Source organism: Carassius auratus, chromosome 30 (genome assembly GCF_003368295.1).
Source record: "Carassius auratus strain Wakin chromosome 30, ASM336829v1, whole genome shotgun sequence".
Taxonomy (NCBI): domain Eukaryota; kingdom Metazoa; phylum Chordata; class Actinopteri; order Cypriniformes; family Cyprinidae; genus Carassius; species Carassius auratus.
This window is the reverse complement of record NC_039272.1, coordinates 5,649,521-5,788,613: the sequence shown is the minus strand read 5'-3', so window position 1 is coordinate 5,788,613 and position 139,093 is coordinate 5,649,521. Positions and strand designations below refer to the sequence as shown.

The window sequence follows — 139,093 nt, the reverse complement described above, 5'->3', positions numbered from 1 at the left end:
CGTGTGACGGAAACGTTACGCCCTTGTCATACTGTGATTCATGTCCCGGTCAGAAAACCCAGCATGAAAAACAAAACAATAAATCCATTACAAATGAGCCATTTGTTACATCCAGTGGGGACATAATTACGGATTGTAATGACTGATTCTGAGTTTTACGCATTGCATCATGCTGCATAAACATAAACCTGTCTGTAATTTGTGATGGGAGACACGATAAACAACAAGTGCTACTCTACACTGCTCAGAACTGGTGTGTTGAATCATCAGTGGCAAATCCTTTACGTATGAAAACGTACTTACAGACTGTGAGTCAGAAAAAGCGGCATTATAATCTTCTTTCCAATGTTTCAGGAAACAGTCCTCCATAAAATGTGTTGCACACATCTAACATTTTGGTTGTTTAACTGTTCGAACAGTGTTGTAAATACAACTTACCACTGATTTGTAGTTGTGTCCTCTTTGGAAGCCATACAAAGTATTTCTGCTTTCACAACGAAACAGCGTGACATGGCGCCAGCAGCAAAATAAGTTTTTTGAATAAAAATAACATATTTTTTCTTGCGTGAACATTTGGCTGTGTTATACAAATCTTCCCACATCGTGACGTAGACGTGGGGGCATTTTAAATGAGCCGTTTTAGGGGAGCATGGACAAGTCTTAACTTTATAAAGAATATCTCGTTGGGTTTGAGACTTTAGTCTTTGCAACTTTAGGGATCTTAACTATTCACGAACAGCTTGTATCACTCCAAAGAGACAGGAAAACTTGAAAATCACATCATATGACCCCTTTAACCACAGACGACAGATGTAATGTATCATTTTTTAGTTTTTATTTTTCTCCACAATGCTCTGTACTGCCTGATCGATGCTCCATCAACCGAAAGCACAAGCATACCATTCTCCGTTTCACATCCGCACTCCCTCTTGGCATTTTCTCTTTGATCTTCTGATTAGGGAGACAACACTGGAGAAGTATAGACTGTCACTGTGTTATCACAGTTTCTGTGGATGCCTGTTGGGAAATCAGCAGGAAAAGGAAGCTGAGGTGCGATTGGAGGGGGTGAATTTCTTTGGTGACTTTCAGCCAATGTCATCCTACATGCCTTTGATTCCTTCCAGTTAGTATTCTGTGCATACTCACTACTCCGAGTCAGAAACTCTTCCTTATCCAATTCATTCGCTATTTCTCTATCACTTTGATTTTCTTTGACACATCTTCTCACTTCCGTCTCTCTAGGGTTTTCCAGCTCTGAGGGATGACTATTGTAATGGGCATAGTGATTTGAAGTCTGAAGGATATTAATGTCTGTCTGATCTGGAACATAAATAAATATATTCTGTCCTTAGTTTTCACAAAGAAAAAAAACAAAGAAGCATATATTGATGTGGCTTTTTGTGTGCCTTATGTTTGGTATATAGGAAAAAGTTTAAAAGAATTTCAATGCAGTGCATCAATCAGGTCATTCTTCTGATAAACTTAAAATGATGCTTAGCAAAATGTCATCAGAGGGACAGATGATGCACAATTTTCCTTCCTTCATGAACAATGCATTAGAACTAAATTTATAGGCACAAAAAGTATTTAACAAAAACGAAAAAACTGGAATAAAAACAAAGCACAGCAATGTCCAAATAATCATTATTGTGGTTATTGAATAAGCCACTAAACAAAGTAATTTATCATGTAAGAAAAAACCCCACAGCTTCAGCTCCAAAAGTGACTGCATGTACTGTATGTGCGCTGTTACTATGCCTCACCATTTCTGAAGTGTGTTAGGAAGAAATGTGAAATTTACACTATAAGAGCTAACAAACGGACAGAAGCATTGTGCAAACAAGCCTTTATCATTCCACTGTTCAAATTCAGTTTTAATCCTGTAGGACAAATCTGATCCCATCATCTTTCAGCTCTCGTCATCTTTCCCATCTCTTGTCCTCTTATATTGTCATGAACATAAAAAAAGAACACTCATTTTAAATGTGTTCAAGTGTTCAAAAATGTTACTGTACTTCTCACAGAACGTCATACTCAGAGTGTGATGTGGAAAAACAGCACAATAAGAGATGAATTAGCTTTTCTTTTTTTCAACTTGTGTGAATATGTCAGTGCGTATATTGTACATCTATGAGTTAGATTAGTTTAAACTGTCTTAGATTTATCCATAAAGTCTTATTCAAATTGAAAAGAGACGTATATTGTGTTTTGTGCTTACAAGTTAATGTCTTAAACTACCGATAATGTTACTGGGCTAATTAATAGTGTTTTCACTATATTTTATTTTGAATATATCCATTGCAGAATTGATATTTTATGGCTCGTTCAATGAATTGCTGGCCGATACCACATCTTTACAGCCATAAAACAGTGATCCCTTACATAGGATCACATGTTAAATTTCTTCCTTAAAATGAACATATGTACACTATGCTAACAGCCTCGTATCATTTCGTTTCCATAGTTCAAGTGAGCAACAATGTCATTTTTTAGAATTAGCCAATCAAGATTCACTACAGTTGTATTTTTCCTTGCACAAGTTCCTTAACCTGGGGTTACAATGGCAAGACTGTCCCTGCAATTAGTTAATGTCAGTTTACTTCGGAACCAACTGTTAAATGGAAGCTAACAAATATATGAACATAGGTTTTTTTCAAATTAAAGTAGCATTAGGGACAACATTCATGATTTACAGCTGTTCAATTTTAAGTGCACTAATTCATTAATTATTCGACATGCTCTTAACTCTTCCACAAAACCTTGATCACTGCAAGCAGTGTGAATTTAAGTCATCGCTTTGAAGCTTTGCATTAAAACTAAAAAGCTAGATACTAATGGTTACCACAACAACAGTGATAATACACAGTTTTAATTAGCATAAAAGCTTACGTTCTGCTAATTTTATTGCCAGGCTTCTTTGTTCCACAAGGTCACCTCAAAGAAAATAAACAAGCTCCTACTTTCCATAATAAATTCAGTATGAACATTTAGGGAAATGTGTTGACAGCATAATGAATCCATCAAATTATCTAAAAATCAACATTTAAATTCACTTCCCTAATCCTGGATGAAATTACCATGAATAAAACACAGACGCTGAGCTTTGTTAATAATGGTTCAACTCATTCTCAAGACATCTGACAGCAATTTGAACCAGCACTTAATATCATTAAAGAGAGGATCGAGTCAAACTACAAGAAATATGCAAGGGAGGCTCCGCATGCAACAATCAAGGTTGTGTTTCCATAGTAATGTCACTTTGTTGCCATGGCACATTATTTCTCCAAAGAAATATTCAGCACTTTGAATTATGTATAGATATTTATAATCATATTCTGCCTTCCTTGTCCCTTTTGACACTTGTCTCTAGTACTTAAAACAAACAGAATGCAAACATACAGTACACATAACATGCTAAAGGAACACCCTCTGCACTTCAGATCCATTAATAAAGAAATTGAAAAATACTCCAAACATTAAGAGCTGAAGGTACCGTTTAAGCTGTCAGCAGAAAATAGTGATCATATGGAGATGACATTTCTGCCCAACACTTTCCCTGTCACTGCGTTTGTCTCCATAGAGCAATCAGCCTTTACCACGGTCCCTCCCACTAGCAGCTGCATGCTGAGGAAGACACAGCTGCTGAGGCAGATTGCAAATATCAACGAACGTCCGCAAAAAATATCCTTCTTTGGTTTTACCATCATTTTGATTGGTGGATCATCTAAGCATTGCCATACAAAGTTTTGCAGCATCTGAGGAATCCAAGGAACAAGACTGACAATTACCAGTTTAGTATTCAAAATTACGCTTTCACTTAGTTTGTGTTAGATCAAGTGAAAAACAAAACAAACAAACAAAAAAAAAACAATCAAAAATCCATGAAAGCACCCTGATTTGTTTATATTTTTTAAGATTTATTTTTGGCATTTCTAATGATAGGACAGATCAGAGCTGACAGGAGACGAAAACTACCCACTTTTTGGTGTCTTCGCACCGCCGGAAATGGGTGCGATTTTATTACCGGACTGCCTTTTTCAAAAACCAAATTAGCTCCTATTCCGGAGCAGAGTCTAACCAGCACAACTAATAATACCTGTGATGTAAGTAGACATTGATTGGCCAAACACGTATTAAAAAAATGCCTTCACCCACCATGATTTAAAACACAGACTTTAAACATTGTGTAAACTTATTTTGCAAGTATGGAGAACAGCGATAGATGGACGGACGCTGAAGTGCAGGCACTTGTAGCAAATGTGACCTGCCAGTTGTAGTTGGAGATTCTTAATCTTCCTTTCAATCGCTTTATGTATACGTCGACATTCCATGTCCATTATTTTGAAACCCGTGAGACACAACAAAAACACAGCTCCGATCACAGCATCCTCCAATCTCCTGTCGGCAACGTCGTTCTTCTTTGTTTCCATTGTTGAACACCACGTACAAATGATGCCGCTGTCTCTACACAGTGCCTGTGTGAATGCAACCTTTTAAATGGTACTGATTTCTCTAGTAACACTGCTATTGTTAATAAAAAATAATAATACAGTAGTGGGCTACAGCTGCTAACATGTTTTGATGTACCAAGAGTCATCTCGGTCACTGTCGTTTCTCCTCTGTTCTTATACCTACTGTATCTGCCCTCTCCACCTTCGGTCTCTAAAGACCACTCAAGGACACAACACTGATTCTATATGAAAACCTCTGCACTGACAATGTTATGCTATAATGAAGAGAGAGAGAGAGAGAGAGAGAGAAAATTGAGACATTTCTCAGAAGGCCACACTGGTGGAACCTATTGGGGATTCTTTAAATGATCTTTTGAAGGTGTCTAAAATATATTATTTGGTACAATGGATTAGGGAACCACTGAGAGTCCTTACATTGCACCAAAAACCTCAAGTATTGTAGAATCATTTAATCTTCATTTTAATAAAGCCTTCCCTGCAGGAGTAACAATCATCTAGTACTGTGGGATGATTTAAGTCACAGCGACAAGCACCCTACAGTCTTTCCAGCAGCGCATGTCAAACAATATGAAAAAATTAAAACTCTCAAATAAAATTAGACTACAGATAAACAAAAACAGAGCATTTTTCAATTACCAAAGCAACCAGAGTATGACTCAGGGAAAAGCTTAAGAAAGTAACCATTCACTGACAGTGTCACATGCATTCAGTGGCTGTTCACAATCAATCTGAATCTTGCTTAGCACACACACATACATAAACACACAAGGAATCAAAAAACTAAAGAAAAACATGATAACTGAACAGCAAAGAGCTGTGAACAGTCCACTCAAATGGAATAACCATTAGAAATAAGTGAAATGTATTACTTTCATTCCCAGCAGCAGCCTGTGACTTTGAACTTGTCAAGTGAATCTCAATCAACCAAACAACAGAAGGGCAACGAACCAGGATTGTTAAATTTAGATAAATATCAATATAGCAAACAAATGAAAGGATGAGGAAGAAGATGACAAAGCAAGGATGATTTCTTTTTTAACTTTGAAAAGGTGAGAGAGGTTCTGTTCTCTCCCTCCTACCTCATGAAGCTTCACTCTGACTTTACTGATGGCCTTCAACCAGTGCAGACGGGAAGGAGAGAAAACAGGTGGTCCATCCTCATAGAAACTGAAAAAAAAAAACACAATTAAATGACATAAAACCATGTGGCTGAAATTACTCGCTGTAACTATGCTTCTGATTCATTTCCTGAAAGGGTATATTATACATTTGCATACAATTTGTCACATAAAAGCATATAGATGGTCTCAAAGCTAAGAGACAAGAAGTTAAGGGGCAACAAAACTCAAATTTAGATGCAGATCAGAAACAAATATTTAAAACATGATTCTGATATAATTAACAATGTTTAATTATTACAAAGTTGATTAAAAAATGTTTACAGTTACAATCAAGGTCAAACAATATACCGTTGCATTTACTTAGCTTAGCTTTTAGGTTTCATGTGATTGTATCATCTTTCCTTGTCTTTTATAGATAAATTCTCCCATCCTCTGTACATATATATATATATATATATATATATATATATATATATATATATATATATATATATATATATATATATATATATATATATATATATATATATATATATTCGATGCAGAAAACTTGCCTGTGCTGCCTCTTTGGCTTTCTTCCTTGATTAGCAACAGGCTTGGTGACACACTCTCCCTGTACTTCTTTCTCCACATTTGCTAATATTTCTTTTTCCCCTTTTTCTGTGTCATCTGAGGCTGGAAGAGGCTGAGCAACAACAGAAGGCCTGATCTGAGCATCTGAATAGCTTTGTTCTTCTGGCTCAGAGCTGAACTGGGAACTTGCTTGGCTAAGGTTACCTAAAGACCCAAATCGAGAACTGTCCACCGGGCTGGTGAAGGAACACAAAAAGATACAATTATCAAATGAATTCTAGAACAACTGCACAGGTTTAAGACTGACTGGCTCAATGTGGTATTTTTTAAAGAACTGAATAACCAAGTGGGAGTCACTTCCAAAACAGATTAAATTTAGTTTCAAACTAAAAATCTGTTTGGGTAATAAGTAGGGCCGGGACTCGATTAAAAAATTAATCTAATTAATTAGAAGCTTTGTAATTAATTAATGGAAATTAATCGCATTTTAATCGCATATAAATATTTGACCTGAGAACAGTGAGAAGTATTTTTTTCACATGGATTTATAGTATACATTGAATAATGACTGAATACATAAGCTTAAGCAACAAAATATTGTTTATTTTTGTTCAACCAAGTCTAGCAGACCAGTGCAATTTTTGCTATTAAGTGTAGCAATAGCATATTTAGAAACAATTTAGAAATAGTACATTTCATAAATTCAGGAAGCTTATAAGTGTTTTTTTTTTTTTTTTTTTTTTTTTTATAAAGTAAAACACAATACTGTCAAGTACATTCAGAACATTGGAACACTGACTATTAGAAAACATCTCTCTGTTGCTTCAGAGGCCATAACATACTAAGTCCAACTCTCAATAACCTTGGCCAAAACAATAAAGAGTTCAACATAAACTGTTGCACCAACAAAATAATACATAGTTCAACATAAAGTGTAAAGTCCACGCTAGCTGCTGTATGTTTTGCGTTGAGATGATACTTGAGGTTCGATGTGCTCATAGACAGTAAAAGAAAGGATGTGCTGCGGTGATATGCGAACGCTAGTTGGTGCTTCAGTATAATCGGTCCGCCGAAACTCATCCAGTGAGAAACGTTCCGCGGTGCAAAAATAAGTTATTAAAAAATGCAGGAATTTTTTTTTCTGTAATTAATTAATCTTAGTTAACGCGTTATTTTTTGTGTAATTAATTAATCTCAATTAACGCGTTAAAGTCCCGGCCCTAGTAATAAGTCAATTAGGTCATTACAGTAATGCAGTATGAAGAATCTTAGAGAAAATGTTTAATAAACGTACTGGGGAAAGTGCACATTTTAATTTAATAGAAGACTAGATAAGAAAGATAAATATAAAAAATATATAAAATGTAAGCACAGTTTAAAGGATAAAGTGGTTCTTTAAATTATTCTTAATTAAAGGAGCAAGAAATGCTCTTGCAATGTTATTTGGTTTATGTAATGTCTTGACAGACTGTAAGAAAACTAAAAAAATCAATAACAGGAATAAATAATAAAATAATAATAATAAAACAATTATATATCTTGGAAAGATGTAGGGTAATGTACACAACAAACCATAATAAATGGCCTTAGAAAAGCCATTTATTATGATTTTACTAGCCTTTTATCAAAGGTTTGTTGTTGAAGGCTCTCTGAAGGCTTTTCTGCACTGGAATCTGTATCAGGAGGGTCCTTGTTCTTGTCTATGCAATCTTGGGAAATTTGGGATTTGTCCACATGTTCTACTTCCAAACAGGAAGCCCCTTGTTTAAATGCTGTCAGACTCTCTGGACTTGTGTCAAAGCTTGGCTGCTTATGTGAAGAGCTGTCACTTTGTCCTTCTGTATCACTGGGATCTGCACTTCCTGTGACCTCTGATTCAAGTGACAATTTATCAGCCTCTGGTTCATCATTTTCTTCAGGATTCAAGTCTGGGTGTTTAGACTGGTTTGCAGGAGGGGTCTGAGGGGGTGAACTTTGCCATGGGAAGCCTATTTTCTTTCCAAACATTGAAGACATTGTCTCTTCCGTTGCAGAAGGTGACTTCTCTTCTTGAAAGAGACCCGCAGACAAACCTTTTAAACCGGAAAACATTCCTCTGCTCTCTGCTTGTGGCCGTGAAGGGTTGGTGCTGACTGAAGGGTCAGGAGTGGTAGAGCCAAAAAAAGAGCTGAAAGGTTTGGCTGTCTCTGCTGCACCAGACATCAAACCACCAAGAGAGGATGTTGATAAACCAGGTAAAGCAAAGATACCTTTTGAAGGTGGTGAGGTTGGTAGTTTATCTTCAACTACTGCTTTGGGTGTTGATGGTGGGGTTTCTTTGTCTACTGGTGGTGCCTTTGAGGGTAAACCCGATTCAGATATCTGTGCGTGAATAGTTTCAGATGTCTCTGTGATTTCCTTGCTTTCATATTTTGTTTCATCTGGAGATTTGACCTCTTGCTCCTCAACAAGCTTTAATGAATCTGAATCACCTTGCTTCAGTTGTTCTTCATTTACTAATTCAGTGCTTACCACAGTTGACTTAGGTTCAGAGACATCACTTGACTTACTAGCAGCGAGGCTGATTTGCTCTTTAGAGCCTTGTGTTCCATCATGACCTTTCTCTGGCAGCTTGGTTTCATCTGACTTTGCTGCTTCTGTACCTTTAAATAATCCGAACAGATCACCTGTGAGGGAGTCTGTTGGCAGACTGGTTGGAAGATTAAAAAATGAGCTCTTCTGCTGTTGTGGTTGTGCTGGAGCAGAAGGTAGTGATGACTTGAAGAAAGAGGTCTGTGGCACTGAGAAGAAACTAGAAGTCGCTGGCTTGCTAGGAGCACTTGGGCCAGAAAACATTGACATGAACCCAGAAAATGCAGCAGGCTCTGGGGGTCTTTGAGATCCAGGCATTCTTGGTCTTGGTTGATTAGAAATGGCAGGTCTAGGTCCTCTTGGTTCAGGCATTCCAGGTCTGGGCTGACAAAAAGGTCCTGCCATTCTCTGTCTTGGCTGAGCAGGAAAATCCACTTTTCCTGGCTGAGGTACAATAGTGTCTTGTTTGGGCTGTTGCTGCTGTTGAAAGGAAGAAATCAACTGTGGATCTAAAGATGGTTGTGTGGTTGCCACCAATAAAGTTGTATCACATTCTTGTGACTTTGTGATTTCATCTGGTTTTTCCTTAAGGTCTGCTTGCTGGTTGTCAGAAATTGTCAATACAATGCCTTTTTCAGATTCAGCTGAAATTCTGTCTGCTATTTGTACATCATCAACTTTCCCTGTTCCTTCAGTGAGAGCTTTCTCATTTTCCGAGGGTTTCTCAGAATCCAGAGATTTGTTAGTTTCCTGAGAGTTTTCCAGTTCCACACATTCCTCTGATTCCATGTTTTTCTGCACTGGGTCTTCTGATTTAGATGGTTTTTCAGGCTCTATAATTTTCTCAGATTCTAATGAAACCTCTGATGGTTTCTCAAGCTCTAAAGGCTCTAAAACTCTCTCTTGCTCTGATGATTTTTCAAGCACAAATTGGTTTAAATCTTTGTCAGAATCTGGACGAGTGGCTACAGTTTCTTTGTCATTTTCCACATCCAGTTCCTCATTTTTAAGTTGCTCATTATTGGTTTGTTCCTCATACATTTTGTCAACCACAGAAATGTCTTCATTTTTAGACTGTTCCTCAGTCAGAGGTATAATCTCTTCAGTCTCGTTTATTGGTGTCACATAATCAGTTTTCTCTGAACTAGTAGCTATAGTTTCTTTGTAATTTTTCATGTCCAGCTCCACATTAAGGTTCTCATTAATGGTTTGTTCCTCGTTTACTTTGTCAACCTTTGAATGTTCTTCCTTTTCAGCTTGTTTCTCTGTCAGAGGTGCAACCTCTTCAGACTCTTTTATTAGTGTCACCATTTCAGACTTTGTATGATCAAGGTGTATTTCATCAGTCCTCCCTGTATCATTCCCAAACTCTTCCTTCTTTTCATCACTCAGTTTCTCATCATTCTTGCCAGGAGGTTCAAAGGTTATCTCAGCATGAACCTCTTTTTTAGCCTCAACTGATGTATTTTCATATGTAATTGAATCAGTTAAAGGTGGGGGTATTATATGGTGAGAGTGAGAGAATGTGAGAGAATCCGTCCTTACAATGGATGAATCTACAGGTTTTGAATCAGATTTCTTATCATCCACAAAAGACATGAGGCTGAATCCAGTCGATTTTGTTTTATCTGATGAGAACACAGAAGGAACTTTAAAGACACTTTCTGGTTCAGAGTTTACCATTGGACTTGGCCCACCAAACATGGAAAACAATCCTTTTCCGGTTGATTCCTTATTGGTAGATTCGGCTGCAGCAGCATCAGTTGGTGTCTGGGATTGAGAACTACCTCCACCAAACATGGAAAATAAACCAGGGCCATTGTTTTCCTTGACCCCAGAACCAGGCAAAATACCTCCAAGTATTGAGGATCCAGATCCAGGTGTTTTTACAGCAGTTCCTAATTTTGGTGCTGTTGGCTGAGAAGACCCACCGAACACAGAAAATAGTCCTTTCCCCAATGGTTCTTTGGGAGTGGGCCCTCTTGGAGTTGGACCCCTTGTCGCAGGTCCCGATGTAGTTCTTGGAACATGTCCTGTTGGTCCTCTTGGTCCAGGTCCTGGAGCCATCCTTGGAGTAGACATGTGTGGTAGTCTTGGTCCTACAGGAAGATCCTTTGGGCCAGACATAGCTGAACCTTGCTGGACAGGTTGTGACTGAGCAACAGATCCACCAAATATAGAAAATAAGCCCTTTCCAGGTGGCTCTTTAGATCCAGATGGTGCTTGGGTTGCTTGAGGAGCAGAACTTCCAAACATTGAAAATAATCCTGTACCTGGCATTTCTTTAGAGGATGAGGACCCAGGGAGTATCCCTCCTAGTATGGACTGTCCACTCTGTGGCTGAGCTTGACCCGAAGATGAAGTGCCAAAAAGTGAAAATATGCCTTTGCCAGATTGCTCTTCAACAGCTGTGGAAGAAGAAACTGGTTCAGTGCTGGTGGGTGTTGCCTCTTCATGTGATTTTGCAGACCCTGAACTCTGCCCTACCACTTCCTTGGTACTTGGCTCGGATATGGAGGTTTTTAGTGTGTCTACTTTTTCTGCTCCTGATGACACTGGCCCAGAAGTTATACTCTGTTCATCAGACATTACCGTAAAGGTTTCTAGGGTGTCTTCTAATGGTATGTTTTCTGTTCCTGAAGACATTGGTCCTGAAGTGATACTCAGTTCGTCAGACATTGCTTTAGAGGTATTTATGGTGTCTTCTGATGGTGTGTTTTCTGTACTTGAGGACACTGATCCAGAAGTGATACTCAGTTCTTCAGACATTACCTCAGAGGTTTTTAGGGTGAATTCTGATGGTACATTTTCTGTTTCTGAAGACACTGGTCCAGAAATTATACTCAATTTGTCAGACATTACTTTAGAGGATGCCTCGTAATCTTTTGTTTTCTCTTTGCACATTGTTGATTCTGTGTTTGCACCATCTTCTAGATTAGACACATGTCCACCCTTCTTGTAATCTTCATCAGGACATGTTTTTTCAGAAGAGCTGCCCTTAGGGCATATACTCTCATTTTGTTCAACAGCGCTATTAATTATTGGTATTGGTATTATTGGTATTAATGGGGCTGAAAATACATCAGAATTGCTGAGTACATCAATAGAGTTATCATGTTTAATCTCTGAAACATCTGGTAGAGCCTCTGGGGATGCCACAATATTAGAGATAATATTTTTTATGCTCTGACTGTCAGTTTCTTGAGATTCCACAACCTTGATAGCTAAATTGTCTTGAGGACCATCTGTGCTTTCCATAGGAGTCTTGTCAATGATAAGATCATCTTTCTCTATTGCATCAGGTTCATTTGTAACGGTATCTTCCTCACTAGGACAGTCTTCAGGACTGCTAGCCTCTGAAATCATGATCTGAGGTATAAGCACCTTTCTTGGGCCCAAACCAGAAATGACTAATGATCGTCCCTCTAGCTCACTGGGTGAAACTTGAATGAAAGATGGTTTCTCTTCAATAGACATAATCTCAGACAAAACAAGCTGCTGGGGAGTAATATATAACTGACTAACATTGTCCACCACAGTATCTTGTGCTGAAACAGACTCAGACACTGCTGCTGTTTGAGGTACAGAGAACTGTGAAGTGGCTTGAACTGGCATATGCTGGGCATCACATCCAATGACTGTAGCAGGATGATGTTGAGTTGACATTTCATATGGTTGGCTTGCTTCAGTTTGGTTGCAAGACATAACCATAAATGGTATCTCTTTCAATTGTGTTTTAAGTGGTAAGGGAGTAGCTGTAGACCCACAGGAAGATGTAGCAGGACTTGGGGATTCATCACTTGTGACTGAAACTTCAGAAAAGGGAATGCTTTCAGAAATATTTTCTTGAGACTGTGTCTCTGCTGGAATAACACAATCATTCATTGGCTGAGAAATTGCGCCATTTAATGTTGGAACAAAGCTTTGAGAAGATGCTTTAGTCTGAGGAACAATTATTTTGTTATGTTGTATGAGTACACTTCTTGTTAAAGGCTGGTCTGTGGGAAAAACTTGAGCTGAAACTGGTGAAACTTCATTAAGTTCAACAGGTGGTCTTATTACAGAAGGTGGTGTAGCACTTGCTGGACTTGGCAGATGCACTGTAGGAGGATCAACTAAGGATGATGATGCATGTGCTTTAACAACAGATGTTATGGTTCCACTGATCACTGACATTTCTGCTGTTTCTGTCATTGTCTGGTTTGGAGATGTAGTCATTTCTTGGTTAAACTCAATGCAAACATTTTGTGACCTTTTGTCAATTGTCGGTATCATTTTATCACTTCTTTGTGAGATTGCTGTTGCTGGATGTGAGCTTGCTTCATCAAACAATGATATCAAACCTTTTACTGACCTCTTTGTGGCTGGGCTTGAATTTAAGACTTCACGACTATCCATAACACTTGTTGTGACAGCAGGACTTGTTGAAAGTAGACTTGAACATTCCATGGAGACTTGAGAGTTTGTTGTACTTGTGGGTACAACAACTACTGATTCTAGTAAAATGGCAGAAGTTGACACTGGCAGGTTTGCAGCAGTTGACACAATATCAGGTGACAAATCATGGTCAGGTATGGATACATCCTGAACTGATACAACTGGAACAACTGAGGTTTGAACAAGTGTATTGTCTAATGCTAAAGGCTTTCCGATGAAAGTAGCTGTCCCACTGTGAGAGGTGCAATCTTCTCCAAAGCTTTCCACTGTTGATTGTTTGATAATACCTTTGGGTCTTGAGACTGTAGTTGAAGCAGCAGCAGCTGAAGTAAAAAATGGTTCAGTCCCTTCATTCTTAGATGAGGCCAGGAGAATTGACTGGTGTGTTACCACCTGTCTACTGATGATAGACCTTTGAGCTACTTGCTGATAAGTTGTATGCGCTGAGCTACTTATTTGAGGTGTAGATTTTGGGGGCAGGTCACTGAAGGTAACCATTTTAGACGAATTACTGATTTGTGTGGAGAGATGAGTGCCATGTGGATCAACACTTGTGTTGCTTGAAAATGGAAGCTCCTTATTCAAAAGATGTGTGTTTATTGGTTCAGCAAGTTCACTTTGTTCTTTCTTTAGTTGTACAGAAGTTGTAGAAACATGCAAATCAGTTCTGTGCAAATGAATTTTCATCTGATCGGATACATCTGTCATTTGTGTAGGCACACTGGACTGAAAAGATTGGTATGATGCTTGAGGTTTAGCTACATTCTTTGATTGGGGGGCCAATATGTCCTCATTTCCTGACAGTTGATAAGAATTTTTCTTATTTGTTTCGGTAGAATACATAACTGCTGTACATTCTGAGGCGTTATGAGTGGATATGCTAGTAGTTCTTGGAGATGAAAGATCTTTGACATCATCACCACTTTTGTTTCTATTCACGTCAATCATTATGCCAGCACTCAGGTCAACAGCCCCAAAATAGGATTTCTTAAAAGTGCTACAACCATGTTTTGGATATCTGCTTCCAATCCATGATTTCTCTTCCTCACTTCTTGTAAAATCTACAGGATGTCCATTTTGCAGAACAGAGGTACAGTTGCGCTTTGTAGGTGAAACAATTACAGAGAAGTCTATTGGTTTGCTGGAGGGCTGAGATTCTACAGTTGAGATTGAGAGGATTCCATTTTTGTGATAGGTAGAGATCTGTTGGCGCAACAAAGGTTCTGTAGTATGATGTCCATTCAATAATTGCATTTGGTGTGGATCACCTTTTATATCATTACTAGAGGAAAAAGGTAATCCAGGACATGGAAAAGATTCAACTATTAATGACATTCCTACAGAGTTTTTTCTTGAATATTTGTTGATGGCTGCTTTATCTTTGACAAGAGGCATTACTCCACTTGGAAGCATTTCTCCTTTTGATCCCTCAGACATCATAGAAGTTGATCGGCGCACAGACATATCAATAGTGGATTTAATTGTGTTAGATGGTGCCGAAGGTCCTTTTGTTCCTTGGGCTTTAGTTGATTTCAAAGAGAAAGATGACATTTTATCAGGCAATTTGCTTTGCCTATGAACTAGTTTAGGAAGCAAAGGATGTTCGACCAGTAAAGGTACACCAGCTAGCCCTTTTGTTACTTCAGCATCAGTGGTTGGTCTTGTCTTTACAAGTGACAGCACACCAGCTTCAGTCAAAACTTCTCCACAAACCTCTGTTGGATCTGACAAGAGTTTTGGAGACATGTCAACTATGTCCTTGATTTTATTAGCTGGTGCTGAGGGTATTCGGTTGGGCTGTCCTAAAATAGAGGATTGCCGTGTTATTTGTAATGTAGGACCCTTGCTTTGAAAGCAACCCACTTTAGGAGAGATGCTTCTGACTTCAAGGGAATGCTGGCTTAAAGTACCATTATTTTTTTCTTTCAATGTTTGCTGCTTTTGTGATTGAGATGAGGACTCTGACATATGATTTACTTGGGAATAAGAGGGTGTTACAATTAAAGGCAAACCAGCAGATGTTCCTGTGGCAATCACAGTTGCAGATGTTTTTCTTTTCATCAATGGCATTGGAGATAGTTCTTGCTTTTCCTCTTTGATTTTTTCAATTGGCTTTGAAGACATATCCACAGTTGTTTTAACTGCGCTGGCTGGAGTAGAAGCTGCTTGCCAACTAGGTGTTTGTTGACTTAAGGCTGGATTTAACTGGGATATTTTCACATACACATGTTGTAAAGAATCACTTTTTCTAACATTCGATTGTGGTTCACAACTCATGAGAATATTTTTCCTCTGTTGTGTTGGAGGGTCCACAATCAAAGACATACCAAAAACCTCCTCATTGGCATCTGAGATTGATGTTGATCTTGTTCTTACAAGTGGCAATGCTTCCTTTTGAACCACCTCAGTTACCACACCTGAACTAGCTGTTGATTTTGCAGACATATCTAAAGTAGCTTTAATCGCATTTGCTGGAGCAGTTGCTATTTGATCACAATGAGTAAGTTCCACTGGCAAACTTGCAGTCCTGTTATAAGGACTGTTGTAAAGTCTTTTATATTCTTGGAAAAACTTGGAGTCATTAGAAGAGAGATGTGGTAATGATTGACACCTTTGTGGGATAAGACATTTCTCTTGCACTGATGGCTCAATAAGCAAAGGCAATCCTACAAGCTCTTCATTGCAATCTGAGATTGATGTTGATCTCGCGCTCACAAGTGGCAGTGCTTCCTTTTGAATTGCCTCAGTATCCACAGTTGAATGATTAGTTGATTTAGCAGTCATATCTAATGTAGCTTTTATTGCATTTGCTGGAGCAGTTGCTGTTTGATGATAATGAGAAGGATGCACTGGCAAACTTGCATTTCTGTTGCAAAATTGGTTTTGGCTGCGTAAAACAGAACCTTCCTGGAAAAACCTGGATTCACTACATAAGAGCTGGGGTAATGATTGATGCCTTTGTAGGATAAAATTCACCTCTGGTGCTGATGGCTCTACAAGCAAAGGCAAACCAACAGAATCAGTATTGATTTCTGTGACCGATGCCTGTCTGCTTTTTACCAGGGGTAGTGCTTCAGTTGCTGAAGTCTCAGTGATCACCGTCTCTATATGCTTATTGGCTGTCTTTAAAGTCATATCCAGTGTTGCTTTGACTGAATTAGCTGGAGCAGTGTTCTCATTATATGACTGTGAAGTCATGTGACTCATTCTCATGGATTCATTAACGAATGAAGTCTGCCTTGTGAGGCCAATTTGTTTATTTTGAGCAGATATGTGTAATGCTGGGCTTGTATTTATTTCAGGATATATCTGAGGTGATTGTGCCTTATGTATGGCAGTTGGTACTTGGCTTGGTTTGGAAATTTGCTTGATTGGGCCTCCCTCGAGGAGATCAAGTTTAACTGGTGTTGAGGCTGACTTTGACGCTACCTTTAAGGGTGAATCCACCAGGACTTTGTCAGAGCTTACTTGAATGCTGCTTGCCTGGGACACCTGATCTGAGGCTCGTCTTGCAAGCTGGGGGTTTTGTCTTGGTGATATTGGTGCTTTATTGCCACAGCTGTCTTTATTCATGGGAAATCCACTGTCTGGAGGAAAGTACTGTGGTCTTCTTCTCGGAGAGGCCGGAGCAGAAACAGTTCCAAGAGGCACATCAGACATTGTCATGGAAATATTTCTGACCTCCAGAGCTGGAAATGTGACATTGATTTCTTTTACTTCCTCATTTAACTCAACTGTAAGATCTACAGCAGCTTTCTCACCCAAGTGAATAATCTCTTCATTCTGCTTTTTAACTTTTAGTTTTGCGGTGGTAAAGTCAATGATATCCTTAATTGACCTTTCAGGATCAATATCTGTTGGAGTTTTATCATTATTACCTTTGTCTTTTTTGCTCAAGGTTCCAGAGAAATCCATAGGTTTAATACAAAGAAGAGTGTCTACTGGCATTTGTGGCTTGTGAAAAAGTAAATTCTGTGGTGGTGGTAATGATAGTTTTTGATTTGACATCACCGTGGAAGGTTTTGGCTTCAAGGGAACTTCTTCTGTCTTAGAGCTATCAAAATTTGATGCTTTCTCTGATGAAGGAGACTGTGTTGACTGCGATGGTTGTCTTGCCAGTTTGTGTTTCTGAGATGCTGCAGAAGGCTTAGAAGAAATACTTGTTGTGACTTGTTCTGAGGTTGGTGGAGTAGGTAATACTCGTGGTGCACTCTGCTGTGTAAACCTATCCTGTATTGTTGAATTTGCTGGTCTTACAGGAAGTTTCCTAGTTGATGTAGGTGGCATTCCATTGCAATTCAGTAGATCAGAAGGTTTTCTAGAAATAGCCTGAGGTTGTGGTGTAACTGTAGATCCTGCCAATGCATTGTTTTTAGCTGTTTGTGGTGCAGTAGTTGTCTTTTCAACAAAGTTTACATTTGGTGAAATAATTGGACTGAAAGTTTGACTACTTTGAGTTTTCTGGTCAACAAGCTTATCATCTACATATCCTATCCTGATTTCAGGAACTGAAGATTTTATAGTTGAGGGATTTTCTCTATAGCCCACTGATGAAGTAAAAGTAACTTGAGAACCGAATTGGTGCACAGATACTTCAGGAAAAATGTCTTTAAGACCCTGATTTATCCAGTATGGTCCTCCATGACAAAGGTTCTTTGCTTTCCTAGAGAGGTCAGCTGCTTGAGGTTGCTCCTCTGTAAAAATAATACTTGTCTCTTGTGAACCCATTTTTACTTTTTTGAGATTGTACATGCTGAAATCAACAGGTTGCGGAGTCTGCGCATTTATGGAATCCTGAAACATTTGTGAAAACTGCATAAGATTCATGTTCATAATCCTGTTTCCTTTCTGAAGAGCTGAAGACAAATCAACAGGATTATTTAGGAGCTGTGAGTCACAATGTTTTTTTCCTGGTATCCACAGAACTTCATCTTCATTGCACAGGGGTATTTTAAAACCACAGAGCGTCATCTTTGGTTTGTCTTTTTTATGCAGAATACTTGAAATATTTTCAGTGATTTGTTCTAAAACACGGCTCTCCTCTGGGGTTGCACATGCATAAAGGTGCTTCCCAGCCCTATCAGTCAAAAGAGTGTATATATGTTCTTCATCCATGTAAACATAATAGCCACAATCTCCTGCCTCAGCCGGCCACCAAATTCCCTGCTCCAACAAGGACAGCCACTGCTGGTACCACTCAGAATCTTCAAAAAACATGTCATCCTCTATATCTTCACTGGCAGTTACAGAGCTACTGAGGTCGACTGCACCTGGAGTCAAATCCAATGGCCCCTTTTTTTCAGTGAGTCGTCTGAAGAATCCTGAGTCAAATTTTAAATCTAAATTTGATTTTGGGGTTATTTTTGAAGCATTTTTGCTACTAAAGTCTGACATTGACTGACACGAATATTTTTTTGCTGTTAATTCTGTTGAGAGATTTATGGCAGTAGTTTTCTCCATCAAAGTCTTTTTGGTTCTTTTATCCCCTTCCCAGTCACAGCCTTCATAGGGTTTCTTGTTTGTGCCACTCATGTCAAACACAATAATATCCTCTCCGTTTGCTAGTGGAAGACTATTTTGAAATGGCAGGTTGACAACATTCTGCCAAGGATGGGAGGGTATATGGAATTGACTAGGATCAATGTTTTTTAAGTTCCACCATTCAGGTGTCTCTACAACAGGTTCGGAGGATAATGGCATTTCCATTTGATTGGCAGAATAACAGTCGGGAACTTGTGTTGCTAGTGTCTCCAAAAGAGCATAATCATTCAGTTGCTGCCAAAGAAGAGCTTCTATGAGACACTGATGTTCATACAGTTCTGGGGGAATCACACCATGCACAGCAAATGTATAAAGTAGATCTTGATAACCATAATTAATAGTCGTGCCATATAAGAGTCTATGGATCTCCTCCATGTACTGTTGGGTGGACTGCACTGCAGGATGCAGGTTAGCAGGTTGTTGAGAAGCTTCACTCACTAAATTGTTAGACTCTGAACCAGTGCTGCAGGTAACTGAAGTAGTGGACTCATCTTTACTCTGCTTAGACATTAGTCGATCAAGGAAGCCCTTCTCTGAGCCCTTACTTTGTGCTGAAGTGTCATTTTCATTACCTCCAGATTTAAAAATTCCAGAAAGCATACCTGCACCACTGTTAGAACTACTTTTTGGCGTTTCTTTGTTTAGAGAGGGAAGTTTAGATGAAGTGTCTTCATCTGAAGCATTGCTAAACAGCCCAGACAAAAACCCTTTTTGTGCTGAAACTTTTTGATCTTTTTCTGTACCTCCATCTTCAGAGGACATAAGTTCAACTGGTTTGGCTCTCTGAATCTGTGGACGTCCTTGACTAGGTTTAATTCCAGAACGATCTTGTTGCTGCTGTTTTGGTTTCTCATCAGGGGAAACTTCACTTTTTGCTATTGTTACTTCAGCTGATGTAGTAAGTTTGTTCAAAAATCCAGAGATAATGCCACTAGACTCATTTTGCTGATTGTTGGTACTTTGAACAGATGTATTTGCTTGCTGATTGCTTGACTGTGCATGTTGTTGCACAGACTCATCCAAGGGGGCCATTTTGAAGATGCTAGAAAACAGACCACTGGACTGACTTTGCTGTTGTGCTGCTCCTTGTGACACCTGACCTTGACGTTGTGGACCTTGCATATGGCTTCCAGAGGTAGGATGTGGCAGCTGTCCTACAGAAGGTGATTTTGGGGATGCAGTTTCTGAACTAATCTTCAAAAGACCAGAAAGAAGTCCACCTGACTGGTTTGAAGGGGGTGGCTTGTTTGTAGATGTTTGACTGTGTCCTGATGCATCTGGCCTACTTGTTTGTTGGTTGTGCTGAACTCCAGACGTTGATGTCTGAGCTGGAGTATCCGCTGATGCAAGTTTGTTGAAAAGGCCTGAAAGCAGACCCCCTTGTGATGGTTCAGGGGTTGATTGTGTATAAGATGGAATCGGATTCTGTCTTTGTAAAGGCTGTCTGTTTGCCTGCTGCTGTTGACTGGATCCAGGAGGTCCTTGCTGTGATTGTGCTGGTGTCTGGTTGGTTGAAAAAAGCCCAGAAAAGAACCCACCCTGTTGGGTAGAAGATTGCTGGGGGACACTTTCATTTGGAACATTTCTACTGGTATGCTGTGTGGTTTGTGCCTGGGGTGGTGCAGTGGCTGTGTCTGCAATCTTATTAAGCAACCCAGAGAACATTCCACTTGGTCCACTTTGAGGTACCGGCTGAGGTGGAACATGGTTTTGTCTTCGCAAGTTTTGTCTGTTACTTTGCTGTGCATTAGGTTGACCAGAACAAGGGGCCTCCTGCTGTGGAAGATTCTGGGGAGCTGGGTCTTTGGCATTATTACCATCTGATGCACTCATACCAAACAGGCCAGAAAGGAAGCCACCAGTCTGGGAAGGTAGTGGTTGTTCAGGGGGTTTAGGGTTCTGTTGTGATGTCAGGTTACTATTTCCTGGATGTGGCTGTTGAGGGACACTCTCTGGGGCTGTTAGCTTGTTCAAAAATCCAGAAAACATTCCACTTGCTGTAGAAGATGGTTGTTGTGACTGTGCATTTGGATTGCTGGTTTGCTGTTGATTAGGCTGACTGCCAGAACCACTTGGCTGTTGTGACCCTGCAAGAGCACTCTCTGTTAGTTTCAGGAGCCCCCCAAGAAGTCCTCCTGTCTGACTTGGAGGTGGTTCAATTGGTGGTGGCTGAGATGGCAGCGGTTGACTCTTTGTGTCTGGTTGTTGTTGACTTGGTTGTTGATTACTGTTCTGTTGTGATGCTTGTTGTTGCTGAGGCTGGGATACCTCTCCAGATGCTGGGACAGTCTCAGGGGCAGCCAGCTTCAAAAGTCCAGAAAAGAAGCCTCCCGACTGAGGCTGAGATGAAGCTCCTTGAGAAGGCTCATTGTGTGCATCCTCCAATGTTCCTTGCTTTGGGACATTTTTATTTTCAGAATTTGGTGCTGGCTGGGCAGGTGCTGTCTGGGGGCTTGAAACTGTATCACTGGCGAATTTCAATAACCCAGAGAAAATTCCAGTGCTCTGCTGTGGCTGGTTGTTGCTTTGAGAAGTTGCAGGAGATTCTTGAAAAGAGTTTCCTTCATTGGTGGGTTGTTGCTGTTGTTGGCCTGTTGATTGGTTTGTGGTTAAACCTTCAGTGGCAGCCATTTTCAATATTCCAGACAACAGCCCTCCTGACTGAGCAGATCCAGCCCCTGGTTGAACCTGGCTTGGGTTTTGGGAACCAGTAACAGTGGAAAGTAACCCTGACAGTAATCCACCCTGTGGAGGTGGACCAGAACTTGCGTGGGGCTTGTTGTTGCCAGATAAAAGACCAGATAGCAAGCCCTGAGACTGAGGTTGTGCCTGTGTATCTTTTTGTGTCTTTGGTTGAAACGGAGTCTTTAAATGGCACTGGTCATCTGACATGGCATTGGATCTATCTTGAAGTTTAGATGCATTTTCATTTCTGTCAACTTGGTCAGTATGACATTCTGTTGCAGCATCTTCTTCTGCAACTATATCTGCAGAAGCTTCTTCGACATTGGCTGTTTTTTCAGGATTCACAACAACAGTGGGAATTTTCTGTGTAGTTGCTGTTGGCTTTGATGAGGCTGGGGTTCCAGTCTGTGGCTTTGGTGGTTCAGTGGAGCTTGCTTTGAACAGATTGGAGAACCAGCCAGTATCTGCATTTCCTTTGGAAACACTTTCAAGCAACGCGGAACGACTAGACAGTGGTGATTTAGCACCAGCCTGGAATCCTCCAGATCTATAAGTATTGGGATCCTCACCTGTTGTCAGTTTTAGAAAACCAGACAGCATACCACCTTCTTGTTTAGGTGCCTGAGTATTGACAGGAGCATCTGAGGAAAAGAAAGGGAGCTTTAATTTACTGCCAAAAGTGGCAGACACATCTTCAGATTCTGGAGCCGCGGCTGGCTTAAAAATAGAAAACACTGAGGGGACCTCAGCTGGCTTATCGTCAGGAGCATTGTTTGATATGAGTGAGTTCAATGATTTCTTAAATGGGCTAAAGAATCCGGTGTCTTCTGCAGGTGTTTGACTGGCAGGCTTTGCCTCAGTTTTACTCTCTACTAACTTGGGTGTAGGCTCTCTGGGCATGGAATCAGGTAATTCACCAGATGATTCTGTTTCAGGCAAGAGCTCTACTGAGCCACTTCCTGATCCCCCACATGAGGACTGGTGCTCAGGTTGTGCGCCAGATCCCTCTAAAGACAAACTTTTGGATTTCTCCATTGATGTTTCTTTAGAATCTGTGTTTCCTGAGTTATATTTGGTTGTGAAACAGTATCAGCACTAGATTTGTCTCCAAAAAGCCTGAAAGGGCTCAATCTTCCTAGCACTGAATCAACCACTGTTTGTGTCTGACTTGGAGTTGAATCCTGAGTTTGAGAGCCACTTGAATCAGCAGTGTTTGTAGCTTCAGCCTCTGATGTGGCACTAGCTGGTCGACTGACCTCTGGGGACTGAAATGGCAACAGTGACTGCAAAGTGAACTTCTTGTCTGCATTAGTTTCCTGATTAGCAGGTGGTACAACAGCGACAGGAGTTGGACTACTAGTTGATTTAGGAATGAAAGAGAACAGTTTTGAAATACCAGACTCTGACTGGGGAGGAACTGGAGATGGATTTTTTGATGCAGTTTCTGTTGATTCTGTATTTTCAGCTGTTGGTTTAGTATTTGTGATTGAGTTAAACAAAGAGTTCATGGCATTTTTAACACCTGCAATACCTTGTCCCACAGCATTTTCCTCTTTCATCTCAGCTGGTTCACCCTCAGTTTTCTTTTCTTCGCTCTCGGTTTCTGTTTTAGTGACAGATTTTTGCATTGATTCATATTTACTCATTTCCTCCTCTCTTCCAGCCAGATATTCTGACACCGAGTCAACTAAATTCTGGAGTTCATCCATTGTATCATGATACTCCTTATCTGGCTTCTGCACAGGTGACAATATTTCATCTGGGTCCATTGTGTAATCATTCCTCATGTTACGCTGTTGTTCATAACAGCCTTCAGACCATTCATCATAAGAGGAAATATTTCTTGCATTACTGTAGTAGCTGTCATATTCATACTGTGCATCCTCTTCTACAAATGCCATATCATCTAGCTCCTCTTCAGACCCAAGAGAAAACTGCATTTCATCAGATCCTGCAGACCCATATTCACTTCTTGCTCTCATCCTGGCCTCCTCTTCCTCACAATAAATTGTGTAGTTCTCAAGGGTGTCTTCAAATGAGTTCTTGGCCCACATCCTGGTTTTGTATAAAAGCCCCTCTGTATACGATGCTTGGTTTGTCCTGCGAAGTTGCTTAATTGAAGGAATGATGGAAATCTCAGGAGGGGAAATTTCTTCCTCAAAGTTACTTGTTTCCTTACTGACTAAATGGACCTCACTGCTTCTTGTGACTGCTCTCCTAGTGGAATTTCCTAATGTTTCATTCTCCCCAGCCTCCTCTGTGGACATTGCATCACACTCTACTGTCTGGTAAAACTGACTCCCTTTGGAGTCATCCGGGCTGCTCACGATTCTATAAATTTCACTCTTGGTGTCATCATCGTCATCCCACGTTTTCTGCTCTGGTTCCAGGTAATCATCCAGTATGTTGTCATTAATTTTGTATTTGCTCTCCCAGTCTTCAACTCCCATACCGGAGTCCACTGGAATCATTCTGACATCATCTGTACCACTTGAAAATCTGGTGTGCGTCAAGTGAAAGTGCCAAAAGCATGGATGAGGAGAAGAACGAAAAGGAAGAGAAATAAACAAAATCTTAAATCAAAATATATAGATGGATAAAAACAAACAAAGACAGAAAAATGAGAATGTATGAAACAACTAAAATTGAATATTTCTGGAGCTAAATTGGTTGGAAAAAAATCTTAATACATGCTTTCTTAATAGTTGTAATTCTTAAAATTTATTTTTAAAAACATTTAGCGATTATTCATAGATCATATCTTGAGTATATGCATTTTGCCTTACTGCACTGGCAGGTTTTTGCACACTGCCCTTGTTTTTATTGTAAACTTTAAACAAGAACACAAGTTTGTGCAGAATTGAAGAAAGACAAAATACAAGTTTATTCAAGACATTATCTGAAAATAAGTCATAGTATCTTATTTAGGGTTGCTTTAAATAAGTGTAATATTTTTAGATAATGGGTGAGTAATTCTATATTTCCAAAATGATGTATGCCACGCTGTACATGTATTTGTGTAATCAAGTGTTACCTCAAACATACCTCTGTTCCTGTCCTTCTCTAAAATCCAAGTCATAGCTCTGGATAGAGTCTTTTCTAGACTCTTTTGACAATGCCTGATTCTGTAATCTTCGGCCAATAGGGTACTGATGTACTGAGGAATTGGGTTGAGCTGTGGTGTGGTATCGTGGAGGCCTGCTGTTTGTCTCACTGCGGTAATCACTGTCCCTGTCATCCACAGTGATGTCATGGTCATCAAAATCTAAAGCACAATGAAATACAGAAGTGATTAAAAGTGTGGTCAGGGAGGACTTTACCTAAGACTTTAAATTAATTAAATGACATGGTTGCAGAGACTCCAATGATGATGTTAAAGCAGTGATAATTGTGGTATATGCTATACTCCTGCATAAATTATTTTAAACATGTTAAAAATGTTTTTCATAAAAGTTCATATTAATAATATTTTTACTTTTAAAAGGTTCTGTCACAACACTGCATACAAGTTAAATTTAAAAATATAAAATGGTGGGGAAAATTTGATGGCATCTTTTTAAGATTTAAGCTTAAGTTATGGTGTCAAAAAAGTTAATGGAGATGTTATTTATCAATTACATATTTCTAAATACAAATCACATGCATAACAAATACATTCATGAAGCACAAATATACGCATAATGAAGGAACGATGAATAACCAAAATAGGAAAGGAGTTAGAACAATTGAAATTGAAAGTTTGCATATGCATATACATATCCTGTTTTATGTACATTATTAATCAGTAGCTTGGGCACATAAACACATTTGTTTTTATTAATATTTTCAAAATTCTACAATAATAGTAAAGTTACCAATGAAAACAAAATGTTGTCATAAAAATTATATAATAAATAAATAAAACAAATGTTAGTTTGGAAATGAATACCATATGGCACAATTATAATTAATTTTAAGAATATAAGCATTATGGAAAGATTTAAAACTGCGGTCAGACTAGACTTTGAGCATTAAATAAAATGTCCTTAGACACTGCAATGGTCGTGACATCTTTCAATAAAACATAAATTCAACACATAACAAATAATGATAAATCCAAAATGTAAAACCATACAATCTACTTCCCATTCCTCCAATTCTGCAGTGCAGTTTTACATTTCTGTTGTTTTAATTCAACTACAAGGTCATGCCTTGACATTTTGATCTGTTGTTAGTCACAACTTCTTCGCATGAGCTTGCATTTCCGCTCTCCTAAATTGGCATATGAACGAATGGAAGTCAAAGGAGTGAAAAGTGTAGTATGAACATATTATTCACTCTCAAAATATGTGTACAAATTTGTGTAATGTAAATCAAATATTCCAATACAAGTGCCTCCAACCAAACCTTATTTAATCTCTCTATAAATAATAAATGTTAAAAGAAAGAAAGAAGAAAGGAAGTGAAATGATGATTAGTAACAACACACATGAAGTACATACTCTGCTGATCATTCCATCCAAAGTATGTCCAATTGCCTTGTGGTGTGGAGAAATTAAAACAGCAGAAGATAGATATAATGATAATGCTTTACAACGAGGTTCCATTTGATAACATTAAATACCTACATTAGTGAGCAAGAACTAATAATGAGACAAAAGTATTTTCATGAAAACCCTAAAATCATACAACCTTATTGTAAGAGTAATTGCATAACCCACTTAGAGTTTTTAAAGAGTTAGAGTATGCATATCTGCTTTCTTAATTATTTGATATCCGAAATCTGCTTCTGTATTTTTTGTTACAAAATATTTCATTAAATTATTTCACGGTTGGGCAGGTCACCAAAAATGAATATTCAGCAATTATTTATTAAAATGCAGGTTGTTACAAATCTATAAGACATTTCTTTTCCATGGAACAAGAAAGTAAATGCAAAGAATGTTACATTGTCCATACAATGAAAGTAAATATTGACTATCATGGGGTAACTCTAACTAACACGGTTTTGTATGTTCCAAGTGAAAAAAGAAAGCAATAAAGGTTTAAGTAAACTTGAAGGTAAATGACAGAATCTTCATTTGTTGAGTGCACTATCCTTTTAAGCAAAAGTAAATCTTGACACTTGCAATATTAATACAACAAACAGAACGAAAAAAACTCACTGCCATAATCATCAGGGCAACATGCATTACAACAGCTATAAACTACTGCCATCTAGTGGCTAAAAGGGGACTCACATAATAACATTTCTTTTCCCATAGTAAAGGCTAAAAACAGATACTTACAGCACTGGGAAGGCACGGGTGGCAGCTGTCTTCTCTGTGCTTCATCTTGCAGTGAACACTATAAAAAATAAATAAATAACAAACATAAGGGGAGTTAACAAAAAGGTCAAAAGCCATCAGCTAACAATTCCTGTGTATTTTCATAAATGAGGTGAATCAAAAAGTCTAGAGGCTTACTCAAACATATTTAATTACTTATAGCGCTGGCTAAAATAACAATAAACAATGTCTGCTAGGAATTATATATAACTAATCAGAAGTGATGTTCATGGGCACTAATCTTCCCCTCCAGCACACATAAGTGCTCTTTTGACAGCACAACTGTAAAGGCCTTGCAATAGCTCCAAGCTCACAGCAGAAGGCAGTAGAACTTCATTATTTTAACTAACCTGCAGAATTCCTTTTTGTGGAGTACCAATGCAATATTGATGAGAGCAAAATACCAAATAGACATACATACATACATACATATACACAACACATACACATACATATACATTTACACACAGACACACATATAAGAAAAGATTCCGAGAATTTTTTTTCAGGCAATAGCTGAATTCATATAATCCCAATTTTAAAAGATTGCATCATTTTAAAAAAAAAATCTGAATAGTGGTAACCATGTTACTTTTACTGTACATATTCATGCATCTCTTCTCCATCTAAACACACAGTCTGTACCTCATCATGTATCCTCATAGAGTTGATGCGTTCCAGCTTTCTAGTCCAGTACTGGGCCTCATCGTCTGGGATATCTGCACAGGCAAACAAATAATACAGAAATAAGAGGGAAAGAAAGTCTATAGATATCTTTAGATAAAACTCCAGCGTCCACTGTTCCAATGCATCCCTTGCTCTTTCCTTCCAGTTTTTCTGGCCACACAGCACTCAGTTCTGTATTCAAAGTGTTCAATATAGCATGAGACACAGAGGTTACTGCAGCAACATCGCAAATACATCAGCACCCTTCCTCTCTTTTTTCCTCAGATGTTCTCCATTTACATCTCCTAATTCATTTAGATTTTTATATCATAAAGTGGCTCTAAAAAGAACTCAAGTCACTTAAAAATCGATGAATTTAGTTTTGTGGCAGGAACTGCTTAGAATCTGTTCTAAGAGGTCTGAGAAAAGCAAGTAAAAAAGTACATATAAAAATTTAAAAAAAAAAGGCATATTCTATTCTATTATATGTGAACTACCAAAAGGGAGCTCAAAGCGTGTGTCCAGCAGCACTTGGTGAGGAGTGGGGTTTTTAGTGCCATATATCTCATCTTCCTTCATCAGAACCTCAGAATCCAGTGAGGTCCATTCTCCAGGCCCCTCCTAAAGAAAGAGAGACAGAGAGACCTGTAAGTCATGCCAACTCGGACTCAGAGATACAGTGTAGCGAGAGAACACAAACAAATGTGACCAAAGCACCACAAACCAGTTATAAGGGTCAATTTTTAAAAAATAAGATTTTGCATCATAATAAATAAGCTTTCCATTGATGTACAACTATTTGAAAATCTGGAATCTGAGGCTGCAAAAAAAATCAAAATATTGAGATAATCACCTTTAAATTTGTCCAGATGAATTCTTAGCTATGCATATTACTAATCAAAAATCAGGTTTTGATACATTTACGGTAGGAAACTTAAAAAATATCTTCATGGAACATGATCTTTACTTAATATCCTAATGATTTTTGTCATAAAAGATAAATCTATGATTTTGACCCTTACAATGTATTTTTGGCTATTGCTACAAATATACCCCTGCGACTTAAGACTGCTTTTGTGCTCCAGAGTCACAAATGGTCTGCGGGGGTGCTTTTAGATGTTTAAAGTCATAAGGGATCTCTTTCCAGCAAGGAGACTTTGACTGTATTTGTTCACAGTCAATTTAGGGGTGCATTAACTGATTCAACTACATTTTAATATTTTTTTGCTGAAAACATGAAACCCTTGTCCTCTAACATTCAAATTCTGACGGTGTTTTGAACTGATTTTGTTTGAATTGTGCATTTGTTCTCTCCTGATTCAGATGAGACAACTTATCCACTGAAGAAAGCATTATAGATGGGTTTTCACATTTTAGCCTGAATCAACGGCTTGACGTTAAAACATCTCAGTGAAGCTTTCACTGCATTCTGATAATGTTTTTATCAGCTGTTTGGACTCTCGTTCTGACGGCACCCATTTGCTACAGAAGATCCATTGGCCGAAGACGTAATGCTTAATTTCTTCAAATCTGCTGCGATGGAGAAACTAACTCATCAAGATCTTAGATGGCCTAGGATAAGTAAAGTTTCAGCAAATTTTAATTTGAAGGTGAACTATTCCTTTAATTGACCGCCTCTGATGGATAACTTGGGGTTATTCCATAAAGTGTCCAGTTGGAAACAATTCAGGCTATGTTTTCGTCATTCTCACCATTTGCACTGCACTCCCCACCCACCTCAGCTCCGGGCATGACTCAGACGGTCTTAACAACTGTCGAGGGAGTACATCTCTTCATTCCTATTGGCTGGTGGTACTCACTTACCTCATCTGATTGGCGGATGGTGTTAAGTGGGATCCATGCTGTTCCTATTAAAGTGTCCCAGATGAGTCCCTTACTCCACACCTCCACAACCAGACCCAGGTCCAGTCGATTAATCTCACTTGGGCCACAGATAGAGACACAGAAATAGAGATCAGACCATCAACAAATATCACAAAGAAATGCACCAATTCTGAACTCTCCCAATTCACCCACACCTCCCGGTGAGTTCAAGACACTTCATCAGTGTCTTTTAGGGGAGACTCTAAAAATAGCCTTACCAATGGTGGGGAGATTGAGGAAATGGGCATTCAAGTATTTTGTACGGATCATAAAGATTGAATTATGAATTATTAAATTGACTTTTTTTTGGAATGGAATTATGTAGTGAGAAACAAAATGAGGGTAAAAATGTTCATTATTAAGGAGTGAAATAATTCAGATAAAAGAGTCTCCTGCTTTAGTGTTAACAGTTTCTTCACCTCAAATTTTCCCTGAACATCTCTCAATATCCACAATAATAATGTCAAGCTCATACTCCAGCAAAAATGTTTTCCTTGCACACACCAGGCTAATTCCTCACAAACATATTCAATATAAAGACACAGTAATTATATTAAGAGGCGGGAGAGGAGGAGGAGCGGGAATTCATCATGCGTCTCTCCGAACACCACGATCAGAACATTGAGTCTGTCAAGAGTCGTGCTTCCTCTAAATATTTCCATTTCTATCCCTCTCTTCCTTAGTGATTCTAAGAAAAAAAGTTATAATATTTCACAATATTTCAGTTTTTACTGTAAAAAATCTTACAGACAGCAAACTTCTGAACAGCAGTATTGACTAATATTCCTCTGTACAAGATTAAATGCTTGCAATTCGAGAAAGTCTCTCAACAAATGGTTTCTTTGTCTATCTCTCTCTCATTTTGTCTATTGCTATCAATTCATCTTGTCTCTTTGCTAGTCTGATGCCTGCCATGTGAGGTCAGCACGTGGCTTAGTTTAACCCCTCAAAGAGCAGATAAATGCTCCACACTCATCCTCTTTATCCCCACACACTCTCTCACACACACACACACACCTGACAATGTACACTTATTCTACTAACACACAAACACGGGAAAAAAAAAACACTTATGGTTTTCTAGTGAATCCAGGGCTTGACCACAATACTGTTTTATATAATTTCATTAAATTATTTCAATCTTACAGTTTTACAGCAAATGAAACATTGAAAACATACACTGGTCAAGAAAAACAAATAAAACAACAAACATAATACTGCAACACAGCTCTCTCTTTCATACAGGTGCATTTTAATGTAGTCAGTATCCTGTGTTTAATAATAAAAAGCAGATGTAAATGACAGATGTAATGAAAAACGTATCCATTATACTGGTGTCCATCATTATCTACGATATAATCCAGCTGTTAGTAATCTTAATCTTCACGTTACATAATCAGATGGCATTGTACCGCTCCACAAGATCAGAATTTGCCCTGACAGTGACGCAAACATTTTTCATTCACATCATTTTCATGTTGCTGTGTTTGACGACTGTAAGAATTTGTATTTTAAAGCAAATATTTTCATTTTGCTGTCTTTTGACCTTAACATGTCACTAGTAATTATTTACAAGTATTTTTATTTTAAAAATATGTATTTTTTTTCAAGTGTCACATAAGAAGAATTACACAGTAAACACACCACACACACACACATACAAACACACATACAAACACACAAAAAAGCCTCTATTTTGGGCATGTACTGTAAGCCTCTTATGAGAGGGCAGATATTAGTCCATATCGACTGATTTATTATACTGTTATGACCTCAGGTAACACAACCCCACAATTCAGAAACTAACTGGAAAACATTTTCTTCTCTGTACAGCAGCCCGATTAAAAAGTGACACTGCTCTTTGTTGAACTAATTAAAGGAATTGATAAACAAATATATTTTTTTATATATCATTTGAGAGACACATGTACATGATATTTGATTTTAATATAGCAATTTAATAACCAATTCGTGGTAAATGTGATATTAACATAGACACAGCAGTTTGACTGTTTTCAAATAGTATGTTCCAAAACTAAACCAAAACACAGTTATTAAAAAAATAAAATAAAATAAAATAAAATAAAATAAAATAAAATAAATTAAAATAAATTAAAATAAATTAAAATAAATTAAAATTTAAATAAAATTTAAATACAATTAAATAAAATAAAATTAAATTAAATTAAATTTAAATACAATTTAAATAAAATAAAATAAAATAAAATAATTCCAAGACACATTAACTGCTGCAGACGCACTGTTCTTTCTACTTTCGGATGTGAAAAAAAAATTATTTTATGGCAGACTATATATTGGAAAACTCGTGAGACTATGCATTTGTTTGTGAGTATCCAACCTGGATAAACACTTGTAACCTAATCTATTATTGGAGATGCCCCTCTCCCTGGACAGATGATAAGTTAATTTCGCCAGTCATATCTGGAAAGTATATTTAAACTAGGCATCTACTCATGGCTGTAAGGCAGAGTCTAGCCACAAAGACAGTACTGATAGCTGGGAATATTGCATCCGCTCTAGTCTAAATATGATAGTGTGACAGTTTTCTGCATAATGACACACTAACGGCCCTTTCACATTTACTCCTCCTCACAGCTTCTCTCTATCAGTACCTCTCCCTTTCTTCATCCTTCTATCCTCTACACACACAATGCTGTTTCAATCCCTCAACTTTAACCTGCTGAGCAGGTGGACAGTAATCCAGGCACAGAGGATCTCCGTCTGAATAGAACACACACACAAACTGAGCCACTGGCCTAGAATCCTAACACACTATCCCTAGAATTATACAACGCGCTCTCCAAGCGGTAAAAGACACACTGCTTTTGATTTTAGGATTTGCTCAATAAACATTTCTTATTATCAATCTGATACATTTTTTCAAGATTCTTCAATTAAAAGAATGCTCAAAAGAGGAGCTTTTTTTTAATATAAATCTTTTGAAACACATATATGTGTTTGATGTTACAACTGTCTTTACTGTCAATTTTGTTTACAGTTCACATGTTTACAGACCCCATATCAGCATATATAAAATATACACAACACCAGATCATTTAACAATAGTAAACATAATCAAACTAATGACAGTTTCACATATTATTTCTTGAAATTGCCCCAAAACATAAAGAAGTAACATTTTCCCCCCCAGGTTTACTATTTTAGTCCAATTACAATAAATAGGGTTGAGTCTTTTAATCTTCAAAAATCATGCAACAGTATAGATCTGGCTTCAAGAGCTCTGTATGCGAAACAGACTGAAATGAACCCTTCTCTCACCATTGTCACTCAAGACAAATGTGAAAAAATCTGTAATAATGTCAAATAAATGTGTTTCTTTAAACACTATTTAGATTAGATTACTGACCATATTGGGAAACAAGAAATTAATATCTCTGGTGGAGAATGAACAAATGTGATTTTTGAATAGAACTAAAAACTTTAATTGTCAGTCCTTGTGTTTTGTGCTCCCTCCCTCTTTCTCTGATTCTCAGAATTCTTCCTGAAGAATTGCCAAAATTCTCTTTGGAACAATCTGAAAATCAGGGACAATTTCTAGGACTCACAAAACCTCCCGAGAGCCCATCAAAAAGCTATTGAACATTTGTCACTGCAACACAAGAGGGTCAAAGTTAAGAGAAGGTAGGACAAAGTGAAATGTGTGTGCGCAATTTAATAATAAAAAAAAAAACTATGTGAAGGTATACAGAACATAACAGTTCTAACTCTTCTAAAATATACAATTTTACACTCTCCTAAAATAAATTGTTTTCTGTTTCAAAGAACACATCTGCAAACCCAGTTTGATGTGCTCAAAAACAATCTTCCATTTTCCACAGCAAAGTAGTTTTGAGTGTTTTTTGAGTCCTTCAGTGTAGGACTCTTTCATTAGGCACAAATTTAGGCAGATTTACTCACAACATAAAGTCCTGTTCCCAGCAAGGCTGGTCTCCTCGCACCGTGATGGTTGTGCTTTTAACATTCTGGACCTTCAACGTGACGTACACATTAAACTTGTCTGCAAAAAAAAATAATAATAATATTACAAAAAGGTTAGAACATTAAAAAGTCTACCAGTTTCATATAGTTCACCCCTCAAAACAAGTGTCTTATCCTAATGTTATTCTAAAGCTGTATGGCTTCCTTCCATGAAAAACAAAAGACAACATTTCAGAAGTTGTACTGGTCACTAAACGCTCTTTTTAAAGGAAACTACTTCATCATGCAAAGGAATACAGGATTTAGTTGAGCAATCCATCTTTTGCTATATTAAATAAACCAACTCATGTGATGTCATATCAAACCGACAAGTATTGTAATGGAAAATTGAGATGTGACATTCACCTCTAAGTGTGTGTTAAATATTCATGGTTTTATGTAAATGCAATAGTTATTATGTGCAGCAACACAGACGGGTTGAAATAGGCTGTCGGAGGTCAAAACAAGCAGGCATAATTAAACCTAGATATAAAGTGCCACAAGAGCTGCACGAGAGCAATGAGTACAGAGGAATATAAAGACACATGTGAGTGCTTCTATCATCTCTTTATAAAACCTGTTCTCTGTACAATCTCATTATTAAATGGTCTGAGAAAAATTTTTCAGGATAACAAACTTTTGATTTGAAAAATATAGACAAATATCACTTGATCTTCTGAGATTTTTTTTATGCATTTTGCCTGTTCAGTTACATGACATTTTTGAAAACGGGTTTCAAAGTGCATGTTTTTGAACGGGAATCTTTGAAAACGCTGACGTCATGCACGTGCGTGGTACTTGTTAGGGTTTTTTTTTTGTAGTTGTAGTGATGTTAGGCTCAATGCGAAGCAGAGTCCCAGGGCTAATTGCTTTTATAAAATGGTTATTCCATATATGTAGTAAGGTTTCACAGAATAAAACAGCAAATAAAGTGTAATGATATTAATAAAAACAGTATTCTTCCACCAAATGTAGTTTATCAGAAACAGTTGTGGTTCCAACAAAGTGGTTGCCGAGCAACACACAGAAATAAACAAAGGTGTGTTTGTAGAGTAATTTACAACAGCTTCAGTTCCAATGTGGCTCAACCAATCAGAATCAAGGACCAGAATTATCCGTTTTATAATACAACATAATCGTCACTTTCTTACAGGTGCGGTTTACTAATAAGTTGACAGAGTCATCTACTGGCCTGGCATACGTAATACAGCGTTTTTGGTCGTTTTCGTGGATATGTGTAAACGCGGATCGTTTTGAAAATGGTGTATACAGTACGTGAAACTTTTGTGCAAGGGAAAAACTTAAAAAACTTAAAACTGAGAAATGCAAGAAATGTAAGGCTCCATCAATCCTTCTTTCTCAGAGAAAAAGACTTTACAAAAAACATAACGCACACACCAAGAAAACACAAAAGGGCCAACCCACATTCATCTTTTTACACATACAAAATTGAATATGGTTTAAAAACTTGTCCTACTTTCCATTTAGTTCATGTAAGTCTGACATGTCTAAAATCATTTGAAGGCCTTTTTCAGACTGCACACATAATGTGTAAGTGGGGCAGATTCACCTTATGGTCCATATTTAAAGGTTAGGGGTCTTCAACATTTTTCAGGCCAAGGACATAAAAAGTGTTGCATGCCAAGTCATCTACCATATTAAAGCCTTTTCATACTTTCATGGCAATTAAAATAGCGTCTCAAAGTTTGGGGTTGGTCTCTTATGCTCTTAAGGCTGCATAAAGGCAAAAAAAAGTATTTATTTATACCTGAAACGGAATTTTATGGAATTTTGCCATTATAATCTAGTCTTCGGTGTCACATGATCCTTCAGAAATCATACCTAATAAGCCGAATTGGTGCTCAAGAAATATCTGAATATTATAATTTCTTAATATCATCAGCATTAAAAATAGTTGTGCTACTTAATATTTTTGTACAATTTATAGTACTTTTTTGGGGTAAATAGAAAGAACAACATTTATTTGAATATTTTTGACACACAGCTTTTTAATCTGCTATCAACTGGTTAATCACAATGTTGTCACTTATATGAAATACAATAGGCATTTGAAACCAAGCAGGTTTAATTAACACTGAGCATAATAAGAGTTAATCAATCTTGACCCAGGACTCTGTGTACTGAATGACATGTTCTTATGAAGACCTCAAAACAGATGACCAAACTAGCAAAGACTGCAAAACTCATTTCACAAGGGTGAATTTTTAATAGAAAATGGCACAAGCAGAGAAAAACAATTAGAGGGAGAGAGGAAGCAGCATTATCAAATTGGACAAAAAAGGGATTATTCTGAACAATATTCATTTCAGATAGAGTATTTTTATTTCCAGAAAATACTATTGGTTTCAAGAGGATATTATTTCTAGAAAACAATGTGTTTATGACCCTGTGATTACTCTAAATTTAGCTCATAAATATCAGCATGGGCTGAACTTCTCAGCTGCGGAAATTAATCAGCAGACGATTGCTCGATGACATTTCTATTTACAGCGGCATTATTCATCCAATCAAGGCGTTTGGCCCTGAGAAGCCCTCACAGAAACCAAGCTACATTTTGTACAGTCTTGCAAGGAGAGCTTTCTTAAAACAACTCAAAGAATATGCTCAATAAAATCACCTGAATACTGGCCACCTCTCGAAAGGCTTTCTGTCCTTCGCTCTTGTTTTATTTCAACAGTCTCATGAATCCTGAGTTAATTGTTTCTTCTAGTCAACAGAAAAGTAGTAGATCACCATAAAATTACAAATTCTCAAATGATATGAACTCAATTTATGATGCTTTTTCGTAAGTTGCAAACATTTGCATTTATATCCATCTATGCATCAATGTCAAACATTAACACTTATTTTACCTTAAATATATCACAATAATTTGAAACTATTCCATTTAAAAAATATATCTGAACTTAGTAATATTCTCCCTGATTCTGTACTGTAATTTTTCAAAATTAATAGTTCACTTGGCCATTAGTATAAGAAATCTCAACAGTTTATATTCACAGAATGCAATCCACACTTATTTCGCTGCTCTAACTGCATTTACACAACGGTCACCTTCGTTATTTTATATATTTTCCATCTAAGGAGAACATCTGAGAAAACTGATAGTTAAAATGAAGTCATTAAAAAGTCTCCTGAGCTTTAAAAGCGCAACAGTTGAGCAATAAAACTGTCCTCTAAATGTGTGTGTGCATACATTGGTGCTAATATAATCCTGGATGGTCAAGCATCACGTGTTTGTCTAGGTGAGAACTAGACAGCTTTTCTCAAGAGGTAATGCTAGTTTAATGAGAATTCCTCCAATTTCTCTCTGCAGACAGGCTATAAGACCCTCGGTGTAATCTCTGTCCCCGTGGATTCAGCAGAGAGGGACACAGCTTCTGCAGCCCGCTCTTGATGCGACCTGCACCGTAATGCAGAGCAGGATTGGGGCTGAATGAGAGAGAGATGGAAGGATAGAGTTGGAGAAGACAGAAAAAGTCAGTGGAGGACTGACTTCTGTATGTGTGTGCGGGTCTGTCATTGTTAAAGTTAAAGGGTTAAAAGGGATTCAGCTGAAATGGTAGAGCAAATATTACAGGATCGACTAACTTTGCATAGCTATACATCTCTGATATTGACTAAAAAAAAAAAAAATGCACAAAGTTATTTTGCTGTCCAAAACAGTAGGGTGTGCTTCAGATTGAAATCTACATTTCGTGAGGAAATATGCACTTATATCTGTTTTTAAAAATCTGAAGGCAACAGAAAAGTTTAAACTTTAACTTTATCTTTCCAATTTGTGGATCACGTAACATGCAATCCTACAGATAGGCTTCAGAACAGCTGAAATATATCTGAAGGAAAAAGAAGTCGGAAATGAATGGAAATACAGAAACGAGGTGTGATTTTTGTGATTTTATCTGGGCCTAGAAGCAGGGAAATGATCAAATATTCATATAACTCTGAATCTCTAATTACTCTTATGTACGTCAGACTCTTTCGTGGGTACATCTTTACACTCTTCCTTTCACAAGATTCCTTTATACGCTCTCACTCTCTCTCACTGTCCCAGAGTGCACAGGGGCTCCCAGGGACGCCTAACCTGATGAATATTTCATTTTTGATGACTTACGTAAATAAATAAGTCATATTCATACAGGCCTATACAGCTGACATTTTCAAGCTATTTGGAAAAACACTCCCACATGATGTTAAATATAAAACAGTTAAGTGAAGGCAATAAATCTAGTCAATGTTATAGAGAAGAGAAAATAAATATTTTTATTCAGCAAGGATACGCTAAACTAAACAAAAGGCATTTATAATGCAACAACAGTTTTCAGTTTTTCAAAAGTTTCCCCTTCTGTTTAATAAATAGCTAACCCTGGAAAAGTAGCATTTCCAGAAAAATAAGCTTAGCAGCACAGCGGTCTTCAACAATAATAAAAACTGTTATTTAAGCAACAAATCAGCATATTGAAATGATTTCTGAAGGATCATGTGACACACTGAGTAATGGTTGTGGATTCATCTTTTCCATCACTGGAATAAACAACATTTCAAAATATTTTAATAGAAAACTGTTATTTTAAAATCAAAACAGCCTAATATTTCACTGTAATATTTTACTGCATATTTGGTCAAATAAATGCATCCTTAGTTAGTATAAGAGACCACTTTAAAAATAATTATAATAATAGCAATTTAAAAAATCTTAACAGAGACAAAGCCCTAATATTTGAATGGTAGTCTGCACATCATGATATACATTGTGCAAGCCATCAATGTAAAAGGAAGATGAAATATCTTCAGGTAAAAACGCATGCATGTTTAGAGCAGGGATTTAGACACCCGTCTCAATAATAATCTTCCTCATTTGATGCAATTAAGCATCACCAGCTGTTTAACTAATGTGAACCACTTTCACTTTTCCGTAAGAATCCCTCTGCAACAAAGATAATAGAATCTTATTAGGAGTCAAACTGCATTTGATTCTAGCACAGTATTGAATTTGGCGATGTGGGTGGGACACTCAGAGAAGAGGCTGAAAAGGCTTTTTCTGTTATTAGCAATAGATTAGATTTCTATGGGCTTCTGTGTCACTCAGACAGACCTCTGTTCATTTGGGAGTCAGACACAGACTGATGCTCTGCTGCTGTCTCTCTCTCTCTCTCTCTCTCTCTCTCTCTCTGTCTCATTTATGGAATAGTCACTCTACATGAGGTCAATCAAGAGTACATGAATTATGCATATATGATGTTCTCATCCAGTAATAAAAACACACATATATGCATACAGAAAGTACATATATGTGTCCCTGGAGCACAAAAGTAGTCATAAGTCTCTGGGGTATATTTGTAGCAATGGCCAAAAAAACACTGCATGGGTCAAAATGATTGATTTTTCTTTTATGCCAAAATCATTAGGATATTAAGTGTTCCATGAAGATATGTTGTACATTTCCTACTGTAAATATATTACAACTTAATTTCTGATTAGCAATATGCATTGCTAAGAACTTCATTTGGACAACTTCAAATGCAATTTTTTGTCAGTATTTAGATTTTTTTGCACCCTCAGATTCCAGATTTTCAAATAGCTGTATCTCAGCCAAATATTGTCCTCTTATCCTAACAAAGCATACATCAATTGAAAGCTTAGTTATTCATGCATAAATCTAAATTTCGGAAAATTAACACTTATGACTGGTTTTGTGATTCTATGAGAATTAAAGGAATAGCGACTGTCTTCAAATTAATTTGAATAATCCCCATCTGTCAACGCGTGGACAGGTATTCTGCCCCCAAACTCATGCCATGGGTCGAGCTGATGTTGTTCTGTTTAGCATGTTAACATGTTAATATGTAATCACACATTCTAGCAGCTAGGTACCTCATAAACACAACCTTTCACTGGCAGACTGCTATAAACCTCTGCAGCTTGACTCAAACTGGAGATTGTAGCCATCTCTTGCCATTTTTGTATGCCCACATGCATCAGATTATAATATGTAATCCCAAAACTAATTCAGAAATGACTGAAAAAGCTTGTGTGCATTTTTCAGGGATGCACCAATATTAACATTTTGGCTGCTATGTCATTTATTTTCATTGCCATGTCAGCATCTAAGGCTATCGCATGACAAAAAATGAATTAAAATAATACAAGAGTTACAAACTAAATAGAAACAAAAATACAGCAGTTAAAATTATACAATATTGTTTTTATGATTATTATTATTTGTTAACATATGAATACAAAAATAGCTAAACTCTTTTATGGCAAAATTGTACAAGTCTCTACTTGCATAAAACTGGGACAGATTATTTTCATGCCAGAAAATGGATAAACAGCCTTGCTGTTATAAAATTCTATACTACTTTTCCTGAATAAATGAAAAAAATTAAATACTGAAAATTTAAATCAATAATTTTGATTAAAAAAATTGCTAAAGATATCAAGAGAATCTAAATGAAAAATAGGAAAAAGAACATGCACAAATATTAGATATTAAATATCTAATATCAGATGATACTGATAAACTATAAAACTTAATGTAATTGCTCTTCCATAAAGCTTATTCTAATTCTAAAAGACAAACACCACACTTAAATGTGTGTGTGTTTGTATCTCTCCTGTGTAGAGTGTAAGGTGTGTTATAGTAGAGTGAATATCCCCTGACAGTCTAGTGCTTGCCTGCTGGCTAACAAGAAAACCAGTTCACCGCGCCAAACTGGGCCGCAGCGTGAGTCTGATTCAAGCACCAAACACTCATGTGAATGACAGTTGACTGAACGATGTGTTATTTTTTCCTCTTTGTGTCCAGGGTAATTGTAGAGCCACAATTTAATTCATAAGGCAAACAGTCCCTTACCTGGAGGTCCTTGTAGCTTAGCCTTTTTCACTGAAAAGAAGAGAGAAAAAGACAAGTAAGTGAAAACCACAAATTGCATTTTTTTTAAGCAATAGAATATCTGATGAAAGGGAAAAAATACAGATAAAACACTGCTGAGGATTTATGCACATATGTCAAGTGAGTTCAAACAAAGGACAGGGTTCAATAAACCTCTCCCAAAAGATTTCCACTAGGTCTTCCTGGAAAAATTCACATTCACACTGCATTTTAATGACAGCTGTTTAGCTGCCACAAGACCCCAAATTCAGCCATCCTTGTTCAAGGGACGCAGAATATTTGGACTCAATCATGATTTGACGTAATCACAATTGTCAAGTGACTAATTAGTCTGGAACCACAGAAAATGACTTTATGAATACACTGACTGGCTCATAGCTCCACAAGAGCATGACAGTCCAAAACCAATCGAGTCAAACAAAGGTGTATTTTTACACCTATCAAAAAAACACACATTTTAAAACTATAGGATCTGGGAATCTTCTAGGGGGGTGCTAGGGGATCCATCATTTTACAAAAGCTTTTTATTTAGGATAAATGCTGATCTTTAGATCTTTCTATTCAAAGTATCCTGGAAAAAATTTACTCAACTATGTTAAATATTGATAATAATAATAATAAATATTTAATGAACAGTAAATCAGCATTAGGATGATTTCTGAAGGATCATGTGACTCTGAAGACTGGAATACATTTTAAAATATACATCTATACACATATATACACATTTTAAAATATATAAAAAAAGAAAGCAGTTATTTTAAATAGTAAAAGTATTTTACAATATTGCTGCTTTTCCTGTGTTTTGGATCAAATGAATGCAGGATTGGTGAACAGAAGAGAATTATAAAAAAAAAAAAATAAACAAAATAAACATTACAAATCTTACTGTTCAAAAACTTTTGACAGGTAGTGCATGTCTGCTGTTAGTGGGTAGAGAAAAAAAGCTGTAGATAAAGCGCAAAGGAAAAAAAAACATTGCCAGATCATTTTTAAGTAATTTGCTTTGGCTTGTTTTGCTTTGACTAATGATTCATTAACTGCAATAAAGCTGCAATCAAACAAATTCTAAACATTATTTGGACAACTTAAAACCTAGATGAAAATAATAACTAACTGAAATAAAAAAATAAAAAAAATTACTAAACAAAAGTGACAAAACACACAAAATTCCTCAAACTTGCAACTCAAAGGTTGCAAAGGGGTGGATAATTTCTGGTAAATTTACGGAAACTATTAAAAGAAATCCCTGGAAAATTCCAAAAACATTTTCCAAAAAGTTTCCAAAGTTTGTCCAACATATTTCCGAAATCTTCCACCTTTTTACAACCCTAAATACTAATAACAAAATAACACGGTTTAGAACAAAAAGTCAGCATTTTCTGCTCCATGTAATATAAAATAATACAATAAGTTTGAAAGCCCTGTCTTAAAGCAATGTGGCAGAAGTACCCTGGTGAAGACAACATGCCATAACCTAAATTTCAAACAATCGCAATCTTTCCAGAAAAAAATGGAAGAGACATAGATCTTTATAGATCTTAAAAAAAAGGATAGGTCTAGGATATTAGATGCATTCTTTCTGTCCGACTGGATAAACCGAGGCTGTAGAGAGCTTATGTGATGCTGAGGCCGCATACACACAGCACCAGATGGCTGGAAGATTACACTGAAGCTCTGTCCTTCCCCCAACAGCAGCATCCTGCTATATACTAACTTATCACTTTCCCCTTGTGCCTGTGTGCTTCCTCTCTACATGTGGAGAACAAACTTGAACCATCCACAGCAATGCACAAAACACTGCAAACCAAATCTGCTAAAACATTCCCATGCATTCACTTTCTCCATACCTATCTATGCCTTTCTTGTTACTCAACTGTAAAACGCAATCTGCAGCAAAATGCTGATAGAAAAGGCAAAACATAATAATCCACTGTTACATTCACAATGAGACCAAATCGTTTTTATTTTGTTCTTTTTTTCCCCAGAATATCTCTCTATTCATCATCAGAGATGTCAGTCTCTTTTGATTCTCTGTACGTGCTTCCTCCCTCATGATTGCTGAAGGCATGACATATATTTGTGACACAAAAGACCTCACAGAACAGCAATTTACTCTAGTCCAGGCAAACTAAAATCAATTGCATTGGATTTATAAAGAGATGAAACTCCTATAGACAGTTTAAAATTGCCATCATGCTCACATTGCAAATATTCTGTTTTCCCATACCACTTATTTAAAAAAAGCCGAACATTTAGCTGCTGTAAATGATTTCAATAGTTGATAGGTAAACAGAACTGATAAAATAAGACTTTTATACCACTGAAGAAATGTAAGTGGTGCATGCACGTGCAAAACACAAGCAGATGTATATAAGCTTGCAGGGTCAGGGTTTAAACTGGTCTCAGCCTCAAACAAGGCCATGCTATATGAGACTAGGTTTAAATCAAGTTATGATATTCAAATTACAAATAGAAGTTGAGATTCAAATAAATAAATGGAAAAAATAATGCATTTTTGTAACAAGATCTAACATGCATGTAGTGGGTTGCTACTTACAGGCTCAAGTCAAAAGAGCCCATTCAAGTCTATTATATCCATGACTTGAAATATGCAATAGGTACCTTCACCAATGCAATGATAAAATACTTATTTTTTGCTGGGGAAAAAAAAATGTCTCCTCCTTTATAAGTTTAAGGTATCAATTCGTCAGTGGCAGAATGTATATTAGTAATCTGTGATCAAGTTTAATGTTTAGGATTCTCTGTTTATGAGCAACTGTAATCTATATCAATACCTAATCTAATAACTGTTGGCCTAACAGGTAGCCAAATCCCAATCTCACACCAGTTTTCTGATTGGCTAACACACAGGAGCCAGTGGTCTTGTGAAATTAACATTTCTGATATAGAAAGATATGCAAAAAATAGTAACAGTGAAGTACAGTCGACATATTTTTTGCGGTAGGCTACAGAAATCTCTTATAGAGCATAATACACAAAAACACACCCACGGTAAAGTCAGGTGGATGAAATCCAATAGTCCAAAGTAAAAATGTGTGTATGTTGTCATGCATAATCATAGTGTACAGTAAGACAATCAGACAGGTGATCACATATGCATGCAATAACATCTCAGCACCGGGAAAACCCTTAAGCGCATTAACGAGGAAGATGAGTCGCATTCAATCCACAATAACACACATTCGAGTCTGTGTTGAACATTTTAATCGAAAGTTTCACCTTTTCTTGAGTTATAACTTAACATCATCATAACCTGTTGCTTTTAGATGCACTTCAAGTTTAGCAACTACACGCTTTTTCAAAACAGATGGACATAGACACATGTATACAAAAAAAGAAAGAAAATGCAATAACAAGAAAACGGATCAATATTTAAAGGTCCAAAACACTTACCTCGCACGCACAGTAGCGACATTGCTGAGATTTTAGTCCAGCATGCACAATTACGACTTGATCAACTCCTGTTGCATTTGCCACTTTATTTCCTCCACTTTCGAGATGATATCTGAAGTTGCGATATACAATCGTAGCTATTTAAATTCATCATAAAAATAAGAGTGAAGTGCCGACTGCGTTTGCAACGCGCCAGGAGAACTGTCCCCATTGCGTAAGTGACAGGTGCGGGAACCAATCATCTTCGATAACCAGAGAATTTGGGCGGGTCTAAAAAATGTTGCGTCGAATAACGTTTTGTAGGCGCACAGGTGTGTAAATCGCAAAATCATACTTTGACATAGACAAATCCAGAATATTTGTTTTCTGTTCTTATTTTTATAATTGCTCTTTGTTGGAATATATTAATGTCTCGCTTTCCTGTTTCTGTTTGTTTCTACAAGTTTAAAAATTAAAATAAATAAATAAGATGTGCAAATCGCTCTTTAAGTAATTATATATATATATATATATATATGCTGCTTCACAAATAGCTGTAGGTTTGAGTTTAATGTATTTTAATAAAAAAAATGTAAAATATAAAAATGTTGCAGCTTTGATACAAGAACAGCGTGCAGCTTCTTAAAATTATTAATTAAAGGAAATACATTTAAGGTTTAATTTCCACGGATATAATCGCATTTTAACTGTAACAAACTATGACAATGTGTAAAATTTGATTTATACCTGATGCTTCTGTGGTGCAATCGCTCCATCTAGTGGTGATCATATGCTGCTTCATAAAAAAAAAAAATACCTAACTAAAAATGAATTTACTTTCACATTTGTCTCAAAGTAACCGTGAATCTGAACACTCTGGAAAAGCACAATCAACAGCATATAAAGATGCAAATGTTTGTGCAGAATCTAGTAAAATGGCACTAAACGTTGTTTAGTTATATGGGTTAAACTTAAAAAATAATGTTGTTAAGTCTACTGGTTATTTAATTTATAGAAATCTATAAATTAATGGAATGGAATTTATTAATTAAAGTCTCCAGCTCTTATGGATTTAAGTTACATGGTTGTCGACAGCTAAAAAAGAGAAAATATGATTTTTTTAGGGGTGTTAGGAAAAACTTTTACAGATTTTACTAATTTAGCACTGAAAAAAAATTATTAAATGTTTTTAAAAAATAATTTTTTTCTTCCGAATCATTCTATAGAACAGAAACGTTAGCCTTATTTGAACTCTATAGCGTTATTTGAGCTTTGTAAGTAAAGGTATTTATTTTAGAATAATATATTTTGGTTGCTTAAATTAGTCTACAAAATATGAATTTGCCACTAAATCGAAATATTCTTAGTGCAACCAGGGGCGTCGCACCCGTGGGGGATGTGGGGGTTTTAACACCCACACTTTTCCCGGTGAAAGGGTTCGACACCCGCACATTTTCTGCAGTTTTTCCGCAGTTTTGCACAAACGCCTTACTACAGTCGTTCCTCCGTTTCTCTGACCGCTCTGTGTCTGCGCTCGCCGCGGCTGCCTCCTCCCCCCTCCCTCTCAGACTTGACACCGGCTTTGAGTGTGATCGGCTGATGATTGGCTGTTCTGACTTAAGTCCCGCCTCTCTTGGAGTGTTATCGGTCAGCTCGTGCTGAGGAGGCGGGAACTTATGGTTATTTACATCTCCCTTTTCCAGGTACTTTGAATGAGTGTTTATGCTTTAGAGGTTTTTAAATAAGCTTGTTTGGGAATATGTTCTGTTAATCGTTTTGTTGACATGTTGAGTGTTTTCGGTATTATATTTCGTTTTTTAGACTAATGCTAATTGCTATTATTGGGATATTGTTTGCATACCTGTTGAAGAACTATGAAATTAAAGTGTATATTATTTTAATGTTTAAAAACAGTAAATCGTTACATTATTTATACCACCAGAGAAAAAGCTTTGTGTGGGCGTTTTTTTCTCTCCTTTTCTGATTTTGCGTTTTTTTTTTTCTCCCCTTTTCTGATTTTTTTTTCTTTTCTTTTTTTAATGTAGGATTTTTTGTTTTTCCCAGCCAAACAATGCAAGCCGGAAATCCCGCACAGTGCCAGAGAATTTTAAGCCCTGCATTTTGTACCCCTCTGTCAATGTGTTCATCATTTCTATTGTTTATAAACAAACCACATCCATCCCCCACACTTTTGAAAAGCTTGCTACGCCCCTGAGTGCAACAACGTTACATAAACCATATTTTTGTTCCAGTCGTTATCTATACGTTTCCCCACCAAAGCGGAGTAAAAGGAACTTGCACGTGGACTGAGGCGTGGCTTGACAAGCCACAGAGCCAATGGGAATGAAGTTCCTCGAAATATATGAATATTATTCAAATATATTCAAAAACAGGATTAATCCACTACTGCTATTGGTTCGTAGACGAGAAAGCGACCAATCGCTTAAATGACAGCCCTTCAGCTGTTCGAGCGTCCCTCCCTCTAGTTATTTTTCAGCAAATCCCGGAAGTATTGTTTTTAAAGGGACAGAATAATTTCATGGGCGAGGGCTTTGGACAGAGAGCCAAGCAGAAAATAGCAAAGGCCCGTTGGCAGGGAGCCTATAGGACGTGGAAAGGAGAAGAAAGGCAATCTGAACAGCCTTGTCGACATTCAGAAAGCAGGATCTGGTGGTCAGATATATCTTCGTCACACTGTGGGATTTCAACGCAGATAGTTTGACGTCGATTTCACTGAAGATCTGGAGATCCAGTCTGTTGTCTAAAACAGGATCAAACTCTTCCTCCTCCAGCTATGATGGGAGTGTTAGTTCACTGACTGCCCTTGTCATTGTCATCGTTATTTGTGTTTGCTGTGGGTGAGTTCTCTTTGTGCTGCCATCCACCTTTAAATCACTCTCATTCCACCATCTAAATATAGATTTTAGAGAGATTATAATAATGACAGATATATTCTAACAATTTACAATCTCACTAATCAATCGTGTGTATACCTTAATACTCTAAACTCTCTTTTACATGTGAGATTAATGCATGAAATGATCCAGCAGTGTGATATATAAAATAGAGTAGATTCCCTGGGTCTTTTCCACCTTTTGTGTTTGATAATGGCAGATTAATCATAGCACGCACACACAATGCATACAGGAGCTTCTGTATGTTAATGCGCAGGGGGGCGTTTCTGCTTTGTCTGATTCATGCTGTTTCATCCAATGAAGGCAACTTTTATCCGTGCACAATGCACGTGCATTTCTCACCCCAGTGCGTCCTTTTCTTTATCTTTGAGGTTTTATTTTATTGTTTATTGCATGCTTTGCGATTGATTGATTGATTGAAGTATGCATGATTCTGTGTCTATGTTGCACCCCTATCCCTGGGCCCATGAATCATGCCCAGCTTTTAGTAGCTGGTATAAATAGACTGCTGTTGCCTAAACGCTGTTGATATTGTGTTGTTCTCATAGGCTAAGTAATATCAATAATACTAATATTTCACGAGAGGATTTGTTCTGCTCATTACTGATGCCTGACAAGGCACAGCACACAAAACAAACAGAGAATCATCAGTGACCCAAAGTGGGCTCAGATGTCCCGAAAGAGCTGCAGGTAGAATGTGACCTTTTTCATCAGTTTGAAGCCTGAATATTAAGAGCTTCAGATCAGCTTCTTAATGCCCTTGCTGGGTGACCTCTTTCTGTATGGCCGTCAGCAGAAGTATGTATTACATCACTGGGTTTGGGACATGCATGGTGGGGATAGCTGCAGCAAATCTGAAGATAAGCATGTCAAGCTGGTGTAGGAAGCAGATGCGTATTCAGGGTGAGGTGGCTTAGCGTGCGACGTTAAGGCCTGTAGCGGCTCCCTTTCTGCAACTGATACCTGTAAATGTTGAATGAGGGGTTTCAGTTCAACATCTCCCCTAAATGCAATGTATTCTCTTTCTCTCATCTTGATGAGAATGAGGATGGTGGCGCTCCATTACCACCGTTCTTCCGGCGTTTGACCTGTTTGCATTGGATCCTTGTTCTTGTATGAGGTGTGAAAAAATACTGAATATGAAAAACGTAAATATGTCTTAATTTAATTTAAGAATTATATCTTAAATATTAAACCAAAATTAAAATGAAGATGGCAATTCTAAAGCTAAAAGCTATTTTAAAGTACTACATAAATAATATTAAAACAACAGCATACAAATATGCTGAAAACCCCTTTTAGCAGTTGCACAACAACACCATTTAGAACACCTTATCAGCACGATTTTGATTGTGCACACATTGGATTTTCTCTCACCTCTAGAAAATGCTCCTTGACTTCTTTAAATAGCCATAGAGATGCCATGAATGGTTAACCATGATAGCCAAACCCAATCTACTCGCCACCTGTCTAGGCATTTTTATCTAAGATCCGCCTCACATTTTAACCGTCTCATGATCTGAGCTCAGCTTTAGGATTTCTCCTGTAGTGGCTTAGATTAGGATTTCAATAATAGAAGCTTGTCCCATATCAGTATCACAGGGATAAATGTGTGCGTGCATGTGCAGGCATGTGCTGTGATACAGCTAAGTGTGTGCACACATGTGATAAAACTATACATATTTATATAAATTATTCTCTCACCCCAAATTGCATTTAACTTGGCTAGAATATCTTGTTTAATTGTATCGTTCTTTAAAATGCTAAAGCTCGGCTGTATTGTCACAGAACATCTATTTTTAGCAATGCCTAAGATGAATACTCTGAATATTATATAGTGCTTTGCTTTTTGCTAGGCTAATTGCAGATATGCATGCACACATTAACATATCTTTTCATCATCTTTCTGCCTCCGTACCCAAGCTCCCTTTTTCCCAGCAGTTATCTTTCATTTCACCTTTGCCCTCATATCCACCATCCACCATCTATTGCTTTTCTCTCTTTACGCCCTTACTCTGTTACAGAGAAGTACATTTGTCACCCGCCACCCCCACCTTGGAGAGCGTGTTACCAAGGGCATGTTAGTTACCGTCCTCATTCATCAGTGTCAGGTGCTAATCTCTACAGAGGGACTAACCTTAATATCTAGCGTCAGCTACGTTTTTGTTATTGTAGTGACATTTACAGACTCCCATAGCAGATTCCTCATAAAAGGCTTTATAGTGTTTCAATGCCTTTTGTTGGCTCGTATCATTTCATTGATCTAGTTATTGAGTGCGTACTTTGGCACATGCACACTTCATTCAAGGATTGTGCAAGTACAAGATTGGTGAACCATTGCCCGAAATAGCTCTAAAGGCACTTTTTTTTTTGTTCTGGAACATTCTGTTCAGTCTTTCGGTCTATTTCTCTTGCTCTTTGCAACATCGAAAAAGAGGATGATACAGTGAGAAAGTATAATGTAAACTGAAGGTGTGACCAGCAGAAATCACATCCTGTGTATTTACAGAGAGCAGAGGATTGCACCATTTGTGTGTTCTCACTTGGCTCATTGAAGTGGAAAACAGGAAGTTGAGCACACAGCTGACTATAATAGCGACTGTCTGGTGGGACTTCAGTTCTGGTTTAAAAAGATGAATGCTTTGCATGTAGATGTTTTGTTTAAAATATATTGGTAACATTTATATTGTTAAGATACTATATGTTAAATCAATTTTTATAGACTTACCCAGGCTGCATTTGTTTGATCAAGAATGCAGAAAAAAGAAATATTCTGAAATTTTATTACATTTTAAAATGAAAGTGTTTGTTTGTGTTCTGTTCAAAAATTCCATTTATTCCTGTGATGGCAAACTGAGTTTTAAATCATCCATTCCTAATCTTCAGTGTCAGATGATCTTCAGAAATCCTTCTGATATGCTGATTTAGTGCCCAAGAAAAATGTTTTGTACAATTTTGAAAATATTTTGTGCCCCCCCAGGATTCTTTGATAAAAAGGAAGTGCAAAAGAACAGCATTTATAAATGTATAAAAGTCTTTACTGTCACTTTCAATTCATTTAAACAGGCGAACACCAGATTTTCTACAGAAAAAAAAGTGTAAAAGTCAAGCTGTTTGTGTCAATATTGACAGTTTAAGTGTTTTTGACTAGAAAGGCATACAAGACACACACAAACACACACACACACACACTCAAGCATGGAGGAAGGGAAGGGTTAGAATGTAGTTGTGAGCTTTTACAGTCCCTCATAGACCAGTTGATCCCATCTACAGCTCAGAATAGCTGCCGGGAGGGTGTTTTGAAAGAGAATAAAACTTGTTTTGGAGAAGTAGCTTAGAGCAGTGTTGCCTTTTCATTGTTTTGCCAGCATCATACACCAATTCTATGCTGGAGCACCAGTGAGTGTGTATAAAGGCATGTTTGTGTGTCTTTTGTGCACTTCTGTATTTGTATGTATGGTTTTGCTTCACTCTGTATAGTTGACTGTCTCAAGCCACGCCCCCAATCATTCCTTATATGGGTACAGAACGTGAGCTCTTAAAGGAGAAGTAGCTCTATGTGTCTCTGTAAGGCATGTTTTCAATTTAAGCTGGTCTAAACTCCACAACCAATGCAAGACATCAGAACTTCACCATGTGCTCGACGTAACATCTCCAAACACTTCCCCCCGCTCTCCACACCTCCCCATCTACCTCACTCACTGCATCTAAAGCTCATGTGCATCTCATGCTTTCCTTTAAGATGCATGTGGAATTACGTCTCCTTATTTGGAAGATGCTACATCAGACACACTTACACAAACATACACACACATACACCCATCCCTTTGCATCCTTCAGGATCTGTTTCTGTGGAAGAGCAGATAACACCCTTTCATGCATTGTTTTTATTATTATTATTTAAAATATTTAGTTATAAATATTTTATATTCCTGTGATGGCAAAGTTGCATTTTTACCAGCTATTACTCATAGTCAGATCATTCTCAGGTTGTGCTTTTTGATATTTTTGTTGAAACCATAATACTTTTAATATTAGGATTCTTTGTTGAATAGAAATTTCAAAAGACTAGCATTTATTTGAAATCGAAAACTGTCACAATATAATATTATAAATGTATTTACTGTCACTTCTGATCAGTTTAACACATCCCTTCTGTCTAAAATGATTGGTTTCTTTAAAACAAAACAAAAGATTCCTGACTCCAAACTTTTAAAAGTTATAACCAAAACGAATGTAAATCTGTTTAATGGCATATTTGCCTCCAGAGTAACACGTTTGGGTTGCTCTGGAATGCCTCTTTCAGTCAAACACAAGCTGGAACTAATGCACACAGTAACTCTCTGAAGCTCTATGAAGGAATACACTTTGCAAAACAAGCCGAACAGGTGGGCGGGACTTTTGAGGTTTCCCTTTGCCTTCACATCTATCAGGACGGTCACTGTGGCATCTGATCCCCCTCCCCCCGGCCAATCAGATGACAGCACAGCAAGCCCAAATCTTACATGAGTTGTGTTCTGACTGAGCAAGCAAGCACGCCTGCCTTCAGTAACCAGCTGAGAGGAAGTAGACTGAAAGGCAAAGCACAGAAGAGAGAGAGACAAGTGGTGAGAAATTCAGCAAGAAAGAGAGAGCACAAGAAGTGAGGGGGCTTTCATTGTGTTGAAGTTATTTGAGAGGGTAAAAGATGTAGAGGGGGGTTACAGAGTTTATATGCATGTGCCAAAGGGAGCCTGAGAGAGGTTTTGTGTGTGTTATTGAAAGAGGGAAAGAGAGAAGGGGGAGTTAGGGAGGATTCACAGTTGGGCATACCAGAATAGCAGTGCACAGAGAGCATAAACAGCGAGATGTGACAGCTTGAACAAGAAACCTTGATTAAACTAAAGTTTTGTATGTTTCTCTCTCTCTCTCTCTTTCTCACTCCTCTCAGGGGAGGAACAGAAAGAAAGGCCTGCACTCCCTCATTCCACGCAAATAACCTTTCAACCCCTCACAGCAACAACAAGAACGACTCTAGAGCTCCGACAGAGAGGACGGAGAAACAGAGGAGGAGGAAAGGGCAGGAGTTCCTAGAAAGGTGAGTCAGGAGGCTAACGTGTTTATGTATGGTTGACGAGAGATGTCTTGCGATGACAGTAGTGTGCCACGGCAAAACTATGACAAACATGTTGTGTATGCATTATACATGCAGTTTTTCTGACCTTGTATTAAATGACAGACTACATTTAGAATAGTTGTACTTTTTAAAAGTAAATTTGTCACACAACTGGCTATTTAAATGAACCACAAACTAGCCACAGTCTGTTTTAAATGGTGAAAAAAGTGGTTAAAAAACTGCAATTATATGCTTAGACCTAAAATGTTAAAAATGTATTTTAATCAGTCTTTTGACACATCAGTGTCAGCCTTATGTATTATGTAGATTTAAACCTAAAGTTTTGATCTATGTGTTTATGAATAGTGTGACACTTTTTTTTTAAACAATGTATATGTATTATTTTATATGTTTTTATGTCATTATATGAATTGATACAATTGAATTGTATATATATATATATATAGTATATATATAATACATAGAACAGTATATAAAGGTGATTTTAACCTAATATCTTTATTTTTATCTATATCTTTTGTCAACCACCCATTTATGAACATTGGTGGTTGGAAGTAGAAAAGGAAGTAGCTTCAAAGAGAACTTAGAAAAAGAGTGAGACAGCTGTTCTCTCTCTCTCTCTCTCTCTCTCTCTCTCTCTCTCTCTCTCTCTCTCTCTCTTATCATATAGGTCAATGCACAAATGAATCAAAGACATCATGACCCTTGCCACATGTAGAGATAATATTTCAGCTGTTGGTTTTACAAACTGGCAGACTTGTAGTTGTGGAGATATAAGCTTAGTCAGAGGTGAGCTTATAAGTTTTTAGTCTTTGATGCTGCTGTAGTTTGTAATTACATTTTGTAACTTCCGCAGATGTAAAAGTCAGGTGTTTAGCAAAAACCTCAAGGGCTGCACTCATCTTCACTGTAGAGGTCTGCAATCATGTCCATGGGATGTTCTTTCTCACTGACTCATTCTCTCACATGCATGGTGAAATGAATTAATTGTCTTTATTGTTTGAGTAACAACACCTGTTGGGTATAAGTGTGCCAATTTTAGCTTGCTTGAATCAAGTATTGTTGGTTTGAGAACATTTTCATGTTTCCATTAAAGCCAAAGGAGGAAGTGGCTTACTGCTCTTTTCGCCAGGTAGAAGCTACAAGTGAGTTTTTGGCATCGAGACTGAAGCTCCAATGTAATTTTTTGATTGTTTGGCTCAGTGATCCCTTCGATCTTTCATCTATGTCATTGTGATCCTGAATTGAGGAACTGTAATATGTGGAATTAATTATTTTTGCTTTGATCCACTTCCTTCACTTCATAAATATACGGATGCACAGCTATGCATGCAATAATTCCAATAACTAAAGACGAGCACAAATGCCTTCTATGAAAAAAATCTATGTTTTTCATATCCCATTAATTTTCCACTTATTCATCTTAGGGAGTTTTCCATGGCTCAGTTGCTCATTGGGGTATTAAGACACCATATTATGTAAAGCTGCTTGGAAATTGGCTGAGGTATTCACTATACACATGAAACTGGCTTGATTAATTCTTGACTGACTTCTTTCTCCTAAATAACTCCTAGGACCCAGAAAAACATCATACAGCTGACAGCTGTTCATGCTAGTCTTGGATGTTTGGTTTCCCCATCTATTTTCTTCTGCTCCGTATTGAATTCTCTGGGGGTGGGGATGGACATTCTTGCTTTTTTTACAGACAGTGGATAAACTGAGGAATAGGACTAAGCTGATAATGAAATCATGCAGTCTTTAACGGCAATAAATATTAATGACTGGTAAAATGAGGTTAAATATGTTTCAGAAAAAAAACATTTGATTGCACAGCTGACAAATGCATTAGAGAGTGTGTAGTTATATAACTGGCATCATGTGCTTATAATAAACACATATTACATCTCTCATTCTACTCTCCGGGCAACATGTTGGTGTGTAACGGCAGTATGTTAGTTGGTTAGTGTGTGTGTGTGTGTGTGTGTGTGTGTGTGTGTGTGTGTCTTGTCAGCTGTATTTGACCTGGGGTTCAGGGTTCTATTTATGCTGAGTCTGAAAGATTCACAACAATGCTCTGAGGGTCTTACATCATCTGTAACAGACCCCCACATGCTTGGCAAACTAATATAAAAATGAAAATGAAAGAAAAAGACTTGCACTTCTATGCACTTCACTTTGAAAAAGTTTTGATAAATAGAAAGTTTAAAAGAACAGCATTTATTTGAAATTTATTTCTTTTGTAATAATGTAAGTATTTACAGTCAGTTTTGATCAATTTAATGCATCCTTGCTAAATAAAAGTATACATTTATTTGAAAAAATAAGAATTGCGCAGACCTTTGAACAGTAGTGTCTAGAAAAAAAATAAAAATAATATATATATATATATATATATATATATATATATATATATATATATATATATATATATATATATATATATATATATATATATATATATAGCCATCACACTGTCATATTTGACATTCATGAGATTGTGCTCACTGCATTGCAAGATGTGACACAAAACCTTAAGTCAGTAAGAAATTTTAAAGAAATTAATACTTCTATTCAGCAGGCATTAATTAAATGGATCAAAAATGACAGTAGACATATCACATGACGTGTCAGAAGATTTATAGTTTTCAAATAAATGCTGTTCTTTTGAACTTTTGAATTAATCAAAGAATCCTGAAAGATATGTAGAATGGATTTCTATAAAAATATTAATCGACACAACTGTGTTTTCAATTGTATTATTACTTCAAAATATATATATATATATATATATATATATATATATAATTTTTTTTTTTAAGCCTATGTAAGCATAAATGACTAATAATACCAACTCCAAAATTCTGAATGGTAGTGTAAGTGATGTGCAAATTGCTTAGTCAGGAACCATTTCATTCGCAGATCTCTTTTGTGGCATATGTAATATCTGCTCCCCATGGATGTAATGTATGCATCCTTAAGATTTCAGCATTTTTAATATTATAAAGGAAGGATGAACACATTTTTTCTGCTAATATGCATTTCAACTATATACTACTCTTAGTATATAGAGTAGATAATGTTCACTTGTTTCATGTTTTTCCATTACTTCGATCTACACAAGTTAGTGTGTTATTGCTCGTATGTTCCTGTTTTTGTACTATTAATGAGCAGGACTGCTCGTTCTCTGAAGCAAGACAACACAAAGGTTCTGTTGTGTGTCTCTGTGTTTTGTCTGCTAGTCTTGATCCCAAGCAGGTCTGAGCTCTAGAGACAGAGAGGCAGTCAGAGCTATGCAGTACACAGTCTGTTCAAGCATGTGTCCTAATCAGATGGCATAAAATGAGTATAGTGAGTCATACGATTGCTCTTTGTGTCTGTTCTCTGTTAGTGTTATTTTCTTGGTTGATTATTTATTGACCAGTAGAACGATGTCTTGATTAAAAGGCTACGAAAGCTTGATTTAAAAAGCCAGATAACTTGATTTTTACTTTAAGGACTGATTCAGATCATGTGCAGGTTGAACTGTGTGGCACGGTTACTGATTTGATCAAGTTGATTTGTTGTTGATTAACCATTGCTCTTCAGTAGGTGGTGTCTCTGGAATGCCTGGCTCAGAATGCAGCTGTTGAGCAGTCCACTCCTTTCAGGAGCCAAGGGGAGGCGTGATTGGCCGCTGGCCTTATCTGGGTGGAGCTGTAGGAGGGATATTACTTATTCATTGGCACGTTCTGCAAGGCCCCTCCCACCTCACTGACGCTCGGCCCTTGGTAAGTAAACTAAAAGCATGCACTATGATACTGGTAACCAAGGGATTGTTTAGCAGGCTAGAACTTTTGTCAAAGATTTATAGTCCTAATGTCACATTTAACATTTAAATTATCAAGTTTTTGTTTAATGTAACGGTTTACACCATTATATTGGTGTAATATATAGTTAGAAATAATAAGAAATGCCTCTTGGGCCCCAAATCAGCATATTAGAATGATTTATGAGGAATAAGATAATGCAAGTAATGTTACTTTCCATCAGATTAATTAATTTAATTTTTTTTTACATTTTAATTAAAATCAGTTATTGAAACTGTAAAATTTCACAATATGAATTTTTATGGTATTTTTCATTAAATAAATGCAGCCTTGGTGAGGCCTTTTTTTTAACATTGAAAAATCTGGTTGATTGTCTCTGACATTTTCTTTCTCTCTTTTTCTCTCGTCAGGCCCCTGTTAGCTGCCTGTGTATTTGGGAATGCTGTTGTTGCATCAGAGGGGCAGTGTTGGAGATGGCCAAACTCAGGGGCTAAGGTCAGGGTCAAGATTCAAGGGTCAACACAACTCAGAAGCTGCAGGAGTGGATGCAGAAGGACCTGAAGCATGTATGTTAGGAAATTGGTCATGCACACACTTATTCTGTATTTATTCTGACACTCCTGCTCCAGTTTACAACAGTGAGTGCAGAATCGTCTGTGCCACAGCAAAATAAATCTTATATTACCTGAATTTTTTTAATGCAAGTTTGCTATTTGAATGAAATGTGATTGAGATAAAAAGTCAGTGTGCCAGAAAAAATTAGCAAAATTACAGGCTACTTGCAAAAACAAACATATAATGCTTTCAGTGCCATTCGATTCACAAATCATCATATATGCATGATGCCAGCTTTCTATATGGTGGATCAGTAATGTACTGCAAAACCAGTCTGATTCCCAAACTTGAGCAAGTCCCTTTTACAAATAATAAAATAAAATAAAAAACATTTTGTCTCATTATATAAGGAATGAATGTTATGGTATATGTTAGTGAACCAAAAACATGTAGTGCAAATAGTAGAGTCTGATTCTTGAATTAAGGACCCGTTTTTTTAATGTTTTTTACTGTTCATAAAGACGAGTTCCTGATCTGAACCTAACAAATCCTTTGTGAAACTGAATTACTAAATACTAATCAAGATTCGTCTTGCATATTATTATATTAGCTGTATCATGTTAACATGATTTTCATTGTATTTCATCATATATGTATAAGCTTTATTGATGTCCATATCAAAACAAAGCAAATTTTGTTTAAAATGTACTGTTAAAGATACATATTTGAAATAGTGTTCATTGTTACTATTCTGCTGTGTAATCTTTATTATGCGTTTCATGTCAGTTTGATTATACTCGTATCCTTGTTTGTTTTACTTCAGAAGCTTTATGCACTGTGGAAATCAGCTTGTCCTAACTCCACACCTGACCACTGGAAACTAAAGCCTTTCATCTATGCGACGGGAAGCTTACTTTCGATTCCACAGCCTTGTTGCACTTGTTCAGAACTACCTAGAACTCTCTGGAGCTAGTTTTTTTATTATTTAACACTGCACAACTTCCCCTGAAAAAGTCACCCAGCACAAACAAAGTCACTATGCGTCACATCCACGTGGACCTGGCTCGTAAAGAGCTTCCAGCCCAGGACGGGGATCTACCTCTGCCTAGCACTCAAGGCGAGAGCCCTGAATCTGAAGTACGTCGAGTCGTTCCCAGACCTTTTGGAGAAGAGGAGATCAGGCTCCAGAAAGTCTACCAGCTATCCATCCTCTCCCAAAGAGGTGGTTTCGGGGAAAGTCAAGAGACTCTTCGGCCTGTCCGAGTAGGAATGAAACGTAGCCCGAAGGGGATGCTGGTTCCTGTCGCCATTAAGCGTCCTGTCCAACAGGATGAGGATGAAGACGATGATGAGTCCGATGGGGAGGTGTTGTGTGGCTCTGGGGTGGAACCACTTTTTTGCAACTCACTCCTTGAGCACAATGACTCAGAAATCCCTAGGTCACCTCCCCTTTCCCCTTCACATCCACCGATTCCTGGTCGCCGGCCAGCCCAGCACAACCACGACAGGCCCGTCCCAGATGTCTTCACCCCGCTGTCCCCAAAATCTCCTCCTATGGTGGACCCACAGGGCCCTCACTCCACCTGGGGCCACTGTGAGGGAAGTCCTCCCACACTTACTCCCAGAACCGAGGCCTCCACAGCAGGAAACATCCCGGCTGGCTCCATTGAAGAACCAAGGGACGAAGGCCATAACCCTGTCGATGTCAAGGGCATGCTTTCTGCCACAGAGAGCAGTTGGGCACCTGTCCCGTTTTCAACACCAGCTGAAGCTGTCGAATGGGGGATGACTTTTGAATCTTCTCCTCCACCGGCAGAGACAAAGACCTCCTCCACTAACAGACTGAGCTCTCTTGAGAAAACACCAGTGGAAGCAAATGGCCTGGTATCGGGATCATCCAATTCCTGTCCAGTGAAGAAAAGACTTCTCTCCTCCAGTGATACAGGAGAGTCCTGCTCAGAGGATGAGGGTCCATCTACATCAAAACGCAGTCGGCTGGCACTGTTGGCACCGGGGCTCGGATTAGCATCCTGTCGCAGCACTGATGCCAAGGGTGCACCCTTCTGGAACCATCTACTGCCATCAGCAAGGGAGCACACCAAGGTGAAACGCAAAGAAAGTAGAAATGAAACCGAAGGCCCTTTCACATGACTTAACAATGCAGCTAGAAATACCGTACAATCTTGCCTAGTGTGCACCTCAAAATGCAACCCAAATTACCAAAAACGCTGTATTACGTTTGCCAAGCCAGTAGTTGGTGCTGTCACATTGCTATTAAACATTACCTGTTGCCGTGTGTATATGATGCGTCTCCCCTGTTGGTTGTAGTATTGGTGAAGTAAATCCACACTTCGCTGAAGAAGGCTTAGCAAACTCTTGAGCACTAACAATAGTACCATATACTCCACCATTGTTGTGTATGTTTGTTTGGGCTTGGCTTTAAAATCAACACGTACTGCACGTCTACATAACTAACACGAACTACGAATGCGCATGACGTTGCCATTTTCAAAGACTCTCATATTGGGCATTTACATGGAAACTATAACAGTTGCGTTTTTAAAAACTTGCACTTTGAACCCCCCCCCCCCTTTTTAAATGCGTTTTTAGTCCCCAAAATGCCATTGTCGTATAAACGAACTGGCAAAACGCATAAAAAGTTACCAGTTTTTGGTTGAAAACTTTGTTGTGTAAATGGCCCCAATTAACTTTTCATTCACCATTCTGCGGCCTCTTCTCCATTGACTCCACTGACAAACAAAACAGCCACTGGACTCCCATTTGGGATCCTAGCACATGCATTTTTGAGCTAACCTTGAAGACTCCCCCTGGGGGAAGGGATCTGGTAATGCAACTCTCAAAGTCTTCAACTCAAGATGGAAAACAAAATGTTTTTACAAATTGAAATTATTTTATGCACATTTTTATTATTTTAATATGCATTAGAAATTATTGTTTTGCAATGCTTTACACATAAACACCACAGCGGCATGTGAGATATGCATTGAATATGCGTCATGTGAAAGGGCCTTAATTCAGTGGTAAAAACATGCTAGATTTTTCCACATTACATGTGGAAATGGGAAGGTGCTGATTAGTTTGAGAAGCTTTTATTTTTGTCAGGGTGGTGGAGATAGTCTCCCATTACTGAAAGAGTCATCATGAAAGGTCAGGTGAATAGTCAGAATGAAAAAAGACATATTGGGAGTGAGAGATTTATAGAATATGCATGCTTCATTTTTCCATTGCAACACAATAAGCGTTGGGACTCTGGAACAAAGCCCATTGACAGAGCCATTGTTCAAGAGGTGAGACCTCCCTCACCTGACCTAACAAATACACACATACAGGTTCTGGCCAAATTCAGTTCCAGAATGAGTGAATTTGGGGTGAGCAAGGTTACACGGACTACAGAGGCTCATATGCTGTCACTTTCATCACACCGGTGTCAGTGCTCAAAGGCTGAGCTCAGGACTTGAAGAAAGCCCAAGAAGGGAAAAATAAAAGAGAAAGTGAAGGATAGAGAAATGGTCATAGAAACAGGCCAACAAAGAGGAAATAGCAAATATAGGTTTAGAAAAGAGAAACAAAGAGATGAATAGACTGAAATAAAGGTTCAAACTAGCTAAAAATGTTCAAGTTTGAAACCCATTCTATAGTCAAATCTAGCTGATATTTAATAACTTATCAGAATGATATTATGGACTACTGTGAGATGTGTGATATTGAAGCCACATCTTCATCTGTAAGTACTTCTTAATCTCAAATTTTTTTAATTTTTTTTTATGTGAAATTCTAATGCTGGCATAATGATTTTCCCCAGTCATTCAAAAGCTTGTATTTGATTTATTGTCATTTCCATTAGATTAAAATCTACTTTTAATGAACCTTAACTTTATTTCGAAGCTATATACCTTTTTTCTAATTGGAAATAAAACATAGTTTTTGTTGTAACATCTATTTAAAACTTCATTTTTCAGACTGCTACAGACTGTTCACGATCTGGGAGAAGGCTCAAAGTAGGGAGTCGACTCAAATCGTAAGTCATCTTTTTTTCTTTAAATGATGTTGTATTAATATATAAGAATGTGTGTTTATTACTTCTTATGTTTGTTTTACTAGTCGACAGTTACGCAGTGGACGCCGAACAGACACCAGTCGCTCCTGTAGTTCAAGCTCCTCTTTATCCTCCATTAGCAGACCTCTTCTCGGCAACTTTGAGGTACACAAGCCTAAACCATGATTAAATAAAATACTAGATTAAGATTAGATTAACACACCACGCCTGTTTTATATAAATGTGTATACTGTTTGTCTTTGAAGCCAATAAAACCATGGTATGCAAATCAATAAAGAGACTAAAAGACTGAAAGCTGGAATAGATTTCGCAACTTTGCACAGATATTTGCCCTAATTCGCAGTCTGGAGGAATTCACGCTATTTGCTGAAAGTCAGAGGAAGACTACAGATTTTGAGCAGTCGGAGTTAACAGTTCACAGGAAATCTCGTAGTGAATTATGGGAATAGACGGTAGTTTTTATTTATTTATCTATGGGCCAGATTTACTAACAATTTGCAGCAATGCAAACTCTACTTTCAGGATTTACTAAAGAAAGGCAGTGAAACTTTAGCAATTAAAAAGTGTTTAAAAAAAGAATTTCCCTTTCCAAGTTGATTTACCAAGGTTTGGTTGTCAGGTTACTGATAGTTAAAAAAATGCACGTCTTATACCCACTTATAATGACCATTTTTCATCTTTAACAATATATGAAGACTAGTTTAAAGATTTGTTCATATTTTAGATGTTTAAAAAGATTTATTCAAGCCTTAATCAACAGTGACTAATGTTTTGATTGCATTTCTGATTGGTTGTTGTGTGCATCTGTCTGCAGGAGTCGATTCTGAAGGGTCGTTTTACTCCATCTGGGCGGATAGAGGGCTTCACAGCAGAGATCGGGGCTAGCGGCTCCTATTGCCCGCAGCATGCCACCTTACCTGTGCAAGTGACTTATTATGACACCTCGGAGCACAGTGCCCCTTCTCCCTTCCTGGTATATACTTTCCGTCTCTATTTTCGTTCTTAGTACTTTATTGTCATTTTTTTACTTTCCTTGATATGTAAATTCTCTGTTGTAAAATGCATATTAACAGTCATATTTTTTTGCATTGTTTAGGGGGTGATCTTGCTAGAACCACTTGGAAAAAAAGGATACAGCGTACCCAAAGCAGGGACCATTCAAGTGGTGGGCTCTCTTTTTATGTCTTTCCATATTTGTGTTTTTTATTTTATTCTATTTTATATTGAGTACTTTGTACTATATATTTTCTAAAGGCATGTCCACACGTACACGTAAAAAAAAATCCATCAAACTAAATGTTATAACTGTTTTTGTATTTATTTATTTTTTCTTTGTTTTTGTTTTTTTGCAGACCTTATTTAACCCCAATAAGACTGTGGTTAAAATGTTTTTGGTGACATATAATTTTGGGGACATGCCCGTCAATCACATGACCTTCTTGCGCCATCGTATCTTCCTGGTGCCTGTGGATGAGGCGGAGGGGAAGGAGGGCTCACTGTCTGACAGAAAGAAGATTCTCTGCTACTTGATACACCTCAGGTAAACTTTTACAAAAATGTACACTACTGTTCTGCAAAATTTTAGGGTCCATAAGATTTTTTTTTTTTTAAGCATAAGCCTCTTATGCTCACAAATGTTGTAATTATTTGATAAAAAAGATAATAAAAACAGTAAAAAGTAATATTGTGAAACATTATCGTGGTTTAAAATTTTCTATTTTAATATATATTTTTTTTTCAAATGTAATGTAATTTTTCAAGATTCTTTGAACAAAAGAACATCATATTTTTTTTCAAACAATGTGTCTTTAGTAACCATTTTTAATTTTTTTGTTGTTGTTAATTTAGAAGAAATAAATGGGACAGCAACATTTGAGCATCAGTATGACCATGAACGCATATATATATAATGGGTGCAAACTGTTGTACTACCTCAAATAGTTGCAAATTGCTCCCACTTTTAACTTTCTTAGTTATGCTTTTAATTCTATAGCTCCAAGTGTGTATTTCTATGCTAGTTTGCAACCAACTTAAAAGACTAGATAGCTATGTTTAATATATATTTAAAATATAAGCATAAAAGTACTTCTCCTCTAAGTGGTATATTCCTAATAGAAGCGATGGAGCCTTATAAACCAGTTTTTCTTCTCCTCTTTGTTTGCATATCTCAGATTCCAGAGTTCCAAATCTGGGAAAATCTACTTGCACAATGATATCCGGCTGCTATTCTCCCGCAAGTCCATCGAGGTGGACTCTGGGATTCCTTACGAGCTGAAATCTTTCACCGAGGTGCCAAGAAACCCCAAATACTCCCCCAGAGTGTGAGATCGGGATGCCCTGCATTAATAAAGATTGCAAGACAAGAGACCCCTATACACTTGAACACAGACACACTCATACATGCATACTCAGACACACACACAGATATCACAGCCTCTTGAGGACCAACTCTAGAACTGAGTGTCTAACATGCATGCCTTGTGACTTAATTGAGTTTTCCTCTAGTGCTGTTAAACAGTTAAACTTTGCTCTTGACTCTGCCTGCACCTGCCTCATTGTGGACCAGTTGTATCCATGTCCACCAACCCGCTCTATTCTAAAATGTTGGTGATGGTCAGTATATACAGACTTCCTCGATCAAAGAGGACTGATGTTGAATGAGAATGTATGGAGGCAAAGCAAATGGAAAAAGAGACATCCGAGGAACAGATTGGAGTTTCAACAGTGGACATCACTGTAACTTGTCTAGTGTAGGGGATAAGAAAGTTCTAGAAAGAAAGAGACCAGTGGAACATAGGACTGAAGGACATCCATTCAGTATCGGCATTGTGCTTGTAATACATGGGTCGTGAAGAGGAGAATAACTCATTATTTTGGACATTTTCTCTTTTTGGAAGGGCAGTTTGAAGGACATTGCTGTTCCAACTACTTCTTCGGAACAGTCCAACATCAGAGCAGAAAACAAACTGTAGTATTTATGTTCGCAAATGTCTTAAAAAAAAAAGCAATATGCTGCACAACTAGACTAATTTCAGTTTTTTTGGAGGTAGTAGGTGCCCTCTCTGTTAGGATGGAGGGAAAAGATTGCCAAGTGAGTGATGGCGGGAACGGGAGGGAATTTAGGGTATTTAAAATGTTCTTGATGTATATTTTAAAAATTGATTAAACTCTGCGACTTGCGGGTGAAACTAGTGTTTGACCGTAATTTGCCAAGGGATACTTGAGAAGCAATGCCAAGGTTTGCTCCTGTATGTTTTGTGTATGATCAATAAAATACATGCACTTATGAAATTAAAAACAAGCTTGTGTAGATAAAATAAAATAAAAACTCTGTAGTGTTTCATGCCATGAGGGCTCAACCACAGCCCCCTAAGAAACTCGCAGGGACAATCTAGCTTTTTGGGTTTTGGCTTGAAGAAAATCTGCTGATCGGAACAGCAATAAAACCTCAGACTCTTGAAAATAGCATACTTTAAAATACCTTAAAATGTCACCCATTGAGTTATTTAAAGTTTATTGGCATCAGGCAATATGATTAAACAGCATGAAATAGAGTATTTGAGCATTGCACAAATGGTGGTATAGTTAGCAGGGGTCTTATTATTGTGATACGGTCACTGTACTGATTTGCTGTTGAGATTCTAGAAAATACTTTAGGTTAATAAAAAGCACAGACCTAGATTTCCTCTCTGCCGTTCTATGCTGAGGTTAATGCACAGGTTATTCTTCAGTTCTCTTAAAGCACTCACTGGTTGGCTCTTCTTTGTGCTTTCAAGGTATTACTTTTGCACACAACCTGGGGGGAAATAATCACATAGGATTCAGCCTTCATTTTCTTGAGATTTTTGTATTTCGATATGTTTCACATAACTTTCAAAGAGTATGCAGAATGCAATCGTTTATTCTTGTTCTATGGTGCATAGTAAAAGTAAAAACAAACCTTACAAGCTAATTGATTGAATTTGGTTATTTTAAATGTAGCTATTATATAACACAAAACTACAGAATGTCACATTTTATTATTCAACACAAAGATGTTTTACCAGCTAAGAAGATCATAACTTTTAGAGTTTCATCTCCCTATCTGATGTGAGCATTAGTATTAGAACAGTTGCCTCACAGGTTTTGCTAAGTGTTCAGCTATGTCCTGTTGCATTAATTCTTCAGATATTAAAAGCAGGGAATGTGTCTTATCAGTTATATCAAGTCTTGCATTCAATGATGACACACACACCGGGATGAAGACCAGGAAGCCGACTCTGAAAGAAAAGCAAGCAATTTGGATGCTAAAAGAAAAGAGGAAGTAAATTGGAACTATAGGAAAAACAAAGTGTATGGAGAAATCAAGCAACAACCTCCAGAAAGCTGGGGTGGTGCTCTGTCAATCAACAGTGCATTTTGGACAACCTGTAGCTTGTTTATTGAAGATGCAGGACAACCAATGCATTACAATAGTCCCGTCTAGAGGTCATGAATGCATGAACTAGCTTTTGGCAATGTTTCTAAGACAGAAGAATGCTGTTTTTGTAACATGGAAATTTGTTTTTCAAAAGACAATTTGCTGTCTAACATAACACCCAGATATTTGACTGTAGAGGAAGTAACAGTACATCCGTCTAGTTGCAAACTGTAGTCTACGAGATTGTGTACTGTTTTTGGTCCAATAAGTAATATCTCTATCTTTTAGTAATATCTTTTTACATGCAGCTGCCTGACCATAAACATTTCCAGAGAGTCAAATGCTCAGAAGTGCATATGTACTTGATAAACTGATAAAGAAACAAACATAAAAGCAACATCTGTTAACCACAGCTGGAGCTTTAATAATCCGCAGAATGTCGTGCGTGGCCGAGTCGCGCGCTGACGTCACCGCGTCTCTCTTCTCCGGTTAGGCGCGCGCGAAAGTAGCCTAACGCTGATCAAACCGCGCAGAAACTCTCCGTAATCTTCAACATCTGCAAAAACTATGGCGACCCGAAGGTGAGAATGCCACTATCTTCATCTCCTGTGCCTTTCGGATCACGACAGACTGTTATTTCGGGTGTTTTGTTGGCGATAAATGTTTTATGAGGGTCTTATTTAACAGAGTGTGAAAAAGCAGGTGTTTTTTCTATTCCTGCTGGGCGTGCTTGAATGTGAGACGTTAAAATTCACTATTTTCACGTACTATTCTAAATACTATTGTTGTTAGTTATTATACCCTGTCATTTTTTATTATTATTTTAAAATCACGCTACACTGTCAGTAGTAGCTGTACGTTAATGTTCTAAAATTCATAATTGTGTGCGTATTTGTGTTCGTCACTTCCTTAAACATAACGGACAATCAAATATGTGTGATTTTATTGACGTAATAAAATATCAACAACATGTTCCAGGTCAATACAGCTCGTGATTTATAGAAATGTATTTGCTAAAATCATGCTAGCTTGTGTACGTTAGCATCGTTAACCTACAACACGTGACGTTCAAAGCCGGGTTATCAACACCCTTCCGGGTTCATTTACGTCTTATAACTGTATTTGCTTATGTTGTCAAAACTGTGGGGTGAGACGGAGATTTAAATACTTAAAAACGCATATAGGCCTCTTGTAGTTCTGTTAGCTTGGATGCTAACTGATCGTCCACTTTTGAGAACTGATGTTCGTCATTTAAAACGCTGACTGAGTAAAACGTGAGTGATAAAAGTAGTTGAACCAGTTCAAAGCTTCACATGTTTGGTCAGAAGCGTTTGAATAATGCAAGCTACAAGGCCTTATTGATGATAGACTGGGTGATTAGTGCATAGCAAGGGCATGAATTAATCAGCATCACATCATGTGAGTTTAAGTTCATGGCTCAGAGCTGGTGGCTGTAAGATTGGTTGCAGCAGCAGCACATTTAGACACAATAGGCCAAACTCCAGAGAATGATCCCTAAATCCCACAGCCTTTCACTCCACTGATCTGATGAGTAATGTGGAAGCAGGATCCTACAGACCGGATCAGGACTTTGTGAAATCTCAGCATAACAAATGCTGTAGCAAATTTGTCATGCATCTGTTCCTGGGGCATTTCCAATTGCATTAGACATTAGTTTGGCCTGTTTTATTGTTGTATTTTAAAGGTTAGTTCACCCAAAAATGAAAATGTTATTATTGACTCACCCTCATGTCGTTCCAAACCTGTAAGACCTCCGTTCATCTTTGAAACACAGTTTAAGATATTTTAGATTTAGTCCGAGAGCTTTCTGTCCTTCCATTGTAAATGTATTTATGGTATACTGCCCATGTCCAGAAAGGTAAGAAAAACATCTTCAAAGTAGTCCGTGTGACATCAGAGGCTCAGTTAGAATTTGTTGAAGCATCGGAAATAGATTTGGTTCAAAAATAACAAAAATTAGGACTTTATTCAGCATTGTCTTCTCTTCTGGATCTGTTGTGAGCGCGTTCACAGGACTGCATTGGCGTATGTCAACAGTCACAGCAGTCGTGCTCACAACAGACCTGGAAGAGAAGACAATGCTGAATAAAGTCCTAAAGGTTTTTTTTTTTTTTTTTTTTTTTTGGAACAATTTTTTTCAACGATTTAACAAATTCAAACTGACCCTGTGATGTCACATGGAATACTTTGATGTTTTTCTTACCTTTCTGGACATGGACAGTAATACTGTACACACACTTTAAATGGATGGGACAGAAAGCTCTCGGACTAAATCTAAAATATCTTCTTAAACTGTGTTTAGAAGATTAACGGAGGTCTTACGGGTTTGGAACAACATGAGAGTGAGTCATTAATAACATAATTTTCATTTTGGGGTGAACTAACCGTTTAAGCTGGTTTTACAAAACCGCTGTTATAATTCCCCCTCCAGGAGGCACAAGATGATCATGAAGCATCCACGGACAACGTAGAGGACTCCAACCATGACCCTCATTTTGAACCCATCGTCTCACTCCCTGAGCAGGATGTCAAGACCCTAGAGGAAGACGAGGAAGAACTTTTCAAGATGTAAGTCACTAAATCTAAAAGGGCACAATTGCTTATTTGGGTGATGTGGCAAAAAATAGTGTTCCAGGCTATTGTCCTGATTCTTTTCATGTTGGATTTAAGACTTATTTTAAAAGATACTGAGGAGTAAAAACTAGTAGCCTAAAGTAATTGAAGACAGTTAAATGATCAAAACGAATGAAAAAGCACTTTTTTTCGTTTGTATCTGTGGTCTATCATTTATTTTATTGCCAACTCTAACAGTATTCAGGGAAGATATTACAGAAATCGAATAATAGAGCTCTATATGAATGAAATGTTTTTCTTCATCTCATCAGTACCTTATTAACAGATTAGGTTCTATTTTCTGGCTTGTTGCTCTTTTAATGACTCCTTTTAGTATAAAGAATATCACACTCCTTAGTCACTAAAAGCTGTGCAGATATATTTACATACAGATGTAATTAGGAAACATTTATAGGACAGAAATTATCTGGTAATAACTTTTTTTTATTCAGCAATGAAAAGGTAGACTGGGCTTATTTGTATTGGAGAAAAAAACTGCTGTTATAATTTCCCCTCCAGGAGGCACAAGATGATCATGAAGCATTCCCACGGACAACGTAGAGGACTCCAACCATGACCCTCATTTTGAACCCATCGTCTCACTCCCTGAGCAGGATGTTCAAGACCCTAGAGGAAGACGAGGAAAACTTTTCAAGATGTAAGTCACTAAATCTAAAAGGGGCACATTGCTTATTTGGGTGATATGGCAAAAAGTAGTGTCCAGGCTATTGTCCTGATTCTTTCTCAATGTTGGATTTAAGACTTATTTTAAAAGATACTGAGGAGTAAAAACTAGTAGCCCTAAAGTAATTGAAGACAGTTTGAATGATCAAAACGAATGAAAAAGCACTTTCTTTAGTTATGTATCAGTAGTCTATAATATTTATTTTATTGCCAACTCTAACAGTATTCAGGGGAAGTCGTGGCCTAATGGTTAGAGGGTTGGACTCCCAATCGAAGGGTTTGTGGGTTCTAGTCTCGGGCCGGACGGATTGTGGGTGGGGTAGTGCATGAACAGTTCTCTCTCCACTTTCAATATCACGACTTAGGTGCCTTGAGCAAGGCATCGAACCCCCAACTGCTCCCGGGCGCCGCAGCATAAATGGCTGCCCACTGCTCCGGGTGTGTGCTCACAGTGTGTGTGTTCACTGCTCTGTGTGTGTGCATTTCGGATGGGTTAAATGCAGAGCACAAATTCTGAGTATGGGTCACCATACTTGGCTGAATGTCACTTCACTTCACTTCACTTCATATTACAGAAATTGAATAATAGAGCTCTGTATGAATGAAATGGTTTTTATTCATCTCCATCAGTACCTTATTAACAGATTAGGTTCTATTTTCTGGCTTATTGCTCTTTTAATGACTCCTTTTAGTATAAAGAATATCACACTCCTTAGTCACTAAAAGCTGTGCAGATATATTTACATACAGATGTAATTAGGAAACATTTATAGGACAGAAATTATCTGGTAATAACTTTTTTTTTATTCAGCAATGAAAAGGTAGACTGGGCTTATTTGTATTGGAGAAGTAAGACTGATAACCACTTGGGCAACTTGGTGTTTTTTTTCCTAAACTATATTTTATGTATTTGAGGTCTGAGTTATGAGAACAGCCAGAGAGAGAGCAATCATTTTGTGTTTTGAGTCTAATCAGCCAATTTTGTGTTAAATAGCCTGCATAGCACTTCATCTTTTAAAACATGGGATTTTGACCAAATATATGCAATCTTGATTTTTGTAAAATGTTTGTAACGATGTTATTTATTTATTTTTTTTAAATTACAGTTTTGGGCACATAATGTAAAACCGTAAAGTATTCTCACTTTTTTTCCCCGCTTACCTGTTTGCATCTCTGAATGTTAGTGTTCATAGTGACCCCTTTAACCATGCATTCAAATAAGGTTGTTACAATATACAATATTATACCAGATTGATTAACGGTTCCGATTTTGGTGCCACAGCAGGTTAAAAAGCAAAAGTGTTTGTCAAGAGCTGTAAATGATTTTCTTTCTTTTGTTTGATGACCGTTTTAAGAACACAGCAGGTATATTAGACAGCTGTCACTTTAAAAGAATGTACAGATGTGATATACTGATAAATCCTTCATCTCCTTCCTTACTGTTTACATTAACATAACATCTGCATTTGAGAACGCTCCAAAATATGGGCATATTGACAACTTCGTGTGCTTTCATCTTTTGAAATGCTAGAAATAAAAGTGAGGGTTTTTTTTCACATCTTGTGCTCGAGTAGTTTTAAAAATGGTTTCAAAAAGTGCAAATGATAAACTTTTTTTTTTTTTTTTATTGTATTTGACTGCTGACAATTTCTACTTCAATGTGATTTTCATGCAGGAGGGCAAAGCTGTATCGTTTCGCCAGTGAGAATGATCCCCCAGAGTGGAAGGAGCGTGGGACGGGTGACGTCAAACTCCTGCGACACAAAGAGAAGGGTTCCATCCGTCTTCTCATGAGGAGAGACCGTACCCTCAAAATCTGTGCCAATCATAACAGTGAGTTCAGCAGTTCTTCATCCGCTCGGCTTCTGTTTAATTGGTCTCCAATCTCGTTGACTGGTTTATTGCAATGCCTTACTCTAGTTATGCCGTTGATGGAGCTGAAGCCCAACGCAGGCAGCGACAGGGCCTGGGTGTGGAATACACATGCTGACTTTGCAGATGAAAAACCCAAACCAGAGATGCTGGCTATTCGATTCCTCAACGCAGAGAGTGAGTAGAAATGAACAGCATTTACAGAATAAGTATTTTGAAGTAGTTCAACTATCTATGTGCCATTTAGCTTAAAAACAATTATGAAAAAGTTTTTCCAGACTCAATGGATAATGAGAAGAGTGCTTGGTTCTGTCCATTAGTTGCTGAATCTGACACCTTTGGAAGTTGCATTTATACATGCATGAACCATTCCCAATGAGATCAGTAATATGCATTTAGAAAATAGATGAGCTTACATTTCATGCCAACTGTGACAATAGTTGTGCAGTATATAGCATAAAACGGTGTCTGAAAATGTATATTTTATGATTACTTGTTCCCTTTGTCTTGCAGATGCACAGAAGTTCAAGATGAAGTTTGATGAATGCAAAGAAGAGGTCAGAAAGTCCTTAGAAGGTAAGATTAATATAATTCTCTACCATGTTACCATGCAGACTCACTCTGTTTAAGTCTGACAAATCCAGCCTTAGACTTTTTCTGTCTGCGACAGTAACATTAGACGAAGAACGTTATAACCTGCCTTGTCGTTCACTTGGGAGGTGACCGTGTCTTCTCAGACATTTAATTTTATTTCCTGATCTTTTGTTAGGCTTGTAATGAAGTGTTTCTTCAGCTGAGCCTTTTTTGACTTTGTTTCACAGGGAGCATGAACAGCGCTAACAAAGTGGCAGAGAAGCTGGAGGAGCTGTCTGTGAATGATGACAAGACAAAGAGTTCAGGGGACAAGAAAGAAGAGGTGAAGGAAGAGAAGAAAGAGGAGAAAGCTGGCGAGGAGGAGAAGAAATGAGCCCAGGAACGCTTCATACGGATCCTCCACTTGCCATTTTCCCCTTTTCTACAACAGACTCTGAAAATGAAAAATTGGACACTTGATTTCTTTTTGGCCTCGACTTCACAAGACCTTGGTGCCACTCTTAATGTGTCCATTTCTCAATCATTAAGATGTTGTGAGCTTTTGTCCCATTCACCAATTCTCATATCGCCCTTCATTTACTCATATTGTGGACCAGTCATCATGTATTTGTGTATTTACACGACGCGCTATGATACAAGGCTTGTGCTATTGATTGATTCCCACATTGGGTAACCTCTTTGGTTGTTTTTCTTTTGTACTTTAAAGAGTTCTATTGCGAGTGTCTAGATGAGCACTGTCTGGTAAGAGAGTGGGCTGTGTGTGAGTTGATAGGGAGAATGAGTATCTGAGATCTTTTCCTTACAATAAAGTCACACGAGGAACATTTGACTTCTCCGTGGCATGAATTTATTATTGAATTACTCATTTTTTCTGTGGAGGGCTGCATCTGGCAAAGAAAAAATGTCAGCTCTGTCCTGAGTAACTAGAGGACCTTTCAACCTGTCATGAGTGTGACCCTCTTCTGTTTTAAATGGTTATCAAGAAAATAAAAAAAATTGGTTGACTGTCTATTGATTGTAGCAAAGAGGATTTAAATGTTTAGGGACCTGTGTTGTGAAAATGCACAATAAATGCTTTTTTAAATGTATATAAAAAATAAGTGAAATACGTAGGTTCTGTATCACTAAATATGGTTTTCATTCCACAAGTTAAATTCCAAGAAACAGCACTGATCAAGATTTACATCTGAGGTTTATCATGCACAATAATCTGGGCTCTTAGACGTTGTTTTTGCATTTATTTATTTTTGTTTTGAACGTATATTTTAGAGAATTTAAGTTTTGATTCTGTGTTTTGATGAACAGCAAATTTTCCACATTCCTGGTTTTTGAGAATTATTTTTTTTTTGGATAAAAACAGCAGGGTCCCTTAAATTACGCTTGCCATTTGATGACACTTGATATTTCACATTTTATAGTGCTGACTCATCATAAATCATGTAAAAGGATTGTGAGAAAAAAAAATTAAAGACTGATGCTTTGTCATACATCAGTGTCTGTTTGGCTTCCATTTACAAGCCTAATGGGATAAATATGAGTTTTCTGCTTGGCCAAACGCATATCAATTAGAGACCATGAGACAGCTCTGTTTAATTTGCTAGTAGAATTGAAACCTTTTAAAATTACAGATTTACATATATATATATATATATATATATATATATAAAACACAGCAGCATAATGTATATATATATATCATAAAAGCAAATACGTTAATGTAGCTATGCAACGATATAATGCTGAATTAAGTGATTACTGTGAAATTAGTTGGTTTTAAAATTCATCACAAGGGATTTTAAATCTGGATGTTTTCGCTTTATCACGCGGAACGTTTATTGTTGCGAGGAAATGTATCGAGTCGGATCTGTTTGAAGGACGGAACCTGAACAGCCACGTAGTAAAGACGAGAGCACGTCTGAGGTTGGTGCTTAATTATTTTTATCATTTCTTCTTATCACCACACTAATCACTCACCATTTCACGTGATATTAGCTTGGCAGAAGTGAGGTCGTGTGTCACGCATCAGTTAAAGCTTTTTGGATATCGCGCGATGTGGCTAAAGGCTAATGCTAATCAAATCAGAGGTTTATAATAATAAACTCCGATTGACACACTATCTCCCGTTATTTTTCGCCGTCCCCGTGTTGTTGGTTATTTATCGTGATTAGTTTGCTTGTGGCTGTGCTTTCAGTTTTCTTAAAGGCAGAGATATTTTCTCTCGGCTGAAAGTGACAGTTAATCAAAGCCTGATCTGTCCATATGGGATTTTTAACATAAGCATATTTGGGTTGATATTACAGTCATGACAGCTTTGGTTTCATGACAGATGTCTGTTAAATATGTTCAATCGCTTTATTTTGTAGTTAGTCTCGTGTTCATTGTCAGTCTAATGGGTTACAGTGAGATGTTTTGTCAGTTACTAGTCTACAATGACACTAAGCTGATTGATTTCTGAGTATTAGAACAAAATGAAATACAGTACTGATAAAAGTTTGTGCAAGAAAGATTCTTGTCACTTTTCAATTCTGACAAATGAAGCATTCACTTCAGTGCATGAATTATTTCATTTATAAAACTGTATTGCTGACACCTTAAAGTGTTGATGGATATCTGTGTTGACTAAAACTTTGCATGCCACACATGCATTAAAACAGAAGAATATTTAACCAAATGCATTGGAAACCTTATAAAAGACAACTACCTTGTTTGTAATATATGAAGGTTTTATTGGAGCTTGTCTTTTTTTTCTATTATTTTTGACAGAATTGAAATCTAATAAAAATAAAAAATGCATCTTATGAAGTAATACATTTATAACTTTTTTCTATTTTAACATGTATGTTTAATTGACATTAGGTTATGGTTGGAGGACACATGCTTTCAGATGGGGTGAATGATAATGTAATAAAGAGAAAAATCTGAACATTGAAATGATAATCACTAGTTCGTTTCAAAACTGTTGTTTTTGAGTGCTAATGGCAGGTAAAGTTGTGGAACAAGTTTTGTCCCATTGTCTCGAGGATCAGACTGTCATTGAAACCACTTCTGTTTGAACTACTACGAAGTTAAAAAGTTTAAATTGGGTGAGTTGGTTTTGCCTTTCTTCTGCTGGATAGTCCATGTCTAGTGTCAAAGACAAAGCCTGCTATTTTAAATCTTTGGAGGATAGAGAGAAAAACAACTTGTGGTTTACTGAGGGGAACTTGCTAGTGCCACATCCAGTGACAAGTGTCAGCATTGTGTCCTTGATCAAAACATTGCTTCAAGCAAAACATTCCTGTAATTATTGTACCATTCGATGAGTTGGAAGCATCAACATTGTGACTAAATGATGAATTGGCATAGATTTATTGTTGCTTGATTTTGCATCCAGCAACTCTGATCTTCTCAGAGTAGGGATGGGTTAAACTAATCATATGTTTCCATTCTCCAGGATCAGGAGGACTGTCTTAACCAAAGTGTACACAGCATGAAGTGAAGGTTAAATTGCACTTGTGAGACCAGCTCATGTTCATGGATGCTAGAGCATCATCTGTGGTTCAAGAAATATGGAAAATGGAAATAATGAAACCGTCTCCGTGGAGGCCAACCCTCAGCAGCCGAGCGCACAACACGGGAAAGATCTAGACAGCAATATCGTAGAGTCTCTGACGCCGGAGAGATCCCTCGTAATGGAGAAAATCCCTAACGGTAAGCGTTCTTTGGAGATGAAATTTATTTGATGGATGCTGTTGCAATCTGATGGATTCACAGGCTGTTCGTTTGTACTTTCTGAGTTTTATTTTTTACTCATGCATTCACAAATTATGCTCAAAACGTGCAGGATTTACTGTAAAGCTTGTGCTTGAGAGTTGTTTGTTGTGCTCATTCAAAACCTGGAAAGATTTCAAAGTGAAAATTTGCTGTTTACTGCGTCACTTGGCTTTGAGATGTTTTTCTTCCCACTTTTTCCAGTGCCATTCGTTACCTTATAAAGAAGTTTTGTTGTTTTTTCAAGATATATCCACAAACGTCCCCCTGCTTTTGGTATCAGTTTCCTAAACTGTCACTGTAGCTCGATTAGGCTGTTTGACTTGTTCTGCAAGACTTGCACAAAAGATAACTTTCAGGTCACTAATTACGTTTAAAGGTTATACAACATTGACCAAAAAGCACTAGGCATAACCTCTTTACCTAAATATCAGCCGGCTCAGTTGGGTTAGTAGTAATTTAAGGTATTTTTTTCCCGTAAAATTATGCACACCTTGCATGAGATGAAAAGATGGTAGTGGACTATTTATTTTATTAACAGACGCTTCTCTATGTGGAATAAATTAATTACGGATGACAAATATGCCTGTGAATGACAGTGTTATTTAGAGAATTGTTGTATTGGTAGCAATTTACAGTTTCATTAGTTTTGGGCTTGAGCTAACATGATCGAACAGTGAATAGTTATATTATAATACTGTATTAAATGTGTTGTAAATGTTTAATGCATTACTAATTGCTTTTGCATTGAGTGATTCTTACCAAAATAATTAAAGTGCATCTCTTTTTTAATAAATGTATTTGATTACATTTTTCGTAATTTTAATCATTTTAAATGCACAAACACTTAATTTGTTAGGCCTAGACTTTTTGAATGTCCAGTCAGTAATTTTAATCGGTCCATATTGTAATAAACCCAAAAATGTTTTCTTTTGTATGATAGATATGTTGCACTGGCTTAGAAGTTTACACTTAGTTTGATGTATGAATCCCTTCTTTGTGTTAGGTCACGTCAAAGCAGAGCTGTTGCCAAACGGAGAGGCCGTGGTGGAGGGTCAGGAGACCTGCGGAGACAGCACCCCACCTCTGGCAACTCCATCCCCGGGCAGCCGCCTTCCCGATTCCCATCCGAGTGCACAGCTGGATCCAGGTGTGGCCTCTTTCCCTGAAAGCCTAGAGAAGTCTGAGGCAGCTCTTGCAGAAGGCACTGTTCTCAAGGGTGATGCATTGCAATCACTCAGACTAAGTATTCCTATGCAGGAGACTGAATTGTGTAAGCACAAGATATTAGATGACCCTTCAAATCACCGCCTTCCCTTCCTGTTGTGTCGTAATTCTCCCCAAGTTTGGCTTTTGAGGCTGATTTAGGCTAACTCTCCCTGTTTGGTGAATCCTGTTTTTGCCTGCTCCTATGTTTTGGCTTGGTGTGGGAATCTCTTCATCGCATTATGTCACCTAATAAATTAATAAAAGGCTATTTAGTCTCTCCTGTGATTGTGATTGCTTTATGACAGCAATCCTGGGGTTGTTGTGCTGGTTGGTGATTTTCTGGGAACAGCATAAATACTGGGAAGACATCGTGCGTCTTAAGTCAATTTGGCTTGGATGTGAAATTTGGCTGAACTAATAAGTACTAACTGACGCAGAAACTCAAGTGCGCTTTCCTCTTTTTCTGACTAAGGCAGCTGGAATGGCTCATTATTGGTTGTATTCAGAGCTCACGAGGTGTTTGCTGTACTAGGACCAGCATGAAGCTTCACTCTTGAAAGACTAGGGATAGGAATCGTACGACATTTGAATGATTCTGGTTCCATTTCCACTTTTACAGTCAATGATTTTTCTAGTAATTTTGCTCTGGAAGCAAAAAAGTAATAACATCTTAGTAACAGATTTATTTAAAACCTTACCTTTACTCAGCCTAGAAAATCTACACCACCAAAAGATGCATTTATACAAAGAAGTGTTAACTGCAATTAATTGCATTGAAATTATGAATGATTTGATTCAGTGCAATTGATTGCATTGAACACGTCTGTAAAGTGAAGCCAAATCCATTTATTTTTGTATTTTAAAAAAATGGAACCATTTGTCAGTTCCTATGCCTAGAAAAGACATCGTCAACCATTTTCTTGTATAATCACTTGCCTTTTGCGTTCAATCCTTTGTTGCTTGGTTGACAATATCTTAACTTTCAACCTGCCCTTTTTTACGTAGCAAGAGTTTTAGTGTTTTTATTGACCATGCCTTTCTTGTAGCATCGAAAGAACCATCTGTGGAGATGGAAAATGAAGAAAAGATCCGTCAGGAAGCTCGTCGGCGTCTGGAGGAGCAGCTCAAACAATACAGAGTACAGCGGCACACTGAGAGAGTGAGTCAGCAAATGAGAACTGTCAGTTTCTGTGAAATGACTGATATTTCATTTAATGAATAGTTGGCCGAAAACTGAAAGTTGCCATCATTTTACTCGCCCTCATTCGACTTTCAAAAGGAAATCATTTCCTTACAGTGAAACTGAATGGACATTGTCAATCTCTAAAAATGACAGAAAACTTATATTTCATATCTTCTGAAGTCATATTATAGCTTTTTTGAAAAATGGACCAGATGTTAAATCTGCCACAGCTCTCAATTATATTTAAATATGGCACCTGAAGAAGCATCATACTAAGTTTGACTTCAATAATGCCGAACGATTGGTGTATTATTATTGCTTTGATTTGTTTTAAATTATTTTATTTGATTTACCGCCACTTAAAAAAGAATGTCAAACTTGATTTGAACAACATGAGGGTGAGCAAAATCATTTTGGGGTAATTGTTTTTATATGTTGCCATTTGTAGACTTTGTTACACATTAAAAGCTTTAGCACCGGAGGAACCTTTTCGTTGTTCCTAGAACTATTGGTGAAAGCACCCGCTTTTTCGTGTGTTCACACCACAGGAACTAGAACATATTTAGTTCTAGAAATTCCATTTGGGTGAAATAAATTAGCCCCTACCTCAGAGAAGGGTATAAAACAATTCTATAAAAACTACCAGTGATGCAAGTACAAGCTCATGGGAAACACCGGCTACCCAGCATTTTTAAAAAGCCATGTAAAAATATTTACACCATGATCATGGAAAACAGCAATAACGGCATTTAGCTTTCGTGTTTTTTTCTCAGCCTTGTTGTCATAGAAAATTTTGTCTCTTAGCCCAACTTTTAGTCACGTAAATTGTGCATTTATGTTTCCATCTCCGTTATCACAAAATCCACGACACACACCGTCCTCCTTTCACCTGTTGTTGACTTTTCTGTGGGCTGCTTCAGAGTTCCTGCTGCCAGTGCAAATGAAACCAGGAGAAACTGGTTCTCTAGAAATCACATGTTGGCTAGTTCTTAGTACTATGCGGTGCAAAGGCCCTACTGATGAACCGTTCTGTTTTTGTCCAGTGTTGGCTGCTGTTTCTTATTGCATTCCATCTTCATTTCTTTGTTCCTTTCAGAGCCGGCGTTCCGCTCCTAAGCGCAGCCCATTTAGCACTTTAGACCCGGAGCTCATGCTCCATCCCGAGGGTCTCCCACGGGCAAGTACTGTCGCCATGACTAAGGAATACTCTTTCCTGCGCACCAGCGTTCCTCGTGGTCCCAAACTGGGAAGCCTGGGGATCCCTTCCAGCAAGGAGAAGAAATCCAAATCATCTCGCTCCAACAAGATCCACTCTCTCGCCGACTACAGAACTCCGGATTCGGACGCTAAAAGCACCGATGCATCTGGCCGGCTAGTTTCGGCATCTGCCGACTCGTCGTTTAGCTCTCTGCATTCCTCCATCAGCTCAGTTTCCACCGTTTCGGAAATCAGTTCTGAGACCAACGCTCACTCTGAATCATCTCAGCTAGTCAGAGACAACGTCTCGGAGGTGGATGGAAGCGAATCAGGTTTCAAAGCCGATGGTAATGACAGCGATAGCTCGTCCTATAGTAGCGTGTCTACTACAGGGACATATAATATGTTAGCTTCCATAGTGAACCGGCCAAAGGCTCCATATACTGTCGAAGGGAGAGAGATCGCTCCAGAAGCCATGGGCGATTTTCCATCCCTGCATGAAGTCCTGCAGGCAGCCACTGAAGAGAGGCACATGGAAGAGCAGGACCTGGAAACGGAGGGCAGCGTGGAGCCTCGCAGTCGCAGGGACAGCTTCTCCAGCAGGTACGAGTAAATAGTTCATTTCAAGTCATTATCTGTCTTGAAACCAGCCCTTTACACCCTCACTGTGAAATTATGCGTATGCAGCGTGTCGTATGGGAGTTCTGTGATGGCGACTCATGATGAGATGCTGCAAGTGCTGAAAGAGAAAATGAGGTTAGAAGGACAACTGGAGTCTGTTTCCTCCGAGGCCAATCAGGTGAGTGAATACTAGAGGGCCAGGTATTTGTCCTTTATTTGTTACTTGTTACCAACAGAACATATACATCTATTAGAGATCGACTGACATGGATTTTTTTTTTTTTTATGAAAAAATGACATTAAAAATTAAATAAAGAAAAATAATATTTTAATGTTTATTTAAAAAAAAAAATCATACATTAAAAAATATTTCTGTAATGGCAGATCTGAAATGTTATCAGTTTTTCAGGATTCTTTGTTGAATTAAAAAGTTTAATAGAAGAGATAGAAAATCTGAAATCTTTTGTAACAATATAAATGTCTTATACACTGCACTGTCCCATATAATTTATAATAAACTATAATGTAATCTATAATAAACTACTATAATAAACTTGATATAATTATATAATATTACTACTTTTTATCAATTTAATGCAAAAGAAAAATAAAATAAAATCTTCATAATCCCAACCTTTTAAACAGTTGTTTATTATTTATTTATTGTTATGTACCTCTAAAGTACATGCTTCTTTAAAATGTGGTTCAACCACCTGGATCATCTAAAACCTTCCTCTGTTTCCAGGCTCTGAAAGAAAAGACCGAGCTCCAGGCCCAGCTGGCTACAGCGACTGCTCAGTTGCAGGCCCAGGTGGAGCAGACCCAGGCCAGCCAGGAGAAGCACAGCTCCCTCACCTCTGAAGTCCTCACGTTACGCTCCAATTGCTCTGCGCTGGAGAAGGCCATGGTGGATCTCCAGGCCAATCTAGAGGGGAAGAATGCCAGCCTGGCCTCGCTGGGCAATGACCTGCAGCTGGCTGAAGAGCAGTACCAGAGGCTCATGGTCAAAGTCGAGGAGATGCAGCAGAGCCTGAATACCAAGGACAACACAGGTGAAGACAAAGTGGTAGATACAGTGCGACTTGAAAGTTTGGGCACCCCTTGCAGAAACTCCAGAAGGAAACAAGATGCATTAAGAGTTGGGGGGTGAAAACTTTTGAACACCGTGAAGATGGCCAAATGTTTCTTATTTTTTTTCCATTTAGTTCTGCCCTTCGTAAGCAACAGAAGATACTTGTATGTTTCCCGGAACACAAATTAAGTACAATTTACCTTGATCTTCAAATTCCAAAAGTTTTCACCCCCCAGATCTTAATGCATCTTGTTTCTTTCTGGAGCATCAGTGAACGTCTGAACCTTTTTTAATAGTTGTGTTTGAGTCTCTCAATTGTCCTCAGTGTGAAAAGATGTATCTCAAAATCATACAGTCACTGCTGGAAAGGGTTAAAATATGCAAAGATGCTGGAAAGATTTTTTCTGAAGAACAGTTGAATTTTGAATGGGGTTACTTTAATAATATCAGCAATTGTTTTGTCTTGTGGACTAAATGTAAACATCTTTTATGTACAATATCTTAGGACAGTACTAAATAAAAAATAACATGCATTTAGTATGATCTCTCTTTTTTTTTATTATTCACATTTTCACAGATTCTGCAAGGGGTTCCCAAACTTTCGAGACCCACTGTAATGTCAGGGTTGAGTCTGAGATATTAGTCCCAGTGTATATATTTACTCAGGATGCTTAACATGGTCATTTCCCTTCTGATCAATACACTGGAAAGTATTGAAGTTACTGTTTGAACAATTTGGCCTGTTTAAAAAAATGATAACTATTCCCAATTGAGTGATTAACAGAAGTCTGGGCTTCTGAGTGCATGCTCACAAAATGAAGAGAAATGTTGAGTAAATATATAGAACTATTAAATATTTTCCCTGTCTTTCTCTTATTCGGCGGTTCTCCTCTTAGTCTCTGAGCTGCGGCGGCTGATGGGAGGCCTACAGACACAGCTTCAGCGCGTCCAGAGCGAGAGGAACGCTCTGCAGAGCAGACTGAAGACCTCGCAGGCAGAAGTGGACTCTCTACAGCAGCTGCGTCTCTGGTACCAGCAGCAGCTGACCGTGGCTCAGGAGGCACGCGTGCGACTGCAGGGAGAGATGACAGACATGCAGGTAACTGTGACCCGCTATTGTCATGCTGTGAGCTCATGAAGATAATGTTGTTTACAGAAAGTTGAAGTCAAGTCAAAGAACTTTATTAATCCCAGAGGGAAATTGCTTTCCATGTTTCAATTGCTCTCAAAAAGAAAGAAAAGAACAAGTAAAAAATAAAAAAAACAAATATATGCACATCGATAAATTAAAAATGAATAAGACCTACAAATAATAATATAAGACTATTCAAATAAAAATGGTACTTTAGATCAAATATATAAAAAAAAAATGATTAGGTGCAATAACATAAATGTTGTGTATAATAAGTCCAGTAGTTATATAGTATATATTGCACACTAATCTAGTATTAATAAATAAGCACTAATAATAATAAATCGTATTGCACATGAAATCCCCTTATTGCACATAGATTGAAATTTGCATTGCACTAAATTGAACATGCATTGCACATGCATTACTCATAAATGTCCCAGCACAAAACATTTTAAAACTTGCAAAGATGTTGTAGGTGAAGTGCAATTTATTGTAAATTTATTTTCCCATAATATGTGTACTATCATTTTTGACCCTGGAGCACAAAATCAGTCTTCAGTCTCTGGGGTATATTTGTAACAATAACCAAAGAAACATTGTATGGGTCAAAATTATCATGTTCCATAAAGATACTTTGTACATTTCCTACCGTAAATATATTTATAATGTAACAAAATAAATATAAATATATCAAAATTTCATTTTGAATTAGTAATATGCATCGCTAAGAATTCATTTAGACAACTTCACAGGTGATTTTCTTAATATTTAGATTTTTTTGCATCCTCAGATTCCAGATTTTTAAATAGTTGCATCTCAGCCAAATATTGTCAGATCCTAATAAACCATACATCTCTGGAGAGCTTATTTAATCAGTTTTCAGATGGTGTATCTGAATAAAAAAACAATTGACCCTTGTGACTGGTTTTGTAGTCCAGGGTCACTTTCCATTGATGTATGGTTTGTTAGGAGGACAATATTTATAGAAAATCAACTTTAAAGTTGTCCAAATTAATTCTTAGCAATGCATATTACTAACCAAAAATTAAGTTTTGATATATTTACAGCAGGAAATGTACAAAATATCTTCATGGAACATGATCTTTACAGGAATCATTCTAATGCTGATTTACTGCTCAAGAAACATTTCTCAGTATTATAAATTCTGAAAGTGATTGTGCTCTTTAATATTTTTGTATTTTCAATATTGAAAGAATAGAAAGAACATTTATTTTTTATTTTGTTACATTATAAATATAGTCATTCATTAGACGCATCCATCTGAGTAAAAGCAGCTGTTTCTTTCAAAAAGTAAATCTTACTGACCCTAAACCTTGTGATAATGTATGTATTCAGAAACCTATGTTTATCAGAAAGATTCAAATGCAAAATGGCCATCTGTAGTGTGTATTTGTTTGAATATTTGCTTTCAGACGGGTCAGATGACTCAGATCGGAGTGATGGAAAATCTAAAGATGGAGAACGTTACCCTGTCTCACAAACTCACAGAGACGAAACATCAGTCTATAAAAGAGAAGGAACGGATTGCTGTCCAGCTACAAAGTATAGAGGTTTGGCACAATTACCTGAAACATGGTAGTTTGTTTCCACAACAATGCAGTGTATAATTGTGGTTAATCAGCAAGTTACGTCATTCAATGGGAAACGCACCCCAGTTTAGTGTGCTTTCACAAATATATATTTTTACTTTAGTGAATAAGTTAATTGTGCACAATAATAGTATTAATTTACTGATTGCTATCTAGGTAGACATGTTGACTCAAGAAGCGGCCATCCATCAAATCCAGGAGGCTAAGTCAATGGTGGAGGAAGATCTTCAGCACAAACTGGAAGAGTTTGAGGAGGAGCGAGAGCATCTTCTCAAACTCGCCAACACAGCCACAACACTGGAGAGAGAGCTAGATCAGGTAACGAAATGCTCGCACACACTTCCCCATTTGTCTCTTGTGATGTGTTCTTGTATTCAAGATCTCATCCTGTTATTAAAGAGTTGTAGGTTCAAACCCATCACTGTTGTGGTCCTCAATCACATGTTGCTCCACAGGGACATTTTTGTAATATGTTTACTGGAATATAAGCATCCCCCAAATGATTCTTCTCATTTCAGGTCAAACTCATTCTCTCCCAAAAAGACGCCCAGGTGCAATTGCTTCAGCATGAGCACCTTGAGCTGATGAAGCAGCTCACGAATACTCAGGAGACCCTCCAAACCAAAGAACAGACCCTTAATCAGCTGGAAGCACGTTACCAGGAGCTCCAGACCCAGCTGGAGGAGCTACAAACTGACAACACCGCTAAAGAGGAAACACTACAGTTTCTCCAAAATGAGAAAATAGTGCTGGAAGTTGCTCTGCAGGCGGCACGGGCTGATAAGAGCGAACTTGATGAAGGAGCGGAAAGGCTTGGAGAGGAAGTGCTGGTGGCGTCAGACACTCTTGACCAGCTTAGGCAGGAAGTGCAGGTTAAATCAACCCAGGTGAGAGGTTTAGAAATGAGCGAAGCACAAAGAACGTTAGAATGGGTTCAGATTGCAATTTTTTCTTTCTCTCCACAAGATTGAAGCTCTCCAGCAAGAGAATGGCAACCTCAAAAAACAAGCACAGAAACTGAAAGAGCAGTTCATGCAGCAAAAGGTAAGATCTCAGTACCTTAAAGTGTATAGAATCTAGTTTTCTCGTTATATAGTCTGTGTTATATATTTTTTCTTTAACATAGGAATTTCCATTTGGCCTTTTTGATTTCAGTAAGGCGTTAAATACTTGTCTACTGATGGAAAAGACTAGTTATGACGAGTTTCTACCACCAAAAAATATACACCTAATGCAATCGAATCAACAGAATCGGCCAATCAAAATGCAATTGGTAGAAGTGTCTGCTCTTTATTGCAGGTGATGGTTGAAGCTTACAGGAGAGATGCCAGCTCCAAAGAACAGTTGATCTCTGAGCTGAAGGCTTCTAAAAAGCGGCTGGTGGCAGAAGTGAAGGACCTGAAGCAGGAGCTGTTAAAAATGGAGGGAGAAAAGAAGAGCGCAGAACAGGAACAGACTCGCCTGCAGAAGGAAGTGGTGAGAGTCCAGCAGCAAATGAACGGTCTGGAAGCCCATTTACAATCCGTACAGACAGAGAGAGACCAACTTGACTCTCAACTGCAGGTAAACACCGAAAGCATTACTAAAAAAAAATAAAAAAAGTAAATATATTTATTCAGCAAGGACCATTAAATTAATCCAAAAGTGAGAGTAAAGACAGCTATGATGTTGCAAAAAAAATGATAATTTAAATTGCTGTTCTTTTAAACTTTAAAATTCATTGATGAACAGTAGTGTATAGCATTTATACTCTCTCCCTTTTGTTGCTTCAGTCCCTTCAGTTTGACCAGAGCCAGCTGGCAGCAGTGACCGAAGAGAATGAAAATCTGAGGAAGAGGATCGATCAAATGCAAGATGAAGCCAGAAAGTGAGTAACAATCACACCGCCTCTCCTGCTATAAGGGTTTCCACAGTGTTCAGGAATATTATGTGACGTATAGACAATAGTGCGTGTTTGCTTGTGATCTTGCATCTCAGAATGAAATCACTGAGAAATGGGATGCATTTTTTACAAGTGGAACAACTGATAGTGAAGTAGACGCCAAAAAATGACTGTCATGTGCTGTTCTTTCCTCTTCCAGGGCTATCTCTGAGCAGAAGGTGAGGATGAAGCGTATAGGCACTGATTTGACCAGTGCACAGAAGGAGATGAAGGCCAAGCATAAGGCCTATGAGAATGCAGTTGGCATTCTGAGTCGCAGGCTGCAGGAAGCCCTCGCCGCCAAAGAGACCGCTGAAGCTGAACTTGTCAAACTCAGAAATCAGGTTTCAGAGGGTGGAAATAGCCAAGAACTTCAGGTAAACTGCTACTGATGGTCTGCAATGTCCATACTAAAAGTTAAAAGAGATGCATAAATACCATAAACGTTTGATTGTAATTCTTATATAACTTCAATAACGAGTTGGTGTGTATTGGTTGTTATTGCTTCAGATCAAGGTGGAGTCCCTGCAGGGAGAGCTGAAGGCAGTGAGCCAGAGTAAAGCCATGCTGGAGAAAGAGCTGCAGGAGGTCATCACCCTCACTAGCACTGAGCTGGAGGAATATCAGGAGAAAGTGCTGGAACTGGAAGACGAGGTGAGGAAAAACTCATTAATGCTGCATAGGACACAATTGAATCAAAATAGCAAATTATATGGTTTATTATTTATTAACATGTTTACATGCACATCATTTTCTGAGGTCAGAAAATTATTTTGTACGATTTTTGAAAGAAGTCTCTTAATGGTGACCAAGTCTGCATTTATTTAATGGAAAAACATAAAATATTCTTATGATTAAATATGTAATGTATTCTTTTAGTGACAAAGCTGAATTTTCAGCAGCATTACACCAGTCTTCATTAATCATTCTATTATGCTAATTTTCAGCTCATAAAAAATTTCTTATTATTATCAATGATGAAAACCGTTGTGCTGCTTAATTTTGTGGAAAATTTAATTTTTTAATTTTCATATGAGAACCCTTTGATCAGTGTTTATGTGAAATTAGATTTTTTTTTTTCTTTACTGTGACTTTTAATCAATTTGATGCATTTGATGCATCTGCTGAAGATAAATATTAATTTCTTAAAAATATATCTTAATCAGTGCATACCTTTTGAATGATAGTGTACATGTACATTTTCTACGATACTAAATACAGTAATTCTGTTCAATAATTTGATAAACTGATTTATTCATTTAATTTCACTGATAAGTTTTGTTTAAATAGTTTATTTCTCCCCCCACAGCTTCAAGAGTCAAGAAATTTTAAGAAGAGAATTCGTCGCCTGGAGGATGCTAATAAGAAGCTTGTGCTTGAGCTAGAGCATGAGAAAGGGAAGCTCTCCGGGCTTGGGAAATCCCATGGTGCATTGCGGGAACATGCCAATATTCTGGAGGCTGCATTGGCAAAGCGAGAAGCAGATCTCGTCCAGCTCAACTTACAGGTGTGATGCTACACGTCATAGCAACCTCTCAGATTCACAAAACTGTTCTTTAATTTGTGTTTTTTTTAAGAGGGTTGTTTTAACATCTCAGTAATCCTTCACTTCAGGTTCAGGCAGTGTTAAAGCGTAAAGAAGAAGAGGACCAGCAGATGAGACAGATGGTGCAGACGCTGCAGGCTGCTCTGGAGAAAGAGAAAATAAAAGTCAAGGATCTGACCGAGCAGGTTAATACATGGTTTGACAGCTGCAAGGCGTATCCAGTTCCCCTTTAGAACTACCAAAGGCTTTGGTTTATTTTGTTACCTGCTAGCATGTGACCTGTGTGTCTGTACGCTTTGTTCAGGTGGCGGAGGCCAAGCTGGAGGCAGCCCATAACCGCAGGCATTACAGAGCAGCCATGCTGGAACTCAGCGAGATCAAGAAAGATCTGCAGGCCAAAGAGGAGCTCATCAGGAGCCTGCAGACCGAGGCTCAAACGCTTGCGTAAGTCACTTCTCTGCCTGGGAACTTTAAAGAGCCGATGCTTGTGACTCCTCAGATTGTCTTGGTGTGTTTTGTGAGAGATTTGTCTCTGTTTGGCAGGGCTCAAGATGAGAAGCACTCTGAAGAGGTTTCTCATTTCCAGGAGGAATTAGCTGATGCTCACGCTCAACTCCAGATCCTTCAAAAACAACTTGATGATGAGCTCAGCAAACAGCCCCTCACTAACCAAGAGGTACAGCACAAACCTAATGCCTCTCCGTTTGAATCTTTACACTCGCCTGTTATGCATTGAAATTCTGTATTAAGGTTTAAGAGCCTGAACCCAGCCCTAATCTGCTAAATGCTAAAGCTGTGTTCACACCAAACGCAAATAGAGCGTCAAATTCGCGTCTACCATGTCTAGTTTGCCGCTTGAACATTTTGAATGCATTCGCGCATCTAGAGCGAAATAGACGCGCATAGAAAGCAAAAGTTTGAAGCGAAGTTGACGTGCGTCCAAGGTGAAATCCATTTCTTGTGGGAGGGGCAAGTGCTAGATGATTGTCTGTTTGCAAGATGCCTGATGTAGATCGAGCACTCGGGTCTTTTCCACTTTTTCCTGCACACTTCCTCTGAATAAATACATGACCTTGTTAGTGAAAAGTAGCTGTAGGCTATATTAGGGAGAAAATAGTTGTAAACGTGTACGTGACTCAAAAGTTAAATGTGTATTTACAACACACTCTTCCAAGCGAGGTCCTTTTTATTCCTGAAATATGAACTTGGGTTTGATACTTGTGTCATAAAGCTCCGACTGACTGCTCACTGACCACATCAGTCGTTCCTCCATGTTGAACGAGTTACTCCTAAGCAGGATCCTGATTGGTTAACGCGGAGCGAATTGACGCCAAAGTTCACATTTTTCAAATCAGGCATCAGACGCGTATTCGTGACAAACACATGATTCGCGTTTACAGTGCCGCGCTAAACGCCTCAGACCTCCAGATACGCGTAAACACGTCTTTACATCGACTTAACATTGAAATAATTCATGCCAGATGCTCTATTCGCGTTTCCTGTGAACACAGCATAATATATGACCCTGGAGCACAAAAGCAGTCTTAAGTCTCTGGGGTGTATTTGCAGAAATAGCTAGAAATACATTGTATGGGTCAAAATTATCAATTTTTCTTTTATGCCAAAAATCATTAGGATATTAAGTAAAGATAATGTTACATAAAGATATTTTGTACTGTAAATGTATCAAAACTGCATTTTGGATTATTAAAATCCATTGCTAAGAATTCATTCGGACAACTTTAAAGGTGATTTTCTCAGTATTAAGATTTTCTTTTCTTTTTTTTTGCACCCTCAGATTCCAGATTTTCAAATAGTTGCATCTCGGCCAAATATTGTCCGATCTTAACAATTGTGAAAAATTGATATTTAAGACTGGTTTTGTGGTTCAGGTTCACATATGAGATATTTATTGTGTGTATTGTGAAAAGCACTTTACAGATCATTGACATTTTCTTAAAAATCTGACATTCTTAAATCTTATTTAACCCTAAAAGTTTTATAGTAGTACCTCAAGGGTACATGTAACTGTCCTGAAGTATTAATATGCAACTTTTATGGGTAGATAAGTACAAAATTGTGCCTAAGAAAACAGTTTTTGCACAAGAAATCACATGACAGACCTATCACAAGTTAGTTTCATCTTCATCTTTGATATCTGAACAGAGAGTTGCGAGCACCCCTCATTGTTACTCAGAATCAGTGTGTATCATGAATGTGCTGTTCCTGTCTCTGCAGGTGGAGGATCTGAAGTGGGAGGTGGAGCAGAGGCAGCGGGAGATCGAGACTCAGAAACAGCAGCTTGAGATGGTGGAGCAGTGTCACCAGAGAGAGATGGACACCCTGCAGGACACTCTTCAGGTCAGATACACTACTCCGCTTCTGTTGTCAGAACACGTTTTATAGGTCCTTTCTTCTGAATGTTGGGCTTTTCTGTTTGATGCGATCTGTAGAGGATAAAGGTGGAGCTGGAGATGGTGCAGGAGGAGCTCAACGGGACACGGAAGGATAAATTCATGCTGCAGGCTAAAGTGGGAGAGCTGAGGAACAGTGTGAAGACCGTCCTCCAGCAGAACAACCAGCTCAAACAGGACCTCAAAAACAGCAGGCTCAGAAAGGTAAGACTAATGCACATTTAAATCTGAAATATAGAAAACATGGATGTTGCATGGAAGAGTGTGTTTCTGTCCCCACACCAGCGCGTTGATGTAAAGGGAGAATCCACCCCAGTGACTCCAGTAAAAATCCCAGACTGCCCTGTTCCTGCTTCGCTTTTGGACGAACTGTTGAAACCCTCGGCATCCGTCAGTAAAGAGCCTCTCAATAACCTCCACAACTGTCTGAAACAGCTAAAGTAAGACCTACACACATCTCCTTCTATGTGTAACACCATTAACTTATTTATTTTCCCTATTATTGATTTGACCTATATACTGTAGTGGCTCTGAGTATTCATTTCCAAGCTGCAGAATTAATTGATTAATTAAATTAAATACACTACTATTCAGTAACAGGTTTTTTTTTGTTTTTTTTTTACATTACATCTTTTATTCAAGCAAGAATGCATGACATTAAATCAGAATTAAAAATGCAAGAGTTAATGTTACAAACGATTTGTTACTTTTGAACATTCTGTCCATCTTAAATTCCTGACAAAATTGTATCATTGTTTCAAGAAAATAATTAAATGGCTCACACGTGTTATACAACACGATTACCAGACTTCAGACACTTACGATAAAATTCATAATCAGGTTTTGAAGCCATCGTAAAATTGTTGCAATATGCCCTTTTTGAGTAAATGAACTAAAGCTGGTCATTTCTTGCAGGCAGGAGATGGACAGCCTCCAGAAGCAGATGGAGGAGCACACGGTCACGGTGACGTCGTTGGCCAGTGCAGAGGAGGAGCTCCAAAAACTGGGGCTTCACGACAACAGAAGCAGCGATTCACCTGATAAAGAAGAGAACGAAGAGATGCAGCCCTCGTAATACACAGAAAATCCTGAACTTTTCATTATCTGAAGAGAAAGTTCGGTCCCACTTTATATTAGGTGGCCTTAACTACTATGTACTTACATAAAAAAAATAAGTACAATGTACTTATTGTGTTCATATTGTATTGTAAAACACTTTTGCTGCTATTGAGGTGGAATAGGGGTAAGGTTAGGGAGAGGGTTGGAGGTATGGGTAAGTTTAAGGGTGGGTTAAGGTGTAAAGTATGGTTCAACAGTGTAATTATAAATGTAATTACAGAAATTAAATACAGATGTAATTACATGTCGGTTTTTTTTTAAATACAAGTACAATGTAAAAACATGTATGTACACAATAAGTACATTGTACTAAATTATTAATTAAAATGTAAGTACATAGTAGTTAAGGCCACTTAATATAAAGTGGGTCCGAAAGTTCCGTTTTATCTCTGTGGGCACTTTTACCTTTATTTACTTCTAATCAGCTGCCAATATTTGGCTTTATCCCTTCCCAACCGAGATTACTCGGGTGCAACCAACCACAGCTTTATCTTCAGGAATCATTTTGGTGTTTGTCTAATTTCACATTGAACGAATACAGCTGCTGTTCTGTTCCTCTCGCTTGTAGTTCACAATAGTCGCCCACCTGTTGTTCAGCTTCATCTCATAAGAGGTGCAGAAAGAGGTTTGTGAGGGCTACTGCTAAGCTGCTTGGTCCTGCAGAAGTGAAAAACGTGAATGTGATCAACAAACATCCAGGGCACCAGACTCCAGTGTTATAGTGACCTATTGACCCGATTGGTCAGATGAATATCCTACATATCCGTCTGGTTCTTCCATTCCTCTGTGCCTGTGAATGAGCTGACCTCTCATTCCTCTCATCACTGGACAGATGCCTGATGCAATATAATGCAAATATGATCTATTAATCAATACGAGGCCCCATATCAATCACGCATTTTAGAGCACAGAGTCCACCCAAAACAGAGTGTTCTTATATCACGTCTAAAGCGATGCTGACAACTTCCTGTCTACGTACACACTGTGTAATGCTTTAGGTCTCAGAGTTCAGATCCACTGTTCTTTGTGGGGACCTTAAGGACGTGCTTACAATATTACACTTCTTTCTGATTGAAACTCAGGACCTGAAGCCCCAGGAACGTACGTGTGAGACTGGGAGAAAGTATCAGATCATCCCATCAATCTTCAGCTAGTATTCACCGATATGAGATCTCATAGAAAAGGCTGTCTCTTGATAACGGCTGTCAGAATCCGACTAGATCTGTTTAGGGCTGCGCCTTCAAATGAAGCCAATAAGGAAACCTTTAAATACTACTAAAAATGTATAGCTTGAATGAAGTTTTTCTGTTGAGAGATCTTGGGAAATCATGTAAAATAGGCTGAATGTGCTCTCGAAAGCGCTGTTGAGTGTGTTGTACGTATATATTTATAATATATATATATATATATATATATGAAAGGTGTTTACTTCTATTGCACAATTGATAAAAGAAAGCAAGCTTACTGACTTTCAGGTATGGAAAAATTTTGCCTTTTTTTTGCCCAATATTTTGTTGACTTATTTAAAAACATTTCCCGCTTCCTGAAATTCTCATGGATGGTTTGTCATTAAAGCCTTAATTATTGAAAATGCGTGCAAATATATTTTGAATAATGTATTTTAATTAGGTCAAATATTTCTGTCTTTCCCCCTGATGTCTTGATTTTGTCCGTGGAGCTGGATTTAACCATGTTAAGTGGCTTAAACTGTTTTAAGTGTGTTCTGAGAGGATGACATTGATGGGTAATAACCTGTAGACATAATGGGAAACGAAGATTTACACACTCACATGTACATTTATCTTCAAAGGATTAATACATATTCAGTGATTAACTGAAAGCATACTGTGTGTTAATTGCCGTACTGACTAAAAGCACGAGTTTCTGTTCAGTGTTTATAAATAAGAAAAAAGTTTGACTTAATTCTTTGCTTGCTCTGCATTTTTATGGGATGTACCATATTGTGTAAAAAATATAAATCATTCTGTAAAACGATCACATCTTGTCTTTTGTTCCTATTAGATGACAATGTTATGATGTTATTATGGCAGATACTGTTTGCTAGAAGACACATTCTGCTTTTTATTTAATTGGTCAAATGTAATCTCATTTAAGCTTTACACAGTAATATACTATCAGCTAAACAGGTTGCTCTTTATTTTGTTACAGTGTAATTATACAGTTAAGTACTGAATTATTAACATGCATACTATATGCTATAGTTTACTTGCATGTAACTGTGCATAATTGGTTATTATAAAAGTATGCACATGAAACAAGGATATATTTTTATGAATTTTCATTAATGACCGTTAAAATTGACAAATATAATTATGATGGGATGAAAACTGAAGCCCATTTCATAAAACAAGTTCACCAAACAAGCCAGGGTTATTTCTGTTATTTTGAACCAAATTAACTGACAATACCTCAGACTAAGTGAAATAAATGTGGCTTATTTGGTAAACTTGTTTCATGAAACAAGGAATGCACTTGCAAAAATTAAATATAATTAACGTGAAATAGTGTTATTACAGTTTATTGTTTTATCCATTTTTGATTAGTAATATGCATTGCTAAGAACTTCATTTGGACAACTGTAAAGGTGATTTTAACGTTTATCGTCATACACGGTGTACTGCTTCACAAACATTCAACCTTTTAATATTTTTTTATTTAATAAATACACAAATCAGCCACTAGATGGCGCTGCTGAAGCCGTTCAAAAACAAGCAAAGAGAGACTTCCGGGAGGCACACTTTGCTCAGACGTTAACTTGAATTTTTTTCATTATTTGATTATAGTTGTTTACGTACAGATATACGATATACGTACAGTGATAGTTCCTGTCTTGCCACAATACGTGTCAATAGGCTTGGCTGAATGGAAACTGAACATGTAACGTAAGGAGCTCTTCACCTGCAGCCTTCATAAAACAGAGGTAACTTGCGTTTTTAATCACCCAGTTCTGCAGCTTATCTCCTTTTTTATCTTCATTGGCAAAATTAACCATTCATTCTTAAATATAACGCGATGAGATCCTATATTGGCATTAGTATTTGCTGTATTGTTGTCAAAGTATTGACTCGTGGGACTCGTCGGCTCTTTCGAGAATCGGTTCTTTCGAGCAATTCGTTTCATACGGTTCCGTCAGTCCTCATCGAATTTTGTCATTAATATGTGACCCTGGACCACAAACCAGTCATGATGGGAATTTTTGGGGAATTTAAATTTGTACATAATTGAAAGCTTAATAAATACGGTTTACATTGATGTATGGTTTTTTAGGATCTGTTAATATTTTGCGGAAATAAAGCTATTTAAAAATTTGACCTGCTCAACTCAATCCAAGCATCTTCACGAATCGGCTAAAAACACATCTCTATTGTTTACAAAATATTCTATTATTTTGTTGATTTTGATTGGTTTCATTGTCCTCGCTTTGGATACAAGTGTCTGCTAAATGAGTAAATTTAAATGCTTCTCTAATTTTGTGTATAATAATACTTGATAATGTACCATTTCCTTCCCAAAATCAGTTGAATTTATGAACGAATCATTCAGAGCTCTTTCGTGAACCTGTTCAGTCGATTTACTGAAAAGATCCGATGCCTGGCGGAGTGAGCAGGCGTAGACCGTTCCACGCGCACGCGCAAACCGAACTGTAAACAGCGCGACCCTGCCAAAGCGTCCGCGCGCTTCATGCACATCTGCGCGTTCCCGTCGCGCTCGGCCCCACTGTTTAGCTGATGGTAAGTGGTGCAAAAATGACGGGTGACATGTTCATCCCCCGTGTTTTGATCTGCCATCTCCATTAATCAGGATCGTGAAATATACAGACAAAACCTACAACGGATTGTAGTATGGGAGTGACGCCTCGATTTCAGTAAACTTTTCAGATGTTGCAGATGCATGATGGTCTCACATGGGATGCGATTAAGAGGAGTGAGAAATAATAAAGTAAGGGATGTCCTTCCAAACTAGCACCAAAGTTACATTAGATAAAGAAACAGATTTCTGTTTTTGTGATTCCTTTAGTGAAAATGCACCTCATGTGTTTATTTATTTATTTATTTATTATTATTTCTTTTTATTTTTGGGGTGTTATTATCCTTTAAAACAAAATTATTATGTGTTGGTTTTGTTTATTAACCAGAATTTGCTCATGGGGTTCTCAGTGCTGTCATAGGAATGTGTTTGGTTTCTAAAAACCCAAACAACAAAAATAATTAGTATTTTATTGTTAATCTTTTATTGCTCTTTGCCACATTTCGCATGCATTTTCAATGTCATATCTCATCATTTACATTTTTTTTTAATGTTTAAGATTTTTAATGTTTAATATTTATTTTATAATTGGTGCTTTTCATTCCTAGTGATGTGCACTAAATTACGTCTGTACATTTTGCATGTGCAATAAAAAAAATGTCTTAACAATTAAAAAGGAAGTATATTGTTCCTGAAAAGCACCAGTGGTGCTTTTATACTATGTTTGTTACCCGTCCCAGCTGATGCTGTTATCAGCATGAGACCTGTGGGGGTTTTCCAGGTTAAACTCCCTTTTCTGTTTTCATATCAGTTTCTGTTTGTATTGTTTTGCTGACCAGGTAGCCGTAGAGCAGCAGAAGCATGGACGCGGTCCTGAGCAGGTTGAAAGGTCTCACTGCTGACGAGTTGAGGGAGGAGATCATTAAAGCCAACTTGAAATGTGGCCCCATCACTGCCACGACAAGAGCCATATTTGAGCGTAAGCTTGCCAGGACTCTGGTGGAGAACGCTGGACTTCACGAGCCCGACAGCAGCGGTGGAAACAGTGCCACATCAGCAACCCAAGATTCAGTCCCAGGCGAGGATGGGGATTTTGGGTACGGCATAGGTCTTAACCCGCCTGAAGAGGAGGCTCTGAGTGGAACAGTGTGCCCTTGTAATGAGGAGAAGACACAGACTCCCTCGAAAACTGCACAGGTGTCGCCCACCTTTTTCTACGGCGTGTGTCCATTGTGGGAGGATGCGCTGGCTAGGAATGGTAAGAGTTTTTACCTTTACTTTAGGCACCTGGCACAAGACTGAGAATTCTTGTGTTTGTGTTAAACAGTTTAAGGTTGGTAAGATTTTAAAATGTTTTTGAAAGAAGCCTCTTACGTTCACCAAGGCTGCATTAATTTAAAAAATTTAATTATTAAATATTATTCAACGGTTTGAAAACCATTGTGCTGCTTAATATTTCTAATATTTTTTTTTAAAACAAAGAACAGCATTTATTCAAGATAGAATGTTTTTTAACAGCATTAAAGTCTTTACTGTCACTTTTGATTCATTAAATGCAGCCATGTTTATTGTATGTATATATATTAGGACAGTCATTGTTAACACATTAATGCATGCGATTTAATTTTACAATCCTTAACAGGTTAAAAGAATTTAAGCACAGTCTATTCTAACCCTTTAACCCAGGTTTGCTTCTCTGCTTGCGATCAGATCATTTTAAGATGCTAAACTCCGGGAAAGTTTTCAGTCCAGTGATCCAGTGGTTTAATTATTATTATTTATTTATTTTTCGCATCTCCATGTGGTCCTGTTCGGTACTCGACTTCTCTAAAATGTAAAAAAGCTCTTTGCTGTTGCACTGTACACATACTATAAATACAGATTTTTTTTTCAAATGTGCTCCTTATATTATTTGGTTCTTTCTGTGTCCTTTTGATGTTTCTAAGTGTCCTTTTTGGAGAGACATCTAAATTTATCTCGAATACAGATTTTGATTCATTAAGTGTGCGATTAATCACAGAAAAAAGGGTGTGATAAATTAATTAAAAACTGTTATTGATTGACAGCCCTGATATCTATATGTGTATGTATATATATATATATATACACACACACACACACATACACACACAAACATTTGAATGGAAGAATTTGTAATATGAAAATTATCACATTTTTATTGTTTCGATAACAGTATTTTAGCACTCGTACTACAGACTTTGGTAGTACAATAGCCTTTTATATGCCTGTACTGTGCAGAATTGATGACTCAAACCTGTTATGTTGGTGTCAGATTGTTATTTTCCTCTTCCTCTTTAGAGAGAGCCCATGTGTACACGGATAAGAAAGAGGCTTTGCAGGCTGTTAAAATGATGAAGGGGGCTCGGTTTAAAGCTTTCTCCAATCTTGAGGATGCAGAGAAGTTTGCCAAAGGCATATGTGACTACTATCCTTCGCCTAGTAAAAGCGCTCTATGTGTTTCTCCTGTCAAACCTGGTCTGGTGTTTTGCAAAGGTGAGGAATTATGCCAATGTAAAGCCCATTTGAACATAACTGATTTATTTATATGTTTAGAATTTAGTGAATACATTTTAAGTTATATGATTCAATTCATATCGTCTCTTGGGGTCACGATTCGATAAAAAAACGATTTTCATCAAACACACCAGTTATTTAATGCAAAACCACCAGTTTATAGTAAGGGTATTCCTGAGTCCTTACTCGAGAAATCAGAGTTTACTATTAACTTGGTAATAAATCAATAATTTTGACACTTTCCATAATAACTACAGAAGATCAACATTTCTCATATTTTTCCAAAAACTTTTTTGTGTTTTTCCTCCTTCATTGCTGTTGCTGTCTTGTTGCAACAACATCATGTTGTTATTATTATTATTAAATAGAAAATCGATTTTATGAATTGAATGGAAATGCTAAAAGACCCCAATATAAATGTTATATATGAAAGTTTCTGATAATAAAAGTGTCAAGCTAAGATAATCATGTGTTAAAAACTGTTAATGTAAAGTTTTTTTTTTGTTAAATTCCCTAAACTAGACCACCCATCTACGATGGAAGCAGACACAATCAACAGGGAGAAGGCGAACAGTTTTAAGAGCCCTCGGACACAAGATTTGACAGCCAAGCTAAGGAAGGCTGTGGAGAAGGGAGATGAGCTGGCCTTCACCGAGCTGGTGTGGAGCAACCCTCGTTACCTCATCGGCTCAGGGGACAACCCTACTGTAGTCCAGGTGAGAGCTTTTGTACCGTAATCGGTTTGGATGAAGTTGTTTTGGCTGTTTTTCCACTTGATATGGTGAGCTGTTGGCTTCTTTGCAAAGTGCAAAGTTTCTTTCCAAACTAGCCTGCTATCTTAATATTATGTTATTTATTTACAAACCCAGGTTTTTCCTCATGCACCATTTTCAAGGGCCCTATGAACGCAAAAGGAATCACGGAATCCAGTCATAAAAACGTAATTTACCATTTAACGCAGAATGTCACGGAATTTGTCAAATTTTGAATGATAAATCAAAAGTAGGTCATTGCAATTACATCAAATCGCGATATGGACTACTATCTGTAAATATTAAGCTGGAAAATTTTATTTAAATATGAATCCTCCCTGTTATGCTGTGTTAATAAATGGCGCAGAAGCGCGACATCATTTATTACACATACGGAAGCGCGCGTGACGCTCGCTGTGTTTCAGCGTCTGCTGTCTCACTAAATAAGGACATAAACACATGAACAACATCTCCAGAACTGCTCTGACAGTCACTATATGAGCATTTGACCGTTTGATTTGAGTAAAACTACCGTCATATCACATACACAGAACTGTAAAGGTATTCACTGTAACCTGTCAAAATAAAAGTCTGGTTTAATTTAAAGACTAGTATTTGACAGAAATGTTCAGCAGAAAACACATAGCTTACTACTGCTACTACAAAGAAACAAACATTCTTTTTTAAGGAATAAACACACAACATTTCTTTCATGTTTTATTTTTAATAGTAAATCCTCATTGTTTACCAAAAAGTAAATATCGCTTAATTTTTCATAATTAAAAGATAAATGAAATGAATGTTTTATGCCTTCATTTGATAACCAGAAAATTTGTATCACACAACAGAATTTCAGAGGGAAAAAAGAAAAACATTTCATAAGGCTATTTTATGCATTTAAATAATTAGACATGTTATACAATTTAATATAACCATTTAAAAGGAGATTTTAAAGGAGAAAATTGGAATCCAGAAACATTCAAATGGAAATTTTGAAAAAATAAATAAAACAAATTTGGGAAAAAATTATTGATTTCTGATTTCATAGGGCCCTAATTTCCCCTTGTGTATAAATTGAGCTGTTTACTTTTCAGCGTGTTCTTTTCTTTATTATTTTTTTATGTTATCTAAACTTCTCAATCTCTCAATGCTGTTCTCCTGAATGTTTGTCTATCGTAAATCTGACTGCAGGAGGGCTGCAGGTATAATGTGATGCATGTGGCTGCTAAAGAGAACCAGCCAGGCATTGTTCAGATCCTGCTGGACACTCTTGAGAACCCAGATTTCATGCGGCTCATGTATCCAGACGATCAGGAGAGCATGCTGCAGGAACGCATCCGATATATCGTAGACTTGTACCTAAACACGCCAGATAAAGCTGTAAGTGGTGCTTTTTATCTGTCTTTGTTATTTAACTGTTCAAATATTGAATATATTCTGATATAATGGCTCAACTCCAGTTGCCATCTTGGATTAAAAACTTAATAATGCATTGTAGGATGATACATTCACTACTGCCTCAGAATTTGACAAAGACAATATCGTATAAGCCAGCATTATTTTGATGACACTGTTTGGAGCATCTGAGATGTCTGGTACATATTATTGCTGGAATACTGTCAATGCAGGCGGCTCACTAGGGTTTGAATGCTTCATCTGGTGTTTCACAGGGATTTGAGACGCCGCTCCACTTTGCATGCAAGTTTGGCTGTCCAGCAGTTGTGAACGTACTCTGTTCTCATCCAGATATCGACAAGAACTGCAAGAACAAGTACAACCAGAAGCCCTCTGAGGTACAGCAGCTGTGGTGCATAAACTAAAGATTTCATCATTTACCAAAGCTTATTTGTATTCTTTTTCATTTAGGTTGTTTGTGAAAGAATGAAAGAAAAGGGTAAAATTCAGGAGGTCAAACAGAAGATAAATGAATATTTGGAAGGCAAGTCAGCGGTTGTATAGTTTTGCATTTATTCTTTATACTTTAAAAATGTAGATGCATTCCTTATTGTAACACTGATTTCTGATTGGCTACAGATCGATTATACATCCCCTTATTGAGAGCTACTGATAACTCCTCCCAAGCTGTGATTGGTCAACCTTGGTCCCCTGAGCCAATGCAAAATCTGTCACCGCGATTACCCAGAAGCCCGAAGAATCCAGTTATGGCAGTCAGGGCCTTCGCTGGACCTTTAAGTCCATCTAAAGTGAGTTTTGTGCGTAGTATGTTTAGGCATGTTTTATGACCGCATCAAATTTTTATATAAATTGTTTTTTTTTATATATATATATATATATATATATATATATATGTATATATATATATATATATATGTATATATAGGCAGATGAGTTCAGAAGAACGTGGAAGACTCCTCCAAGAGAACGGGCAGACCATTTCCACAACATCCTAAAGTCGGACCCAGACCGTGGAGCAGAAAGAGTTGGCAGGTATTATCATAGACACTTATTTAATGTTATTAGCGTTTAAGAGTGCTATTAAGCATTGCTTAGATAATGGTGCCCTGTCTGTAAGCAGAGATCTGGCCCATGAGCTCGGTCACCCCTGGGCAGAGTACTGGGATTTCCTGGACAGTTTTGTAGACCTGCAGTCAAGCGATGGCCTGAAAGTGCTTGAAGAATACCTCAGTAAAAAGGAGTTCAGAGAGCGAGCTCACGAGGATGCTGGAGAGAACAAAACCAGCAACAGGTTTAAAACCCCATCTCCCGGTAAGACCAATGACTTTTAACATAACTGCAAACTTGTCACCTCTTGGTGAAAAGTGTCATTCTGACAGTGCATTTGTTAATGTATATCTAACAGTCTGACTATATGACTGTCTGCAGAAAAGATCTTAAATCCATATGATGCCTAATAAAGTCATGTTTATAAGCACAGCGCTGTTTTGTTCATCTAATGTCAGAGAGTGAATTAGAGCTTTCTTTAATTCCATCGGACATTTTTGTTCAGACAATTGACAATTGTAGAACATATACATGATCTTTTATTATTCTGAATTTGAGCTTTGTCATTTTCTTAAAATGTTTTCTTTTTGTCAAAACTTAAAAAATATTATTGTATTGTTTTTACAGTGTTTTAAAAGCTATCATATTTAGGGTGCTTTCGAAAGAAAGATGCTACCTAAAAAAAGGTTTTTAGGTTTAGGTTTTATTCTAATATCTAAATTTTTCTGAAATGCTTTCAAATGTTGGTTTATAAAATTCTTCTGTTTTTTATTTTTTTTTTACTTTTATTTTTTATAAAAACTTCCCATTCAAAAGGCATTTAATCAATCAAACTATAAAGATTAATTATTTTATATTTTACTCATTAAAGAATTCTGAATAAAAATGTATCATGGTAAGCACCACAATAAGCAGCAAATCAGAGTTTTTGAATGATTTCTGAAGGATCATGTGACACTGAAGACTGGAGTAATGATGCTGAAAATTCAGCTTCGTCATTACAGGAATAAATTACATTATAAAATATAAAAATCATATATCAATTAGGAATGCTCATTTTAACTACGTGCATAACATATATAGCGTTCTAGAGAGAAAAAAAACTAGGGTATAAGTCACATTTTATAATTCAGAAATAGATCTAATGCAGACGCAAAATGTTTACATTTACTTTTGGGCAGACAGTTTTATCCAAAGTGACTTTCAAATGAAGACTGTCAAAGCATTGTGAGCACATGTGGTGCAAAAGCAATCACTTGAATTTTTTTTCCCTCCATTTGGAAGCAACTACTTCTTTAAGTCATAAAGATAATCTGAATTTTAAATAGGTTTGCATTTATTTGTGTAAATTCACAATAAAACAGATATTTTCTTACATGCTTTTGTAAAATAGGTTTAAAGAAAAATAGGGTGCTGCTTTCTGCCATCTTGGTTGCTTTTGCACAGCACAAAAATGAACCGAATCTCTGCATACTACTTGCACAGTTCTTTCTTTTGTTTTCTTAATTTATTTCTAAATTTTATTTCATATAGGTCTATTAATTTGTTTTGTTTTGTTTGTGTTTTCAGGCAAACTGAAGAAGTTCTGTAACTCCGTCTCTGTGGGGGCATTTTTGGACGAGGGTGATGATATCAGCCTGGAGGAGATCAAGAACAGGCAGAACGCTGCCCTCACCAGTATTTCTTCTGTGTGCTCCAAAGATGGCATGCAGGGGGCAGTAGGGGGGCTTGAGTTTCACATCCTACCAGTTTCCCACAGTGCTGACCTCATCGAGGTGGCAGCAGAGCAGGATCTACTGCTCTCCAACAGTAAAAACGGCCTGTGCTGCGAGCAGAGCCCTGGGGAAAGGACTCCAAACGGGGACAAAACGTCCCCTCGCATCTGCGGTTCATCAGATTCCTGCATTTTGTCGCCAATCTCAAACCTAATGGTTGAGTTTGAGAGGATGTCTCTGCTGGATGAGCCAGATAGGACTAACAGGGAGAGAAGAAAAAGTGGAGACACCCAGGCCACAGAGCTCTTCTGTGGACTGGGCCGCCTCTCTTTGTCCTCGGAAGACGACTCCTCTGTTTTTGATAAAGAAGGAACGTCTGCATTACGAGCAGCAGAGAATGATGGATTGGAGAGAAGAAAGGAGGTAGATGCGAGGTCCGGTGCAAGTTCAGATGAATACTTTCTGGCCAACGAGAGGTTAGAACCTATAAACCAACGGACTATAGAGACTCCAGGGGGCGAGCGCATGATCTCTGCTAGATCAAAGTCTTGGGACCATGGGGGAAGAGACCTCAGCTCTTCTGGGTCTTCCAGCTCCTACAGATCACTTGACAGATCTCAGGACTTCATTCTGCGTACTCCTCCTAGAGTAACGAATAGACTCTTCATCGAAGGGTGAGAGGACGTGTGAACACTGTGATGCTTCGATAGAAAGGCATTACTTATTTCCAGCAGTATAGCAGAGAATGGAATGATGGAATAAGAATACTGATGGAATTTCCTAAATATTAGACTTTTATAGTACACTTTGGTAAACAGTGTCATGTACATTTTTTTAAGCATAGCCCTTAGGTTAGATGCCACATAAAATTTTATGCAGATGAAAACAAGGCCAGGATGGATAGACTTGCAGTTTACAGTGGCACGCTCAGTGCAGAGGTCCAAGTTCACATGTTATTTTCATAACTCACAACTTTTGAAATGAAGAAGTTTTTGTCCATCAAACCTGGAAGTTGTTAAACATCATTACATACCTTCAAACACACTGTGAATTTATCCCTCACACAGTGTCAAAAAAATAAATAAATATGGTGCCACTGCCACTCCTCTTAAGATATATTTGTCTATAAGTTATTATAGTAATAAATATGGTTCTAAACCTAGCTGGCCTCTACTGAAGTGTAAATTTCAGTTAAATTTGCAACCAAGTTAGCCAATGTGGCGATTTTTATTTTTTTATTCATTCAGTTTATTGCATTAAATTATTTTCAATACATATATTTATTTTATTAAACATTTTTTGTTTACATTTTAATGCATGTTTTTAATTTCATAAAACTTTTTACTTGAGCACAAATCAGGATCATGTTGACACTGAGGACTGGAATAATTCTTTAAATCTTTAAATAGTAATTAGTGCTGTAGTAATTAGTGATTTATTGCATCCAAAATAAAAGTTTTGTTTACATTATGTATATGTGTGTACTTTGAATATTTATTATGTATGTTTAAATATACACGCATACAATATATTTAGAAAATATGTACATGTATATATTTGTTCATATAATGTATATTACATATAAATGTATTATACATACATTTATAAATTTTTCTGAAATATATAAATGCATGTGTGTGTATTTATATATACACACTACACATATATGCATATTTTATGTACACAAAAACTTTTATTTTGGATGCAGTTAATCATTTGACAGCACTAGTAATAATACAAAAATTCATCTTCGACACTAACCATTTGCTGTAAAAGAAAGCAAATCTTTTATTTAAGGTCCTGTTCTGAACAATTAAAAAATATATATTTTTTAAATAATAGTAATAATAAAACATCTTTATTCCAAAAGTCAGGTTTTTGGCTTTAAACCTTCTTTCTTTACTTCTTATTTTAGGGATTCACCCACCAAGTTGGACCGAGAGGTTCTGTCAGCTTTAGGAGACGCAGACATTGACCCTCTGAAGTATCCCGGCATTCACAAATGGAAGAGCACAGTTCAGGCCTACTCTCACTTAGAAATGCAAAGGTAGGCATGTGGGTCATGTGAGAGTTATGTTACACTGCTGTCTAGTACAGTACACAACCGTTCAAAACAGAAGTTTTTTATTATTATTATTATTAAAAATCATTTATGTTACCAAGAAAACTATTTTAAAGGGGATATCAAATGCCCATTTTCTGATTTGCAAATATTAATTAAAATAAATAAATAATATTCACTTCTTCTGGGATTTTTAGCATTATAGGGTGGATGTGTGCACACACTGCCAACACACATTTATGTAAAAAAAAAAACATGTTTAAGTGAATTTAGCATCTGATGACCCCTTAAGATAAATGCTGTTCTTTTAAAGTTCTGGTAAAAATAAAATGTTCATCAATCACTGTCTCTGTGGTAAATATATAAAAAAACAGAAAACATCATAATGTTACACAATATCACTGTCTTTTTTTTTAAATAGATGCAATCCTGGAGAGTATAGGAAACTTCTTTGAAAACAACATTTATAAAAAAAAACTTAAATGACAACAGGCCTTTTTTAAAGATCGCTCTTGAAAACGTCTCGTGACAAATATTTATGTGCACTAAGAGTTCTGTGTTTATATTTCCAGCTGGCAGACTCCTGCGGTGAACAAGAGCCATTTGAGGGCTCATCCAGTCACCCCTGGCTCTCCAGCGGGTCGCTTCAGTCCAGTCCGTCACATGAGCTCACCGGACGTCTGCAGCCCTGCACACTCCAACTACAGTCCTGTGAGCTACATCCAGCGCATCCGACTCAAACATTTCGGGGACGCCCCCATTTAACAGATGCTCTCAATCCAATCCGGACCAATTTCTACCAATTAGCAACTGAAATGGTAATGGATTATGGGATGAAACGTCACAGAGGAGAACGGAGTCACAGTGGAAGCCATGAAAAGCTCAAATTGGACTCCTAGTGCCATGAAAACCGCAGATAGGATCTCGCAAACAGGCCGTCTTCAGTTTCTATGCTCTTAGGTTCATGGAACACAGCTCAAATAATAATATGCACCTCTCCCGGGGGGTTCCCGAATCGTAATAGAAATGTAAATATTCAGTACTTCTGTGTATGACACCCAGTGGTTGATCTGTGATGGTCATATAGACTTTTTTGTTTTCTATTTTCTTTCTTATCTGTCTGTGTGTGTGTGTGCTTGGGAGATGTATCTGTGGAATCACAAAACTGTGTCTTGAACGGAAATGAACAATTTCCTACTTAACACAGTCATTTAAATTAAGGGGACAAAAAGCTCAGAGCTAAATTAAAATAACATGTTAGTAAATTATTGAATTATTTTTGCTACTTAACTGTCAGTAGCACAAGTTACTCGTTTGAAGGGTTTTTAAGGTTAAAAAAGAAAAACGTCAACTGACTGCCAGGAGTTATTTTTATTCCTTGATTGGAGAACTGCCTTAAATATCTATAAGAAAAGACCAACTTCTGAATCTCAAAAGCAGGTGTTGATTCTTGCTTTGGTGATAAAAGCCTTGTGTTGGAGGGGCAAGAGGTCTGTAACATGTGAGTATCCCCTTTTTAAGTTTTATAAATGTGAGTTATCTTCTCTATGTATGCATTTGTTTGCACTTTTAATTCTTTTTGGAATTTTTCACCGTTTTCCTTCATCGCATCATAAATGGCCAAGATTTTAGTCCCAGTGATTTGTAAATGGATCCGTTTGCCAGATTCACTCCATTGATTTTGGAAGCTACATGACTAGAAGCAGAAGCTCCTAAAAGCTCCAGGTAGCTCAGCTTTGTTATGAATATCTCAAGGAATGGAGTCCAGAACATCCTCTGTGGTTCTTTCAGATCATGTGATCTATTTCTTTGGTGCCCATCAGTCTCAGTGTAGTGCTGGCCTGTTGATCTTTGCTTCGTAAAGCTTTAGTGCCTTTGATTATGATCTGTTTGGAACATAAGGAACACTGATGCACTGACCACATACAAGCTGAATAGACCTTTTTTCTGTTTCCTAGAATAAAACACAGTACAGTAGCATTGGCACATGCAGTGTCTCAATACCTCTTAAAAACAATTGTAAGAGAGGGAAAAAAGGTTTATAGTTTAGTTATCAATGCCAGCCTTACTTTTTGTTAAATGATGCTTTGTAGTGCCAACACTGGTGAATTGAAAATGAGTTGCAGTTTATTGTTGAGAATTGAATTATTTTTGTTGTCCTGGCCTTTACGTTGCATGCATTTCTAGTCCTATTTTATTACAGTATTGTATGTTAAAGAAGAGTATTTGATGTTCTATTGACGAACGATAAATAAAGTGTGCAGTCTTATAACTTCACTGACTTTATCTGGCTCTACAAGAAAAAAGAAATCTTGAAATGTACATTTCTTTAAGGTACAAAACACATTTGTTATATTTGTAAACGATAAGCTATTTTTCTCATGTGCATGACAGTTCAAATGTTTTTTTTTTCTCATGTAAAATATGATCTGGACATTTTTTTAATCCATTACCTTACTCAAACATTGAATGACACTTGTAAACAACTCAATTCATTCATTTTTTACTGCCGTAAACAATAACAACATCCTCAACCTTTCAGTGGCAAGATACTCACATTTCACCGTGCTTCTAAAGCAATGATAAACGATTCCAAGTAAACCGTGCAAATACACACCAACGCCAAAACAAGGCATCCAGAGTTTGCATAATGCTACTGGAAAAAAAAAACCTTGTCATATACATAAAAAAAGTACACTTGCTGGTTAATTCCACCTTAGTTCACACAAAGCATGGCACAGGAGTGTCTAATTGAAAGAAACATCAATAATTCTCAACTTGCTTGTTTTAAAAAAAATACAAAACCAAATCACTCAAGACACTTGTGGGGTCACTGATCAACACAGAAACACATGGTAGAGTTGCAAATGAAAATTTCACAGCAATCTTCTCCTAAAGTTGATGAATATGAAATCGCTTTCCGTATTCTAGAATATTGTGACTCTGAAAAAACATTCAGGAGAAGATTTAAGGAAATCCTTTGCAACTCTACCATCTGTCCATCTCAACGATCTTCAGTTCTAGGCTGATTTGAGGCATGCTGGTCTAGCTGGAGAACGTCATGTCCGTGTCAGTTTATCTGGAGGCATGAAGCCCGAGTCTCCCAGCGCTCTGAGACCTACTCGGCCACTGGGACGAATCGTCAGCCAGGTGATGCTGCCGTTGTTCAGGCCCATCCTCAGCCAGCCCTCTGGAGGAAACTGCAGGGCCCTGAAGACACATTTCCATTACAGTCATGCTTTTGACATTTTCTCTGAAAGAGTGGAACAGTTACCTCAGGTTCCTCATTTTTGGGTGAACTAACCATTTAACTAATTTGAGGTATGAGCAACAGCAATAGTGATCTTTGACATTGCAAAAACCACTGAAAAAAGTTTGCAAACAGTTTTTCATGAATTCCATATATTTAATATGGAAGCTCATTTCTACCACATAAGAAAATGATGCAAATAAACCATAAAAAGTAAAAAAAAAAAGTAATTTTTATCACAATTCATAATTATGAACTACCAAAGCATAATAACTTTTTTCTTATGCTGCTGAAATGGGCATCTATGAAACTTTTGCAACCACATACAAACGTAACTATAACAAAGCGCATACTTACGATTACATTCGCTCTCTGTGGACAGACTGCTCTGGTTTTTATAAAAGTTTTTTGTTTTTATGAAAGCTTCAAAGAGCACAAAAAGAAAGACTGCGCTGAGTAGCAAGTGAACACAAACCTGCACACAAAATAGCGGATGACATTAGCGTGACAGACGATGATCTCGTAGCTGTCCTCCTTCTGCTTGGCGTCCGCTCGGTGGATGTAGCGGCGGAACGCTGCCTCGATCCGCGCGCCGTCCTCATGGTACTGCTGAAACCAGCACAAGAGTTTCACAACCATCCACGTGAGGAGAGGAAAGACTCCGCAGAGCAAAACCAAACTCAACATACTCCAAAAAACATTTCAGACATCAAGCTTTAAGATGAGCAGCAGGGAAACAAGAACAGTAGTACACCAGCAGTAACCTTAGAAGCTTGTTCTATTATGACTCATATGAGTCATCAACAGAAACAAAACACATAAAGACAATAAAAACACATGGGCACTAACAGACAGTGGCTTCAGACTGGTTATTGAAGACTTTGCACTGACCACTGCTTCAGGTTTCCAGTGTGTGACCGGTGGGACAGGCTCTATGGGAGCACCCTCTCGCAGTAAATCACAGCTCACAAGCTCCACATCTAGAACACAACATGAAGAAAAGAACAGTTCAGCATCTCTACTATGGCAACACTTTACATATTCATCCTTTAAAAGCCTTTTTAAAGTCAGGGCACCTTATTTATAAAGTACTTTGATTTTAAATTCAATTTATTAGAACTAAAAAAGACAGGTAAACAGTCAGTAATAAAATAGGAATAAATTTAAATTAAATAAAGAATAACCAATTAAATAAATTTGATTGTTTTTTCAATACAATGCCAGCTTCTATAGCTATATTCTTGCCAATCGCAGGTTTTACGGTAGTTATTCCAGATATTTAAATGTATGACGTGTCCTTCAAGCATCTCTCTTTTTCTTTGTTAGCTAAGTTATTATTTTCATTATTTTATTAATGCAAACTCTTTAACCACAAATGTTGCTGCTTTCAAAAGATGCCATAGTGAAATTAAATTAAATTAAATTTATGCATTTAGCATATGCTTCTATCCAGATCATCTTATAGTAGATTCAGGCTATACATGTTTTACCTAACATGTGTTCCCTGGGAATTGAACCCACAACCTAGCGCTGCTAATGCAATGTTCTACCACTTGAGCCACAGGAACACACGCTGTTATTATTGTTATTATTATTATTATTATTATTATAATCTGCATTTGAATTAATCAGTCCCTGTAACGTTCAACGTTATTGAACCACTTTTACTACAGTACAAGTTAAGGGGTAAAAGTAAAGTGCTTGCATGATTCTTTAGTTAAATTACATGTGTAAAGTATTTTTAGACCTTGCTTAAAGGTTCATAGTTCATGTTTCCTATTCTAACATACAATGTCATTACATTTTTATAGATAAAACTACTGCTATCTAGATATAAACTCAAAACAACCATGAATCTTGTATGATTTTTTTTTTTATATCGATATTTGGTTTTTGAGAATCGATACAGTATCGCCAAAACAAAATAATGTGATACACACATGCATCGATGTTTTCTTCCACCAATACTCTTCAGAATGAGTCTGTACCTGGCAGGTGTTTGCTGATGATGCTGGCCGTCTCTGTAGCTCTGGTCATGGAGGAGTGGATGAGAACGTCGTACTTCAGTCCGAGCGCCGCTAATCTCTGTCCTGTGTACTCAGCCTGTTCACGTCCTGCAGCCAAGACAGAAACCAGCATGTCATCTACTAATAGATAAGTTTGAGCACTTCCATCATTTGATATGTGCTGAGGGACCCGTACCTAAAGGCGTCAGTATCCTCTCTTTATCTCCATCCCCCTTGAGGTTGTACTGCGAGTGTCTGATGAGGAAGATGTGGCGTGTAGCTTTGGGTTTGCTGTTCTCCGCATCCGGACTTCCACCGTCACCAGTGCTCTCCTTTCTCTTCCCGTTAACCAGAGATGAGGGATCACGTCTGAAAGAGTCAAAAAGTGTTCAGACTAGCTATTCCCCAAGTAGGCCCATTGAACTCAGTCCAGTAAATAATGGTGAAGCATACGCTGCATTGTTAAGAAAATAACTACAATAAACAATAAAATAGTTGATAGAGTTTTAAAATATCACATTCATGTGTCTTATTAATGTTAGAAAACTATTAACCTATTAAATGTCAAGGGCCCACTTGCTATTACATATTTTTAACAGTAATATCTTAGTCTGAACCTAAAGTAATCTTGACAAACTATATATTATTGGAAAGCTTAAAAACTGTAGTTTTGATATTTGGTGACTTATTTTTTAAATATTTTACAGAGCAGCTGTAGTTTATTAATATGCAAGTAGTGAACAAGGCATTAAACCTCAGGCTACACTTATCGTCCTATTATGATGATTTTTGGACATGGTGCCACTTCAGCACACGTTACGGTTTTCTGTCCACGTAATACCTTATTATTCTTAGAGATACGTCAAAATATTATTTGTACACTAGTAATCAATCAGAAACAAGGTTCTATTGCTTACTTGTCCCAGTTATAGTCCCATCCGTTCGCAGTGGGCCATGCCGGAGGCTGCGCAGCGTGCACGGCAGCCAGGGTCTCTCTCAACCGGCGTCGGTCTGCGAAGTAGCCGTGTTTATCTGCCGCGACCGCCGCGCACACCAGAACCGCGGATCCGCCGGCGAAGCCGCACGCAAGACTGATCGCTCTCCGAAACGACATGACTTCAACAAGAGTAGTCAACGGAGAGTTAACGGCTGCTATGACGCACTGCCACAGAGTCACTCTGCTGAGGAAGTGCCGCCGTTTCCTCCTTTCACACAACGTCAAGCAAAATGACAAACTGTCACTGGTACCTCGCCATGACCATTAAAAAAAATAAAAACTTTTTCTTCCTAAGTCATGTGTAAGAGAATGTATTTGGACACAAGAATCATCCAAAAGCAGTCACGACGAATATGTGAAAACATCGACAAAAAAATAAATATTTTAAAATAAAAGTCCCCATCATAGAAATTAACAGTTTTCATGTTGTCAGAGTATTTCTTATAAAAAAATATTTATTAAACATTTTAAACAGTTTCAAATATGCTTATATGCTTGTGCGTGTATCATTATTATTTTTAAAAACAAAAAAGGCATATTCTGAAAAACAATTCGTGTGCATTATAGGGAATAATATTCTGAATATTTTACAGTTGGTTTAATTCCTTTATCTCAAATAATGTCAGAGTTTAATGGATTTATATTATTTCATACATTAAAAGTTGTAAAATTATTATAAAACACATAAAATTGTAATTCCAAAAGTGGAGCTTTGTGCAGGATGTTTTTATGAACATTTTATTATTGGATTTCTATTATAATTACACATATAGGTAAATTATTAAATTATATTATTAAAACAACAGCAGCAAAGAATTTAATTGGCAAAAAAAAAAAAAATGAATGTCAAACGTCAAACTAACTTTACCGCTGTTAAATCTTGATTGTGGTTTATTTATTAGTTTCAAAACATTGAATAAAATACAATTCAAATTCAAAACAAAATCTTCATTTTATTTAATTCTATCTACACGTTGACATGTTTACTTAATTTAATTCTACACTTTGACATATTTATTTATGTCATATTTATTTTATGATTTCTGTTTCTGTACATATCATTCCATTTTGCTCCAGACCTGTAGACGTAAAATGTCAGCAAAAGTTAACCCATGAGTAGCAGATTTCTGATTTAGATTATGGTGGTGATAAATTTTGCTGTTGTTAATTACAAGTTGTATTTTATTTCGATTGGACGTATCATATATCCACATATCTGTCTCTTGAGCTGTGGTAAAGTTGAAGAAATTGACTGGTAAAACACCACAGAATATAAACTTTACAACTTTATTTACCAAGCATAAGATATACAACAAATACAGTATGTCCTAATGCACAATACACACAAAAACACAAACTCTACACTAATAAGGTCTAAATTAGATTATGGTTGTACTGTGTATGGGTCAGCAGCAAATCAAAGGGAGACATCTGTACATGATACAAAATAGGATAGGTATGGAAAGTAAGAAAGGGGGGAGGAAGGAACAAGTCATAATAAACAGACTGAGGATTGGACATTGCAAGTTAAACAAAAATCTTCATATTACAGGAAAACACCCAACAGGATTATGTGATGAATGTCAGGAGGAGCAAACAATTAATCACATCTTTATGTCATGTAAGAAATATATACTAGAAAGGCAAGAGTTCAAGAATCAGCTACGGGAAATAAGTATATTAGAATATAATGTTAAAAATATAGTAACATATGGAAATAATGACCAAGGACGGAGATATTTGTGTAATTTTCTAAGGAGAACTGGACTGGAAAGAAGAGTTTAAATAAATAAAAAATTGAGTAAGCTAGAGTGAGACAACAGATGGCAGTAATGCAACACTATGAATGCCAACTGCCGTAGAAATCCAATGAAGAAGAAGAAGAATATTTTCAGACTTCCGGTGTGGTACCGTTCGTTCACCGTTTCAGTTTGCCCCCCTGCTCCAGCTCTATTCGCGCGCACAGCTTCTTCCTTCCTTCTTTCGCAGTATCTTCTTCCGGAACATCACACCTCTTTATTCAGCGTATTATAAACTCTATTCGACCGCTACCATCCAGAATTTTCTCAATTGCATATCACCGGTTGTCAGGTCGCCTACAAGGATGAAGGGAGCGAAACTAGCCGTGGTTTTCAGCGTGTGTTTGGCCTTCTTGGTCCTGACTGAGGCGGCTCGGAGCAAGAGAGACTCCAGCAGCCAGAACAGCTTCAGGAGGGCGGCCACGAGCTTATACCAAACCTTCAGCAGCATCTTCGGAGAGGACAACATGAGGGCTGTGCACAAGGTCCGTATAAGATTGTGCGGTGTTATCTTGCTGCTTAAAAATATAGTTTTGTCTGCAGGTGCACTAGTTTAAGGCATGAAGAGATCATCAGCTACCAACGGCCGTGTTTCAACATCTAGTGAGCTGCCTACCTAGAGAGCACACTGTATCGGCATCTTTCTGTTTATCTCGGTCACTAGGTTCTGGGTTTTGTCAGTGTCGTGTTATATAAATAGTATTATTATTATTATTATTTATAATAATAACTTGAGTAAATACGTGATTTTTCAATATTGTATAATTTAAAATGATTTGAACAATAATAGTAAATTAATAGTCTATTAATTATGCACATTAAATGCCCTCAAAAACATTGCTGACTTATTTTTTCAGAATGTATTTACTTGTTATATATATATATATATATATATATATATATATATATATATATATATATATATATATATATATATATATATATATACACACATATATATATATATATATATATATATATATATATACACACATATATATATATATATATATAAATAATGCCACACATTATATACTGTTTTGAAATGGGAAGAGGGATATGTTTAATTGTCAGAAAAATAATGTTACAATGCAGTGTAATCAAAAATAAAATTAACTGAATCTAAATCTATTGTAATTTATATTTAAAAGTTAATTTAGATAATAGGTAGTTGGGTGATTTTCTTCTGTGACCTTTGCATGTTTTATAATGTCCACACTAATACATGTTTGCTCTTTTGTCATATAACTCTTTTGCAGTCTTCATTAATTAAAAAAACCTTTCAATGTTTTGCAGTTCTTCTCAAAAACGACAGAGGGGTTTGTTCATGGAGTCGATTTATTAGTGGACGCCTTGTGGAAGCTGTGGGTGGATCTGCTCGATGTAATGGGGATCGACTGTAAGTCTGCATCAGAATTGCTGCAGTTATGTATGTCAGGGACTGAAATAGCACTTCTTCACTGTTTGTGTGTGATGCAGAAAAATCATGTCCTTAAAACCTCCTTCGTATCTCTCCCTTCCCTCTCTTTGCTTCTCTTTCCATCTGTCTCTGTTTTATTCTCTCCTCAGCCTCGAATCTGACGCACTACTTCAGCCCATCGTCTGTGTCCAGTTCTCCTCCTCGTGCACTCCTCCTGGTGGCAGCCTTGCTGTTGGCTTACTGGTTCCTGTCCTTGTTCCTGAGCGGTTTCTTTTACGTCCTCCACACAGTGTTTGGCCGTTTCTTCTGGCTGGCCCGCGTGGCCCTTTTTGCCCTCTCCTGCCTGTACATTCTGCAGAAATTCGAGGGTGACCCGGAGAAGGCAGTGCTGCCACTGTGCTTCATAATGGCCATGTACTTCATGACAGGACCGGTGGGAGCATACTGGAGGAAAGGGGGAGGATCTGGAAATCTGGAGGATAAGATCGACAACCTGGATACCCAGATCCGTCTCCTTAACATCCGCTTGAGCAGAGTGATTGAAAACCTAGAGAAATGAGAGTCAGAGGTGTGGTTTGTGAGATGGCATAAGAAGAAAAAAAATCCTTTTTTTTTTTTTGTTTTTCAGGATGTCCCAACATTTTAGTCAGGCAAGAATTGTATGTGACCGATTTCCTAGATGGTATGTTGAAATGATTAGATCCACCCTATTGTTGTGTGTAATGTATTATAAGTGTCCACTTCTAAAGTAACTGCCCATCTTTGAGCAAATATCAGGATTTTTTGTGGGTCTGTGTGTGTCTGCAAGCCTTGAGTTGAGTGTGTTAGTCGTTTGTGCAGTGTTAAGCCCTTTTTTCCATTAACTGTGTTAGGGCACTTTCTATAAGTGTGTGTTATTTATCAGTCATTAAGGCGATGCAATTGAGAGTTAGTTCACTTGAATCACTCAAAGTGTGAGTAAAAATCAGTATCACTGCATTTTTATTTTACTTTTTCACATCTCCCTTGTCTCTTCTTGAGGTCACCAGAGGTTACTCTGAGTTCAGGATCGATCAGGGATAGAGATGTATGTGGAAATCGCTTTCAGAGAGCAGCTAGTCATCAGAAGCGTGAGGATATTAGACCGGTGTCTCTGTCCACCTTCAGTCGAGAGAGAGAGAGAGAGGTTCTCACGTGCTAGGTAAAACCTGGTCATGCACTTTGGTCTCAGCATGAGATTATTGTATTAATTACGGTATATTTATCCTTTTAATACCCTTCTAGAGCTGGATTGATTAAATATTGTTTTAATTCTAATACCTGTTAGTGCTGCTTAGTAAAATCATTTTAAGAAAGTGGCCTCTATGGTTTGAACCACCGTGGCATTTTGTTTATTAGAGATTTCTGATTACTAATCTAATCTGTTTGTAATCTAACCTTTTTGGATTTTAATTCGTCGTGTTTTTGCTAATTTGCTAAACCGTTGTAGTCCAAGCTAATTTGCATGTCTTTTAAAATCTATTTCGAACATTTATTATTACTGCTTGATAGATAAAAAAAAAAAAAAAAGACTTTAAGTAAAAAATTTACATGTTTTTCCATTTTAAGAGAAAGATTATGAATGGTCTGTGTTCAAGTATATTTTCATTCCATATAATGCCATTATTTTATGATTTTTTTTTTTTTTTTACACGATTAGTACTGCTGTATTTAATAGTACTGTTGAAAAGTTTGTAGTCAGTAAGATTTTATTATATGACGTTACTGTTGTTCAGGCAATATGTTTTATATATTATTAATTTTTGTTATTTTTTTTAAATAATGTTAAGTTCTTTTAAGCCTATAGTGCATTGATGAATCCTGAAAAAAAGTACCATAGTTTCCAACAAAAATATTAAGCAGCACAACGGTTTTCAACTTTGATTATAATATATGAAGTAGTGGACAGCAGTGAACATTGAAAGTAGGTTTATATATATATATATATATATATATATATATATATATATACACACTGGGAACATATCTTTTTATTTTGTGTAATATTGTGAAAGGTTGTGTTTACTGTGAAATCAGTTTTTTTTTTCGTTTTTGGTGATTTACGCTACTGAATTATACTTTTTTTTCATGTTCTGTTTGTCTCCAGTCAGTTATTTTAAAGTTGTCATTCTTTCAGAGTGAGAGTTTTGTGGCGTTAAGCCCTCGTGTCAGTGTTAATGCCATTCTATACTGTTTTTAGATATTGATGAAATTTACTTTTAGCAGATATATGATCAAAATGTACAGTCTTTCTTTTCCTGGACCTCACTGATTTTAGTCCAGAAACTGGCCCTCACTTTTCCACCAATCACAGTTCGATGCTGCGACGTAACCCAAGCCTTCTGGAAAGCACTAATTTCAAGAAGATCCCTTTGTTTTTTACTGTATGAATGTGTGAAGGAACTCATATAATATAAGCACCAGCCTTGAAGAATATCCAAATAGCAAACTCTTGTGTACTTGCAATGTACCAGCATTATTGTACAAGTACTGGAGACAACTAATAATAATTACACTCATACTTGTCTCAGCAAAAACAGTCCTGTATTTATAATTGTCTTGTGTACTTGCATATCTGTGATGAATGAGAAGCCACAGTAATATACCATGGAAAAATGCTCTGGATCTTATGATTACAGAGTGAATGTGCTGAGTTTGCTTGCAGAAATATGTATGACAGGTGTTTTCCTAGCCGCACTGTTAGCAGTTAATATCATTCTTGTAAGTTGCAGTAACGCATCGTGTCCTTAATTTATTTTTGGAATATTATGCATTTGATTAATATCTGTTATATTCTATATGAGGGAGTTGTACTCACTTGACCAGAAAGACTCAGTTCTCTCTCACAATGTCTCAGATCCCAGTTGACTGCACCAGTGCCATTTATTGTGTGTTGAGGATTTTTAATCATTGATTGATTTGTACTAGAAAGCATTGAATCTTTGGGAAGTCTAGACTTTAACTGGTATTTTTGCATTGTAAATGCCTAGATTTCTATATCAGGGTTGCTTTGTGCTGTATAAGTTTCATCAGGACTGTTTACCTGCGCTGTTGCTTGCTGTGGTATTATTTGCGCTGTCTGTAACCTGTATGTCTTTTATGAAATTTGTTCAATGATGTGGTCCAAAAGTGATTTAATAAATGTGTTATACAATTTGACCAACTGTTCTTGAATGTTTTTTTTTTTTAATAGTATTATAGTTTATATTTGCTCACACCAGGGTGGGAAAATAACAGGTGCTTGTGGCCAAAAATGCAGCACAAATGGAAGTTAAAGGGGGGGGATTCATTTCGACAATCGATTATAGCTGTCGAGATTAAAACAAAATGTGAAAATGAATGTAAAAAGTCTATTCACTTAATTAGATTTTCATTCGCTCTCACTGCATCAGATCAATAGCAATCGACGACTACCGATATCTGTCATAATACTGCAGCAGCTCCTGTGTTTAAATGTAATCAGTTGTTATTGGCAACAGTTTAAAGTGTTTTGATTGATTGAAGCAACTAGTTAAATTATGTGACAACAGACAATTATTAATATGGTGATAATAATCACCCTTGCGAATCTAAAAACACTCCTGGAAATGAAATTACAGTGGACAAAAAGTTAAACAGTGGACACTGAAGTTTAAGTTTTTTTTGGGTGTTTATGAAGTTGCTTCACCTCATAATTTGGACATAGGATGTTGTATGTGGTGCAACAGACACTTGTTTGAACATTGCTTCATTTGTTTCTTCAAATGGCCTCCGCTGAACTCTACAGATCTAGTCAGTTCTGTCTGTGAAGGGTTAAATCACGTATATGGTCTGACACACAGCTAAGCAAATGGATGAGTTTAGCATTCCAAAGGTGCTTTTGAAGATTGAGCAAATTTTATGTTTGCTCTGCAAAAAATGGTTTGGGATATAATCAGTAATACTGAAGCTGATCCAACAGATCATTGCACAAATGAAATGAACGTTATATAATGCTGGCAGCACAACTGTTCTGATAACTAGGTGAAAACTATTAGCTGCATTTGGCATTTGATATTTGGTTTCCTCATACAGTTTAACACACTGTGTCTAAAATCACCTCCATGTATGTTTTTTCTTCTTCTCTGTTTTGTCATACTCTGGGATTCTGTCTCAAACATGTCTTGTCTTATTCAGCCATCTGCATCCCTTGTTATCCCTGTTTCAAATGCTGTCTTAAATGGCTTACATAATATGTAACAATCATAAAGAACACTGTGTATTTAAGACATCCATATTTGGCTTGTGTATAAATATAAGTGCATTGTTGCTTTTTTATTTCTTGTGCCCAAAGGGCAGACATGACCCGATTACTTTTATAAAAGCACATTTATGGCACTAACCTTTGTGGACTTCATATCAGTCTTACTAAGACAGACAGACAGTTAGATTTCCTTTTTCTTTTCTTTGTTCCTCACTTTTGTGTTTATGTAAATGCATAGGCTTACAGATACACTGAATCTGTGAAGATTACGCCAGTAAAGACCTCAGGATGCAAGTGCAAAGAACTGCAATTCTGTTTTAGCACAGTTTATTGTATGCACATTGGTGCACGTTTGATTTTAGTATATTTCAGTGAAAAGGGATTTTGTATAGAGAAAACCAGAAATTGTCCAACAAACATAAAAAATGTAAAAGAATAGTTTTAAGATTTCATGGTGATGGGCATTTTTGTCATTCCAGGACAATGAGGACTGATATGCAATTATGTAACAGTGATCTCGATTTGTTATTTTCTGTATTTTCCTATTTCCTGTATAGCTGCTTTCAGTGTGTATAGTAAAAAGCACTGTACAGATAATTTGAAATGAACTAAAAACTAAATTCAATGTGTTGCAGATCCAGTGTTTTGAATTAATTTATATATTAAACCTTTTTTTTATTGCTTCCAGAAATGTTTACATGATTAATTTTTTTCATAGATCTTTTTTATCTTTTAATTTCATTACATCTAAATATAAATCAGCCAAGGTTATATGGCCAATCTATGAAGCAACTCCTAATTGCTAAATGTTTTATTGATATTGATGAAGTTGGCCTTGGAAATCACTGCTGGTGACTCAGCAAAAATATTCAACAGCTCTATACAATCCAGTACCCTTCTCTGGTTCTCTCATGTTTAGAAAACACAAGTCACCTGTATAAATTCAAACTAAATGTATGTAACATTTAACGCAGAGCCACCTTTCACACGTTAACCTATGTTTTTCCCATTCGATCGTTTTGCTGGCTCGTGATTGGGCACACCTCTAAAGTATCCCTTTTCTATTGGCTGGGCGCTTGAGGCGGAACGGCTGTCTGACTTGTGATTGGTTAGTTTTTCCGTCTGTCCATGTTGCTTTCTCTCGTGCCGAGGTCTCGGCTGATGTGAGACCAGCTTTAGGAACCAATAGAATAAAAGACATGCTAATTATGGCGCAGACAGATATTCCTCCGCCAAAGCCTAACAGTGATGCTTTATCTAAGACCCTTGGTTAAGAACAAGTATTATATACAATATTCTGCGTAAACAAGAATCTGTGTAACACTTTTAGAGGCTCTTCAATGCTACTTTTAATTGTTCTGCATTCTATAACAGGAATTATGCGTATTCCTTATCCATACATATGTTATCAAATATATTGTAAGCACGGATAAATGCAGTGTGAAGTTCAAAATAATTGTCCCAAACTGAGACTGAGATTTCATTCTATCACACTTATTAGTTGGCATCACTTAATCGTTTTAGTTTATTAAGCTTATAAATAAATAACTGATGCCCCATCCGTAAACAAATCGTTCTTTTGAGGCGATTCTTTTCAATCAAGTGATGAATTGCTTCACAAACACCTTTCTGAAAGACTCGTTCGCTGACTCACTGAATCGATAACAGATTTGACTCATACCCTGAGCCACAAAAACAGTCTTAAGTATCTCTAGTATATTTGTCAAGATTATCGATTTTTTTTATGCCAAAATCATTATGATATTAAGTAATGTTCCATGAAGATATTTTGTAAATTTCCTACCATAAATATATCCAAACATAATTTTTTTTATGAGTAAATTGCAATGCTAAGATCTTTAAATGTGATTTTCTGAGTATTTAGATTTTCTAAAAATTAATTAATTAATGATTTTATTTTATTTTATTTTATTTTATTTTATTTTATTTTATTTTATTTTATTTGCACCCTCAGATTCCAAATTTTCAAATAGTTGAATCTTGGCTGTTGTAGGCTCTCTCTACCTGTTTAATATTTTAATAAGCTGAATAATTTATGCAATACAGAGAACTAAGTCAAATTGTATTACAAACAAACCTTGTTGCCCTTTAAAGGTGTTTTAAAAATAATTTTAAAAACGCAGTATATTGCATATTATTTGCATATGTAAATATAAGTTTATTCAAACTTTTAAGAGAATGTCATTTGGGATGTCAGGGGCGAAGACATGAAGTTGTGATGATGATGATTAATACTATCCTTCTCAGAAATAAACTCTTCTGAAGAACCGATTGGCAGAAATCAGACGGATTTCCTTTCCAGTGCTATCTATCTTAGATAGAACAGATAGACCGTCCAGCATGAATGTGCTAGCCAACAAATGCAAATGCTGGTCCATTAACTTTCTAAAAAAAATATATATTTTTCAATAAAAACTCCTTTAAAAATTGTTTAATCATAAACCTATATTTGTTTTAAAACCTGGCACTACATAAGAATCGGAAGAACACATGGAGGTTGGTAGGGTGGTGTGTGGTTGCGCGGTGGGCGGGGCTTCCGCCGCGTCTAGTTGATTATGTGCGGTTGACGCTCGGAAGTGATCCATGTGTCTGAGTTGCACCAATACACGATCACCAGATCGGCCTGTTTAACTCCCGTAGAGCGTTTCTTGCAGTTTTTATAGGTTATTCACGGCATACCGACGCGTGTCGTCCTATCATCATGTCTAAAGACACGGAGGCCAAGAGCGAGGAGATTATGGAGTCGAGGGTGCTCTGGTACCCGGATTCGAAACGAAACACACAAATGGACCGATTCCGGAGTCTAGTGAACCGAGTCTTCGGGCTGCATCTGGGTGAGTAGAGCCTGCCTGGGCTAGAATGGATGCACACTACTTTATAAGCTAACAACACACCCCTATTCCACAGAAAAACAAAACATAGTAGCATGGTGTGGTGTTAATCCCATTAATAGCTCATCCTGGGATAGTCATGGTTTATGCCATGTCCACATTTGAGCAAAAACAGTTACTCTAACTATGCTTTCAGTTGTAAATTTGGCCCATTAAAATTTCTCCAGGATCTATTTTGTCTGTAACTCCTTCAGTTGCATTGGCAGGGATGTCTGGCCACATATTTCCATTCATTCCGTGCATGCCACAACTCAATGCATGCACACTTTATGAGTTAATCTCAAAACAGACCGACAGTGTATAGAGTGAATAGAGACTGGCGTTCATACCATGCGTTAAATATTTCCATAATCTTATCATCATCTACATGCACCTCATCAGGCATCAGATCAAATGTTACAAGTGTGTTGTGTTTAAAGTACTGATTTGTAGTATTGCGTCATTGCTGAAGGAAATGAAGTAATCCATGCTTTTTGTCTAATGGTACTTTCTATCATTTTTTTGTTTTGTTTTGTTATTTTGTAGCTAATTATAATGACCTGTATCAGTGGTCTGTGGACTCTTATCCAGAGTTCTGGGCACAGGTTTGGAGATTCGGTGGCATCACTTGTTCGAAGATGTATGAGGAGGTAAGTTTGTTTTATATATTAATCAACATTTCTCACATTTAAATCTCTAGGCATGTAGAGGGGTTTTGTTTGTCATCTCCTGTTGTTGTGATGAGTGGCACCCATAGCCACAAAATGATGTCACCATGATGATGAAGTAGTTGTCACGTTCTGATTGGTTTTCAGTCATACTTCTGTGGAGGTATACGTGCAATAGATGACAGAGATGATGGACAAACTCATTAGTCATGCCTGAATCGTTTAACTATCCTAGTAAACATTTATGAATTTATTACCATTCCGAACTACTGTCTGAACTACTGCTGGGAATATTTAAAGCTTGTATCATATCTCTGTTGGGGCTTTTCTGTCTGAGACAACTGTAGTTTTACTTAAAGAGGGTCATAAGGTAAAATATAAAAAAACAACACAATCTACAGTCCATATATGGCTTTTTATCTATGCATGTCCTTCTCAGACTATTTTACTACATGCACTCACTTGATTATTTGCTGACTCAAAGATTATTTTGTTGTTCAGTTTTATGACAACATTGCAGTATGTTTGTGTAGTTAAACTAACTAATAATTGGGAAGGGTGTTGTTCATATCAAAGTACTTGGGTTGTGGCTAGAATGTCTTCTTTCAAACCATCTTAAATACAAATGTTATGTTTAGCACTTAAATTACTAAAAATATAAAAGTGAAATAAAAATGCATGGAAGCTAAACAGAAATATAAAAAATAATTAAATTAGAACAGAAAATATAATAAAGGCTAATACAAAATATCAATAAATAATACCATAAAGAACATAAACATGACTAAAATGACAAAAAAAGAGAAATGCTCCATCAATCAGACTGATGTGTGATATATTTGAGTTTTTTGCTCCCTCTCTGTTTCAGGTGGTTGATGTGTCTAAAAGGATATCCGATGTACCTGAGTGGTTTAAAGGCAGCAGACTGAATTATGCAGAGAACCTGCTCAAGCACAAAGATCAAGACAAAGTGGCTCTGTATGCTGCAAGTAAGCCACAGCCAATCTCTGAACTGGCCAAGTGTATTTGTTAGCTCTCGTTCTTTGTTCTGTGGTCAACACTATTACTGAGCATGTCTCGGGTCAGAATAATTGTCTAGACTGTGCTAGTTTCCCTCTAAATGAAACAATGCAATCTCAAATCAATATTTCATATCCATTTGTGAACCTTAAGCACAAAACGAGTCATAATTGTAAATCATTTTCGAAATTGAGATCTATACATCATCTGAAAGCTGAATAAATATGATTTATAAGGATCGGACAATATTTGTCTGAGATACAACTATTTGAAAATCTGGAATCTGAGGATGCAAAAAAAATCAAAATATTGAGAAAATCATCTTTAAAGTTGTCCAAATGAATTTCTTAGCAATGCATATTACTAATCAAAAATTACGTTTTGATATATCATGAAATATCAAGTAAATATCATGGAACATGATTTTTAGTTGATATCCTAATGATTTTTGGCATAAAAGAAAAATCAATAATTTTGACCCATGCAACGTATTTTTAGCTATTGCTACAAATATCCCCCAGCGATTTAAGACTGCTTTTGTGCTCCAGGGTCACATTCACGTACTTGCTCGGTAATAAACAGGTTAAATTGGCCACTATTGCAAAATGCATCCTTTCTGGTTGATCCTGATGCTCTTGAACCCTGGTTGCCATTGCATTTTTTTTTTCTTCTCTGAAACATTTCATCATTTTATTCCCAATATATCTCCAAGACCAAATGTCTCCCAATACAAAAAGAAAAAGAAAAAAAAAAGATTTGTTATGTCTGCTGATCTCCTTGAGCCTTTGTCAGTCTGACCTTGGATGCACAAATGTCTTCTTTAAAAAAAAGCAACAGTGCTGTGTGCGTGTGTTTTATCTGTATAGACCGAATCTGTCATTGTGGTCCTCTGGCTAATGTAACACTAACTGAATTATGCTGTCTGTAATTTGATTTGTGGGTTTAATGTCTGTGTAGGGGCGGGATGCATGTAGTTGTGCTTTTATATTGTGATGCGGTCCAGGAAAGAGCGGATGTAATTACCAAAGTGGCATCTATTAGAAATGTACCTGCGTCACTGGTTTGTGTCCTCGTGAAATTGGGAGGCTCATTAACCTGAAAAAGTAGATTACACAGGACTCTGGAGCGCAAATTAAATTTAACACTTCATTTGCTGATTACGTACAGTAATGAAAAACATTACCGGCGATATCTCTGCTGCAGCACAGTCACAGATGGCAAAGAGTTCTCTTGTTGCTCATTAAAGTTAGCTGTATGCACTGATAATGTTAGCCTAATGTAGATTTAATTATAATGGAGACAATTTTACATACAGGACTGTTTGAAAGTTTGGGGTCAGCCATTTTTATGCATTTAATAATAAAACTAAAAAACATTTTTTTTTATGCAAGGATGCATTACATTTATCAAAAGTCACATTAATCATCTTTCAGAAGATTTATATTTTGAATAAACACTGAAATTTTAATTCATAAACAAAAATAGGTCACTTTATTTTAAGGCCAGATTCTCACCATTGACTACAAAATTTGTCTCTAAGTTTCTAATTTTCTGCTTATTAATTAATTGTTAGTACTTATTTGTTAAGTAGGTATTGGTATAGGATTAGGGATGTAGTATATGGTCATGCACAATATGTGCTTTATAAATCCTAATAAACAGTCAATGTGTTTAATAATAGGCATGCAAATAAGCAGCTAGTTAATAGTGAGAGTTGGTCCCTGTGCTATAGTGTCACCAACAAATATGAATAAATAATATATCATGATTTGCACAAGCTCATTAAGCAGCACACCTGTTTATTCAAGAGCACTGCAGAAATGATGCTTGAGCACCAAATCAGCATATTAGAATTATTCCAGACACTGCTGTTTAAAATGAATAAATCGGTTATTTTAAAATGTTATTATATATATATATATATATATATATATATATATATATATATATATATATATACATATAGTTTTTTTTAAATAAACGCAGCCTTTGTGAGAAAAAGTGATTTCTTGCAAAAAATAGACCTATTTAAAAATCCCAAATTTTGAATGCTAGTGTTTATTATGATGTAACTTTGTAACTAAATATAGGCCTACCTTTTAAATAAAAAATATAATGATTAACATTTTTTTACTATTTTTATCTTCTATATTTTTTCTTTATTATTATGATAATGACTTTCTGACATGTCTGTTTAGCATGTATGATATTAAGAAAAGTTACAATTACTTTTTTTTTATTATTATATATATTTTTAAAGCTGAGGCAAAAGAGGAGATCGTGAAGGTGACTTTCGGGGAGCTGAGGCGTGATGTCGCTCTCTTCGCTGCTGCCATGAGGAAGATGGGCATCAAAACTGGAGACAGGGTTGCAGGTGAGCGTCACTTCCCTTTCTCTTTCACTTTATCTGTCTCTTATTATTTCGTGTTGCCCTTTCTCACTCTTTGACCCATGTGACAGTAGTGGAATGAGGAAATACAAGTCAACACTGAACCAAATACAAGAAAATCTACATCTGTTTTATATTGCATCGGGCCTAGGCACTCTCGCCTGTTTTTACTGCACTCTTACTTTGCTTTTTTATTCTGTCCTTGTTTGTCTTCATGAGTGTCCTAACTCTTAGAGCCCAAAATCACAAACTCCTCTACTCTGTCTCAGTTCTGGGCTTCAGCCAGAGCCATTCATAGCTGTGGATGGAGAATAAGAGGGGCGCAGTTATACCGTGGCAGGGGTAATTCGTCTTTTTATGCAATGCAGATTTAAAATTTCAGTGCATTCAGGCCAGATGAAGCCGGATGTGGGTTAGAAGCTTCAGATGTTTATGTCTCCATCCTGTACTGTGGCAGCATGTGAGATTAATTCTGATGTGAGAAAATGTGTGTGTAATCGCTGACGTCATTCTGGGTTCATTATCTGCAGTGCTGATCATCTCTTTATCGTAATGGCTGTAAATGGGAGGAGGATTTATTTATGCAAGTCCCTATAGAGAATCAGAGAGAACTGAGCAAGATGGAATAGAGATTATTCCTCTATGAAGACATTTAGGATAGTTTTATGAATATCTTCAGATTCTTATTTGGGGAGAGATTTGAAAAATACTCCCTGGATATCTTCTTTTGCACATTTATGGTCTGCCAGTTAAAATGAGTACATTTGGGGAAATTTAATACATGCAACTTTTATAAGTAGAAATTTTGAATGAATAACTTTTCATTTTATTATATTTATATATATATATATATATAAAAAAAAATATATATATATATATATATATATATATATATATATATATATATATATATATATATATATATATATATATATATATATATATATATATATATATATATATATATATATAAATCCGAATTATTTTTTAGAAATATTTGTATTATTTAAAAAATCTAATAATTTCAAGAACCATTTTTGGAGTACGTGTAGATCCCCTTGTGTGTGTTTGGGTGTTATGAATGGCTGATTATCATGTAGTCCAACAAAACAAATTTGCCATAGTGGGACAATAAAGTATATTTAATCCAACACAGTTTATCTTTAATAATTATTAGCTAGTTAATTATGCTTTAAAACTCCTGGACTACTGTGCCCTTTTTATAAACTTGTCTACGTGGATGCAATCATGACTGTGTGTTCACAGAGGTGTGTCTGTTTTTAGGAGTGTGTGTTATGAGACGTAAAGGTGTAGATGTTTACATAAGCTGAGTGTATAGGTGTGCAGTTCTGAGTGTGTGTTCATGTATAAAGTGTGTTTCTTTCTAAAGTGTCCTTGTCTGTCCCCTTGATTTTGGGTGTGTGCATGAGTAGGAGCGAATATATGGTCACTTTGCAGATGATGCCAAGGTTTATTGCCGCAGTATCATTTAGATAATGGACATCATTTATATTCCATGCTGCTTTCTGTCTTTCCTTTCTCTGTTTTGTGCAAAACACTTAAAAAAAAAAAAGACACTTAAACTAAGTATTTTGGACATGTTCTTTCTTACCAAAGTGACTTGTCGAGGCAATAATATTTAAATTGAGCCTCAAATGTAGCCACAAACTCAGAGCTGAAAGAAGACAAGTCAAGTTAAATAGCAACCGTTAGGGTTGATCGGCTAAACTGCAATTAGGGTTCACAAAAAAATAGCCTTAATGTAGTGTTTCCCATACATTGATTCATTTGTGGCAGCCCGCCACAATATCAAACTGACCACCATAAATAGATTTTCCAAAAGGCTTTGACTTCGTTGAATAAACATGAGCAATGCATGTTTAAAAATCAAAACTCGTGTTTGTTTTTATATATATATCACTGTATTTCTGTAGGAAACCAACTGCTTTTCCCTTATCCGTTTCTGCCACAGAATAAAAAATAAAAAAGGTAATTTCGACTTTTTATCTCACAATTCAGAATTTTTTTATATCTCGCAATTTTTTTATATATCGCAATTTTTATCTTGCAATTGAGACTTTATATTTTGCAAATCTGACTTTGTAACTCGCAATTCTGACTTTATATCTCGCAATTCTGACTTTATATCTCGCAATTCTGACTTCATAACTCGCAATTCTGACTTTATATCTCGCAATTCTGACTTAATATCTCGCAATTCTGACTTAATATCTTGCAATTCTGACTTCGTAACTCGCAATTCTGACTTTATATCTCGCAATTCTGACTTTATATCTCGCAATTCTGACTTTATATCTCGCAATTCTGACTTTATATCTCGCAATTCTGACTTTATATCTCGCAATTCTGACTTTATATCTTACAATTCTGACTTCGTAACTCGCAATTCTGACTTTACATCTCGCAATTCTGACTTAATATCTCGCAATTCTGAATTCGTTTCTCGCAATTCTGACTTTACATCTCGCAATTCTGACTTTACATCTCGCAATTCTGACTTCGTAACTCGCAATTCTGACTTTACATCTCGCAATTCTGACTTTATAACTCGCAATTCTGACTTTACATCTCGCAATTCTGACTTCGTAACTCGCAATTCTGACTTTACAAATGTGAAAAAAGGAAACCTTTATTTATTTATTTTTTATTCAGTGGTGGTAATGGGCTTCCATAAATATCTGATAAAGCAATGTTTGTAAGCATTTGTGAGAGGAGCCCTGCTTTCTGTACAGCTGTTACCAGGGAAACCTTTATTTCTCCCGCTCTAAGCACCTCCTGCTTTCCGAGAATTAATTTGCATATAAATGGCACCACAAATAGAGTGTAAGTTTGTGGGAAACACTGCTCAATGATTAATTTAACAAATTAGATTTGATATATGATATGTAAGGCTTGTATTGTAGTGAAGTCAAACGCCTTGTTGGTTCATTGGCATTCTTTAGTAAAAATTGCAATTGTATTTTTTATATTAGTTACATATTAGAAGCTTTATTTTCCATTGTGTAATATTTTCAGTGACACTCTTTTGGCATTGTTATGATTTAATATATTGTGCCTGCTGAGTGCTCCCTAAAATAACTTGCATGTCCTGAGAATTATTCTTGCACCATTTAGGTGATCGATTGCTGTCTGTAATGTGATGTTTGATTTTATTCTCTCTTTACCTCAGGATATCTTCCCAACGGGATTCATGCTGTTGAGGCTATGCTCGCTGCTGCCAGTATCGGTGCCATCTGGAGTTCAACCTCTCCAGATTTTGGTGTCAATGTAAGAGCTTTACATGCATAATGTAACCATATGACCACTATAATATATTATTTTTAATCATATAAAATATGCATTAAGTGTTTAGCAACCACTTCCATTTTTCTGTGAGATGTGGATCATCTGAACATGTGTAATATTCAGGCTAGATCATGTTGGAAAGGTATTTCACTTTCATTTTGATCCAGGGAAAAACGTGGTCTAAAGTTAATTTTTTTAATAAAATTATATTATAGATTATTTTTTTATGAACACTAAATATTTTTTTTTTTACAAAGTTACGGTAAAAACAGTAATATTGTAAAATATTACAATTTAAAATAACTGTTTTCTATTTTAATATATTTATAAAATGGCATTTATTTCTGTGATGGTGAAGCTGAAGTTTTGAGTAAAACATTATTCCAGTCTTCGGTTGTCACATGATCCTTCAGAAATCATTGTAATATGCTTATTTTGTGCAGAAATATCTTCTTAATATCAATGTTTAAGCCAGTTGTGCTGCTTAGTACTTTTGTGAAAACGGTGATACATTTAAGATTCAAGTTCAAAAGAATGGCATTTATTAACATTATTATTGTCTTTACTGTCACTTTAGATCAATTCAGTGTACCTCATATAGCAAATTGTTTGTCTGACATCATCCTTACTGTCGGTCACTGAAATTTTAAAGTGCCAGATTATTCATTTTTAATAAATAATAAATTAAAAACCTGACACTGATGGATCCGTTTAGTGGTGTGGAGAAATCCTTTCTGGATGTATGAATATCAGATTTGGTTGTCAGCATAAAGAATGAGTCGGGATGCCCTCGGCTGCCAGGCATTGCTGTACCACGCAGTCCCAGCATTCATAGCCCCACATGCCTTCATACTGACACTGGGCCAGTTTGTTGTCATGAGCTTCTACTTTGTTCTTGTCTTGTGTTTTAAATGTAATCTATATTGCTCACTAGCAAAAAATTTGTATATAATAATAGAGTAAGATTCCAAGGGTCATATTATCGCAATGTGTCTGTCCCCATGTACAAAAAAATAGGTCATCTGACCATCAATTCTGGCTGTCTTAAAATGTGTGTGTGTGTGTGTGTGTGTGTGTGTGACCTGTTAGCTATGTCAGACATTCTGTCACACACACACACACACACACACACACACACACACACACACACACACACACACTCTCCTATGAGGAGATTAAAGTAAGTCTAGGCCGAGGTTATTCTATAAATAGGACAGGCTCTAGCAGATAAAGCAACATAGATTCACAATGTCTTATTGACTGAAGCAAACTTAGTGTATGAATTGCTGCCATCTGTGGTTAAGTCAGGGTACTACAGCAAATTCAATGTGCCAATTGTGTATAAGCTATTGTTCAAAAGTTTGACCAAACTCAGTATTTTTTCATTCAAAAAAGTCACCAAGGCCACGTTATTTGATCAAAAATACTGTTTCCAATTTAATGTTAAAATGTAATGTATACCTGTGATGCAAAGCTACATTTTGAGCCCAAATGACAGTCCTCTGTGTCACATGATCCTTCAGAAAAATTGTAATATGTTGATTTAGTGCTCATTAATATTGTAAAATAAAATTTCAGGATACTTTTTTAAGAATTAAAAGGTGTAAAAAAACCAGCATTTATTAGAAATATGAATCCTTTGTCTTTACGTTTGATCTGTTTAATTCATTGTTGATAAATATATATATATATATAGCCTATTGTATCAGTAGCATTACTCCTTATTTTTATTCTATCTTTAATGTGTCTCGTTTCATTTTAAGGGAGTTCTCGACCGATTTTCTCAGATCCAGCCCAAGTTGATCTTCTCAGTAGCAGCTGTTGTGTATAACGGCAAGCAGCACGATCACATGGAGAAACTCCAAAACGTTGTTAAAGGTTTAAAGCATACATTTCAGCCCACAATTTCCCCATATTTTTTACTTTTAACATGCATACATTTCATAGATCCTAATATATATATATTTCCCCCGTCATCTCTAAGGTCTCCCTGACCTGAAGAAGGTTGTGGTCATTCCATACGTTCGCTCTCGACAGGAGACTGACCTCTCCAAGATTCCCAGCAGGTCTGTGCGTGACGTGTGTTTACAAGCATATTTCAATCAATCACATCTATTATATATTGCACTGGTACTTCCATTTGTATGTAGAAGTTCAGTTTCCTTCTCTTTTAGTGTCTGCTGCTGCTGTATGTTCAGATGAGATCTGAAGTGTTGTCTGTCTCCTGTACTTTTTCTGTCAGCGTGTTCCTGGATGACTTCTTGGCCACAGGTAAAGAAGGGGATCAGGACCCTCAGCTGGAGTTTGAGCAGCTGCCCTTCTCTCATCCTCTCTTCATCATGTACTCTTCTGGCACCACAGGAGCTCCCAAGTGCATGGTGCATTCTGCTGGGGTGAGCAAATATTGTACTCTGTGCAATTACTTGATGTATGCATTGGAACATGATGTATAAACAATAGAATATACAGATGCATGCATTTGTTTTGCATGGGTGCAAATATCAAGAGCTAAATTATCAGTTTATAATGTAGGAACATATTGATGGATTTTATTTGCTTAAAATAGTCTATGTAAATATTAGATGATCAAATTTGAAAAAATGCTTATTTAATGCTTTAATAAAAAAAAATTTCAAACAGTACGTTAATTCAAAGTGGTATACATTAAAATGTTTAAAAAAATAATCATAACAGTTTATTAAGAAATAAAATGAAAAATAAAAAATAGATTCTAAGAACCAAAACATTTTTTTCAAATATAATTAAAAATAATAGAATTGACATTCAGTGCATTTCATTCAATTACTAAAATGAAAACTGAAATATTGAAGAAGAAAAAAATGACAGCAGCATATCACAGAGTTACATGAATTAACTAAAAGTAAGATGAAACCTGAAAATAGAAAAAAATGTCATGCAAAATATTAATATTTTGTGTATATAAATTCACATTTACATTTAGTCATTTAGCAGCCACTTTTATCCAAAACGACTTACAGATGAGGACAACAGAAGCAATCAAAATCAACATAAGAGCAATGATATACAAGGACTATAACAAGCTTAACACAGTACAGTTTTTTTTATTCTGTAATAAATAAAAAGAAAACGGATAGAATAGAAAAAGAATAGAGCAAGCTAGTGTTAGAGGTCTTTTTTGCTTTTGTTAGTTGCATAATAAATAAATAAAAAACCATTGAGCAAAAAGATTAGACCTGCTAGGTAGTGTTTTTTTTTTAATTAAAAGTATTATTAATTTAGTAAATTAACAGAGTCAGAGTGCAAGTTTTTTTTTTTGTAGAGAGAGAGAGAGAGTGCTAGAGTTGAGATGGAAGAGATGCTGGGATTGAGTTTGGCAGGTCATTGCACCAGGGGGGAACATTTACTGTAAAAGTCTGGGAAAGTGATTCTGTGCTTCTTTGGGATGGCACAATCAAGCGACGTTCACTTGCAGGATGCAATCTTTGAGAGGCACATAAATCTGAAGTAACAAATTTAGGTGAAGGGGTGCAGAGCCAGTGCTGGTTTTGTATGCAAACATCAATGCCTTGAATTTTTTATCCGAGCAGCTATTGGTAACCAGTGCAGATTGATAAACAGAGGTGTGACATCATGTATTCTTTTCAGCTCATTAAAAAATGAAATTGCTGCCATCTTCTGGATCAGTTGTAAAGGTTTGATAGAACTGGTAAATAATACTAAAATAATACTGATTTGGGAGTGGCACCAAATTTAAGATACTTTTTTTATATTGTTGTGGCTAGAATGTTATAGTTACAACCAAACTAATGTTTCAGACTACTAAGTTTACCCTTCCACTTGGTCTGTGTCTTGAACTGCTTTGTGATATTTGTATGCCAAAAGTGTGTCAAAGCACCTGTTGATCATCATACACACCATCTCGTGAATAGCCAACATTGACCACTAGATGACAGTAAGAGACAGTTTTAAAATCTGTTAGACACTATAAGCTGGATGCAATTGGGACGAGCAATTATGTGCACCATTTTCATCCCTTCTGAATGCATTTCCTGTTCACTCCCAACATTCGGGACACAGCAGCTCACATCAATTTAAAAAATCAGCACTGCATAGAAAATGCATTGAAAAAATCAGGGAAGGCAAAAACACAGTTTTTTGGGTGCTTTACGATCACACTTTGTTATCGCTTGGTCGGTGTGTGTATAACACTGTGTTTTCATTTTTCACAGCTTTTCCCTTCAGCCTTTGCAGCATTTGTGTCTGCCGCCTCTCTTGCGTGCTGGATAATTAGAGCGCTGTGTGTATGAAAACACACAATCACATGCACACATGCTGGTGCATTCCTCTCCTCTCGCTCTGTGGATGATCAGTGTTCAGTGTGCTCTTATGAAAACAGTACTCACGTCGGGTTACGGCGGTCAGCGAATGAATGCAATTAATGCTTTCCCTTGGAGACGTGTTAGACACTCGTTGCTGGACATGGTGTAAGAAGAGAAGCAATGAGAGGGTTTTTTAATCTATGCAGTGTCGCTGATCCTTTAGCTCGTTAATTAGCTCGTTCCCTGCCTGCCAGGACACCAGCACTTGAGAAGAGCATGAGATCCAGAAAAATAAACACAATTGTCCTTAACTAATGCTTTCTTTTATGTCGCCTCTGATATTACAGACTTCTTCTGATTTTATGTTTGCCATTTTTCCCACTCAAGGTGATTTGTGATGGATGTATGAGGTCCGTTGTCCTGAAGTTCTCACAGTTGTCCTAGCAAAGCACCCTCAGGTGTGGTCCATCACATTAACAACAGTCTGACCCTTTTGTTCTCCGTTCCCCAGGGCACTCTCATCCAGCATCTTAAAGAACACATTCTCCATGGCAACATGACCTACAATGATGTCATCATATATTACACTACGGTACGTATCTGGCGTCTTAAAAGCCTCTTCCAATGCCTCTTTTCCATTTATAATAATCAGGTTAACATCATTTTCCATGATGTCTTTGTTAGGGCAAAGTATTTTCTTTCCTCTATGTCTATATGTAATGTTAGCAAAATTAAAGCACACATGATTTGCAATATCTAGTTGGTCCGGTGTGATATTAAAAATTATATTTGGGTTGAAATGGTCCATTCTGAGCACGGTTTGATAGACTTTGAGTAGTTGGTGTGTTTGTCCAATCTGGTCAAACATGGGACAAAAACGTTGTTTCTGACCCATTCTTAAAGTAGATATGTGTTTCGTTGCAGACGGGCTGGATGATGTGGAACTGGCTGGTGTCCTCTCTAGCCGTCGGGGCTTCTGTGGTCCTGTACGATGGCTCGCCTCTTGTTCCCAGTGCCAATGTGCTCTGGGACCTTGTAGACCGTCTGGGGTAAGTCTGTGTGTGTGTGTGTGTGTGACTCGCTATAATGAAGGTATCACAGTCAGGAGCTTCAGTCACTCTCTCTTTTTTCTCCTCATGCACGAGCTGTAATTGGTTGAAGTGTGGCAGTGCTTATCACCAGCATCTGCTGTGCCCTTTGTGTAAATGACACCACATCACGACGGCAAGCTGATTTAAAGAGATGGGTCTAATTGGCCAGCTCTAATGTAGCATCGAGTTCCTTTCAGAGTTTACCTGTTATTGATCAGAAATGATCGAAGTGCAACAGACACTGGAGTTCCTTTGGATCACACTTGATGTGTGTGTGTGTGTGTGTGTGTGTGTGTGCGCGCTCATTTTCAGCTCCCTTGGCTTCTGGTGAAAGCTTCTATTCTTAACTCTCATTGTCTCTCCTCTTCCCAAGAGGAAGAAAATAGAGACATTTTTGCAGCAGCTTTTGGGAAAGCCAAAAAACACACATTTCTGTTACTCACCAGACCCATTTGTGTTTGAATCACTTCAGAGACGTTTTCATTTTTTTAAATGTTTATTAAGGTCGACTGTCAATTCCTAATAATGCATAATGAATTACTGGCAATTTGATATAATTAATTACACTGCCATTCAAAAGTTTGTGGTCCATAGGATTATTTTAAGAAATTACTACTTTTAATCTGCATTAATGGCAATAAAGAATAGATGCTAATATTAAGCAGCAGGACTGATTTTATATTTAAATCAGAAATGTTTCTTGAGCATAAAATCTGAATATTGGAATGATTTCTGAAGGATCATGTGACACTGAAGATGCAGAAAACTCAGCTTTAGCATTACAGGAGTAGTTTACATTTTAAATGTATTAAAATAAAAATTAGTTTTTAAATTGTACAATTATTTCACTATACAGCTGTTTATTTCCTCTTTGGTCAAAAAATGCATCCTTAGGAGCTTAAGATACTTCTTTAAAACAACAACAGAAATCTTACCAACTTAGTGCTAGTGTATGTGAAATTTAATTATATTAATTGCAAAAAGCCCTCACATGAAGCATAAATTTCAAGATGTATCATTATGGCAAACATGTAAAGCAAGAGATTTGACAAAAAAATTACTTCAATTGGTTTGATTTGCCACATAAATGAATATGTCTAGCATAGTTCTACGCTCCACAACAATTAATTTTGAGACTGAGTTTTTCATTCAGTCTGAACGAAGTAAAGTGCACACATGATGCATTCTATCATTTAGTCTGTACTTTTTCAAATGTTGGTCTGTTGCGTTCATTTCCATGCAGTTGCACTCTGTCTTGCTATTTTAAACGCAAGAATGCGTCCTGTGTGAACTGTTTTTGAGCGGTCTGCTCTCTGTAAATGTGATTTGGCGAGGCGTGTTGCTTTTAGTAGCAGCTGAATTTCAAGCATGAATTGCTCCAATGGTAGGAATATTCCTAATGTGGAATTTACACATGGGTCAGAGGGCATCTTAAACTGTGTTATGTGTTTAATCACATTATTTTATATAGTTATTAATTGTATTAAGTGGATAATTTAAAATGTAACAGTCCTAATTTTGAAAGGCAGCTCTGCCTTTGCATCTTAGAGTCTTTATGAGATTATTTTTAAGTTAGAGCCCTGTCGCTGACACCAATTAAGTTATTTCCCTGGGCAGTTTAGGGTTTATTTAGAGTTTATGGTGATGATGAAAAGATGGTTCTTTTTTATATATATTTAGTGGATGCACCATCATTCACTGCAACTCAAACCCAAACTTTTTACCTTTTTTAATTCCACTCAACAACCGATGGATGCAACTAAATGCCCCCCTACTATTTTTGGATTATGTTACATTGAAATGTTTGTCACAGTGCATCAGATCTTTTGCTGCTTCCATTTCATCACGACTTTAAGAACTTCCAAGCATTCAACCTCAACTGGTTCTGAACCTTTATATTATTAGACTAGCAGGATGTTTACAACTTGTTTTGTTTCAAAAGAGCAAGGAAGATATTGTTTCAAATTGGGCCTCTTAACTGGGAGCACACTACAGGACTTAAGCACACTTCAGAGAGACACTATGGTTGTCGAGGCTCCGACAGATTTCAAGCTTGCTTCAGGCTTGTTTCAGACTTTGAAATATGCTCCATTTAGTCTTCGGTTGTGTTCACTATCCTGACAAGCGAGAGGGCAGTAATAAGCAACAGCCAATGAAGCTGCGAGTGTGAAAGGCTTTAGGAAACTGGAGCAAAAATAAATAGATAAACATCAAACTGCTCCAAAAATCTCACCCAGCACTGTTTCATCTGTATTTTTCAGCTCTGTATCTTAGTTTTCCTGTTCTGAGCAATTCTGTATGAAACAATCACAAGCTTATCCTTCCTGTTGTCGGTTTACATTGTCAAGAAACACTTCTCCTGTTTCTTTGTAAGAAAGTTGGTGAAGAAATATATTCTGGGATCATTGCTTCAGTCAATGTCTGCGATCAGTCGTGTTAGCAGGGAAATGTTTCTTTGTACTTGGCTGTATTTGAACATGCTGTCTGAATTTGTAGACATTTGACATTGTGACAAACTTCAGACTAAATCAACCTGTCCTCCTCTGGTCTGCAGAAAAGGTGGAACTCTCACCGATGTTGTCCACTACACGATGAATAACACTTGTCATCTCTTTCGCTCTCTTTTGTCACTCTATGCTTAGTAGTATGAGTATACTGATCCTGGACTAGCTTTTATTTTGTACTGCTCGCCTTTCAGGATAATTGTGTTTAATGTTTAAAAATGATTTAAAAATGATCTATATTCAATCAGAAGGGAAACGGGATGTACATGAAGGAAAATGCATAAAGGAAACCTATTCTGGACAAAAGACCATTGTGAAACTTCTTTGTCATACTAGACAACTATTTCTTTGTGCTATATTGTTGCAGTCTGTGAAAAATAGCTGCTGTTTTTGGACTTTTATATGACTAAGTAAGGCTGCACGATTAATTGAATTGCGATTGTCATGTGCATTTTGATAGTAAAGCCAGTTCTGTAATCAGCAGTAAATCATCGTCACGTGCTTTCAGATGGAGCAGCATTTACTACACAGAGCCGTAGTTCACTGACAAGTTACGTAAAAAAGACTATTTTTCTGCGTGACTACGAAATCTAAGAAATCATTTGCGATAATGAAAGCTGTTTGCATAGCTTCTATGGATTTTAATTCGTCATGTTTTTGCAAATTTGCTAAACCGTCGTAGCCCAAGCTAATTTGCATGTCTTTTAAAATCTATTTCGAACATTTATTCCCTGCTTAATAGATTTTAAAAAAAATACATTAAGTAAAAAATTTACATGTTTTTCCATTTTGAGAGGAAGATTATGAATGGTCCGTGTTCTAGTATATTTTCATTCCATAAAATGCCATTATTATTTTTTATCTTGCATATTTTTAATCCAAACTCGAGTCTTTTGAAATAAATCCTTCTGTGAGATGATGGGGCTTCTTACACCGAATAAGGCACGCAACATATTTCATAATATTCTAAGCAGTGATAAAGGCATTTTTTTAATGAAAATTATAATTATAACTCCGATAAACCATATATTGCCATAATCGTGTGTATATTAGTCATGTTGAATCAATAAAAGCAGTTCTTCTGTTTATCCAGCTACCGCTATTCCTGGGTTTCTTCTTCAGTGTGTATTTGGAGTTTCAGTGTGAGAGCACCCTCTGGCCTTTGGATGGAGATTTACTGCTGATCACAGAACTGTGCTTCACTGAAAGATACACATGAGATTCACAGCTTCTGTCGAATCGTGATCTCGATTCCATTTCGACTTATTGTGCAGCTCTACGACTAAGAGACTAAGAGTGGATTGTGTTGACGTAAGACAATAGACACAATACTTTCCCCATCATTTGAGAGGAACCCACAATCAATTCTACCGGTTTTAAATTCAATCCAGAGTGTTACTTTCGTTGAATCTTGATTAGTTGGTTTGAGCTAAACTCTGATGAAAGATGTAGGATTGGACACCCCTGATATACACAGTGAGTTGGGACTTATAACTGGGGGCTCGTCCGGGATCTGAAATTTTGATTCATGCATTTAGCTGAAGCTTTAATTCCAAGTGACTTACAGTGCATTCAGGCTATAAATTTTTTACCAGTATGTGTGTTCCCTGGGAATTGAACCCACAACCTTTTTTGCTCTGCAATGCTAATAGCCACAGGAACACAGGTTTTTTTTAATGAGCTGGGTTTTAAAGTCAAGAATGAGCGTATTACAATCCTGTTATAATATTTATGCATCATTTGGGGACAGTGAAACCTTCCATGACTTTGCCATGTTGAACCAAACCTGGTTCTGAGTGCTGTTTCTCAGTGCTGATGGATCTCCCCTTTGAGCTTTCAGCCTCTTGGTTATAAACCCAAACCTTTAGCCAATAAGCGAAGGATCAGGTTAAGATCTGGTATACACCTATATATTGTAACGGAAGTCTAACTGAATTGCATTTGCTTAAGATTTTACGTCTATATTCCAAACTTGCATAATTGTCTCATTTGCCAGTTGTAATTTTCCATGTACAGATGGGGCCAAAATTATGTGACTTATACAAAATGAGCTGTCTGAATATGTAGACGAGCTTCACTTCTTTAATATTAGACAAATGAACAACCCCAGGATGAATTCTATGGCTAGACTATGCAGTAAATCAGAGATCCATGATGCTATAAACGGAAGGAAGATCAGTGGTTGGTCATATCATTAGATTGGTACTGGCGAGTTTTCCCTTTTTTTTCTTTTTCCTGACTGATATCTTGCTTGTAAAATCATGTTCCAATTCATTTCATATACAATTCTCTTTCTACATCCTAAACGACCCATTACTAACCAGGCCTTGCCAGCTGCCACCAATCACACGCAAGCAGGACGTTGTAATGGCACCTATCCGCATAGTGGACGTCTCTTTTTAGACATTTCTAGAAAAGAGAAAAATCAACAGGAAAAAATAAATGAGAATTTCGTAGGTTTAGATGGCTACTTAATTACATTTATGTGCAGATTTTGATATTTTGCACATTATTTTGCAAGACAAATATAGATTTTTTTTTTTGCTTAAAGACTAAATTATTTTAATGCTTTACATTTTACACTTTATGCATGTTCCCTGTGATTGGTTAACCTCTTTGAATGTAAAATTAATAGTTGCTATATACTTAATACATTGATGTGTCATCAACATGCTGATTTTTTTTTTTTTTTTTTTTGTGCATTGTGAATGTTGAAGTACATAGAAATCATTTTTTTCACTGTTTAATTTTAAACCATTGGTTAGACTTAATTCTTCCCGTTACAGTTCTACTCAAATTGTGTTTAGGAATGTTCAGTTTCATTTATCATACAACCTGTGTGGTAGAAAGTCTTCTGTACTGTAAATTTGCAGTGAACACTGGGCTAGACAAATGGAGGTTACACTAACACAACCGTGTTGACAGCATTTAAGCTTGTCTGTGCTCTTCAGATATTGCATTGGCTTGACCCCTGACCCCTGATTTCTGACCGCGAGTGATTCCATCAAGAGATGGCTGACCAAGGCCTCTGCAGGTCAACAGGCCATATAGATCAATTCCACCTCATTGACACTGAAAGTGTTCCACTTTTTCTTCTATTATGAAAGTGTGGAAATCTAAAGGGCTTTGGAAATGAGGTTTTCATATTTCTCAGAGACGTGGCCTATAGTAAAGCGTACCTCAGGTTTGACTAGCTCTAAGAAAGCCATTTTGCTTTTACACATTTAAAATGTACAATTAATTGTTAACATCCATTTGTTTTATCATTTGTTGACAGAATCACGATTTTTGGGACCGGAGCGAAGTGGCTGTCTGTGCTGGAGGAGAGAAATCTGAAACCTGGTGAGAATTACAATCCCTCGGTCTTCTCTCTTTCATTTCTTCACTTTTCGTTTCATAATAGAATTGTCACTATACAATATTTCAGTACCAGTGATGTCTCATATTTCTTAATATCAAGTTGATACCACTGCAAAAACAAATATTGTCGATGATTCCTTTCTTTAAAGAATCTAATATTTATATAATCACAATAAAAAAAGTGTCATGTAAGTATTTTAATGGGATAAACATTGGTTTAACATTTTCAATCATTACACAGTCATTAATGTTCTTTTATTCATTTATTGACATATAGGAGAGTGGCTAGTTTACATTTACAATGCAAAACCTTTTTTGGCAAATGATTTCTTTCTTGCTTGTTACACATCTACTGTTTACCGTGTCTGAAAGCACGTTGTTGCACATGTTTGACTATTCATGTCTGTACTTGATACTTCCGATAAAGTGTAAAGACTAATAAATGTATGTGTATGGGTTTTGTTAGCTTCAATTAGCTTCCATAGTGCTGTTTTTTGACATCCCTAGTACACATTAATTTGCCCACTTTCCCAGCAGTCTCTAGATGCCACTGAATCATTCACTAAACCGTGTGCGTGCTTGTAAATATTCAACAATAATGAGATAAACTGAAAGTGAATTAAAATGCAATTTGCAGTGGAAGATGGAGTTTATGCGTAATGACTGCCACGAGAGCGATCACATTAGTGTTTTTTTAAAGAGTTACTGCTGGAACTGCTCTGATGAGGAGACACTTTTATGAGCACCTGTGGTTTCCAATGCAGGGATTAAAAAATACACCTTGAAATGAAAATGTTTGGTCAGGATATGCAGCTATATGAGAATGTCTATCAATGGAAAAATTAAAGTGATAGTTCTCTCAAAAATTACAATTCGGTTTTCAGTTTGTTCCAAACCTGTATGTGTTTGCAGAACACAAAAGAAGAGATTTTGGAGAATGCAAAACATTTGCTGGTAGCCATTGACTTCCAGAGTATTTTTTTCCCATGCATTGACTAGCAACAAATGATTAGGTTCCCTAAAGTCTTCAAAATATATTCTTTTGTGTATAACAGAAGAATGAAATCTGTATTCATATTCAGTGCTTTGTGAATGCCAGTTCATGTCGCTTTAAAGATAAAGCTCTTGGTGTGCTTGAGTTAGGGGATTTATTTGTTTTGCATGTGTGTGTGTGTGTGTGTGTGTGTGTGTGTGTGGTTCAGTGGATCATGTGTTGGGGGTCAGAGATGTGCTTCCTGGCCCTCTGCTGCTCCCTTTGGCTGCTTGACATTTCGGAGCGACACCTGTTAGCCTGTGGGGTGTGGCACTGACTCTGATAACCGGGGCGAGAGACCCGCTCTACACGGGACCCCAGACGGGTGGCCTGGCATGTCGCCTGCATACATTTCAGCACAGTTTAACGTGGTTCATAATTCTGATCACTGTGAGCCATTCCCATCTGCCTCCAGACCACACAGTTTTTTAATAGAAGACTTTGAGCTGAGCTTTATACTTCAGGACTGTTTATAATATAATGTAGAATTAGGGCATATCAAAATGCTCTTGACATTTTACATTTT

At 37.0% G+C, this 139,093-nt stretch overlaps 8 protein-coding genes and 1 non-coding gene across 16 annotated transcripts in view; 7 read left to right on the top strand and 2 right to left on the bottom strand.

Moving 5' to 3' along the window:
- Positions 1-24,435: 24,435 nt before the first annotated feature.
- On the bottom strand, positions 24,436-43,788 carry LOC113049936 (protein unc-13 homolog B-like). Its single transcript, XM_026212680.1, has 8 exons — positions 43,589-43,788; positions 40,133-40,162; positions 33,196-33,295; positions 29,197-29,314; positions 27,870-27,993; positions 27,352-27,425; positions 26,668-26,725; positions 24,436-24,665 (listed from the first exon to the last, which is right to left on the bottom strand). Exons 1-8 carry the CDS (start codon positions 43,608-43,610, stop codon positions 24,436-24,438), a joined length of 756 nt encoding a protein of 251 aa, XP_026068465.1. The 5' UTR covers positions 43,611-43,788.
- A 2,297-nt stretch (positions 43,789-46,085) lies between these two features.
- LOC113048977 (protein FAM214B-like) lies at positions 46,086-63,335 on the top strand. Of its 3 annotated transcripts, none has more exons than XM_026210972.1 (11): positions 46,086-46,425; positions 51,413-51,559; positions 55,187-55,365; positions 55,815-55,970; positions 56,783-58,062; positions 59,940-59,998; positions 60,082-60,181; positions 60,852-61,010; positions 61,134-61,202; positions 61,390-61,577; positions 62,209-63,335. In XM_026210972.1, exons 5-11 carry the CDS (start codon positions 56,998-57,000, stop codon positions 62,360-62,362), a joined length of 1,794 nt encoding a protein of 597 aa, XP_026066757.1. In that variant the 5' UTR covers positions 46,086-46,425; positions 51,413-51,559; positions 55,187-55,365; positions 55,815-55,970; positions 56,783-56,997; the 3' UTR covers positions 62,363-63,335. The 3 variants fall into 3 exon arrangements, with proteins under 3 accessions (XP_026066757.1, XP_026066755.1, XP_026066756.1); XM_026210970.1 differs by having other exon boundaries at positions 55,184-55,365; XM_026210971.1 differs by lacking the exon at positions 46,086-46,425 and adding an exon at positions 50,986-51,089 and having other exon boundaries at positions 55,184-55,365.
- Positions 63,336-66,876: 3,541 nt separating this feature from the next.
- On the top strand, positions 66,877-71,229 carry LOC113049935 (ran-specific GTPase-activating protein-like; the record flags this gene model as incomplete). Its single annotated transcript, XM_026212679.1, has 5 exons — positions 66,877-67,025; positions 69,430-69,587; positions 69,675-69,803; positions 70,140-70,202; positions 70,448-71,229. Coding segments are annotated over 5 exons (645 nt in total), but the record flags the coding sequence as incomplete, so codon positions are not given.
- Positions 70,237-70,313, top strand: LOC113050089 (small nucleolar RNA SNORA77). The gene has a single exon (XR_003276731.1). It is a non-coding gene; the product is annotated as a small nucleolar RNA SNORA77 (small nucleolar RNA).
- Positions 71,230-72,055: 826 nt separating the features above from the next.
- On the top strand, positions 72,056-90,992 carry LOC113048976 (golgin subfamily A member 3-like). Of its 3 annotated transcripts, XM_026210969.1 has the most exons (25): positions 72,056-72,140; positions 73,654-73,910; positions 74,977-75,120; positions 76,226-76,338; positions 77,459-78,162; positions 78,247-78,358; positions 78,926-79,232; positions 80,149-80,351; positions 81,821-81,958; positions 82,154-82,315; positions 82,516-82,884; positions 82,964-83,041; positions 83,297-83,560; positions 83,770-83,864; positions 84,079-84,295; positions 84,429-84,572; positions 85,228-85,425; positions 85,533-85,649; positions 85,769-85,908; positions 86,008-86,140; positions 87,703-87,825; positions 87,918-88,082; positions 88,164-88,318; positions 88,794-88,994; positions 89,374-90,992. In XM_026210969.1, the coding sequence occupies exons 2-24, from the start codon at positions 73,769-73,771 to the stop codon at positions 88,951-88,953; spliced, it is 4,383 nt and encodes a 1,460-aa protein (XP_026066754.1). In that variant the 5' UTR covers positions 72,056-72,140; positions 73,654-73,768; the 3' UTR covers positions 88,954-88,994; positions 89,374-90,992. The 3 variants fall into 3 exon arrangements, with proteins under 3 accessions (XP_026066754.1, XP_026066752.1, XP_026066753.1); XM_026210967.1 differs by lacking the exon at positions 89,374-90,992 and having other exon boundaries at positions 74,977-75,243; positions 88,794-88,953; XM_026210968.1 differs by lacking the exon at positions 72,056-72,140 and having other exon boundaries at positions 73,769-73,910; positions 74,977-75,243.
- A 729-nt stretch (positions 90,993-91,721) lies between these two features.
- Positions 91,722-104,683, top strand: LOC113048973 (ankyrin repeat and LEM domain-containing protein 2-like). Of its 3 annotated transcripts, none has more exons than XM_026210961.1 (13): positions 91,722-91,938; positions 93,605-94,023; positions 95,085-95,279; positions 95,823-96,016; positions 97,244-97,432; positions 97,723-97,845; positions 97,919-97,991; positions 98,087-98,256; positions 98,394-98,500; positions 98,589-98,779; positions 100,085-100,904; positions 102,146-102,277; positions 102,865-104,683. In XM_026210961.1, the coding sequence occupies exons 2-13, from the start codon at positions 93,627-93,629 to the stop codon at positions 103,055-103,057; spliced, it is 2,784 nt and encodes a 927-aa protein (XP_026066746.1). In that variant the 5' UTR covers positions 91,722-91,938; positions 93,605-93,626; the 3' UTR covers positions 103,058-104,683. The 3 variants fall into 3 exon arrangements, with proteins under 3 accessions (XP_026066746.1, XP_026066747.1, XP_026066748.1); XM_026210962.1 differs by lacking the exon at positions 91,722-91,938 and adding an exon at positions 92,631-92,749; XM_026210963.1 differs by lacking the exon at positions 91,722-91,938 and adding an exon at positions 92,804-92,957.
- A 96-nt stretch (positions 104,684-104,779) lies between these two features.
- Positions 104,780-108,916, bottom strand: LOC113048975 (serine/threonine-protein phosphatase PGAM5, mitochondrial). 2 transcript variants are annotated; one of them, XM_026210964.1, is made up of 6 exons: positions 108,466-108,916; positions 107,745-107,917; positions 107,531-107,656; positions 106,434-106,522; positions 106,018-106,151; positions 104,780-105,502 (listed from the first exon to the last, which is right to left on the bottom strand). In XM_026210964.1, exons 1-6 carry the CDS (start codon positions 108,660-108,662, stop codon positions 105,352-105,354), a joined length of 870 nt encoding a protein of 289 aa, XP_026066749.1. In that variant the 5' UTR covers positions 108,663-108,916; the 3' UTR covers positions 104,780-105,351. The 2 variants fall into 2 exon arrangements, with proteins under 2 accessions (XP_026066749.1, XP_026066750.1); XM_026210965.1 differs by having other exon boundaries at positions 106,018-106,148.
- Positions 108,917-110,466: 1,550 nt separating this feature from the next.
- On the top strand, positions 110,467-113,547 carry LOC113048972 (BRI3-binding protein-like). The gene is made up of 3 exons (XM_026210960.1): positions 110,467-110,829; positions 111,641-111,743; positions 111,914-113,547. Exons 1-3 carry the CDS (start codon positions 110,650-110,652, stop codon positions 112,321-112,323), a joined length of 693 nt encoding a protein of 230 aa, XP_026066745.1. The 5' UTR covers positions 110,467-110,649; the 3' UTR covers positions 112,324-113,547.
- Positions 113,548-118,726: 5,179 nt separating this feature from the next.
- LOC113048971 (acetoacetyl-CoA synthetase) overlaps positions 118,727-139,093 on the top strand; it is a 29,882-nt gene continuing 9,515 nt past the window's right edge. The window contains exons 1-11 of the mRNA XM_026210959.1: positions 118,727-118,859; positions 119,442-119,545; positions 120,432-120,552; positions 122,844-122,957; positions 126,163-126,260; positions 128,042-128,156; positions 128,263-128,344; positions 128,521-128,671; positions 131,091-131,171; positions 131,504-131,628; positions 137,452-137,516. Of these exons, the coding sequence (XP_026066744.1) occupies positions 118,727-118,859; positions 119,442-119,545; positions 120,432-120,552; positions 122,844-122,957; positions 126,163-126,260; positions 128,042-128,156; positions 128,263-128,344; positions 128,521-128,671; positions 131,091-131,171; positions 131,504-131,628; positions 137,452-137,516 (1,189 nt within the window). The remainder of the gene's footprint in view (positions 118,860-119,441; positions 119,546-120,431; positions 120,553-122,843; positions 122,958-126,162; positions 126,261-128,041; positions 128,157-128,262; positions 128,345-128,520; positions 128,672-131,090; positions 131,172-131,503; positions 131,629-137,451; positions 137,517-139,093) is intronic.

Bases quoted from the DNA above. Each gene is read 5' to 3' on its own strand.
- LOC113048972 (XM_026210960.1), top strand. From the start codon at position 110,650: ATGAAGGGAGCGAAACTAGCCGTGGTTTTCAGCGTGTGTTTGGCCTTC. The intron at 110,830-111,640 runs GTCCGTATAAGA...AATGTTTTGCAG, and splicing joins ACATGAGGGCTGTGCACAAG to TTCTTCTCAAAAACGACAGA. The intron at 111,744-111,913 runs GTAAGTCTGCAT...TTCTCTCCTCAG, and splicing joins CGATGTAATGGGGATCGACT to CCTCGAATCTGACGCACTAC.
- LOC113048976 (XM_026210968.1), top strand. From the start codon at position 73,769: ATGGAAAATGGAAATAATGAAACCGTCTCCGTGGAGGCCAACCCTCAG. The intron at 73,911-74,976 runs GTAAGCGTTCTT...TCTTTGTGTTAG, and splicing joins AATGGAGAAAATCCCTAACG to GTCACGTCAAAGCAGAGCTG. The intron at 82,885-82,963 runs GTGAGAGGTTTA...TCTCTCCACAAG, and splicing joins TGCAGGTTAAATCAACCCAG to ATTGAAGCTCTCCAGCAAGA.
- LOC113048975 (XM_026210964.1), bottom strand. From the start codon at position 108,662: ATGTCGTTTCGGAGAGCGATCAGTCTTGCGTGCGGCTTCGCCGGCGGA. The intron at 107,657-107,744 runs GTACGGGTCCCT...TCTTGGCTGCAG, and splicing joins GAGGATACTGACGCCTTTAG to GACGTGAACAGGCTGAGTAC. The intron at 106,152-106,433 runs GTCAGTGCAAAG...TGCTGGTTTCAG, and splicing joins ACTGGAAACCTGAAGCAGTG to CAGTACCATGAGGACGGCGC.
- LOC113048973 (XM_026210961.1), top strand. From the start codon at position 93,627: ATGGACGCGGTCCTGAGCAGGTTGAAAGGTCTCACTGCTGACGAGTTG. The intron at 96,017-97,243 runs GTGAGAGCTTTT...ATCTGACTGCAG, and splicing joins ACAACCCTACTGTAGTCCAG to GAGGGCTGCAGGTATAATGT. The intron at 97,992-98,086 runs GCAAGTCAGCGG...GATTGGCTACAG, and splicing joins GATAAATGAATATTTGGAAG to ATCGATTATACATCCCCTTA.
- LOC113049936 (XM_026212680.1), bottom strand. From the start codon at position 43,610: ATGTCGCTACTGTGCGTGCGAG. The intron at 27,994-29,196 runs GTAAGTGAGTAC...CTCTTTCTTTAG, and splicing joins CCATCCGCCAATCAGATGAG to GAGGGGCCTGGAGAATGGAC. The intron at 24,666-26,667 runs GTAAGTATCTGT...ATTGTGCTTTAG, and splicing joins ACCCGTGCCTTCCCAGTGCT to ATTTTGATGACCATGACATC.
- LOC113048977 (XM_026210972.1), top strand. From the start codon at position 56,998: ATGCGTCACATCCACGTGGACCTGGCTCGTAAAGAGCTTCCAGCCCAG. The intron at 60,182-60,851 runs GTACACAAGCCT...ATCTGTCTGCAG, and splicing joins CTCTTCTCGGCAACTTTGAG to GAGTCGATTCTGAAGGGTCG. The intron at 61,578-62,208 runs GTAAACTTTTAC...TGCATATCTCAG, and splicing joins TGCTACTTGATACACCTCAG to ATTCCAGAGTTCCAAATCTG.